At 39.5% G+C, this 143467-nt stretch overlaps 10 protein-coding genes, 2 long non-coding RNA genes and 2 pseudogenes across 18 annotated transcripts; 6 read left to right on the top strand and 8 right to left on the bottom strand.

The window, feature by feature from the left end:
• Window positions 1-4384: 4384 nt before the first annotated feature.
• LOC121800441 lies at window positions 4385-14045 on the top strand (annotated as a pseudogene).
• Window positions 14046-17322: 3277 nt separating this feature from the next.
• LOC121801404 lies at window positions 17323-19237 on the bottom strand. Its single transcript, XM_042200886.1, has 8 exons — window positions 19116-19237; window positions 18912-18977; window positions 18711-18808; window positions 18596-18633; window positions 18415-18502; window positions 18140-18346; window positions 17997-18062; window positions 17323-17669 (listed from the first exon to the last, which is right to left on the bottom strand). Exons 1-8 carry the CDS (start codon window positions 19159-19161, stop codon window positions 17475-17477), a joined length of 804 nt encoding a protein of 267 aa, XP_042056820.1. The 5' UTR covers window positions 19162-19237; the 3' UTR covers window positions 17323-17474.
• Window positions 19238-32226: 12989 nt separating this feature from the next.
• On the bottom strand, window positions 32227-34657 carry LOC121799691 (primary amine oxidase 1-like). 2 transcript variants are annotated; one of them, XM_042199139.1, is made up of 4 exons: window positions 33428-34657; window positions 33229-33342; window positions 32604-33148; window positions 32227-32523 (listed from the first exon to the last, which is right to left on the bottom strand). In XM_042199139.1, exons 1-4 carry the CDS (start codon window positions 34526-34528, stop codon window positions 32364-32366), a joined length of 1920 nt encoding a protein of 639 aa, XP_042055073.1. In that variant the 5' UTR covers window positions 34529-34657; the 3' UTR covers window positions 32227-32363. The 2 variants fall into 2 exon arrangements, with proteins under 2 accessions (XP_042055073.1, XP_042055074.1); XM_042199140.1 differs by having other exon boundaries at window positions 33235-33342.
• Window positions 34658-35992: 1335 nt separating this feature from the next.
• Window positions 35993-38448, bottom strand: LOC121798223 (primary amine oxidase-like). The gene is made up of 5 exons (XM_042197126.1): window positions 37647-38448; window positions 37185-37569; window positions 37008-37121; window positions 36378-36916; window positions 35993-36265 (listed from the first exon to the last, which is right to left on the bottom strand). Exons 1-5 carry the CDS (start codon window positions 38399-38401, stop codon window positions 36058-36060), a joined length of 2001 nt encoding a protein of 666 aa, XP_042053060.1. The 5' UTR covers window positions 38402-38448; the 3' UTR covers window positions 35993-36057.
• Window positions 38449-56955: 18507 nt separating this feature from the next.
• On the top strand, window positions 56956-57621 carry LOC121800388. Its single transcript, XR_006050491.1, has 2 exons — window positions 56956-57185; window positions 57268-57621. It is a non-coding gene; the product is annotated as an uncharacterized LOC121800388 (long non-coding RNA).
• Window positions 57622-59236: 1615 nt separating this feature from the next.
• On the bottom strand, window positions 59237-60117 carry LOC121800329. Its single transcript, XR_006050479.1, has 2 exons — window positions 59709-60117; window positions 59237-59626 (listed from the first exon to the last, which is right to left on the bottom strand). It is a non-coding gene; the product is annotated as an uncharacterized LOC121800329 (long non-coding RNA).
• A 30470-nt stretch (window positions 60118-90587) lies between these two features.
• On the top strand, window positions 90588-93745 carry LOC121799546 (probable serine/threonine-protein kinase WNK9). The gene is made up of 7 exons (XM_042198949.1): window positions 90588-91026; window positions 91113-91150; window positions 91254-91481; window positions 91564-91784; window positions 91861-92018; window positions 92092-92536; window positions 92616-93745. The coding sequence occupies exons 1-7, from the start codon at window positions 90952-90954 to the stop codon at window positions 93527-93529; spliced, it is 2079 nt and encodes a 692-aa protein (XP_042054883.1). The 5' UTR covers window positions 90588-90951; the 3' UTR covers window positions 93530-93745.
• A 5824-nt stretch (window positions 93746-99569) lies between these two features.
• Window positions 99570-107513, top strand: LOC121799545 (increased DNA methylation 1-like). The gene is made up of 8 exons (XM_042198948.1): window positions 99570-102120; window positions 102486-102588; window positions 102728-102810; window positions 104260-104495; window positions 105052-105138; window positions 105596-105695; window positions 105834-106020; window positions 106175-107513. The coding sequence occupies exons 1-8, from the start codon at window positions 100759-100761 to the stop codon at window positions 107122-107124; spliced, it is 3108 nt and encodes a 1035-aa protein (XP_042054882.1). The 5' UTR covers window positions 99570-100758; the 3' UTR covers window positions 107125-107513.
• Window positions 107514-107517: 4 nt separating this feature from the next.
• LOC121799547 (lactoylglutathione lyase) lies at window positions 107518-109023 on the bottom strand. 2 transcript variants are annotated; one of them, XM_042198951.1, is made up of 4 exons: window positions 108849-109023; window positions 108341-108553; window positions 107890-107965; window positions 107518-107725 (listed from the first exon to the last, which is right to left on the bottom strand). In XM_042198951.1, exons 1-4 carry the CDS (start codon window positions 108930-108932, stop codon window positions 107685-107687), a joined length of 414 nt encoding a protein of 137 aa, XP_042054885.1. In that variant the 5' UTR covers window positions 108933-109023; the 3' UTR covers window positions 107518-107684. The 2 variants fall into 2 exon arrangements, with proteins under 2 accessions (XP_042054885.1, XP_042054884.1); XM_042198950.1 differs by having other exon boundaries at window positions 108335-108553; window positions 108849-109018.
• Window positions 109024-111610: 2587 nt separating this feature from the next.
• On the bottom strand, window positions 111611-114198 carry LOC121799462. Of its 2 annotated transcripts, none has more exons than XR_006050318.1 (3): window positions 113588-114198; window positions 113186-113379; window positions 111611-112054 (listed from the first exon to the last, which is right to left on the bottom strand). XR_006050318.1 is itself a non-coding variant. In XM_042198842.1 (3 exons), the coding sequence occupies exons 1-3, from the start codon at window positions 113768-113770 to the stop codon at window positions 111761-111763; spliced, it is 627 nt and encodes a 208-aa protein (XP_042054776.1). In that variant the 5' UTR covers window positions 113771-114198; the 3' UTR covers window positions 111611-111760. The 2 variants fall into 2 exon arrangements, 1 of the variants encoding a protein (XP_042054776.1); XM_042198842.1 differs by having other exon boundaries at window positions 113186-113335.
• Window positions 114199-117158: 2960 nt separating this feature from the next.
• On the top strand, window positions 117159-118219 carry LOC121798266 (uncharacterized N-acetyltransferase p20-like). The gene is made up of 2 exons (XM_042197185.1): window positions 117159-117532; window positions 117596-118219. Exons 1-2 carry the CDS (start codon window positions 117459-117461, stop codon window positions 118062-118064), a joined length of 543 nt encoding a protein of 180 aa, XP_042053119.1. The 5' UTR covers window positions 117159-117458; the 3' UTR covers window positions 118065-118219.
• Window positions 118220-118361: 142 nt separating this feature from the next.
• Window positions 118362-124767, bottom strand: LOC121798267 (annotated as a pseudogene).
• Window positions 124768-126554: 1787 nt separating this feature from the next.
• LOC121800506 (non-specific lipid transfer protein GPI-anchored 20-like) lies at window positions 126555-127409 on the top strand. Its single transcript, XM_042200074.1, has 3 exons — window positions 126555-126818; window positions 126907-126993; window positions 127077-127409. Exons 1-3 carry the CDS (start codon window positions 126791-126793, stop codon window positions 127250-127252), a joined length of 291 nt encoding a protein of 96 aa, XP_042056008.1. The 5' UTR covers window positions 126555-126790; the 3' UTR covers window positions 127253-127409.
• A 431-nt stretch (window positions 127410-127840) lies between these two features.
• LOC121800505 (probable RNA helicase SDE3) lies at window positions 127841-132167 on the bottom strand. Of its 4 annotated transcripts, none has more exons than XM_042200071.1 (5): window positions 132119-132167; window positions 130708-131543; window positions 130441-130614; window positions 128606-130057; window positions 127841-128487 (listed from the first exon to the last, which is right to left on the bottom strand). In XM_042200071.1, the coding sequence occupies exons 2-5, from the start codon at window positions 131509-131511 to the stop codon at window positions 128164-128166; spliced, it is 2754 nt and encodes a 917-aa protein (XP_042056005.1). In that variant the 5' UTR covers window positions 131512-131543; window positions 132119-132167; the 3' UTR covers window positions 127841-128163. The 4 variants fall into 4 exon arrangements, with proteins under 4 accessions (XP_042056005.1, XP_042056006.1, XP_042056004.1 ...); XM_042200072.1 differs by lacking the exon at window positions 132119-132167 and adding an exon at window positions 131990-132090; XM_042200070.1 differs by lacking the exon at window positions 132119-132167 and adding an exon at window positions 131903-132079.
• Between the last annotated feature and the right edge of the window lie 11300 nt (window positions 132168-143467).

Genomic DNA, 143467 nt, shown 5'->3' with positions numbered 1-143467 from the left:
TGGAAACATACCTAGTCGAAACGAATCGGTGTTCTCAGTAGATGTTATCGGTGATAGCTATTCCCTCCGAAATTTGGTCGACAAAATCCCCAATCTTCAGACGCGGCGCTTGGAGGGAGCTTTCTAGGGTTTCGGTTGTGGAGAGAGTGGAAGGAGTTTCATGGGTTGGAAGAATAATGAATGAAGAAAGAAGAATAGTGGGATCGTTTCAAATCCCCCGAAAGTCGCTCATTCCAAAAATATGGCGGTTCATATGCGGCCAAAATGTCTAGATTACCCCTATAATGCATATACCATGCTTCTATAATGCAACACGGAAAAGGATTTGTAGAATCAATCTGATCCGTTGATACCTTAGATCTAACGTGAATTATTAAGAAGGAAAAAGGATGTAAGATAGGAAAAGGAGAATAAGGCCCCCTATATATATATATATATATATATATATATATATATATATATATATATATATATATAGGGGAGCGTTATTCTCCTTTTCACATCTTAGATCCTTTTTCCTTCTTAATATTACGCGTTAGATCTAAGGCATCAACGGATCAGATTGATTCTATAAAACTGGTTCCGTGTTGCATTATAGAAGGTGGTTGTATGCATTACAGGGTTATTATTGACATTTGACGGAAAAGTAACTGCCACATTTTGGTATTTGCGAATAATGCACCACATGGTCACGAGTAATGCATATAAATGACTATATAATGCACAATATGTGAACTGCAATGCATACGAATAAGATGTACCATGTTATGATGTTTGGACACACGTTTCTTGTTTCCCCTAAGGGTTTAATAAGCTTAGGGGATAGGGTATAGTACGTAGACACGTATGTAATCTTCACATGGTAACGAGTAATGGATATAATTGACTATATAATGCACAATTTGTGAACTGCAATGCATACGAACAAGATGTGATGTGTTATGATGTTTGGCACACGTTTCTTGTTTCCCCTAAGGGTTTAATAAGCTTAGGGGCTAGGGTATAGTACGTACGCATTAATAACAAATTATAAAACGATACGAATAATTCACCAAATTGTCACGAGTAATGGATGTTATTAACTATATAATGCACAATATGTGAACTGCAATGCATACGAATAAGATGTACCATGTTATGATGTTTGACACACGTTTCTTGTTTCCCTAAGGGTTTAATAAGCTTAGGGGCTAGGGTATAGTACGTAGACATTACTAACAAATTGTTGTTATTGGAATATACGTATGTGCATTATTTGGTTTAGGTAGTGCATTATGTAGCTGTTAATTGTCATTATCTCAGTATATTATGCATTATTAGAGGTATTGTGTATATGGGTTAATCAACGGATTGAAGATTACATACGTGCATTTAGTAATGTCTACGTACTATACCCTAGCCCCTAAGCTTATTAAACCCTTAGGGGAAACAAGAAGCGTGTGTCAAACATCATAACATGGTACATCTTATTCGTATGCATTGCAGTTCACATATTGTGCATTATATAGTTAATAACATCCATTACTCGTGACAATTTGGTGAATTATTCGTATCGTTTTATAATTTGTTATTAATGCGTACGTACTATACCCTAGCCCCTAAGCTTATTAAACCCTTAGGGGAAACAAGAAACGTGTGTCAAACATCATAACACAACACATCTTGTTTGTATGCATTGCAGTTCACAAATTGTGAATTATATAGTCAATTATATCCATTACTCGTTACCATGTGAAGATTACATATGTGTCTACGTACTATACCCTAACCCCTAAGCTTATTAAACCCTTAGGGGAAACAAGAAACGTGTGTCCAAACATCATAACATGGTACATCTTATTCGTATGCATTGCAGTTAACATATTGTGCATTATATAGTCAATTATATGCATTACTCGTGACCATGTGGTGCATTATTCGTAGCGGTTTCCAGCCATTATTAGATTACTATTGTACCCTCATAATGCACAAAATATGACAAATAATGCAACACGGGAATATTTACCCAATGTTGATCTTGACCGTTCATTTCTCTAATCTAATGGCTGATATTAAGAAGGAAAAAGGAGGAAATATAGGAAAAAGAAATGAATACATCCCTCAATATATATATATATATATATATATATATATATATATAGGGAGATGATCAAAATAAGTATGTGTTTAAATCCAGAAATGCAGACCAAATCTTGGCCCTAGGATTAGATGATCTAATGGTCAATAATTAACCAAAAACACGGAAGGTCATAATTAAACAATTTTAGGTCATATTATAATATTTGGGTTTAATGTCATGCTAAGATCGTTTTAGGTCATGCTTTGTTAGCATGACCTAAAAATTACCTAATTATGACCTAAAAGTGCCCTAATTATGATATTGTTCTGCGTTTCTGTATTTAAATCTAGTTTTGCATAGATCAAAACCTTATATATATATATATATATATATCGCACCACATTCTTAATACGACCAATTTCATGATTTTCATCCAAAGGTTTTATTTGACGGCTTCAAATTCTAAATGTCATATTACTTAATTCATTTTTGTCATCAAGTCATGGAATCTTTAAATTTAACAAGTATAGCGATTTAGGCTTTTAGCTCAATTAACAACTTAAATATTCGTATTAATTAAGCATTTAAAACTAGACTAAATTCTTTTTTTCCCTAAAAATATGTGTTTTTTATGATGTTTGTGTAGACTCTAGAATATTACACTTACTAGTTTCGGAACTTAAACAATAAATCGATCAATTTTTATAAAATAACATTGCCATTAAACTTCTACAGTGCTAAGGTTTCATTTGTGATATGAATTGCAATGAGTCAACCCAGATTTTGGCGAATATCGACAGTGAAAGGAAGTGCAGCGAAACCTCGAGGATTTTAACGTCCATTGCTCAATCTTTAAAATCCACTTGATCGGAAGTCGGAGGCGAACCTAGCACCTTAATTTTCTGATGTGATAATGTCGTTTCTCCTCAAACTTATAACACTATTAATTAAATACTTGAATGTTATTGAAAATTTCTGAACATTCAATGATGGCCTTTGAAACCCTTAGGTTTCACTATACTTCATCGTGAGCATTGACTGAAAACCCAATATTTGATCCAAACATACCGAAATTTAAAATTTCGTTTTGTTTTTTAGTTTTTTTTTTGTTTGGTTTGTTTTGGTTTGGTTTAAACTATTGGTATATTTTGGTTTTTATTCAGATTTTTAAAAACCAAAAAAAAAACTGAATTTCTTTGTAACATTATAGTAAGTATATTATGTCTTGAATCAAACTCTAATGTTTTGATTTATATTAATGAGTATAATATATTTAGATTTTATAATTTTTGGATAAGCTGTGCAATTTTGATTTTTTTTTTTGGATTTTTGGATATATTTATGCAAATTTCAGTTCAAATTTCGGTTCAGATCAGTTTTTATAGTTCAAATTTCAATTTTTCAGGTTCCGTTTTTCAAATGATTCTGTTTGGTTCGTTTTTTGGTTCGATTCGATTTGAACAAAAAAAAAAACCGAAAAAGGGAATACTCACCCCTATTTAGAACCCTAAATCATATGGTTTGGGACCAAAATTTAAAATACTTTTATGTTTAGGATTAAAAATGGTCCTTAGTCTAGACTTCGATTATATAATCAGATACTAATAGAGTAAAAATCATAGTTTAGTTACTAATTGAAGACTAATATGAATATATGATTATATAATTGAAGACTAATATATTGTTCAGTTACAATATGTTTCTAGACCAATATTGTTTAGTTACTAATATATTTTACATTTATGCATAAAATTAGATGACATGGAATAGATATCCATAACATACATGACGTAGCTAAGGTCTAAGAACATCGTTTAACATATTAAAACAAGGCATATAAATGTACAAAAAAAATTTCACCTAAAATGAAATAGTTGATATAACACATAAAAAACGTGTACGACGAGTAGTTTTGGATATTTTTGTTGATATTATGTAATAAGAACACGACTCTATGATCCATCCAAACAACTCACCATAGTCCATTCTATCAAATGGAGATCATCTCACTGTAACATATCTCCATATTTTTACAATTGAAGATACGAGAAAGCAAAAAAAATAAAGTTAAAGCAATAAAGAAAAAAGAAACTTGAAGAAGAGAGCAAGAACATGGCAAAAACTGATCAAGGAAAAGAAGACACTAAAAAAACCATATAGTAGAAAGCACGAGGAGAAAGGCGTGTAGAATAAAAAAAACATCATAAACACATAATTAACATTAATTACACACAGAATCTAGTGCATTTTTCTCCCCTTTTAATCCCCATAATCACCTACTCAAGCAAGGTATAATTTCTCCCCGTTTCTAAATTAGCACTTTTCCATCATCACTAACTACATATACACCCCTCCAAATCCATCCAATTCCACTATTCCCCCTTTCCTTCACAGACTCATTTTTGCAATGGTGTGTGCGTGTGATTATTCAGAGATGTGGGAGAATTTAGTGGGGTGTGTGTGCGGCAAGATTAAAGACGAGCCCAGTGCTAAGCAGCAGAAGAAGATTAAAGGCACTGTCGTTCTGAAGAAGAAGAAGAATGTGATGGATGTCACCGACATCCGCGCTTCCTTGGTGGACCGGATTCACGAGCTCATGGGCAAAGGCATTTCCCTCCAGCTTGTCAGCTCCCACTCTGCTGACCCTGGTTAGTCGTCTCGTGTTGTTACTCTCTGTAAATTAAGTGAAAATACAGAATTAATTGGAACTTTTTTTGTTTTGCTGAAGAAAATTTGCTGAAAGGGAAGATAGGAAAAGAGGTATATTTGGAGGGATGGGTGAGGTGTAGAATCGTAGAATTGTATAATTGTTTTCTATATTATTCTCAAGAGGATTGTACATCATATAGGCTAAGGACTAAAATTATACATGGTAAGATACTCTCAATCAAATCTCCCTAATTAACCGGCTAAATATCTCGTCTAATCTTTTCCTAAACTTATGCAATCTTCTTTATTTTGCAGGATATTCTGTGATCTCCAACACTCCCCCTCAAGTTATGTGGGGATTCCCAAAACATAACTTGCTCAATACTTCTTGGAAGCTCTTTGCAGATACGGCCTTGGTCAAGATGTCCGCTAGTTGATCTTCGGACTTTACATATGGAATTTCTACTATCTTCTCTTCAAGGTTCTCCTTTATGAAATGTCGATCAATCTCGACGTGTTTGGTTCTATCATGTTGCACTGGATTTTCTGAAATACTAATTGCTTCCTTATTGTCACAGAGTAACTTGCAAGTCTTTTGTGATTCGAGGTTCAGCTCCTTTATTACCCTCCTAAGCCAAAGGATTTCAGTGAGTCCACTTTTGATGCCTCGAAATTCGGCTTCTGCACTTGACAGAGCCACTACTTTCTGCTTCTTGCTCCTCCAAGTGACCAAATTGCCACCCACAAAGGTGAAGTATCCTTCTGTCGACCGCCTATCAACTGGGTTCCCTGCCCAGTCTGCATCAGTGTATCCATGAATGTCGAGATGTCCATTTTTTTGGAACAGTACTCCATGTCTGGCAGTTCCCTTCAGGCAGCGCACTACTCTAAGTGCTGCCACCCAATGTTCGTCCTGTGGGTTATGCATAAACTGACTAAGCACCCCAACTGCATATGCAATATCAGGCCGAGTGTGGGATAGGTAGATGAGTTTCCCTACTAGCCTTTGGTATCTCCCTCGATCAGTTGATGCTGCTCCTTTGATTATTTGAAGGCCATGATTCTGCACCATGGGAGTATCTGTTGGTTTGCACTCGAGCATCCCTATTTCCGTCAAAAGGTCGAGAACATACTTTCGTTGACTAATGAAGATTCCTTTTCCAGACCTGAGCACTTCGATCCCAAGAAAATATTTGAGATCTCTTAGATTCTTCATCTCAAACTCTGTAGCCAAATGCCCCTTAAGATCCTTTATTTCCTCTGCATCATCCCCTGTAATGATCATATCATCCACATAAATTATCAGGCAAGTGATCTTTTCTCCTCTCCGTTTGATGAAAATGGTGTGGTCCGAGTTACTCTGCCGATAGCCGTATCGTTTCATTACTTCCGTGAATCTCCCGAACCAAGCTCTCGGGGACTGCTTCAATCCATATAGAGTTTTCTTTAACTTGCACACCTTGCCTTGTTCAACATCCTCTGTGAAGCCCAGTGGCGCCTCCATATAGATAGGATCCTTCAATTCTCCATGAAGGAATGCGTTGGTGACGTCATACTGATGAAGTGGTCAGTCTTTGTTTGCTGCAACGGACAATAAAACTCTTATAGTGTTCATTTTTGCGACTGGGGAGAATATTTCTGAATAATCAACTCCTTGAGTCTGCGTATACCCCTTTGCCACTAATCGAGCCTTGTATCGCTCAATACTCCCATCTGGTCTCCGTTTGATTGTGAAGACCCATCTGCAGCCAACTGTATGTTTCCCATCGGGCAATGGGCTGATCTCCCAAGTGCCGTTTCGTTTCAGTGCTCTTATTTCGACGAGCATTGCCTCCCTCCAGTGCTTAATTTTGAAGGCTTCTTCAAAGGTTCTAGGAATCTCCACTTCACACAGTGCGGTATGAAATGCCCTTGCCATTTTGGATATGTTGGCTTCAGCAAAGTTAGCCACCGAGTATCTGCTTTTCCTCCCTATTCGTTCAGGGGAGTATCTTTTGGGCGGAATTCCTCTCGTACTCCGTGGAGGAAGCACATACTGCCCTGTATCATGATCAATAGTAGTATCTTCTTCATCTTCTTCTTCTTCTGTACCAAGTGAGTCAGGAATAATATCTGAACTTTCAGGATTCGGACTAGATATTACCTCGGATTCCGTTACGGTTGGATCAAAGGAACGCGGCGGAAGCGTTGTCGGGATCGTCTCTGCAGACGGGATCGGCTCATGACCAGTGCCAGGTTGCTCTGTTGGATCCGAATCAAAGTTACTTGGCATATACCACCGAAGGGGGTCACTTTCTTGGGTCTCCCCCTATCTCACACTCTTCCCCTGAGTCCCAAGGTAGGAGAAGAATTCGGTTCAAGAAAGTTGCAGTTCATGGTTGTAATAACCCATTTGGTCTTGGGGTCATAACATTTATTGCCCTTCTGGTTAATCCCATATCCCATAAAAATGCACTTAATTGCACACGGGGAGAATTTATTTCTTTCATGCTTTGGGACGTGTACATAAACAGAACAGCCAAAGGTTTTAGGTGGTAAGGATAAGGCTGAGGGAATTTTGGTTAAGGTGGAAAGGTGATCTAGAGGGGTTTTTCGGTTTAGTATTTTAGTAGGAAGTCGATTGAGAAGGTAAACTGAGGTGGCTACGGCTTCAGGCCAAAAAGATGAAGGTACTTTTGAGTCAAGTAGGAGGGCTCGGGTCATTTCGAGGATGATTCGATTCTTTCGTTCTACTACCCCATTTTGTTCTGGTGTGTGGGGAAAAGAAGTCTGGTGTAATAACCCATTTTCGCCAAAACTTTATGTCATGGAACTATTTAAAAATTCCCCCCCCCCCCCATTATCAGACCGTAGGATTTTGACAGACGTTTGAAATTGAGTTTGAACCATTTTATAAAACAGCACAAATTTGTCATATACTTCAGATTTATGTTTCATGAAATAAACAAATATCACAAAGTATTTAAAACCAAAACTAGTTCCTATAGGCGCTGGGCCCCACACATCAGAATGAATCAAGGAAAAAACAGTGTCAACACGAGGGTCATTTGGTTTAAAAGAGTTTCGGTGGCTCTTGGCCAAAACACAAGCTTCACAAGAGAAGTTCTTAGGAACAAAAAGTTTAGGAAATAAGGATTTTAAATAACCAGGAGAGGTATGGCCCATCCGACGGTGCCAGAGCCAAGTATCTTGATTAGTGGATCCATGAGCAAGCATCGCCGCACCATCTTGTCGAGCAATCTCATCCACAAAGTAGAGCCCACAACGCTCAGTGCCACGTCCAATAATCTTCCCCGTCCGGATATCCTGTAACATACAGAAGTTTGGGTGCTTCAGCAGAGTACAATTTAAATCTTTAGTCACATGACTGATTGACATTAACTTCTGAGACAATCTAGGAACATAGAGGCAATTGGGAATAGGAACATTAGGAAAAATTTCTATAGTTCCCGCCCCTTCAACCGGTGTTACCCCTCCATTTGCAGTTTTTATATGCGACTTAGGAGTCTTATGAATTTCCAAAAAATCATTTCTGTCGTATGACATAGTGTCGGTGGCCCCACAGTAAAAAATTCATCCCGTGTCATCAACAATATCACAATCTCGGGCCTCAAAAGCATACAATGAATTTTCTAAGGGTGCAAAGGAGTTTTTGCATATAATGGGGTCATTTTCGAAAATTCTCCTAGTCTGGGGGTTCTTCTTATGCATAGAGATAATCTGGGGTACAAATTTAAAATTTCCAACAGATTGGGGACTAATGAGTAAAGAGGCATTATTAGGGTTAGGGTTATTTCCCCCTAATCCGTTACCTACTTCGTCTGCGCCGCTTTACATTTTGAGAGAGGCGACCATCGCCTCAGCTGTTCTCCCTCCGCCGCCGTCGCCACGCCGGCTTCTGCCGGTCTGGAGGCCATTAATTTCAGGCTTCCGTTCCCGAAATTGCACCGCATCCCGGTTTCCTTCCACCCCTGTTCCAGATTGATTTCGTCCTCCATCCGTTCCGATCGCAACCTTCGCCTTCGTTGTCTTCTCCTCCTCCCACCAATCGGGATATCCGATTAATTGGAAACAAGTTTCTTTCGTGTGTTTGTGCATTCCACAGTGGGAGCACCAAAGCTTTGATTTATCCAATTTGGTATTTCCCCGGCGGTTAGCATTGGGGCGCGGCAGCGGTGGTTGGCTCCTGTGTTGAGGCTGCGACTGGCGGTATTCTCTGGCTCCAAAGCCGAACCTTACTCCCGATGATGAGTCGCTTCCAACGGCGGTGGTGGGTGATTCGGACGTCGGTGACATGATTTTCAATCGAGTTGCCTCCCGTTTTACCCATCCGTACGCCTCATCGACTGAGGGATATGGATCCTCTTTGAGGATTTCACGCCTGACCCAATCATACCTTTCGTTTAGTCCGGTGAAAATTTGAATAATCTCAGTTCTAATTTGATGCTCCGATACTGTGAAACTCCTTTATCACAGCAATCGACGGTCTTGTGTGGGCGCCGATCTATATCCGTCCATAATCCGTGGAGCTTACTCCAATAGGCCTCCAAACTTGTTTCCCCTTGAATGATTCTGCTTGCTTTCTCTCGCAGGTCGTAGATTAGATATGAATCTGCCGAACTAGCGAAGGTTACGGCAAGTGTATCCCATAGGGATTTCGCCGTCTGGTGATGTGCGAAATCGGCTATAATATGCGCCTCCATGTTGTCAATGATCCATGAGAAGACTATCAGGTCTATCTCCTCCCAATCAGTGTATCCATTCTCTCCCGGTCTTGGTGGAGTCGGGATTCCCATGATGTGGCGGTAGACTCCCCTGCCGCCTATGGACACTTTCATCAATCGTGCCCATAGTGAATAGTTTGAGCCATTCAGTTTGAAGGCTATGGTAACGCCCTTGCTCGATCTGATCTTTTCGGCAACAGGTTCTATTTCTGGTTTTTCGTCTGCCATTTTTCTGGCTGGGTTGTTCTTCTCGCCGTTTCTGTCGAGAGAGGTATATTTTGGGGCTATGATGATAGTTTTGTTAGCCTAACCTGCTCTGATACCATATAGAATCGTAGAATTGTATAATTGTTTTCTATATTATTCGCAAGAGGATTGTACATCATATAGGCTAAGGACTAAAACTATACATGGTAAGATACTCTCAATCAAATCTCCCTAATTAACCGGCTAAATATCTCGTCTAATCTCTTCCTAAACTTATGCAATCTTCTTTATTTTGCAGTATATTCTGTGATCTCCAACATGAGGAAGCTGACTTCTCTGAATGCAGAGGATGATGCGTTGTTTGATTTGAGCTTCGATTGGGGTGAATCTCTTGGCGTCCCTGGTGCTCTGATTGTGAGAAACCAACACCACAGTCAGGTATACTTGAAGACAGTGAGGTTGGAAGACGTACATGGCCACGGTCCTCTCCATTTCTTCTGCGAGTTTTGGGTTTATCCCGTGCATCACTATGCATATGATCGCATCTTCTTCACAAGCAAGGCATGTCTCTGTTTTTTCACTTTGCAATTTTGTTGGAAGACAAGAGAATGTTGTGTTATAACTATTGTAAATAATTAAACAGACGTACCTGCCAGCCGAGACGCTGGAGCCTCTGCTGTTTTATAGGCAGCAGGAGCTCGTGAGCCTCCGAGGGACGGGCTCCGGGATGCTTAAGGAGTGGGATAGAGTTTATGATTATGCATACTATAGTGACTTGGGTATGCCGGAAAAGGGCCACCAATATGCTCGTCCGGTGCTCGGGGGGCGGACTATCCCTACTCTCGTAGAGCAAGAACCGAACGTAAGCCTAACAAAAAGGGTAAGCATCCACATATTGATGTTAGCTAACTTCACCATTCAAATATTGATAACTAGTTTCTTGATTTTGAAATGCAGATCCCAATACTGAAAGTAGGCTGTTTCTACTGAGCTTGAACACATATGTCCCAAATGATGAGAGGTTCAACCAGGTCAAATTCTCTGATTTCATAGGCTATGCTCTTAAGTCTATAGGTTAGGTCATAGTGCCGGAGGTGAAAGCTTTGCTCGACAAGACTATCAATGAGTTCGACACGTTTGAAGACATTATTCGTCTCTATGAGGGCGGTGTCAAGCTGCCTGATTCCCACTATTCCCACTCGCTCAAGAAAATCAGGCAGTGTGTTCCGTGGGAGCTGGTCCGGGAACTCATCCGTTCTGAAGGGGAACACTTTCTTAAGTTCCCCGTGCCCGTTGTCATCAAAGGTAAGCCAAGCTTACTTCAGTTAGTATTGGAAATGTTTCGATTAGATTTTAAGTTTTTAACACAAGTGTTTGTATAGAATAGTAAAATATAGATATAAGCGGAAAAGTAAATAGACATAGTAGAGAAAGTAGTAGTGTATATGGTGTATTTTATTACTCAACACAGGCCACATATATATAGTACAAGAGGCTAAGCTAGGCTATGTCACATCACCACTATGTGACAGAATACTAATATTCTTAACACTCCCCCTCAAGCTGGAACATCTATATTGTCCAGCTTGGTACAAAGTTCTCAAAAATGTTTTTCCTCAAACATCGGCAGCAATAGTAGTAGCCGAAACTATAGGGCAATAGTAGTTGCAGCTGTTGCATAAGTAGAGTTGCAAGGCAGAGTAGTAGTAGCTACAGCAGAGTAGCAGCTATAGGGCAGTAGTAGCAGCTGCAGAGCAGTAGTAGCAATTGTAGCAGAGTAGCAGATGCATGGTAGTTAGTATCAGCTGTAGCAGAGTAGCAGCTGTATGACAGTTGTTGCAGCTGTGGCAGTTGTAGCAGATGCAGGGCAGTGACAGTTGTAGCAGAGTAGCAACCGCATAAGTAGTAGATGCAGGGTAGTAGTGACAGTTGTAGCAGAGTAGCAACTGTAGCAGGAGGACAACTGTAGATGAGTAGAATAATAACAGCACAAGAGCGCAGGTAGATAAAAAGCAAGCAAGAGCGCAGGCAGATAATAGCGCAGCGCAACGGAGCAGGAGTAGAAGTAGAACATCAGGAAAATAAGTAGCAGGCAAATAATAGCGCAAAGTGCAGCAACGTCAGAAACCCTAGTTTGGTAGTAGAACATAACACTCATAAAGTAGATCAGAGTAGAAATGGAAGAGCAGCGGCAGAAACCCTAATTTCTTTTTTTTTGGGGGAGGACCCTAATTTTTTTTAGAGACGGATTCGAATCCGCTCTGATACCATGTAGAACAGTAAAATATAGATATAAGCGGAATAGTAAATAGATATAGTAGAGAAAGTAGTAGTGTATATGGTGTATTTTATTACTCAACACAGGCCACATATATATAGTACAAGAGACTAAGCTAGGCTATGTCACATCACCGATATGGGACAGAATACTAATATTCTTAACAGTTTGCAGGGGACAAAACGGTATGGAGAACAGATGAAGAATTCGGAAGAGAAATGCTAGCAGGAGTGAACCCTGTTGTCATTCAACGTCTCCAGGTAATCGAAACGACTCCAACAAATCTACGTGGTTAGAAACATGATTTTGCCATTACGACGTCGCAGGAGTTTCCACCAAGAAGCAAACTAGACCTGGGACAATATGGCGATCAAGATAGCAGAATCACACGAGAGCACCTCCACACGAACATGAATGGCCTCACCGTCGATGAGGTCATATTCCTAACCCTCTTCACTTTTCCTCAATCCAGACATGAAATTGATTATAAAACATGCCTGATCAGGCCATAGAGAAAAACAAAATGTTCATATTGGATCATCACGATGCGCTGATGCCATACCTCAGAAGGATCAACACCACTACAACGAAAACTTATGCGACCCGAACAATCCTTCTCCTCCAAGGAGATGGCACTCTGAAACCACTGGCGATTGAACTAAGCTTTCCCCATGAAAATGGAGACGCCCTCGGTGCCATCAGTCAAGTGTTCACTCCTTGTGATCACGGAGTTGGGAACGCCATCTGGCAGCTCGCAAAAGCCTATGTTGCAGTTAGCGATTCAGGCTATCATCCACTAATTAGCCACTGGTACATACACATTGCGTACATACACAACTTTGATGCAACGATGATGGATGTATTTATATCTGTGTGCAGGCTGAACACTCACGCGGTGATTGAGCCATTTGTGATTGCAACCAACAGACAGCTGAGCACGCTCCACCCTATACACAAGCTTCTGAAGCCTCATTTCCGCGACACAATCCACATAAACGCCTTGGCTAGGCAGATCCTCATCAACGCAGGTGGAGTGCTTGAGATAACCGTCTTCCCAGCAAGATATGCCATGGAAATGTCTTCTTTCGTCTACAGAAACTGGAACTTCACCGAGCAAGCACTCCCCGTAGACCTCATCAAAAGGTTGGTTCATTACAAATTATTTGAAACCTACACTTGCTTAGTTTCTATTTAACATGGTATCTATGTATCTCATTCTTACTGCTGTAGAGGAGTGGCTGTTCCCGACGAAAGCCATCCCTACGGCCTCAAACTCCTAATCGAAGACTACCCTTTTGCTGTTGATGGCTTGGAAGTCTGGAACGCGATTGAAGCTTGGGTCACTGAGTACTGTCCATCTACTACCCTGCTACAGATGATGAGGTCCGAGGAGACACAGAGCTTCAATTATGGTGGAAGGAACTTCGTGAAGTGGGACACGGTGACTTAAAGGACAAGCCGTGGTTGCCTAAGATGGAGACAAGAGCTGAGCTGATCGAAGCATGCACAATTGTGATATGGGTGGCTTCAGCCCTCCACGCTGCTGTCAACTTCGGGCAGTATCCTTACGCGGGATACCTCCCAAACCGCCCCACAGTGAGCCGTTGATTCATGCCTAAACCAGATACAGATGAGTTTGCTGAGCTGGAGTCTAATCCAGACTTGGCATACCTGAAAACTATAACCAGCTGCAAACTCTGCTGGGGGTTTCTTTGATTGAAATATTGTCTAGGCACTCGAGAGATGAGATATATCTGGGACAGAGAGATAACCCCGAGTGGACTAACGACGAGCTAGCACTGGAAGCGTTCGATAGATTCAGGGCAGCGTTGGTTGAGATTGAGAAGAGAATAAGGGAGAGGAACGAGGATAAGACGTTGAAGAACCGTTATGGGCTTGTGGAGGTCCCCTACATGCTGTTATACCCCAACACCTCTGATTACAGTAGAGAGGGAGGCCTTACTGGAAAGGGAATTCCCAACAGCATCTCTATCTGAACTTGGTCATTTTCTGCATCCCTTATGTCTTTACACTAAAGCAGTAGCAATTCTTTTACATCTCAATTTGTTATTGTTTGTGATTACATGTGTTCTAGCTTTGTTTCACCACATTATAAATTACTACTATTCTTTTTGTCATTATATATGGTTTTTGTCAATGTTATGCTCTTTTCCTAGTTATCTAATTGGCTAAAGGAAAAATAAGTCGAACACAAAAAAAAGGAAAATATATCCGTAATAGTTAAAAGAGGCGTCGATGCAAATTGCAAACGGTGGAAACTTCTCCTCAGATTTTTGTATACAGATTTTCAAAAAATGTTGATTGAAGGGTAAGTTGGTTTAATACTGATAAAAAACTGATTAAAATATTATTAGTGGCATATGAGTGTACAAAGTGTTCTGAAATATAAAAGAATACTAAAATGAAAATAATTTCTATTTGTAAAGTACTGATGTAGATGTAGTAGTATTGTACTTATTAAATACGACTCGATGTTATTGAACATAATCTTTTTTGTTATAAAAGGTATTAATTAGTATATCTATTGTATTGCACTTCCGAAGACACCTTTTTGTGCTAATATGACCAATTATTAAATCCATCTTTTTGTGCTAGTATGACCATTTATTAAATCCATCATATGTGCATAACATTTTTGGTTGATTCTAATAATATATCGGTGTATGCGACTATGATTGTAAAGCTCTCGCAATATATGTTTTGAGATTATGAATTCGACTATTCATATCTATTGATCTGTCATCCACACAAAAATGATAAGTCAATGAAAGAAGCGTGACTACACATCTCAATTCCTAAGTAATATTATAAGCAATTTAGCTAGTTATCAAATTACACATATTCGACAGATTTTTACTAACTAGCAAATCTACATAATTTTAGACATTATTGAGCCTCGTGAATGTGCTACACTTTGCAATGGCCCTACGCTGTAAAGTATCAAATTGATTAAATACAACGCAATGTGGTTGTTTATGAATTATGCATAACCATTTAAATGAATTGAGGCTACAATGATTAATAATAAAAACAATTAAGTAAATTAATAATTGATTCTAGATCGTTCGTTTATCATTAATATCCCATCTTCAAGCATTCTTTAATGTTAGTAATAAAAAAAATTATGTAATGTTATTCACGCCAATCCAAAATAAAGTTTTTTATATTCTAATTAATAAATTCACAATGAAACCAAGTAAAAATTATGTAAAGAAATTATTGTTAAAATTATATAAAAGTCGCCCATAAAACTGTAGTTAATAATACCTGGATATAGCGCGAACTAAAAGTCAAGACATTTAATAACGTCAATTATTTGTGACCACGACTTATAACGAAAGCAAATATAAAATATAAAATGTGTATAGAATCGAATATTTTTGTAAGAGCATCCTCATCCGTGTACGGGTGTGGGCCCGGACCAATTTTTACTCCATGCTCTTAGGCAAGAGCACAACACCCACATACATGCTCTTCCTCAAGGACAAGCTCAAGGGTCCCACCATTCTATTATTCAATTTAAATAAAAACATTTCCACAGAATTAAAATGCATTAAAAATATCCGGAATACTATTACAAATTACAAAAAAATTAAAAATTACATAATTAAAATCCTAAAAATTAAAAAGTACATAATTAAAATCCTAAAAATTAAAAATTTTGAGGGAGAGAGGAAGATGTAGATAAGTTGTATGAAAAGATATGGATGAGAGATGAATGGAGATGATTTGATGTGAAAAATAGATGATAAATGTGTGTACTTATAGATGATTTTGGGAATAAAAAAATTAAAAAATTCCAGAAAACGGTAAAAAACCGCCATATTTTTGGGAATCTGAAAATATATTTTTTTAATTTTTGGTATTATTTTCGTTTTTAAAAAAAATGAATTTTCAAAGGAAATGTTGTTGGCCAATCGGAACGCGCCACGTCAGCCGCTCGCTGGCATGGATGTGCTCTATGCATCTAGCTGCGCCGCGCCAGCGGCAAGAGCGCAGCGGCGAGCAGACGGTGCCGCGCCGCTAGCACGGACAGACAGGTGTCCACTCACCGCTGCGGATGCTCTATATATATGACATGGGAGAAATCGATCGAGATGATATGATCAATGAGAGTATGAGACAATGACCCACGCACAAAGGTTTAATTAATCAATGATGAAGATAATACTCCAATTCCCAGCAAAGATAATAACACCAATAAGTTACGTCTAACACATATTATAATAATATAATTTATATTGATGTGATGACAATCATTAATATATTAGTATAACCTAAGCTTGCTTTCACATTATGATGCCATATTTGTTGTTGTGCCTATCTTTAGCAGGTCCCGTTCCACTACGACAAAAAAAAGGCCAGAGAAATTTTTAGTTAATTAAAGATATCACTTTGTGTTTCTAAATTTGTAACTCATGCTAAAAATGGTGTCTCAATTAAACTAAAGTGATTTAAATGAAAGGGTTATAAAAACCAAAAGGTAAAGATGTACTCTAGTGAACAATGATTTATGCATACCATTTTTTGCACACTAAATTTTATTTATTTTTCAAAAATTTCTGATGCAATTAATTTCGTCTCTAATTTTTGTATGCTTATAAAAATCTCCGAGACTTTAACTTTACTAACAACAGAAAAGAACTCATCACAATGATAATTTCAATTTCAATGCAATCATTTTACAAAGATTATTTGTTAGCCAAAATATGTATACTGCAACCTTTGACAAAAGATTCTCTAGCTCTATTTGGATTGTAAGCTTATAGTGACCAAATGATATTTTATAATTTTAGCTTTATCACAATGTCTAAAACAGATTTTTTGTGCATAGTATAAATATCATAGTAGTGTAAAAGCGAAATTATTAATAAAATAACTTTATTCTTATGTATCCAAATTTAACAAAATCTGACAAATACAAATAACTTTATTCTTGTATACTATACTACTATAGAGCATGTTTACGTTATATCCTAAAAAAATGAGTTCAGATTAGCTAGTGATATCCTAGTTAATAAGTGTCGTATACTCTTGGAGGTCTATACAATTACATATGTATTCATAATTTGCATTCTATCACCCTCCTTTAATTGTTAGTTTGTCCCCATCTGTAAATATATGTGAATCAATGTTGACACACACCGGTTGATTGAAAATAATGGATAAAACTTATAAACTGATAATTATAATGCATGGTGATTAATTACTACTCTACATGTTGTGATTTGTATTTATTTTTGTTTATAGAACTTCCATTTGTTATTGTAAACTTAAAATAAAAACACAATTGAGAAACCAAATTAAAATACAAGCACCAAGTGGCTCCACCTCCACGTATTACTCCATTAATGTTACATTCCAGAACCAAAATAAGAGGAAAGTTTGGCAGTAACAAAAGCATTATATTCAATTCGAAAAATATTAGTACTACAATTGAGACATAATTTACATTTTACATGCATTTACAAATTGTACATAGCAATTAGCAGTGGGACCGGGGCCATATACAATTAATAGGGGATGTACAAGTCCATCAAGCGGCAACCGTAGTGGCTGCATAGACTGAGTCCATATCATTTAGGGCGTGACTAATCCTCTTATTATCATCACCACTTCTTTCTCCTTCTCCTTCTCCTTCACCCACCCATATTTCTGGGATCCCTTGCACCATCTCCGTCACCGTTTCTATAGCGTAATCTGCTTCTTGGCTCTTTCTTGCTCTTCCAACCTTTTTTCACAAAATCAATTCTTTATCAATTAACCACGCAATATAATCGCAACTTGTTATAGCTTTAGTTCATTTGGACTTTTCGATAATAATTTGTTTAATTGTCCCATAATTGTACTACTTTTTCTCAAGTAATAATTACTTTTGTCTACATTTGTACCGGAAATTTGGTTGGAGAATGGTATTGAATACACGTGTCATTCGTGCTAAAAATTAATCGAGGGTGACACAATAAATAATGCCGTGACCACTCGTGGCATTAAATAAAACCAAAGCATCACAAAACAACGGTGCACCTCTCCGCACGAAAAAACTCCCTGAACTTACCAAAACCGTTCGGAGCCCAACAGCCTTCCCGGCGGCTATATTCTTCACATTGTCGTCCAAAAACAGCTGCAGTCAAGAAACAAAATCAAACCTCCAGAAATCAAGAGGAAAAACAAAATCAACCGCATAGACCGGCGTCGTACCGTGCGGCGGGGATCGACGTCCGCGGCGTCGACGCCGATCCTCATCGCTTCCATCGACGGCTTCAACACCACGGGATGTTCCATCGACGCTGGTCCCCACAGAGCAGGGTTCATCGTTTCGAAGCATATGATTTTCTCGAAGCAGTCGCTGATTCCGAGCCGATCCAGCGCTTTCATCGCGTGAATTCTATCCGAATTCGTGAAAATCTGCGATACGCTTTCGCCTCAGTAAAAATATATTTCAATTTTTAAATTATTTCGAGATTTTATCTTACGATTTTGCGCTGTTTGATCGATTGCAGAATGCTACGCAACTTAGCTTCCGGTTTGATCAAATCGTAGGGCAATCTTCCGTGCACGAAACTGTCATGACATGGCCAAATAAAGTTAAAATTAGAAAAATTGAAAAAAATTCACCCAAATTTAAATAAAGAAGAAACAGCTGATTTCTGTTACCTGTGATAATCATCTGGGTGAATGTCATACCCTAAATCCTGCCAAAAGAAACACAAATTTGAAAAATGAAGATAATTCGTAAAATATTAGGCATAATAATAAATAAAATAATTACCCGAAGGCCAGCTAAGGAGCTTCCGTAAGTTCTGAAGAGCTGTCTGTTCATATCCTGCGCTTCTGATTCAGAAATTCCGAATTTCTCACCAAGGAAATCTGCAATAAAATCAATCAAAATTCATTTTGTGTAAACTATTCCTTAATTATCAAGATGAATTGCATTTGTGTAAAAGTAAATGGTGATTGTATTGTAATCAACCTTCAACGTTTCGTTTAAGAGCTTTGCCAATTCCAGTCTTGGAAGAATACAAGGTATCATCCAAATCTGCTGATAAAAAATGAAAATAGAATTAAGAATCCGATGAATCCAATCTCACCATTTTTCATAAATTTAGAAGTGTATTTAATGATTTATCAATTGCCATGAATCAAAATTGGAGGGAGAGAGAGCTAAGTAATGTACCGAAAATGAGAGTCTGAAAAGGGGAAGGAATGACGCAAGAATCCATATTGGAAACGGAGAATAAAGGTTTAGGAGAAGGGATTTCGATGTCGAGTTTGGGGAGGAATGGGGCAGACGACTGTTGAGAAATGAAGGGAAGAAGCGTATATATAGGGAGAGGATGGATGAAGGATTAAAAGATGTAATGCGAGTTTGAATTGACATCTGAGTCAGCTGGGGCCCACACGTCCATCATCATCCAATAAAACATTCAGATATTTATAATAGTATTTGTTGAGATAACATTGGATTGTGACGCGTTTGTCAATAAAATTAAGTCGCACCGACCGTTCTCCATTTCTCCCTTCTTACTGTGTCTATGTGATGCAGTAAATATTACTCTCGTCTATGATTAATTGTATTGTATTATACTTTTTTCCATCCTTAGTCTACGATTAACACGGGTCATCATGTTAACTTACAAGGCTACCAAGCAATGGTTTAATGGGCTTCAACAGTGTTTAAACAAAGCCTAACAAGGCTACCAATCATACCCTAACTGTATTAACTTTTTATTTTTGTCTACTTAGTATCTCATATATTTTTTTATTATTTTTAATAACGAATTACATATTCCATTAACTTATTTTATTCATATTTTATTTTAATTTTTAATAATAATACTTACTTCGCAAAAAAATATACAATTTGGATTCGGGGTGAGTTTTAATACATAATTAGTATAATAAGAGCATCTCCAATAACACTGGACGTCAAATAGCCATCAAATAGCCTTCACACTGCCACATCATCAGCACTACAATTCTCCTGCCACATCAGCTTGCCACATCAACTGGACATCAAATAGCCCCCACATAGCCTTCACACTACCTATCCACATCACTAATAACAATTATATAATTTAATTTACACTCGTATCAACATACGGAATTTAATTTACGAGACAAATACGGAAAATTCGAATAATAATATTAAAATTTAAAAAGTACATTAATTTAAAAAAAAGGTACAATAATTAAACAAATTACATTTAAAAAATTACATAAATTTGCATAAAAACTAACGCCTTGCAATCCTCCGCGCCCACAACTCTTCAACTAAATCCTTTTGCAGTCGAATATGAGCCTCCGTCTGACGCATGTCGGCATGTGCTTGGAGGAGGGCTTCTTCATCGTGCGGTACCCCACCTCGTACGTTGGCGGTGGTGACGCCGTGGCTTGGACCTGCTTCATTATCGTCGGTGGCCCAATCAGTCAGTTGTACACCTTCATCTTCGACGATCATGTTGTGCATGATAATACAGGCGTACATTATATCAGCAATGCAGTCGACATGCCACAAACGCGTTGGTCCCTTAACTGCAGCCCATCGAGCTTGAAGCACACCAAATGCGCGCTCCACGTCCTTTCGCGCCGACTCCTGCCGCGTCGCAAAGTAGGCCTTCTTCGGATCTGATGCGCACGGGATCGTCTTCACAAAGACGGGCCACCTAGGGTATATCCCATCCGCCAAGTAATAGCCCATATCATGCTGGTTGCCGTTAGCGACAAAACTGATGGCCGGACCGACGCCCTGGCACTGCTCGTTGAAAAGGGGCGACGAGTTGAGGACGTTTAGGTCGTTGTTCGAACCGGCTATCCCAAAATACGCATGCCAAATCCACAACCGGTAATCAGCCACGGCCTCGAGGATCATCGTGGGATTTTTTCCCTTGTAGCCGGTCGTGTAAAACCCCTTCCAGGCAGCGGGACAGTTCTTCCATTCCCAATGCATACAATCTATGCTGCCTAGCATTCCCGGGAACCCGTGCTGATCCCCGTGCATCCGCAGCAGATTCCGGCAATCTTCGGGGGTAGGCTTTCGGAGATACTGATCACCGAATACTTCGATCACGCCCTGGCAGAAATACTTCATACATTCGATGGCAGTCGTCTCACCGATGTGGAGGTATTCGTCCCACATGTCTGCCGCGGTGCCGTAGGCCAACTGCCTGATTGCCGCAGTGCACTTTTGAATAGGGGTGTGGTCGGGTCTGCCAGCCGCATCGTGCCTGAAGCGGAAATACAGATATCGCTGCTCCAATGCGTTAACAATACGCATAAATAAGTCCCGCCTCATCCTAAAACGACGCCTGAAATGGTTGGCGTCAAAACGCGGCTCCTCTGCGAAGTAATCTGTGAACAGGCGCTGATGTGCAGCTTCATGATCACGATGCACCACTTGTCGACGTTGGACAACTGGTCGTGGGCGAGGTGCCGCCGGCTGCATATAACTCTGCATCCATCGATCAACCTCACGGCTCGTATAGGCATCTAGCTCTTCGTTCATCATACGCTCGTACTCATCCGCATCCCCACCACTACCACCGGCATTACTCATTTCTTAAATTGATTTTGAACAGAAAGTAAGGTAGAGAGAATACTCGTTAAAACAAGTGGTGCGAATGAAAATGAGATTCAACGCGCGTATATATAGTGTTTTCGAAAAAACAAAAAAAAAATATAAATCCGACGCCGGTTTGGCGCCGATCCGGGACGCACAATGGCGCCCGTGAGGATCGGCGTCGGAACCGGCGTCAGCGCGGGAATCGGCATGGCGACGCCGATTTTGACGCCGATTTCGCCCACGCCGGTTCCAATGGTTCGGCGTCAAACCGGCGTGGGCGAAAAATCGGCGTGGCGGTGGTGACGCCGGTTATTATGGATGCTCTAATGGATGGAGTATAAATATAGAATTCATATTTCACTATTTTTTTATAACTCACCTTTTTTTTAATATTTCTTAAAACTTATGTCAAATCAACTTAAAACGATTAATTATTGGCGGAGGGATGTTATAACGCGTATAACTTTTTTTCCTGTCTTTCTGACAAATTTATATAATTTGAGATTTAAAATATAGTTAAAAAAACAACAGGAATGTGGAAGGCACTAAATATCTGTGAAACTGGCTTAGATTTTATTTTTTTCTAGTTTTGGAAGGCACTTTCTAACACTAAATTGAATGGGTTGTCCGACTATAATAATTGAACGGAGTATTAGAATTGTTAATATGATTGTCTTTTAATTTATTACTCCATCCGTTCCATGTTACTCACACTTTTCATTTTAGGCTGTAAATATGAGATTGATTTTTTAGTGTAATTAAATTAGAATTTTAAGTGTAATGAGACATCACTTAATAAAGGAGCGTTTAACTTAATCTAACATATTAATTACATACATTAATTCTAACTTAAACTATAAACAGTATAAGTAGTTTGTGACGAGCCGAAAAGTAATAGTGAAAGTAACATGGGACGGAGGGAGTATTTATTTCGTCATCAATAATTATTTCATTTTATTTTTATTTATTTATTAATAAATATTATATTTATTATTTTTGATAATGAACCTCATATCTACTAATTTTATTTTCACTCACATTTTATTACAAAATTAATACTCATGTAAAGAAAGAACTCATTTTACACGATTTTTTCCATTTATTTTTCTATTATATTTTATAAAAACATATGCCAAATTAAAGCGGATCTTCTATTTATGAACTGAGGAAGTTATTATTCTGAATTTATGTTTTCAATTGGATAAGAACAAGTATATCTTAATTCTTAAGTTGTAGAAATTATAAAAGACCTTATCATATGTCACAAATCAAAAGTCGTCTTAATATAGATATAGAATAGAATATAGTATATATTATTTTTATTTATCTACGTTAATCATAAATAGTATTAAACGCTCTCCACCTAACATTTCCAAGCTTATAGTCATTTTATTATATGATTTATATATTGTTACAATATGCTTTCGAGTAACTGACAGTTTGACACACTGAATATATATGTCTTTCTCTGTCCAGACTTTGGTTAATTAATAGTAGTACTATTACATAAAATAACTTTTGTTCCACTTTCAGTTTGATTTGTTTTCACATTATTCATTTTTAAAAATAAAAACTTTTATCTATTACTCCATTATTATCTGTTATTTTAATCACTTTCCACTTAATATGTAACATAAATACCACATAAAATCTCGTACTTCTAAAAAATAAATAGTTTGCTTTAAAACAAAGAAAGTCTAGTGTCTTACTTTTTGTATTTACTGTGTTGCAATTCCTGAGAATTAAATTATATGACGTTGAACCTAACCAGTTGCATCAACTTCGACTTTTATCATCATCATTAAAATAAGATCACCCACAACCGTACTCTTGCCAGCGATCACGGTTATTGACCCTAGGGGTGGAAAATTATACCGAAATACCGTAATACCGGACTTACCGTACCGGAAAAATACCGAAAATATCGATTTTTCGGTATACCGCAGTTTCCGGTACGGTATGATACCGTACCGCAGTGTTTCGGTACGGTAACAGTATCAATTTTTCTATACCGCGGTATACCGAATCCACGGTATACCGGTATACCGAAACTTCGGTATATACCGAATCCACGGTGTACCGGTATACCGTGGTATACCGGTATACCGATAGATTATTATATATATATATATATATTAATATTAAATATGTTGTAATATATATATTACATTTATATATATATTATATTAAAAAAATTTAATACATCAATTAATACAATAAAATTAAACATTCAAATGATAATTTATTCAAACAAATTCAAAATTAACCTGAATTATTTTTTTATCAACTCGTCCTATTAAATATAATAAACACAATAGCACATAACACCGAAAGAAGATTGGAAATACGATATCAGGAATATGTTTCAATAGAGCACATTTGAAAGAATTTGTATTAACTCACACCATTTAGTAAATGATTCTTTGTGTAATGTCATATTCCAAATATACAAAGTAATTAAAAATTTTGTTTTATTCTTCGTCCCACTTCATAAAATGTCAATTAAAAATATGTGCAGCTGAAAATGAATCAAATCGTTTAATTAGTGTTTAATTCATTGTATGTTATCTTATTTTATATATTACTTAAATTGAAGGATGAATAAATAGGATACTGATCAGTCATTTTTAATTCTTAAAGAGAAATAAATGTCTAATTTAAATTACTAACTAGTGTCACGCCCGTGCGATGCACGAGTCATTTTAATTTCTTCATATTTATTTCATTTTGCGAAATAAAAGTTGTGAAATGATAAACAAAAGAATATTCAACATCCTCTTACTTTGGATTATACTTTTTCAATAACATTAACCCCACATAGACACAAGAGTGTGTTTAAATGCTACTTTTTCTTAAAAATGTCAATACGATCACATTAAAATTTCAACACATATTTGTGTTGACATTTTAATAAACTGTCTTGACATTTAAATATCAGACTTAAAATTAAAAAGCATTTTAAATCTGTGAAAATATGAATTAACCGTTGAGTTATAACTGTAGGAGCAAGTTTACGTTGCAATAATTTAATATTACACTGGTGAGACACTTTCTAGTCGAGATTCATTTCATTGCAATATAGCGACCCTATACACTAAAAACCCAAACCTTGAAACCTAAATCCTAAACCCTTAACTTTAAAATATACTCATCATAACCAACAAATGAGCCAAATTTTGATATATGTTGAATTTTAGTAATTTCACATTAAAAAAATATTATTTGCTAGTATTTTAAAAATTTATTCAAATCAAAGGAAGACCGTGCCTTGTTAATATTTTTGAGAATTTGTATGCATGTTTATAATGATAGATTGAAATTAAAGTCTAGGGGGAAAAATTGAATCTTTATTTCATTACACTTGTAAATCTATTTGGAGATTTTATTTATAAGACCAATTATTACTACTATTGGTCTAAATAGCCAAAAATAATCAATAAGTACCTTCATTTTATCATTAACCACGATTATGAGATAAAATTCTGAATATATGTAATCAAAATAATCCATAAATATATATTAAAAGATACTTAAAGATCAACATCATCGGCAACAACAAATATAATATGATACTTGATAACATGCTAACCAAAATATAAAATTGAATAGAGTGATGGACGAATTACCGATAGCAAAAAATAATGAACAATCGAGAAACCAATTAGTAAATGAACAAATCAAGAAACCAATTATTTTTCGGTATACTGTTACCGTTACCATACCGTTATTACGGTATACCGTACCGTGTTTCGGTATACCATTTTTTAACGGTATACCGAAACAAGGTACGGTATACCGTAATAACGGTATGGTAACGGTATCAAAAAATATCATACCGAATTTCCGGTATACCGGAATTTTGGTATACCGAAAATTAGGTACGGTATCGGTATTGAATTTTGTCATACCGTACTTTCCGGTACGGTATGCGGTATGGCACGGTCGGTACGGTATACCGTACCGACCCACCCCTAATTGGCTCGGCCCCACTTTTTCTGCCTCATCTTCGGCAAGAGCACAACACCCACAGCTGTGCTCTTCCACAAGGACGAACACAATTCAATTTAAAATTCAATTAAATAAAAACATTTCCATAATATTAAAATTCATTAAATAACCGAAATAATATTACAAATTACAAATAAAATAAAAAAGACATATTTAAAATCCTAAAAATTAAAAATTACATAATTAAAATCCTAAATATTAAAAATTACATAATTAAATTCGTAAAATTAAAAAAAACCACTACTCGTTGCCGAATTTTGCCCACATGTGTTTGATTAAGTCTTCTTGTAGCTCAATGTGGGTTCGGGTATCGCGCATTGTGTGCCTTGTTTCGAGCCTCTCCCCCACCGCGTATGCCGACCTCGGCGTGGGGGAGACCTCGCGGTTGAGCTTCCGGCTTCATCCTCGTTGTAGAAGCTAGCCGCTCTCGCTCCTTCGTCGGCTATAATCATGTTGTGTAAGATAATACACGTGTACATGATGTCGGTGATATTATTCACGTACCAGAGCCGAGCCGGGGCCTTTACAATGTTGAATCGGGCTTGAAGGACCCAAAAGCTCTTTTAACGTCTTTCCGCGCGGACTCTTGATGCTGCGCAAAAAGAACCCGTCTCGGGTCTTGCGGGTTGCTGAGCGTCTTCACGAAAGTCGACCACCTTGGGTAGATACCATCGGCGAGATAGTAACCCATGTGGTACGTATTTCCGTTAATGGTGAAGTTGATCACCGGTGCTACACCATTCATCACATCATTGAAGAGTGGTGAAGAATAGAGCATGTTCAAGTCGTTGTTGGATCCGGCAACGTCGAAATATGCATGCCAAATCCCTCAAGGATAAGTGTTGGGCCGCCGCCTTTGTGACCGCTTAAGTGTTGCCCCCTCCAAGCAGTCGGGCAATTCTTCCACCTCCAATGCATGCAGTCAATGCTGCCAAGCATTCCGGGAAAGCCATGGACTGATTCGTGAAGACGAAGCAACCATTGGCAATCATCGGTGGTGGGTACCCGAAGGAATTCATCACCGAAAGCTGTACGGACGCCCTCGCAAAACTTTTTTAGACAAAGGATTTCAGTGGACTCACCGACATGCAAATACTTGTCGAAGAGGTTGGCCGTTTGCCCAGTAGCGAATTGTCGGATGGCACACATGCACTTCTGCAATGGCGTGATACTTTGCCGGCCGGCTGCATCTTGACCTGTTTGGAAGAATTCAACACGTGCGGACAATGTGTTGACAATTCGCATAAACAAGCGCTTTGACATGCGAAAACGGCGTCTTAAGTAATCTGCCGGAAATCGCGGCTGGTCGGCAAAATAGTCGGCAACGAGCCTTTCGTGGGCTCCTCCCGGTCACGATGGATGTAGCGCCGAGTTGATCTAGTTCGTTGAGGAGGAGGAGCAGGGGTATTCACCGCGACATATGCTTCTAAGCGGCACGATGTTGTTCATGGTATTCTTGTTCTTCGCGCTCCGCTTCCGCCATAAGATGGGTGAAATCCATTTGAGGTTTTGAGTGAGAGATGAAGGTGAAGATAGGTTGTATGAAAATTATGGATGAGAGATGAATGAGAGATGATTTGATGTGATAAATGAATGATGAATGTGTGTATTTATAGATGATTTGGGGAAAAAAATAAAAAAAATACAAAAAAATGGGCAAAAAAACAGCCATATTTTTAGGATTTGGAAAATATTTTTTTTATCAGTTTTTATAATTAAATACCGATTTTTTTTTAAAAAAAATATAAATATTCAAAGGCAACGGCTATGCCGTTGCCCAATCGTAGCACGCCACGTCAGCTGCTCGCTGGCACGGACGTGCTTGATGAATCGAGCAGCGCCGTGCCAGCAGAGCGAGCGCAGCGGCGGACGACCTTCTCCGTGCCGCTGGCACCGATGGACGGACGCCGTCCGTCCACCGTTGCAGATGCTCTAACCTAATAACTAGCCGGTATATGTCATCTGTCACATATAACTCAAATTAAGATTAAAATTAGTAAACATAAAGGGATTGTAAAGAGAGCGATTAGATTAGAGCATCTCCAATGCCGGCGTCAAAATCGTGACGCCGGTTCTGACGCCGAACCATTGGAACCGGCGTCTGCGAAATCGGCGTCAAAATCGGCGTGGCCATGCCGATTCGCGTGATGATGCCGGTTCTGACGCCGATCCTCACGGCGCCATTGTGGGTCCCGGATCGGCGTCAAACCGGCGTCAGATTTTATTTTTTTATTTTTTTTTCTTTTGAAAACACTATATATACGCGCTTTGAACGTCATTTTCATTCGCACCACTTGTTTTAACGAGTACTCTCTCTCTACCTTACTTTTTGTACAAGATCAATTTAAGAAATGAGTAATGCTGGTGGTAGTGGTGGGGATGCGAATGAGTACGAGCGTATGATGAACGAAGAGCTAGATGCCTATAATGTACGCCTGTATTATCATGCACAACATGATTGTCGAAGATGAAGGTGTATAACTGACTGATTGGGCCAACGACGATAATGAGGCCGGTCCAAGCCACGGCGTCGCCACCGCCAACGTACGAGGTGGGGTACCTCACGATGAAGAAGCCCTCCTCCAAGCACATGCCGACATGCGTCAGACGGAGGCTCATATTCGACTCCAAAAGGATTTAGTTGAAGAGTTGTGGGCGCGGAGGATTGCAAGACGTTAGTTTTTATGTAAATTTATGTAATTTTTTTAAATGTATTTTTTTTAAATTATTGTACTTTTTGAAATTTTAATAGTATTATTCAATTTAAATGTATTTGTCTCGTAAATTAAATTCCGTATGTTGATACGAGTGTAAATTAAATTATATAATTGTTATTAGTGATGTGGATAGGTAGTGTGAAGGCTATGTGAGGGCTATTTGATGTCCAGTTGATGTGGCAAGCTGATGTGGCAGGAGAATTGTAGTGCTGATGATGTGGCAGTGTAAAGGCTATGTGAGGGCTATTTGACGTCCAGTCTTACTGGAGATGCTCTTAGTTATCTGTAACCAATTAATCAATTGAAGATGGAGTGTTGTGTAAGGCCGGATGGCGACTAATAAAAATGAAAACGTGTACAACAAAGTTCCTTTCTCTATTAAATTTTAAAAGGTTTGTTCACACCCCCAAAAATTAACAATATAAAAAGATAATCAAATGACGAAATTCTTTCGGCTCGTAAACTAATGAATTCCATGCCAATTTTTATGAGTTTTAGTTCGTAATTATCTTAGAATTATACACAAAAAACGAAATATTGATAAATGAAATAATCATATGAATACAAAAGGAATTAAGACATACAGAATATAGTTTGTGGGTGTTCGGTTGGCAAAATTAAATCTCATGATTAAATATGTATCATGTTAGGTTCATAAGATTGAACTAGGCATGCACAAACCGACCAGGCCCGGCGGTTAACCGGCGGTTCGGAACCGCCGGTTCATGAACCGGAACCGGGCCCGGAACCGGCGGGTTGAACCGGCAGAAGGGTCGCAGGGTCATAAGGGCCGGTTCAGGTTCGGCAATATCTTGAACCGTGAACCTGCGGTTCAAAACCGGCGGTTCGGCGGTTCGAACCGCCGGTTCAAAGGGTCGAACGGCATAGGGTTCGTAGGGGTTCGTAGGGGTTCAAAGTAGGGATTGGTATGAACCGGCGGTTCGCCGGTTTTGGGCGAAAACCGCCGGTTTTGGACGAAAACCGCCGGTTTGAACCGGCGGTTCCGACCGGTTTCCGCCGGTTCCGGAAGCTTTTCAGGCGTAGGGGCTAGGTGAGGTCAGAAACCGGCGGTTTGTGGAAAAACCGCCGGTTTTGTGGTTGAACCGCCGGTTCAAGCGGTAAACCGGCGGTTCGGCCGAAAATTTGAAAATTTGAAACTTTTGACAATTCTACTATAATTGTTGATTGTTAGACGAAACTCAACATTTAAAGTTGAATTGCTAAAGGTGTCCTTAATTTAGTTATGTAGAAAGATCTTCTTCGCCGGTTAAGAGTATATATATAATACACTTATACCTTTAAGAACTTCAATGTCATTTCTTGTCATTTGTAATTAGTTCTTCACTAGTAGTCTCATTTGTATTTAAATTTTGTTTAAGACTTCAAGACCGCCATATGTTTTCAATTTGTAATTGTTGTAACTTGTAACGTGTAATTTGTAAACATGCAATTTCAATAAAATTGCAACTTTAGCCGTATTTTTTTCAATTTTATTTACTCACATTGCATACAAAAACAAACTTGAAAAGTGTAATTTAATTTGATTAAAATTGAATAGTTGAAAAATGCAAAAAAAAAAAAAAAAAAAAAATCGTCGAACCGCCGCGTAACCCGCCGGTTTTTTGAACCGGAACCGGAACCGCCGGGAGCTAGGCGGGCCGGTTCAGGTTCGGCAATTTCTCGACCCTTGAACCGCCGGTTCGGGCCCGGAACCGGCGGTTTACGACCCTTGTGCATGCCTAGATTGAACCCTTCAACTTAATCCTAGATGGATAGTCTCATGATAATTAGTCATAGCCTCCCCCTCCAACTAAAATAATCCCACAACTTAATCCTAGATGGATAGTCTCATGATATTAGTCATGGCAACCGAACGCCACCTAAACAGATTAATCTGGGCAGATGGTAGCTCAATGGTTAAAACATTTTATGCAACCATTCAAGACTCCAAAGGTGGTGTTCGGTTGCCATGACTAATATCATGAGACTATCCATCTAGGATTAAGTTGAAATGTTCAATCTTATGAACCAAACATGATACATATTTAATCATGAGATTTAATCTTGCCAACCGAACACCCCCTTAGTTAAATGGTGTGAAAAATGTGTGATAGAACGTATTATTAATGATTTTGCTTTACTCTTGTGCACTTGTTTAATTCTTATATCAAAACTAGAAATTATGCATTTCTTTCATGTGATTTATGTTTATATTTAATCCAATCTTGGTAGTATATGGACACCTTCATTCTTTATCAACCTTCAATGATTGTATATTTATTTAACATTATTTTTGTGCATCATACCTTAAAACGCAACGCGTTAAGGTAGATAATTAATGTGAAGATCCCAAGCCATTGAATCGCAAAGCATCATCAACTCACTTTTTACCTCTTCTTTTAGTTTGAATTCGTTCCTAATATTGACGATTTAAATTGAAAAGGTTTCATGATGTAATACTTATTTTTGAAGTTAGTAATAGATAGTAAGTAGTATATTTTAGATAAATAGATATGATACCTTTGTAAGTTCTGATACAAATTATTAAAAAGTCTGGATCTTCTATTGCAACATTCAGCAACAATGTGTTATTGTGAAATTTCAGTCCACAAAAGTTGGCGATAATTTTGTTGGGATATCAATAATTTTGAGACAGTATCTCTATTTACTTGCCGAGCCATTGTTTAAAAGGCACGCTCTTTAATTCAAAATCATGATTCAATAGTCTTCCTTCGTGTACTTATGGAAGGAATTTTTCTGCAATTTATTTGTGACATTTTGCTTATGGATTTCATTTACAATCACACCCATCTTATTTATATCATACTTCGTCACCACGATAGATTTAGTATTTCTTATATTCATTAATTTTGTCATTTTCAGATTTTATCCATAATTTTAACCAAAAATATCAATAATATCGTACAAAAAGCTCAAATGCTCAACCTTTAGAGCACCCACTACGCTGCCCCCCCACCGTCCCTTAAACTATTATTTGAGGGCCCCATTGTACTTTATTCCTCCATCCCTTAACTAAGGGACGGAACCTGCAACGCTCCGTCCCTTAAATTACTATTCATTAAATTTCATTTTTTATTTTTTTTTCCAACCCAATTCAATTAAAACAAACACACTTTATTAAAATTAAAACAACATTAAAATTCAAAAAAATAGAAAATGGACATAATTAAAATCCTAAAAAAATAAAAATGACATAATTTAATTTTCTCCGCCAAAGTTTTCCCAAATGTGCTCAATTAGATCCTCTTGGAGTTGGGTCAGCGAATAAATTTTTTTTATTCGTGACGTAATTATTAAAATTCCCTCATCCGAATAAAATTTCCCTCAATTAGATCCGTAAATAAATCAAAAAAATAATAATAAAAAAAGAAAATAAAAATTAACGGTAACATTGCCGTTTGAAAAATAAAATTTTTTTTTATTAAAATTCGAATTAAAAAAAAAGCGAATTATTGCGTCATCCGTGACGACGCCCACTCGCGGGCCAGCGAGTGGGCGTCACGCATGCATCGGGGGCGCGACACGTCGCCCGGGCGTGTGTCGGGACGGCGCGTCCCTTGTCTCGCGGCTACGGGCTACGGGACGGGCTGGGGATGGGCTCGGTACGAGACGAACGTTGCAACACGTCCTGCGACGGAACCATCCCTCCGGGACGGAACGCGAGCCGCGCGCGGGACGCGTAGTGGATGCTCTTAGTGTAATTCAATAATTACATGCTCAAATGCTCATATTATTCGAGGAGAAATATTCGAAACATCTTATTTGTCTGGTCATAATATCAAGTTTGGATTCAGAATAACAAAATGCTAGTAGTAACGTTTTTATACGCAACATTTTTAACAAAATTTAAAAATTCCCAAAACTCATATTTCGATCTTGTCACGCTGAATGTTAACGTGGAGACGCAAATACTAAATGATATGAATTAGATTTATTGAATTATATGATGCCGAGTTTTGACGTAGATCAATTCAATAAGATTTAACATAAAAAAAATTATCACCACTTTCATCAATATACAAAACTCGTATTATACTAGTAAGTCTAGGACTGACTACGATGGTGATGACAATATCTCAAAATCAAAAGCTTGGAGTAAAAAGAAGATGAGAAAAAATTAAGATTGCAACAAGGGATTGGAATCGAAAAAATTGGCAGGTCTGAGCTCAAAATAATCATAGAGAGTAGGCATAACGGGAAAATCTTCTTGAATTGGTGTGTGATGAAATCCAAGTGTATACCACACCACCAAGTCTGTGTTCACAATTCCCAAATTCCTACACAATCCCAACAACAACATGTTAGTAACTATGTACAATAATCAATGTAGCTACAAATTTGAATTTTGTAAACTAACCTACGGCTCCAAACAGCCAAGCCATCATCTCCACGGCTCCTATCGGCATAGAACCCTCCGGCCCATCTCTCCGACCTGTTGTACCGAGTCACCCACACTTGATACTTTGTGTAAGCTGCCCTTCTCTGCGGGTAGTCATCATCAGCCAACAATGACACCGCCGCTTTTCCACTGATCAGCCTGTAGCTCACCTCGTTCCCGATCTTCGTCTTCATGTTCGGATTCGTGATGTAAATGTCCACCGCCTTCGATCCTACTTCAAACCTTCCCTTGCCTTCTCTTTTCACAGTCTCCTTAACTGCTGTCCAGTAGCTCTTCCTACGCGATCTCTCGCCTGCCTTTGTCCGCTTTCTTCGTAGCTCGGACTTAACTACTGAGTTAGCTTCACCATCAATGTCCATGTCTAGATAGTATGTTATGAAGTGATCATGGTAGTTTCCCACCAAGTTTTCTGCTACCAAGTTGCCATACATTATATCTCTCCTTATTTCTTCACTATTTCTGTATTTTGTAGCCTTCATTTCTAAGACTCCTGTTAAGCTTACCTGTCATGAGATGAGAGAAATGTATTCAAAAAAAAGATCTTCTAAGTTGAAACAAGAGTAGACATAACACGTATACTTACTCCTACTTTGATAGATCCACTTTTCTTGAACTCCCAATCAAGAATGTAGTCATAGTTTCCCACAGTTGCCACCATTCTAACAACCAGATTCACCTCAGCCTCTCCACTTGTGATCTACAATCATAACCAACTCAATTTAAAACAATTAAAACTGTTTTAATAAAACCATCAATACATAAATTAAGTTTCACATGTGTACCACTTTTCCAGGGACACCAACTTCTGTGTGCCTCCAAGCCACATTCCCAGTGTAGAGCTCGAAAATGCAGATGGCACGCGGCACCATCTGCGCGCTCCCATCTGTGCCTGCCATGTGTCCATCCAGGTACACAGCCCCGGCCGGGCAGTCCATGCCCGGGACAAGGCTACTAGCTGACCTACCAAACCCGAACTCCCCCACATCCATGAAGGTCCTGTCATACCATTCTTGGGTTGGATCCATATACGGGACAAACGTCTCTGACACGTGGCCCCTGTAAAGAACGCGCCTGCCAAACACACTAGCCGTTGATATGATGTGGCCCGCCCGTGCATTAAACGCCACGTGAAACTCCCAACTAGCCCACTTCACACTATTCCCTGTGATGGTTATCTTGTTGTTGTTCCCACTGCAAGAAACAGGGCTAGGCCTCTGCCTTTGAAAATCAGTGCCTTCAGCTTTAGGCAAAGGTTCTCTTGGTCTATCTGAATAGCTCAAAACTCTGTTTTCCTCAACATCTACTAGAAGACTTATGCCTTGAATTGGCCTAGCCCAAATATTTGATGTCCCATTTCTGTAAAAGCATGTGACCTTAACAACTCTTCTTTTTGCAGCCTCTCCAAACCAGCCTACTGTGAGGGGCAGGCATGACACCTCCGATAAGTCAAGCCCTCGTCTCAAGATCGAATTTTGAAACGAGGGATGCTTCAAAGATAGCCTGATAGCCTTGAAAAACTCTTCAAATGTGAATGGAGGGTAGCCATATCCTTTGTAGACTTGGTCGGAGACAATTGAGCCCGTGATCAAGTCTACGATAAGCTCATGTGTTTTGCCACCCACACGAACCACTGCCTTAGCTCTACGAGTGGGGAATGGTGCGTGGTGCCTGTTTGAAGACGACCATTTTAGGACATGATGCTTCTCTGGCTCATCCACATCAACATAGTGGAAGGTTATGTTAGGAGATGAGGAAGAATGGGATGTTTGGATGCTGAGCTGGACTGTGTGGATTTCTTGAGGAGTGAGAGGGTCTAAAGGGTGGCATAGAGATGATGATATGAAGAGAAAGAATGCAGAAACAAGTGAGAGAAGGAGTGTCATGGCATCAAGAAATGGATGTGAATTTGTTTGGTTCAAGATTCAATCACTGTTAACATTTATGGTTTTCAAGAATGGGGATATTGTATACATAATTTCTTTTTACTTCAGTGATTGATCCGAGATTTTAGCCTTGGCATTCCATGCTACTAGATGTCAGCTTTTCTTTGCTCCAAAGCAAAACATATCTGTAAAAATTAAATGAGGATTATCTAGTAAAGTTTGTGACTTGCTTTGAGGGCTAAGTTTACTTGATTTTCTGCTTTTCATTTGAGAAATTGAGAACTATTTGTTCATTACGTTTCATCTCTGGCTGCTGTAAACTTTTGAATAATCCCACCAGCCCCTTTTGATATAAACAATCAACTTTTAAATTTGAAAAGTAGCTACATATATAAAAGCAAGAATTTGGAATCTCATTTGATCCATCTCAAAAGTAGAGGCAAATTTGGACAAAGACACTACTGAACTGAGAAGTTTGAGCCAGCATGATTTTTTACTTCCATTTCTTGCTCCGTGTAGAGTGTGGGACATCCTAAAATGACAAATGAGGTCTATTTTTAAAGGACGAGGGAATATATAATTTTGCTAGCTTTAACTAAAACATTTGAAATTTGCTTATAATACCTTTGGAATAAATGACCAAACAAATCAAAATAATCATAAAAGAATTTCCTACTATATTACTTTAGAAATATAGATTGAAAGCAGGGATAGTATTTCGTCATAATATTCTTTTTCTCTCTTGCATTGCTATCTCATTTCGTGGAAACACGCGAACCTAAACAATTGCATCAACTACACCTTTATCATCATCATCAGCAACAACAAAACAAAACAACTAGCCGGTTATGTCATGTGTAACACATTACTCAAATTAAGACAAATTATTAAACATAAAGGGATTGTAAAGAAAAAGCGATTTGGATTAGTTAAATATCGTTACCAACTAATCAAGTGAAGATGGAGTTTTGTGTAAGGGATGGCGACAAATAAAAATGAAAACGTGTATAACTAAACAAAGTTCCTTTCACTATCAAATTTTGCAAGGTTTGTTCACACCTCCAAAAATTAATAAAATAAAAAGAGAATCAAATGACGAAACTCTTTAGTCTCATAAACTTAAGAATTCCATATATACAAATTTTTATGAGTTTTAGTTCGTAATTATCTTAGAATTGTGTCAAAAATATGTATACACAAAAAACGCAATATTGATAAATGAATTAATCATATGAAACAAAAGGAACTGAGACATAGAAATCAAGTCAACGTATTTATGATTCTGCTTTAATGTTGTGCACTTGTTTAATTCTTAATTATCTCCAAACTAGAAATTATCTATTTCTTTCATGTTGATATTTGTTTATATTTAATCCAACTTTGCTACCATATTGACCTCGACACCAAACCCTTTTGATATAATCCCACCAATCAACTTTTAAATTTGATAAGTAGCTACTTATATAAAAGCAAGAATTGATATCTCATTTGATCCATCTATAAAGTAGAGGCAAATTTGGATAAAGACACTACTGAACTGAGAAGTTTGAGTCAGCATGAATTTTCATTCCCATCTCTTGCTTGTAGAGCGTAGGATTGTGCTCGAAAAAGTTGGATGGCCGGAGCTCGAACGACTCAGTCAACGTTGGCATGATCGGAAAATCTTCCTGGCATGGCACGTGGTGGAAACCTAAAGTGTACCACAGCACAATGTCTTTGTTCTCAATTTCCCTATCTCTGCATTATATTATATGGCCAAATAAAAAGAGTGAAAATTATTAGAAGTCCTAAAAAATTTCATTTCAATTGATATTACATAGTATGATACTGATAAGTATAATATATGTACCTTTTGGTCCAAGTAGCCAAACTGTCATCTCCATGGCTTCGATCAGTGCACAACCCTCCAGCCCATTTCTCAGTCTTGTTGTAAGGTGTAACCCACACGTTATACTTAGTGAACGCTCCTCGGATTTGTGCATAGTCGTCGTCTGATAAAAGGGCTCCGGCTACTGATCCTGGTACCAGCTTGTAGCCCACATTGTTTCCTATCTTAGTCTTTTTGCTTGGGTTCACCACAGACACCATTGTTGCTCCTGAGCCAAGCCTGATTCTTGCATCAGATTCAGTTTTGGCTGCTTCACTCTCGGCCCTCCAGTAGCTCCTCCTCAGAGATACGTCTCTGCTCACGCGAGACGTCTTGAGGTCAGTCTTGATCAAGGAGTTTTCTTCGCCATCAACGTCGAGATCAAGATTGAAGATCAAGAAATGATCATGGTTCACCCCTATTGTGTTCTCTGCTAATATTGTCCCATATACTTCCTCATGCATCTGATCCTTGTGTGTGTAAACTGATCCCTTCACTTCAAGTAGGCCTGTCATCCCAACCTACTCCCACAAATGCAAATGCAAATGCAATCAAATCATCCATCTTGATACTCTATAATCAACAACATAAAGAGGCAAGAATGTTACTCACAGTGACTCTAATGATACCCGTTTGCTTGAACTCCCAATCCACAATGTAGTCATAGTTCCCGACAGCCGATACCATTCTAACAACGAGGCTGGACTCGGGCCTGACCTCCGTTATCTGCAAGCATGAAAGTCAATTGACAAGTCCAAAACATGAAGAGTGAGACGACAAATGACTTGCCGTTTTGCCAAGTATTCCAAACTCGGTGTGGCGCCACATGACATCTCCTGCGTGCTTCTCGAAAATGCAGAAGGCGTTAGAGGTTCGCGCAGGCATCCCATCTCCTGAGGTGAAGTAGGCATCGACGAACACCGCATTTTTGGGGCAGTCCTTCAAAGGCACAAGCGGCACAGCAGAGACTCCGAATCCAAGCTCACCCGAGTCAAAGAAAGTCCGGTAGTACCACTCCTCTGTCAAGTCCATGTATGGTATGAACAACTCAGACAAAAATCCCCTGTACATCACTATGCGCTGCTCATCCCTTTCACCATCGTAAATCGACGCCATTGATATCACCAGACCGGCTCTCATGTCGAACGACACATGCATCTCCCAACCTCCCCATCTACACCATTTCAACAATTATACAATGAATCAATAGATAGTAGTACTAATGCAAGAATGGTGAATCCAATTTTTTACCTCAAAACATGTCCATCGAAAGTGAAATGGCAAAGTGGTGCATCCTTATCTTCATCATCAGCATCAGATGGAGTGGAGCCTGTGTAGTCTGTCCCCTGAGCTTTAGGGACGGGAACCACAACGCGGTCACGAAAGCCAATGATCTCCATCCGATCGAGATCAACGGCCACGGTGATGCCCTCAACAGGCCTCATGTACATATTAACCGTCCCGTCCAAATAGTAACACATAACTCTCACCATTCTCCTACTCTTCTCCTCTCCAAACCAGCCCACACTAAAGCTCATGCACACCAATTCCTCCATCTTCAGCCCTCTCTTCTCAATCGAAGCGACAAAAGGCGGATACGACGTCGCGAGGCTGCTCGCAGCCACTTGCTCCTCTATATTCAATAGAGGGTAGCCGTTTCCTTGGTAGAGCCGGTCAGAAACCACCGAGCTCCGGGAAAGGTCAACGATGATTTCATGGGTGGCGCCGTGGATGCGAGCAAGGACTAACACGCGGCGGGGTGGGGCCGAGTGGGGGTTGGATATCCAGCGTAGGATGTGAGACTTGTTCGGCTCATCTAGGCCTACGTAGTGGAAGCTCACGTTGCCGTTGCAGTGGCTTTTCACGATGGATCCGACTTCACTTAGCTCCAACGGAGTTAGGGAGTTCAGAGGGTGATGGCTATCTTGGGATGAAAATGAAATGCCGATTTGGGATTGAAACAAGATGATGAAGAAGAAGATGACATATTTCAGTGATGGAACCATTTTTTTGGCTGTGTTTGAGGGTATGGAGGTCAGGTGATGATTTTCAAGTGGAGAATTTTATATTGTTGGAAATGGAAATATAGTATAGTTGGTGAAAAGAAAACGACCTTATTATTATTCTTTTAATATTTTGGGAAACATGTGATGCGCTGGTAAGGGAATATGGAGTACTATATTTATCATTATCAATTATCATTATCATTATATTTCATCATATGGGGTACATGATAAAACAAACTGATAAAGTGGTACGATAAAATTTCCATATTTTCATCTCTTTTTTTTCAATAAACTTATCATAAAAGAGAATAAACTAACCAATTGTAAATTGTAATCATACTTTAGATATCCAATAGATTTTGTTCAAAAAAAATATACACTAATTGTCGTAAAAATTGTAGTACAGTAAAATTTAGTCGAATTCTAAAAATATACACTAATTGTCGTAAAAAATATACACTAATTGTCTTGCTAATTTTAAAAATCAATTAAAAATTTATGAAAGTTGGATTTTTCTTAATTATCTTATAGTAATATATTATTCATATTTTCAAACAAAATGTCAGTTCTTATAAATAAATAATATTTTTTAACACATCAACGCTAACATTAACATAGTAATAATTGGCAACATTTTTATAAATAGACAAAATTTGTGTTTCTAACACTCATGCCCTATCTTGACATAATATAATTGATGAAATCAGGGTACATTTCGGTCCCTCGATGAATGATATGTGTTTCGAACCTAACAAGCTTGCTTATTAGAGCATCCACAGCGGTGAGCAGGACGTTGTCCGTCCATCCGTGCCAGCGGTACGGCACCGCTGTCCGCCGCTGTGCTCTTGCCACTGGCGCGGCGCTGCTCGATGCATCGAGCACGCCCGTGCCAGCGAGCAGCTGACGTGGTGCGTTCTGATTAGACAATGACATTTCCGTTGGAAATTCAAATTTTTTTTAAAAAAATCGAAAATAATACCAAAAATTAAAAAAAATATTTTTAGAAGCCCAAAAATCTGGCTGTTGTTTTACCGTTTTTCTGGATTTTATTTTTATTTTTATTATCCCCAAAATCATCTATAAATACACACATTCATCATCCATTTTTCACATCAAATCATCTCCCATTCATCTCTCATTCATATTTTTTCATACAACTTATATCTACATCTTCCTCTCTCACTCAAACCCTCAAATGGATTTCACCCATCTCATTGTGGAAGCGGAGCGCGAAGAACAAGAATACTATGAACAACATCGTGCTGCCTATGAAACCTATGTCGCAGCGAATACCCCCACCCCTCCTCCTCAACCAACTAGATCAACTCGCCGATACATCCATTGTGACCGGGAGGGAGCCAACGAAAGGTTCGTTGCCGACTATTTTTTCGACTAGCCGCGGTTTCCGGAAGATTACTTTCGGCGCCGTTTTCGCATGTCAAAACGCTTGTTTATGCGTATTGTCAACACATTGTCCGCCCGTGTTGAATACTTTCAAACAAGTACAGACGCAGCCGGTCGGCAAAGTCTCTCGGCGTTACAGAAGTGTACGTGTGTCATCCGACAACTTGCTACTGGGCTTGTTTATGTTGAATACTTTTAGGTTTAAAACGCTTGTATATTGTCAAAACGCTTGTTTATGTTGAAACGCTTGTTTAAAACGCTTTTAGGATTTTAATTATGTAATTTTTAATTATTTTATAATTTGTAATATTATTCCGGTTATTTTTAATGCATTTTAATATTGTGAAAATGTTTTTATTTAAATTGAATAATAGAATGGTGGGACCCTTGAGCTTGTCCTTGCTGAAGAGCACGGACGTGGGTGTTGTACTCTTGCCTAAGAGCAGGGAGTAAAAGTGGGTCCGGGCCCACATCCGTGCTCGTTGGCAAGAGCACGGATGTGGATGCTCTTAGCACCATTTTTTGGCTCTGGTTCAGGTTATGGAGGTCAGGTGATGATTTTTGAGTAGAGAATTTTATGTTGTTGGTTGTTCTAGCGGCAAAGAGCTTAGACATTATTGTATGAGGTGCCGAGTTCGAGCCCTCTTGACATCAGTTATAATTTCCTCATTTCTATAGTATAGGAGTTTATTTGTAATTTTCTCCTTTATATAGGAGTTAATTAAAAAAAAAGACTTTGCAAATAGAGACGACTATTTTTCTAAATATAGTATATAGTTGGTGAAAAAGAAAACCACCTTATTATTCTTCTGTTATTATTTATTGGGAAACAAAAAAGAAGACTTTGCAAATAGAGACGACTATTTTTCTAAATATAGTAGTATATAGTTGGTGAAAAAGAAAACCACTTATTTATTGGGAAACAAATGATTTGCCTGGTAAAGCGTCAAGCGTTATGTTGGAGTAGTATATTTATCATTTACTACTATCAGGACAACAATTCTTTAGAGCATCCCCATCCGTGCTCTTACCAACGAGTATGAATATGGGCTCGGATCCACTTTATTACTTTTTTACTCTCTGGTCTTAGCAAGAACATAACACCCACATCCGTGCTCTTCCGCAAGGACATGCTCAAGGGTCTCACCATTCTATTATTCAATTTAAATAAAAACGTTTCCACAATATTAAAATGCATTAAAATTATCCGGAATACTATTACAAATTAAAAGAAAATAAAAATTACATAATTAAAATCCTAAAAATTTAAAATTACATAATTAAAATCCTAAAAATTGAGATTGGGGGAGTTGTTTGGTATAGTGTCATTTTTTTGTGTTTGAAATGAGAGTATTTATAGATGAAAGTATGAATTTTTGGGTTAAAATAATAAAAAAATAAATTAAAAGTGGGAAAATATTTTTTTATTAAATTTGAATTTTTCAGATTTTTTTGATTTTTTTTTAAAAAAAGTAATAAAAAATGATAAACCAACGGGCTAATCAGAGCATGTCACGCCGCCGTCTCGTGCTCTTGCCGTTGGCACGGACATGCTCTATGTATAGAGCAGCGCCCTGCCGTCGGCAAGAGCACAGCGGCGGACAGGGTCTGTCCTTGCCGACGGCACGGACGCGTCCGTCGGTAAGGACACCGTTGTGGATGCTCTTAGTATAGAACTAGAGACTAAATATTGATCATTAGATTTAAATTTTAACAATTGTTTAGTATAGAACTATGGACTAAATATTGATCATTCGATTTAAATTTTAATGGTTGAGATTAAAGATACTACATCTTAATTCCTTCGTTCATCCAGTTCATTAAAGCATCCACAATGGTTTTAGGCTAGCCATAGGCCAGCCATAGGCTAGCCACAACTCCTCCTGCCACATCATCAGCACTAAAAACTCCTCCTGCCACATCATCAGGACAAGCAACTGGACAAGCAATAGGCTAGCCACAATAAACAAAATTATAAAAAACAAATAATTAACAATCACACAAAATACGGAATTAAATTTACGATACAGATACGGAAAAATTCAATAATAATAGTAAAATTTTTAAAAGTACATTAATTACAAAAAAATATAAATTAATATAAAAAAAATTACATTAATTTAAAAAAACCCCTCTTCCACACACGAGCCCCCGCCCCCGCCTCCGCCTCACTCCTCGTGGCCGTCGCCGTCGTCGCCGCCGTTGTCCCCGCTATCCGGGACCCCCACCTCTGCGGCATCTGAGCCCGCGTCTGAGCCCCCCAACTGTGCCGCGGCGGCATCCAAATCGACCCGCATACTCTCGAGCATTGAGTGAAGAAACCTCTTCTCCAAGGGGTCGGTTGTCGCCCTCCATTCAACTAAGATCTTGTGCATCTGAGCTCGCGTTTGTTGACGCGCGAAGAAGGCGAGCTCGGTTGGCGACGAGCCAACAGGGGGGATGCCGACTGGACCTCCTGGTACCCCCGGGCGACCCCCCTCGCTACCCGTTGCGCCCGCCTTTGCCCAACCGGGCGAGTGCGGCGAGTAAACGACGATGGAGGGGATGGGAACTCCTGAACATCCTCGGGGAGGTCGTGGGAACCGACGCTGCTGCCGCTGTAATCACCGGCATAGTTCAATCGCTGCTTCTTCGGCCAGCCAGCATCGACACCTGCCCGAAACTTCTCGGAGTCCATCAGGACCTCATAGCAGTTCCAGTAGGTGAACTCCTTATAAAGCCCGGGCACGGGAAAGTCTTTCTCCGCTATCCTCTTGCAGTCCTCGTCAGTTTGGCCACTGGTCTGCATGCGGAAGGAGTTGGTGTACAAGCCCGAAAATCGAGAGACCGCAGCCCTGATTCGGTCCTACCCCTTCCGGCACTCCTCCCCGCTGTGTGGCCTCCCCTCCGGGCAAAATGCCTTGTAGGCTGCTGATATTTTAGCCCACAAGTTGATGATCCTTTGATTGTTCGAATGAAGGGGATCATCGCAAACACTCACCCAAGCCTTGGACAGCGCGACGTTCTCCGCATCCGTCCACTTCCTCCGTGTCGGGCTGTCATCATCAGCCGTCTGCGACTACTCGCCGACCACCCTTTTGCCCTTCCCCTTGCCCTTCTTCTTCTTTGGTGCGCCCCGACCCCGCCCTACTCCCCCGTTTGAACAGGAGTGTCTGCATCCTCGAGATCTATTCTCAACTCCTCTAAGGAGAAAGTCTCACACCCAGTGAACTGCGTCTCCGATGGGGTCGATGTGTACGAAGAAGCAGTCAAAAAATCAAAACTGGGGCGATAGACATTGTCCCCCCCTCCCGGCGTCCCCTGCATCCCAAGCTGCATCCCCGGTTGCCACCCTGGCATCATCTGCATCCCAGCTGCCCACCCCGACATTATCTGCATCCCGGGTTGCATCCCCGATACCCCCTGCCCGCCCTGCATCCCCTGCCATCCCGGCATACTACCCTCGGCTGCCATCCCGGGCATCATCTGCTGCCAATGGTACATGTTGTAGTACCCGGCCATCGGACCACATCCACCTTCCACGGGTACCGTGGGAGTTTGAGACCCGCTCGTCACTTGAAACCCCTCGTTGTTGTTCTCTATTTTGCTTTATTGCTCTTGTACAGAAATTAAGTGAGAGAGAAAACTCGCTAAAACAAGCGGTGCGAATGAAAATGATGTGCAAATCGCGTATATATAGTGTTTCGAAAATTTTAAAAAAAAAGTGTTGGCCGATCGCTCGCCTACAATGGCGGCCAGCCGATCGGTGAGTGCATCGGCCAGCGCCCGAGAATCGGCGTCCGCTCGCCGATTTTTTTGCCGATTTGGCGCTAGCCGACTCCAATGGTTAGGCGAGCGAACCGGCTAGTGCTGGGAATCGGCTAGCCGGTCCGCTAGCCTCCATTGGAGATGCTCTTAATTATTTCATCCAAAAGGGGTAGAATAGTCATTTTTTAATCTAGTCAAAACGTGTAAATTGGCTTCTGTGTAAAACAAGGAATGAATTAGGGTCAAATTAATTTCACCGCTTCCGCTTCCACTTCCACTTTCACTTCCCAATCTCACTTTTCAACTCCCGACTTCTTCTCCCACACCGCGGCAACACGATTCCAATCGTCTTCTCCCACTCCGCGGCGGCGCGATTCTATTCGTTTTCTCCCACCGTGGACACAAGGCTGGCCAAACGTAATGGTATTTGTTGTGTTCTACAATTTTACCATTTGACAAAAACCCTACAAACTAATATCTTGAATTTTGGTTATAGATGAGCGGAATTTGCATTCCAGATCTGCATCTGGTGGTGGTGAGTTTAGTGCATATGTTAATTTAGTTGAGTTTCATATTTTTTAATTATCCTTCTTCCTCAAATTAGTTTAGTTCATATGTTAATTTAGTGTTTTTCATTCATTCATTCTGGAATTCTAGAATTTGTGAGATAAATAATTTTTTTTCATTCAACTTAGTGATGGTATTTATTGGATGAAGTTTGGACTGGCGTAACTGAACTTATAAAATTATAAGATGAAGTATTTTCAACATCAGCTGAAGTATTTTTTTCTGATTTATGTATGTTGTAACTGGATTTATTTGTGATGTATGTAACTGGATTTATGTGTGGTGTATGTGTGTGATATATGTAACTGGAATTATGAGATAAAGAAAGTTCATTCATTCTAATTATTGGTGATATTTATTGGATGAACTTTGGACAAATGCAACTGAAATTATAAAATTATAAGATGAAGTGTGTTGAACATCAGCAGAAGTAATTTTTTTTTTGATTTATATGTAAGAGCATTAGCAGTGGGGCGCCATAAGGGACGCCCTAAAGCCCGCCCTATGCACCTCCACATAGCATTTTATCCTCCTACCCTTCCACCTGCAGTGGGGCGCCCTAAAGGCCGCCCTATAGGTTTCACTATTGTTTTGTTAATTAATTTAAATGTTTTCAAATATGTCAATGCAAAATAATTAAAAAATACCACGATTAATTAAAAACGGCGAATCCTACATTGATTAAAAAAAAGTTTTAAACGAGTTAGAAATGAAAAAAAGTTGACTACTCTACAAAAGTCCCAACTTGGGGCGCAACTCATCGATCATCCCCTGGAGGTATTCGGCTTTGGCCGGATCCTGACATTGCATGAGGGCGTTGTGCGTGTCCAACAACGTCCTTCGGTTGGTGGCCCCTGCCAACTCCGCGTAGGCAAGTGCCGCCGGGGTCGGGGTGGGGATCGGCAATAGGGGGCGGCTGCGGCTTGCGAGGAGGATGTCGCATTCACCTTCCCCCTGTTCTTCGCAGCCTTGACGCCAATGGGACGTTGGGAAGACACCGGTGTGTCGGAACTCTCCTCCTCCCCGTACATCGTCCGATTGAGGTCCACCGGATATGCACCGCTTTTGTTGCTTGTGTAAGCACCGGCTTCGGTGGTCCTTGTCCTCTTTGGCGCAACCGATGGCAGAATCCCGCCCTGGAACTTCTGCTTGTCCTTCAAGAGCGCCCAGATGTTGAAATGCTTGAAGTCGCTGTACATTGACTGGAACGACAACAACGCTCTATCGCGCGCATCGCTTAAGCTCTCGCCGTTTCCCTGCTCCCTCGAGCACTTCTCGTACTCCGCCGAGAGCAGGTTGACTTGCTTCTTCACCTGATCCCAGTGCTTGCGGAGCTGCTCCCTATGGCGCTTGTAAGTGCTCAGCGGCATCCCCTCATTGTAGCGCTCGGCGATGCGCTCCTAGTACGCAACCTGCTTTTGGTTGTTCGCGAATATCGGGTCCTCCAAAATATCCACCCAACACCTCGCCAAGACGAGGGTTTCATCCGGTTAGTAGTTCGTCCTCCCGGGGGCGTACTCTTCATTCGTTTCTGGAGGTGGCACCTTGTACGCCCGGTGCTGGTTCCGCTTCTTTCTGGCCCAGGCGGCGGCGGCGGCGTGACGGGAAGGGGCGGCGGGGCGAGTTGGAGTCGGCTCCATATCAGACAGACCGAACGAATCCGTACTGAATTCGGGATCGTATTGCGTGTTGGAGTCGAACCACCGATATTCGTCAGGGTCTGTACCCGGCCAACGTGCACCACCCCCAAACATCGGGACTATTCGGACTTGGGTATTCACCGGAATCCATTTTATAGTGTAATTTACAAATGAAGGTGAGGTAGTAGGTATTTATATAAATAAATTTTTCGGAATTAAAAAATAAAAAAAAAACAAAAACGCGTTGCATCGTCCGCGTCGCGGATGATGACGCGGACGATGCCCTATCTTCCGCGTATCGTCCGCGGACGATCTATAGTGCGCGGACGATGCATCGGGCATCGTCCGCGCACCCACAGTGGGCGGACGATGGCGCGCCCGAGGCATCGGGCGGCCTTTCGTCCGCCCCATTGCAGATGCTCTAATGTATGTAAATGGATTTATATGTGGTGTATGTGTGTGATAGATAAACACTTCATAAACAGCTCAGGAAGCGTTCACATATAGTTAGTTTTGCTACTTTGTTCTGATGTGTTGTTCTGTTATAACATAATTATGTGTGTGGTGATGTAAGTGGATTTTTATAAGATGAAGAAATGTGATTGTATGATATGTAAATGATTTTGGGTAAATTGTTTATTGACCTCTTATTTTGATAATTTGATCTCTTCCATAGATTTGTTGTGTCCCATTACTTATTGATCTGAACACAAACAAAACAATGCTGGATTTTATTTTAGAAGCACATGGTAATCAATCCATTTTACGTGTATTGATTTATTATTTAAAGCATCAGCAGTGGTGCGGAATTCTCGGCGGAATTCCTAAAAACACCTCCTGCCACGTCATACGGACTTCCCACTGCACTGCCACGTAATAAGTACTTCCCACTGCACAGTGGCGGACATCCCCAAGGACTTCCGAAGGACTTCCCACAATTAAAAAACCACAAATTCACAAATTAAACAATTTTTGGAATTAAACAATTTACGGAATTAAAATTTCTACACAAATAGGGAAAAAAATTCCATTAAATAAAAAAAAAGAAAAGTACATTTCACCAAATTAAAAAAACATTTCAATAATTAAAAACTACATCAACGACGACCCCTCCACTGCCATACTTCTTCAATAATATCGTTTTGAAGTCGAACATGGGCTTGTATTTGGCGCATGTCGGCAAATGCACGAACTCGATCGACATCGTCATGGGGTATCCCCATGCGTACATTGCTAGTGGTCACGCCGTGGCTTCGACCAGCGGCACCAGCATCATCATTGGTCCAATCAGTCAGTGCTGGACCTTCATCTTCGACAATCATGTTGTGCATGATAATACATGCGTACATGATATCGGCGATGCTGTCAACATACCACAGCCGTGTTGGACCCTTCACTACCGCCCATCGAGCCTGGAGCACACCAAATTCCCGCTCCACATCTTTGCGCGCTGCCTCCTGGCGACCCACAAAATATATCTTCTTTTCATCTGCTGGGCATCAGATCGTCTTCACAAAGACGGGCCACATAGGGTATATCCCATCTGGCAAATAATAGCCCATATTGTGCTGGTTGCCGTTGGCAACGAAGTTGACGGCCGGACCAACGCCCATGCACTGCTCGTTGAAAAGGGGCGACGACTGGAGGACGTTGATGCCGTTGTTAGACCCGGCTACTCCATAATAGGCATTCCAAATCCACAGCCGGTAGTCAGCTACCGCTTCAAGGATCATCGTGGTATTCTTGGCCTTGAAACCAGTAGTGTACATCCCTTTCCGGGCAGCGGGGTAGTTCTTCCATTCCCAGTGCATACAATCTATGCTGCCTAACATCCCCGAAAACCCGTGCTGATTCCCGTGCATATCCAGCAGAGCCTGACAATCTTCAGGGGTAGGCCTCCGAAGATACCTATCCCCGAATATCTCCCTAACGCCCTGACAAAAATACTTCTGGCAATCGCGGGCAGTCGCCTCGCCGATGTGGAGGTACTCGTCAAACATGTCGGTCGCGCCTCCGTATGCCAGCTGTCTGATTGCGACAGTGCACTTCTGAATCGGCGTGTGGCCGAGTTTACCAGCCGCATCCTCCCACACCCTGAAATACCCGTATCGACGCTCCAAAGCGCCCACGATACGCAGGAAGAGCGGACGATGCATCCTAAACCGTCACCGGAACATGTTCTCCCCAAACCGTGGCTCCGATGCAAAGTAATCCTCATACAACCGAGCGTGGGTAGCGAGGTGGTCCCGGGGTATTATAGTTCGACGATGGATGGGTCGAGGTATCGCTGGAGCCAAGGCCGCTTGTTCCTCCCTCTCCGCTGATTCCCGCACACGTCCATGAATCAGACGCATCATGTGTTCATAATGCCACTACCACTACCACTACCACTACCACTACCAGCCATTCCGGATATATAAAAAAAATGTAGAGAGAGATACTCATTAATACACGTGGTGCGAATGAAATGAAGTTCAACGAGACGTGTTTATAGAAATTTTTAAAAAAACATTTAATGCAATAAATGGGAATTCCGCGGGGACGTCTGTGAGAGTCAACGCAATGGCGGACGTCCGCGCTGCGTAGCGATGGAATTTCGCGTAAACGCCGCGGAACTGCGGTGTCCTCGGCGGAATTCCGGATCCGTGCATACCATGCACAATGACGGACGTCCGCCGCGGAATTCCGGCACGCCGGTCGGAATTCCGCCAGGACAGACGCCATTGCTGATCCTCTTATGAAATTTGGTTACGAACTTGTTGTACGTAGAAGCACATGGTAATCAATCCATTCTACCTGATTCAGAATTATGGAGAATTTATCCTACAGTTTGATTCATTTGTAATTGATTTCTTGTTCGTTTTTATCTCAAATTCGGTCTCGACCAGTTGTTCATTTTTTTGGCAATTTTACTTCTCGAATAGTACTTCAATACTATTAATCTCTTGAATAGTTGTTCATATTTTGGGTATGAATACTTTTGCTAAACAAAGCTAGGGTTCAGAATGTTTGATGCAATTCATTGTTGTGGAATACAGTCAAATATGATTCAATTGTTGTCTACAATTTTTTTTACTATTTTGGTTTTGATTTTTGGGTTTCAAGAAAGTTAGTAGAGAGAAGAGTGATTATAGTATAAGATGAAGTTATTATATTAAAATATGAAGTTATTACATTATTAGATGAAGTGATTTCATTCAAATTTGGATTTTTTGGGAAGATTCAAATTAGAATATAAAGTTATTACATTATAAGATGATGCAATAAAAGTATAAGATGAATTTGTTACAATATAAGTTCCAATGCTTTCTTTCAAATTTGGTTAATCTTAACTGATGTGTTTCCAAGTTTGGTTGAAGTTATAACATTATAAGATGAAGTGGTTACAATATTAGATGAAGTTATATGTTTCATATTTGGTTCATTTCTTTGGATGAAGTTATAATATTATAAAATGAAGTTAATAGGTTATAATACGCATTGCCTTATTTCGAATTTGGATCATTTTAGGGCACCAATGAATGAGGGAACAAATGGTAATAATGTATTGGAATGAAGTAATAAACTTATTTGAAGTAATAAACTTATTTGAAGTAATAATGTATTTAAACGAAGTAATAATCTCAATAAGGACAATATATAAAAATAATGACTAATGCATTTGATATAAAGCAACCGAAAAAAGAGTTTTGGTTTTTATTTTTATAATAATAACTAAATATTGCATTATAATGTTAATATAAAGAAAAATAATAGTATAAGAAATGAAAAGAATCAAATAATTATTAATATTGAGCTAAATCGTGTATTTCAATAAAATATCAAAATTACTTCATCACTAATATCAATTTACTGTTAGAGTTTGTATACTAGAAATCACCTTTCGAGTGATTGAATACTGTAAAACCCTATACGTTATTTTCCAAAGAAATTAAACAAATTATTTTTTGTCATAATGTTGTTATGTTTTACATTTAATGGATGTTTATTGCATATTTATATGTATAAGCAACGTAACAAAGTCTAAGTCTTTGTTTTAGTAGACCGGTTGTGGGCGTCGTCCACTTTAAGGTAACACGGTCAGTTCTGAACAAAAAAAAAAGAATTTCACAACCTAGACAGGCCTAGACTACCTATCGTGAAAGGTTGCAATGTCAGTCCGCATATTTCTAAGCCTTACAGAAATAAGATGACATTGGTGTGGTATAGCACTAAATTGGATCTAACAGCAAGACGAGTCTTTATGCTATTTACTGAAAGACGAGGTCTTGATAATTAATTTCTTAATCAATGTACGCTAGCATTGAGCATACGGTATTGATTATGCACTACTTTGACTTACCAAGTGGTGCGGGTTTTTCGCAACCCAAGAATCCTGGTATATTGGGTAGTGGTGATTAACATCTAGAGGTGCTAGGATTGCTATTATATTGAATTGTGCGTGAGGTGAGTCTCGTTTGATAACGTCCACAAGAGGAGCTCGAAACAAGGTTTATTATTCGGAACCTAGCTATGGAGTTTGATTACTCTATGAATAATAAATAAGTGTTTCTTGCTAAGTCCACTCTTGGAGTTAATAATATGTTAATTAATTAAGTCCATAGCAGACATTAATTAATTAATGGACGTTTCTATTTTAAGTGCGGGAGATTAATGACAGACAAATGGAAACCCGGAATACTTATAATTTCGGATTTGGATGGGCAGTGCAATATTACTTCTGTAGTGGCTGCTCGTAATATTCCAATATAAGTTTATATTAAATTGTGGGTTCAATTTAATTAGTAAGAAACTAATTGGGGGAGGCAATATCCAAATTCTTCCATAGATCCATGACTGGGTCCAATATGTGACTTATTATAAATAGGAGAATAAAGGAGACAAAAAATACACATTATTTTCTCTAAGAATTTTCGCCCCCCTCTCCTTTAAGCAGAGAGACGATTTTAAGCTCCCTCCGTGAGCAGTTTCCGTCTTCTTTATTTGAGTCCTAGTATTCTGGTAAGATCAACCCACACTGATATCAGATTACAGTCCGGGAAACAGTCAGAAGATCCGTGGTTTAGTACTCAAGATCTTCACGTGGAGAAGGCGCGAGCTATCTTCGATTCTTCAGTGAATCAACGAGGTAAATTGGCTTACTTCGTAGCAAACATGTTTTAGGTGTTAATTGCGCTAAAGCATATTTAAATTCAAGTTATGAGCATGATACATGTGAGAATTACGCGAATAGAATTTGTCTAAATAATCTGCTAAATAGATCAGAATTATTATGAAATCCGTTAGAACACACGCTTCCGCTGCCTACCCCAACATTTACTTCATTATTTAGTAAATATAGTTCATTACTACCGTGTCGTCCTCGTCTTCGGCCGCGGCTTTAGAGGTCCACATGAAGGATATCTACATCCCGACGATGACCTTGAGCAGGTCCGATCTGATTGGCGATGACCTTGAGCAGGTCCGATCTGATTGGCGATGACCTTGAGCAGGTCCGCTCTGATACGATCAGCGATGACCTTGAATTCTCCATGGAACACGGAAGTGGTATATCAACTACGAATAATTCAACCAGATCGTTGTATATCACAACAAAATTCAATAGCAGATTTCTCAAGCTTGATTTCAGAGTTAAATTCGCATGATTTGATTAAGATACAGAAGAGGAAGATCATAGAAGCAGGGATTTTCCATTGATGTGGGAGGTGCTTGAATGCTCCATGGAATAACGTCGAAAATAGATTTCGGACGATAGTACAGAAGCAGATTTCATACAACGAAAAACTAAGACATAATTCTGATGACGAAAGCAAAATCAGATGGTGAAAAACAATAAAGGAATTCAGACGATGAAAGCAGAATTCATTAGAAGAAAACGCAAAATTAACCGTGAATTTCAAAACAAGATATTGAAGATTTTTTCCATATATGCATGACATGATTTAAGGAAACGCAATAACCATTATAATGTGAATTACTTAACAGCCCTTCAACTGATTTCTTTTAATAAAATAATAATATTTGGTTGATTTTAATATGATCGCTAAATTACAAAAATGGATGGATGAGATTTGGTCTCTAGTTCAGTCATTAAAATTAGCTCGACATCAGGGGCGGACGCAGAAATAAACATTAGTAAGGGCTATATTTTCAAAATATAGTTTGAAAATGTTTTTCTAGGTAATTTATGTGATTAATAAGGGCTTTAATATAAATATAGGTATAAAATAGGAATAAGGGCTTTAATTTAAGGGCTAAAGCCCCACCCTTTCTCTATGTTCTAGGTAATAAGGGCTTTAATTTAAGGGCTAAAGCCCCACCCTTTGTCTATGTGGGTCCGCCCATGCTCGACATTGAATACAATTCACTACTATCATTTATCATTTTTTAATATTTCATCATATGGAGTACATGATAAAAAAAATCTAACAAAGTACGTACGGTAATATTTTCATATCTCTCTTCTTTTAAATAAATTTATCACAAAAGATACCTCCTCCGTTTCCTAAATAAAAATTAATTTTTTTATGATCCGTGTCCTAAAACTAAAAATTTTCCATTTCAAAAAGATAGACCTCATAATACACTAATATTAATTCCACAACTTTGTATACTTCTATCTTACTTCATCCATTTTTTCTTATTTTCTCTGATACATTCCAATTTTATATTAAAACACGCGCCGTTTTCACAGTTTCTATTTTCAGGAAATGGAGGGAATAATAAAATAACCAATTGAAATTATACTGTAAATATCCAATCGATTTTGTTCAAAAAAAATATATGGTAATTTTCGTAAAAATTATACTCCATCTTGCAATTTTAAAAATTAGTTAGAAAATTATAAAATTTGGGTTTTTCTCAATTATCTTATGATAATACATTGTTCATGTTTTTCGAATAAAATATCAATTCTTATGAACATGCAATATTGTTTAACTCATCAACGCTAACATTAACATAGTAACCGGCAACATTTTTTTGAATAGACAAAATTTGTGTTTATGACGCCTACGCCCGATCCTGACATGATATAATTGATGAAATCAGGGCACACTTCGGTCCCTTGATGATTGATTCTCATGGTTTTTCTCACTTATGTAATTCATTATAGGTAAAACATATTTTAATATAAATTAATTAGGTTAATCTGGCTAATTAAATTCATAATTAAGTCATCAATTTAGTCTAAATACGTTTGCCTGTTTAATTTTAACTGAAATCTTAATTATGAAACAAAACATATTATTTGGAACCAAAAGGTAACACACTTAATTTATAGGATAAAAAAAATTAGATCAAATGTAAGTGACATGATGAGGTTTTGTGCCCTTTGCATAAATAAATAAATTATATAAAAGATATATTTGACTGATTATTGGATTAATTAATTAACATGTTCAACATATAATTACATGCTAAAACATAAATATTTTGCTTAAGTTACTGAATTTTACAATCCATCTCCGTACAAATATTTTGTTACTTGACAGGAGTAGGTTCTCATTTGGCTTCAGCTTGCACTAAATTTATAAATTTCTTACAGTATTTTCATGTAAAATTTGCGATAATTGCACTCGCTTTTCAGGTACCTAATTTTTTTAATGATATTATTTGCTTAAATTTAATTAACATAGTATAGTACTATAGGATTGACAAATAATCATAGTTTGAGATAAGTTTTAGTTGGCCTTTTACAATAAAAAAAATATTGGACCTTTAAAATAAAATACTACATTGGTATAAGAACCGATGAAGAAGATAGTACTCCTCCTGTCCTCCGTCCAACTTAAAATGACCACATAGCATGGAATTTTATAAGGAGTGGTTGAGTGAAATAAAATAGAAAGGAAATAAATAATTTAATATTTTAATGAAAAGCTCTCACAGAATAAGTTTATTCTAAAAGAGAAAATAACTATCTTAATTGAGATAAATATAAAAGAAAATGTGATCATCTTGAATAGGAGGAAAGGAGTAGTTAATTTTTTGGGTTTTGGGATTGAATATTAAAAAATCACCATTTTAAAGAATATTGGACCTTCCTAATAGTAATAGTTTTTCATTTATCAATTATTCATGTATTATGTGAGTTGAATCCCAAACCTATTTAGAGGGCTGATAATGAGATTGTGAGAGTAAGATACTAGTGTATATAAATTCGAGATGGACCGGGCTCGGCCAGAAGGCCCACAACCTTAAAACAGTCATTTTAGTGGGATCGATGATGGAGAGCATCCGCAACGCATCTCGTTGCTGTCTCTATCTCGTCTCGGAGAGATGAGACCTCATTGAGACAGCGTTGCAGGCTCCGTCTCGTCCCCAGCCCGTCCCCATCCCGTCCCGTGTCTCGTCGCAGAGAGGTAGTCCGCGAGCTGTCTCGCCACGCACGTTGGCCACGTGACGAGCTGTGGTTCGTCCGTGACGCCCACTCGCCGGCCCGTGAGTGAGCGTCGTTTATTTCAGTTGAAAATGTATTTTTTTTAAAAAAATTAAGAAAGAATTCGGAAAAAAAAAATCCCAAAATGATACTAGCCGTTTATAGCCGTTTTTTACAATTTTTGTATTTTTTTAAGCCCCCAATCACTTCTATAAATATCAAATCATTCCCACAAATTAATCCACACAAAAAAACTCTCTATTCTCACTCAAACACTCTCAAACACTCTACATTCTTCATCTCAAAACATTATTCTTCTCCCAAATTTAATCCATTCATGGATCCATTTGAGCAAATGCGTCGAATAATGGAAGAATCGCTAGAAGAAGATCGACGTAGGGAGGAGGAGGAAGCCGCGGCGCCTCAAAGGCGATCCCCGACTTACATCAATCGTAACCGGGAGGAAGCCGCCACAAGGTTGGTACGTGATTACTTTTGTGAGAACCCGGTATGGGGAGAGACCTACTTCCGTCGCCGTTTCCGCATGCGGAAATGACTATTTCTGCATATTGCAAATACATTGGCAGCCTGGGAAGAGTTCTTCCAACAAGGGTTCGACGCCGTTGGCCGTCCCAGTCACACGACGTTCCAGAAATGTACTGCAGCAATCAGTCAGCTTGCTACTGGACAAACGGCGGATTTGTTCGACGAATACCTGCATATTGGGGAAAGCACTGGGAGAATGTGTTTGATGAACTTCTGCAAAGGCGTCCGGGAAGCCTTCACCGACGAATTTCTCCGGAAGCCAAGCATCGCAGATTGTCAGTTTCTGCCCCGACTTCACGAACAAGTGCACGTATTCCCCAGGATGCTTGGCAGCGTAGATTGCATGCATTGGCAATGGAAGAATTGCCCTGTGGCGTGGAGGGGGTCATACACGAGGGGCCACAAAGGCACCCACCCCACCATTATACTCGAGGCCGTTGCCGACTACCGGCTATGGATTTGGCATGCGTATTTCGGGGTCCCCGGATCGAACAACGACGTCAACGTGCTCAACCAATCCGACCTCTTCACCGAAGTTTTGAATGGTAAAGCGCCGACCATCAACTTCATCGCTAACAACCGGCAGTATAAAATAGGGTACTATCTTGCCGACGACATCTATCCGAAGTGGCCAACCTTCGTGAAGACGTTCAATAGGCAGATGAACGAAAAACAGGCTCTTTTTGCGCATAAGCAAGAGGCTGCTCGCAAGGATGTGGAGAGGGCGTTCGGGGTTCTCCAAGCTCGCTTCAACATTATCAAAGCCTCGGCTCGTACGTGGTTTATGGAGAATATGGTCGACATCATGTATACGTGCATAATCTTGCACAACATGATTGTTGCTGACGAAGGACCTGAGGCGGGAAATTGGTTCGACCCTGAAACCCCAGGAAGCTCTACCGCAAGTAGTCCGCCTCGCAGTGGAGTGCATCCGTCTATACAAGATCGGTTGTCTGTTCAGGCAAGGACACGTGATTCTACCGCTCGCGCCCAACTCCAGGAGGATCTACTGGAGCACATTTGGGCAAAATTTGGCAACCAGTAGACGCACATGATCGCCATTAGACAACTCTTTCTTCTGCTTCTTTAAGTTTTGAGGTTTTGAATTTAGAGAGAGTGAGCGGAAGATTTTAAATTATGTAATTTTTAATTTTTTTAGGATTTTATTAATGTGGTTTTTTATCTTTTTAGAATTTTAAGTTGTAATTTTATTTTATTAATTGAATTTGTTGGAAATAAAAATAAAAAATTAAATTGAATAAATAGTTAAGGGATGAGATAGTTAAGAGATGGAGGGTTCCAGGTGCTATCTCTTAGTTAAGAGATAGGATGAAAAGTATAATGAGGCCCATGAACAGTGAAGAGGTGAGACAATTAGGAAATGGATAAGAGACAGCGTTGCGCGGATACTACTGCAAGAACTTATCTAGCGTTACGCGGATACTACTGCAAGAATGAAATGTGTGAGGCAGCGTTACGCGGATACTACTGCAAGAATGAAATGTGTGTCGATAACTCATATGGTATATATATGAGAAAAATAATCAAATCGATCTACCTTACTCATCTACAATGAAATTGTTAATCAATAAATATAGTAGTGGACCACAAGAATGGTGAGTGAGAATTGACAACACATATATATAGCATTACTTAATTAACAGGAATAGCCATGAAACTCTAATTAACAAAATTGACACGTATATTTTTTACTAGTAGCATAGGTGGACCAACATCATTTAAATACGTAAGAGATACTTCTACCACCTATCAGAAATGTTCCCTTAAAATACACGAAGAACATAGATATGACGTTACATTATGCTAAAAAAGTTAAGGAAATTAGTATTGTGTAGACAAATTATAAATGCCACATTATAAAATATAAATAAAAAAGAGTTGTGTCGGTACATGTAAATTGATAAAAACAGCTGCAAAGTACTAAAAGAAATCAAATGAGACTTGTCTATAAGAATTATAATATTACTTATTAGATATGATAAATTAAAATATAAGATCTGTGAAGTAGAATTATAGAATAAATATTGGACTGAGAAATTATAAATATATAAAATCAAATTAAGGTTGAGAAAGAAAGGCTCCTTATAGGTAAATAGGGCTCTTCTACTACAAGGGAAATATTATATTTGAAATAGACATTTTACCAAAGGAAATGTGGTTCGCATGATTGATTTGCAATTGCGAAGAATTATAGCAACGTTTGTAATAGAAAAAAGGGAAAATAGTAAAGAACCTAAACATGACTCCTGTCTAAGCAAAAACACACTTGAAGTTTATCTCACTAAACTTGGTAGTATTTCTCTCTCTAAACTTGGTAGTATTTCTCTCTCTAAACTTGGTAGTATTTCTCTCTACAAACTTGTGTAAATTGTTGAACATGTCTTGAGCCCTCACCCTCTCCTCCAAATGGGGTGGCTGCAATCCCTCCTCTCTCCCTTCAAGAAGCTGTGGATTCGTCTCAATTCCGCTAAGAAGAAGAGTAAGTAAAGTAGATGATCATCAATTCATCATGCACTTACATTTCTTAATTTCTATGTTTTTCATGTTCCGATTTTGGTTAGGTAGAGGGATGTACATTTTGTACGAGGATGTGAAATTGTGCCCTTACGAAGACGTCCATGTGCTTTGGTCCATATTGGTGGAGTCACATCGGCCACCGTTGCCACTGCCACTGCCTCCCAAATCATGACTTCTCCATTAGCAAGAAAAGCGTACGTACGACACGACGGGAAGAAACCAAAGAGACAGAAAAGTAACATACGTACATGTAAATACGATAGAAACTTTCTTTTACATTTCGCTTTTCAATTCTCCTTTTACGGATTTCAGGCTTATTCGAGGTAAAGTTAATACACAATGCTCATACATTATTTTAGTTCTTGGTAAATTAAAATGAGTTGTTGTTGCCACGTCAATTTCCGGCAGTTAATTTGGCAGTTATGATAGGTTCTTCACAACTTCCTAAGTTTAAAGGTTGACTAGTGAATTGATAGAACTAGTGACGAATCCAGGAATTTCGGTTTGAGGATTCGATAAATAATTATAACGATTTAAAGCTTCAAAATCCGATCCTTTTTCTTTGAAATGACTCTTATTATCAAAAAAAAGTTCTTATATTTGTATATTATAGATAAGTTTGTTTAGTTTTTATATAGTGTGTTATCTTCAAAAATATTTTTTTCATTTTTTTGTGTGTTATTTTATTAATAAATCATCCTTTGGCTTATTTGAGCAATGTTTCAATAAGTTTAAAAAATAAAAATAAAAAATAAAATAAAATAGAATAGAATAGAATAATTAAAACAAAAAGTTAAGACTAAAATTCATATAAAAATAATTAAAATGCATAATGCTTTATAAAATAAGGAATTGTTTTAAATATAAAATGTATAAGATGAATTTAAAATAAAAATATATGTACAAAATAAGAGGCATTAGAAGAGAAAAATGAAATCAACTAAACATAATTAAAATATTATACAAGAGAAGTAATTAATTTGAAATGAAATAAATGCATAAGAAGACTTCAAATCAAACTACCAAATAAAATAAAATGAACGATACCAAATAAAATAAAATGTGCGAGCAAGGCTTCTTTAGGGCTTCCCCATTTGTGAAGGAGAGAATCCACCACTGGACTAGGCAAGAGACTATGTCATTAACTAATTGTATAATGATAATATCATTTTTTCGGGGTACGGCTTGTTCCTTAATGGATATGCCGCTGGATAGAACTAAGTTTTTCGAGTAGTCATTATGATATTTAAATGTATGACAAATTTCGGATCGATGTTTGATAATGATGGCATAACCTATGATTTTGGTAACTAGTATTACAAAAAGTACATGTTATTTATATTTCTAAACGATACCAAATAAAATAAAATGTGCGAGCAAGGCTTCTTTAGGGCTTCCCCATTTGTGAAGGAGAGAATCCACCAGGCAAGAGACTATGTCATTAACTAATTGTATAATGATAATATCATTTTTTCGGGGTACGGCTTGTTCCTTAATGGATATGCCACTGGATAGAACTAAGTTTTTCGAGTAGTCATTATGATATTTAAATGTATGACAAATTTCGGATCGATGTTTGATAATGATGGCATAACCTATGATTTTGGTAACTAGTATTACAAAAAGTACATGTTATTTATATTTCTATTTTTCCATTATTTTGAAATATAACTCATGATTTTGTACTAATTTTTTTGTCATTTAACCATAAATAGAGTATCACCTTTAGTAAACATCCAGTGAATTGATTTAGCTTTTCGATGTTAAATTTTCTATCGCAAGCCAAAACCAATTTAAATTATTGATAAACTTTTAATTATTAATGCGTCCCATCTTAGTTAGTTTGTTAACACCAACGTTAAGAAAAATTGTATTGTATTTAATAGGTTAAAATAAAGATAAAATAAAATAAAAAAGATAATAAAGTAGAATAGATAAGAGAGAATAACATAAGAATAATGTGAGATAATCCAAAATAAAATATGACCTAACTAACTTTGGACGAATGGAGTATTATAATAATAGTGATATTCAGTATAGCTAAAGGTAATTACTAATATCGTATCAACAGAGACTGATAGTTAAAGTCTAAGTAATACAATGAAGTAGTATTTGCCAAACAAGACTATTAGTTAAAGTCTCAATGAAGTAGTATATGCCAAACAAGACTAATAGTTAATGTAATTACCAAAACAATACTTTCACAAGGAAAAGAAGAAGCTCAAACTTATTAGGAGGTTAAAAAAAAACTGAGTCACAGGTGACAATGGAGAAAGAGCAGAGCTTGTGTGTTTATGGAGTTGAAGATGCGACGAATTCAGCCACACGAGGGAGCCACTGTTCAAAGTAGACGTGGCTATCTGAGTCTGCTCGTGACAAAGCACCAAGAGGAGTGACACTTATCTGCAATAGAAGGCAAAAGTTAATCACTGAACTAGTTGATCAGATCTCTACACTCCGAAAATCATTCTGGACAAGGACATACATATCCATCTCGAAGTGCAAATAAGTCTAAGTCAGCGCCCCCGACTTCCCCGCGTGCTGATCCTTTTACCTGTTGGATAAAATTGGGAAAATTCTCGAGCCGTTTACAGGCAGTACTCTAACTATTACAACCGAAAAGCAATACAAATACAACTGAAACGGAAATTACAACGAAAATAGAAAATTACAGTACTAACTATAAGTCGAGTCGAGGAAAGCCCTCTTTCCGCAAGACAAATTACGCCTCGGCTAGTGCTCACGGATTGGCGTAGTGTCCCCAAAGATAAAACGACTTCGTCCTAGAGAGTAGAAGCACCTCAAACTCTCTAGGCACCGGCGAACTTTCGGAGTTTCGAGAATTGAGGAGACTATGCTCCTAAATGGCTAAATGAGAGAACTAGTTTAGAGAATTGTGATCTTGATCTTGTTATGATCCCTCCTTCAACCCCCACACATATATATAGGCTTAGGAAAGATAAGTGGTGATCATTTTTGATTTTACTACTTAAGAGATAGTTATCAAATTGATAACTAAGTTGGTTATCAAATTGACAACTAAGTACTTAAGAAGCTTCTAACTTAATCAACTTGATAACTAAGTAGTTATCAAATTGATAATTCCAACAATCCCCCACATTGGTTAGAGCTTCACAAGCTCAAACCAACATCTTAGTCACACCTCTATCGGAGGAATGAATATGAATGTATGCAGACGCTAGCCTCAATTCTCAAGAAATAATATTGCATTTGAAATGGTAGCTTGGGGCTTTGAACCTTCCATAGTCAATACGATCGGGCATACTGGCGGCCTGGTGGACGTGATGCCTTGAACCATTCCTCCTTGGTGTATACCGAGACAATAGTATTGACACAATATTGTTTACAAACTCGTCAGTTCTCACGTTTGTGTCCTTTTCTGGCCATGGAACACCACTTTGGATTCATAAGTGATTTTACACATTTTGAAGCGGCCCTCATTTCTCACTTACATAGGTGATTCTTTCTCGAGTATCCTGCTATACTCTACCTCCTAGAGGTTTCCAATAATCATTAAAAGTCAAAGACTTAACCTCTTACCACGTGCAGGTTACAACACTCAATGCTTTCTAAGGAATGGGCGAAGACTAAGTTCTTCTGAGTGTTACGACTAGATTCGTATAGCTTCGTTTTCCCATTGAACCAAGCCCATGGGATCTCCAATCGTATGGTTGGGTTACCACTATAATCATCTTTTAGATGTGGTTTTCAACTCCATTCCTTCTAGCAGCTTAAGCATTTGATCACGACATAACCCTTTGGTTAATGGATCCGCTAAGTTATCTTTTGACTTTACATAATCAACTGAGATAACACCACTCGTGATCAATTGCCTCACGGTATTGTGCCTTCGACGTATATGTCGAGACTTTCCGTTATACAAACTATTATGTGCTCTCCCTATAGCCGTTTTGCTATCACAGTGTATCACTACTGTGGGCACTGGCTTCTTCCAACATGGAATGCCTTCTAGGAAGTTTCTAAGCCACTCGGCTTCTTCCCCTGCTTTATCTAGAGCGATAAATTCAGATTCCATGGTGGATCGAGCTATACAGGTTTGTTTCGTTGACTTCCACGAAACAGCTCCACCCCCCACAGTGAACACATACCCACTTGTCGAAAATGAGTCTTTTGAATCAGAAATCCAATTTGCTTCACAGTACCCTTCAAGTACTTGGGGATATCTGGTGTAACGCAGCCCAAAGTTGAGAGTATACTTCAAGTATCTCAAAACTCTACGAAGAGCTTTCCAATGTTCGTTACTTGGATTGCTCGTAAATCGGCTCAACTTGTTCACTGGACATGCAAGATCAGGTCGGGTGCAGTTTGTGATAAACATCAAACTCCCTATGATCCTTGCATATTCTTCTTGAGCAATAGGCTCACCCGTGTGCACGCTCAAATGCACATTAGGGTCCAATGGAGTCTTAGCTGGCTCACAATCAAATGAGCGGAACTTCTTGAGCACTTTCTCAGCGTAGTGAGATTGTGTCAAAGTAATTGCCTCGTGATCTCTTACAATCTTGATTCCAAGAATCACATCAGCTAGACCCATATCTTTCATGTCGAAATTTCTTTTCAACATATTTTTCGTCTCGTTGATAATGCGATTATTACTGCCCATAATCAACTTATCGTCTACATAAAGACACACAATAATAAACCCATTATCTGTGTTTTTAATATAACACACTTATCACACTCATTGATAGTAAATCCATTTGACAACATCACTTTGTCAAACTTCAAGTGCCATTGCAATGGCGCTTGCTTTAATCCATATAGAGACCTCACTAGTTTGCATACCTTCCTTTCTTGGCCAGGTACAACAAACCCTTCAGGTTGCTCCATATATATCTCTTCTTCCAATTCACCGTTCAGAAATGCAGTTTTCACATCCATTTGATGAATCTCAAGATTGTGCAATGAAGCAATCGCAAGAAGCATCCGAATAGAAGTGATTCTCGTAACCGGTGAATAGGTATCAAAGAAGTCATATCCTTCTTTCTGCTTAAAGCCTTTCACGACTAAACGAGCTTTGTGCTTATCAATAGTACCATCAGCTTTATATTTCCTTCTCAGGATCCACTTGCACCCTAAAGGCTTACAACCTTCTGGCAAGTCCACTAACACCCATGTGTTATTTCTCATAATTGATTCAATTTCACTATTGATCGCTTCTAGCCAGAATGGTGCATCTGGGCCAGACAGAGCTTCTGCTAGTGACTTTGGCTCATCGTCCAACATAAAAGTAATAAAGTCGGGGCCAAAGGTCTTTGCAACTCTAGCTCTTTTGCTACGTCTTGGTTCTTCATTCTCAGTACTTGGATTCGTCCTTTCCAGAGAATGAGAACTAGTAGCTTCTTCCCCCATTCTTTCACTAAAACGGTCCTCTTGCTTCTTACAAGGATAAACATTCTCAAAGAATATAGCATTCCTTGATTCCATGGTCGTTCCTTCAGCTATGTCAGGCACAGCCGACTTATGGACCAAGAAACGATAGGCGTAGCTATTGAGTGCGTAACCAATAAAGATACAATCGACAGTTTTGGGGCCAATTGCAACTTGTTTTGGAAGAGGCACTTCAACCTTCGCTAAACATCCCCAGACTTTGAGGTATGAATACGATGGTTTCTTTCCTTTCCACAACTCATAAGGAGTCACATCTCTACCTTTAAGTGGAATTTTATTGAAGATATAATTTGCTGTTAACACAGCATCCCCCCACATGTTCTGGGGTAACCCTGAATTAATCAAGAGAGCATTCATCATCTCTTTCAATGTTCGATTTTTGCGTTCAGCAACGCCATTCGACTGGGGAGAATAAGGAGCCGTAGTTTGGTGAATTATACCACTCGCATGACATAATTCTGCAAACGGGGCTACATATTCGCCACCTCTATCACTTCGAACACACTTAATTTGACAACTAAGTTGATTTTCGGCTTCATTTTTGAAGTCTTTAAACGCTTCAATTGTCTTATCTTTACCTCTTAACAGATAAAGGTAACAATACCTTGTGCAATCATCAAAAAATGTGATAAAATATTTTTTACCACCTCTAGTTTGCACAACTTTCAAATCGCATACATTAGTATGGATCAACTCTAGAGGTTTCGTGCTCCGCTCTACCGAGTGAAACGGCAGCTTAGTCATTTTAGCTTCAACACACACCTCACATCTTTCAAGTGAGTTGAATTTGTTGACTTTTAGTAAATCGAGATTCACTAATCTTTTTATAGCATTTAAATTTACATGTCCCAATCTACAATGCCATAAATCGGAGCACTCAAGCAAGTAAGAAGATGCATCATTTTCATTACTTGATAATTTCGGAGTGCGGCGCACAACCGTTACATTTAGTTTGAACAAACCATTGGAAAGATAACCTTTTCCAAGGAAAGTACCAAACTTAGTCAATACAAACTTGTCAGACATAAAAACTAACTTGAAACCATGACTAACAAGTAGGCTACCCGAAACCAGGTTCTTCCGGATGTCTGGGACATGCAGCACATCCTTCAGTTTCAGCTCATGACCCGACGTCATCTTGAGCTTCACTTCTCCCAAGCCGATAGCTTCAGATGAGTTTTGGTTGCCCATGTGAAGCTTCTTCCCTTCGACTTGTTTGTATGTTGAAAACTGATTTCGATCTGAGCAGACATGTACAGTCGCTCCAGTGTCGATAAACCAAGACTTTGGGTTATCTACATGGTTCACTTCAGAGACCACGGCCGCCAAGTCATCCTCATCGAAGTTCTTCTCGACCAGGTTCAGATCTTTCTTGGCTTTCTTTTTCTTGGGTTTTCGGCAGTCCTTCGCCATATGACCCGATTTGTCACAGTTATAGCAGTTGCCTTCAAACTTTCGGGCAACTGCCTTCCCTTTCCCTTTATCTTTCTCATTCGGGCGGGGACGTTTTGAGGATCTTCCTCGCTCTATCAGATTTGCCTTTGAGTCTTCCGAGCTTCCCGGCTTCTGATGATAGCGTCTGTTGTCCTCTTCGACACGAAGACGAACAATCAGGTCTTCAGGCTTCATCTCCTTCCGTTTGTGCTTCAGATAATTTTTAAAATCTGTCTAGCACGGAGGAAGTTTCTCAATCATTGCCGCAACAATGAACTGATCTGGTAAGACCATTCCTTCAGCGTGGACATCATGGATTATGATTTGCAGCTCTTCGGCTTGCGCCACCACTGAACGAGAGTCCACCATCTTGTAGTCCAAAAACCGGAGTCCTCGACGCGGTACTTCTTGTCAAGAGCCTCCCACAATTCTTTTGAGGTCTTAGTCCCTGCGAAGATAGAATAAAGACTATCCTCTAAGCAGTTCAGGACGTAATTCTTGCACAAGAAATCGCCTTGATGCCAAGCATCATAGGCATTCCGGACATGGAAGTCCGTCTCTTCCTCAGATACGACTGGCGCATCTTCCGTGAGGAAGTTGGCAACACCTAACGTAGTTAGGTAGAACAACATCTTTTGTTGCCAACGTTTAAATTCAGAGCCCTTAAATTTCTCTGGCTTATCGGCCTGAGGCATCACCCTCGAGGTCGAAACAGGTGTCAACACCGATGTTTTGGCAGCAGAAAAAGTAGATCCATTTTGTTGGTGTTCGTTTCCTCCAGCTCCATGGTTTCCGTCCATCGTAACTTCGGCCGACATCACCTAGAGTACGACTAATTTGTCTTGCGACTGTTGGATAAAATTGGGAAAATTCCCGAGCCGTTTACAGGCAGTACTCTAACTATTACAACCGAAAAGCAATACAAATACAACTGAAACGGAAATTACAACGAAAATAGAAAATTACAGTACTAACTATAAGTCGAGTCGAGGAAAGCCCTCTTTCCGCAAGACAAATTACGCCTCGGCTAGTGCTCACGGATTGGCGTAGTGTCCCCAAAGATAAAACGACTTCGTCCTAGAGAGTAGAAGCACCTCAAACTCTCTAGGCACCGGCGAACTTTCGGAGTTTCGAGAATTGAGGAGACTATGCTCCTAAATGGCTAAATGAGAGAACTAGTTTAGAGAATTGTGATCTTGATCTTGTTATGATCTCTCCTTCAACCCCCACACATATATATAGGCTTAGGAAAGATAAGTGGTGATCATTTTTTATTTTACTACTTAAGAGATAGTTATCAAATTGATAACTAAGTTGGTTATCAAATTGACAACTAAGTACTTAAGAAGCTTCTAACTTAATCAACTTGATAACTAAGTAGTTATCAAATTGATAATTCCAACATTACCTAGTAATATAAAGCTCATGAACTTTTCTGTTGCTGCATCCACAGCGATGTCCTTGCCGACGGATGCGTCCGTGCTATCGGCAAGGACAGACCCTGTCCGCCGCTATGCTCTTGCCGACGGCAGGGCGCTGCTCTATGCATAGAGCATGTCCGTGCCAGCGGCAAGAGCACGAGACGCCGGCGTGGCATGCTCTGATTGACCCGTTGGTTTATCATTTTTTATTACTTTTTTAAAAAAATCTGAAAATTCAGATTTAATTAAAAAAATATTTTCCCACTTCCTAATAAAATATATCCATTTTTCCACACTTTTAATTTATTTTTCATTATTTTTACCCCAAAATTCATACTTTCATCTATAAATACTCTCATTTCAAACACAAAAAATGACACTATACCAAACAACTCTCTCAATCCCAATTTTTAGGATTTTAATTATGTAATTTTAAATTTTTAGGATTTTAATTGTGTAATTTTTAATTTTTAGGATTTTAATTATGTCATTTTTAATTTTTTTTATTTTGTAATAGTATTCCGGATAATTTTAATGCATTTTAATATTGTAGAAACGTTTTTATTTAAATTGAATAATAGAATGGTGGGACCCTTGACCATGTCCTTGCAGAAGAGCACGGATGTGGGTGTTGTGCTCTTGCCTAAGAGCAGATAGTAAAAAAAGTAATAAGAGTGGGCCCGGGCCCACATCCGTGCTCGTTGGCAAGAGCACGGATGGGGATGCTCTTAAGAGTTACTAGTAATTTATATATTTATACAGAGTGGTTATATTTTGTTTGTTTCTGTGCTTAATTGTTTTTTGTTATATATTGAATTTATATAGTATCATGTTTGTTATTATAATGAGTACGTAGTACGTGCCTCTTATGCAATATATTATTATCAAATTAATTGATATTTTGACTTCTATTGGTAAAATATGATATTAATAAGATACAATCACACAAGTAGTATATGCCAAAGGATACCATTCATTAGTACTCAAATTGAACATTTTGATGGTCGAATACTAATGAGCTTTGTCAATGGGATTTGAGTTTCGGTGACTATCAAACCGATACTAATTAACAATAGAGTGAATTAATTTAATAGTGCCTAATCTCGTAGAAAAATACATCAATGGTCCTTCAAAAATTTTTATAGATTTTTAGTACGATAAGATTAAAGTAATTGTAGGCATCAAAAATGTGAATTTTTAATATTTTGGGACATTTTAGACCTTAAATACTACCATATTGATTTTGTATTTTTAATTACTTAAATTAGTTTATTGTCGTTATGGGTTTATAAATAAATGAGTAAGGCCATCCACATCACTGTCTCAATATTGTCTCAATACCGTCTCATCCCTTAACTATTCATGAGCCCTACTACACTTTTTACCAAATCTCTTAACTTAGAGACGGCATCTGCAATCATCTGCAATCATCCATCTCTTAACCATCTCATTCTTTAACTATTCATTCAATTTCATTTTTTATTTTTTTTTCCAACAAATTCAATTAATATTTCATTGAAATATTAAAGTAATACTAATAATTCATAAAATCATTAAAAATTAAGAAAATTACAACATCCGAAAATACGAAAAATACATAATTGAAATCCTAATATTACAATTTATTGAAATCCACATAATCATGGAAAGTGATGCGGTGATCGTCTAACGGTTGCCAAATTTTGTCCAAATGTGCTCCATTAGATTCTCCTGGAGTTGGGCGTAGGTGATAGAATCACGTGTCCTTGCTCGACCATACATTCTCTCTTGCAAAGAAGGATGCACTTCACTACGAGGCGGACTACTTGTGGTAGAGCCTCCCGGGGTTTCAGGGTCGAACCAATTTCCCGCTTCAGGTCCTTCGTCGGCGACAATTATGTTGTGCAAGATTATGCACGTATACATGATATCGACGATATTCTCCATAAACCACGTACGATCCGTGGATTTGATAATGTGGAATCGAGCTTGTAGAACCCCGAACGTTCTCTCCACATCCTTGCGAGCAGCCTCTTGCTTCTGCGCAAAAAGAGCCTGTTTTTCATTTAGCGGCCTGTTGAACGTCTTCACGAAGGTTGGCCACTTCGGATAGATGTCGTCGGCAAGATAGTACCCCATTTTATACTGGCGGTTGTTAGCGGTGAAGTTGATGGCCGACGCTTTACCATTCAAAACTTCGCTGAAGAGGTCGGATTGGTTGATGGTCGGCGCTTTACCATTCAAAACTTCGCTTAAGAGGTCGGGGACCCCAAAATACGCATGTCAAATCCATAGCTGGTAGTCGGAAACGGCCTTGAGTATAACGGTGGGGGTGGGTGCCTTGGTGGCCGCTCGTGTATGATCCCCTCCATGTCACAGGGCAATTCTTCCATTGCCAATGCATGCAATCGACGCTGCCAAGCATTCCGGGGAATCTGTGCTTTGTTTCGTGAAGTTGGAGCAGAAACTGACAATATGCGGTGTTTGGCTTCCGAAGATATTCGTCGGTGAAGGCTGCCCGGACGCATTTGCAGAAGTTCAACAAACACATTCTCCTAGTGTTGTCCCCAATGTGCTGGTACTCGTCGAACAAATCCGCCGTTTGTCCAGTAGCAAGCTGACGGATTGTTGCAGTACATTTCTGGAGCGTCGTGAGACTGGGACGGCCAATAGCGTCGAACCCTTCTTGGAAGTACTCTTCTCGGGCTGCCAATGTATTTGCGATATGCAGAAATAGCTCCCGCCGCATGCGGAAACGGCGACGGAAGTAGGTATCTCCTCATATAGGGTTCTCACAAAAGTAATCTCGTACCAACCTTGCGGCGGCTTCCTCCCGGTCACGATGGATGTATTTCTGGGGTCGCTTTTGACGCGCCGCGACTTTCTCCTCCTCCCTACGTCAATCTGCTTCTTGCGATTCTTCCATCATTCGACGCATTTGCTCAAATGGATCCATGAATGGATTAAATTTGGGAGAAGAATAATGTTTTGAGATGAAGAATGTAGAGTGATTGAATAAGAATAGAGAGTTTTTTTATGGTGGATAATTTGTGGGAATGATTTGATAGTTATAGAAGTGATTGAGGGCTTAAAAAAATAAGAAAAAAATTAAAATATTGGAAAAATGGCTATAAACGGCTAGTATTTTTTGGGGGAAAAATTATTATTATTATTTTTTATTTTCGATTTTTTTCAGAATTTAAAAAAAATTAAAAAAAATATTTTTTCAGCGGATATAAACGACGCCCACTCGCTAGCCGCCGAGTGGGCATCACGGCCGCACGGGAGCTCGCCACGTGGCCAACGCGAGTGGCGAGCCAGCTCGCCACCCTCCGCTCGGCGGAGGGATACGGGACGAGACGGAGCATCCGCATCGCTGGCTCGATGTTGTCTCGTCTCGCCGAGATGAGACCGAGAGGCAGCATCGAGCCAGCGATGCGGATGCCCTAAAGGTAAAAAATGGTCCTAAACATATGACGATTTTATGATTTTGGTCCAAAACATTATCTTTTGAATTATTTCGTACCTCACAAATGAAAACGGATCGAATTTAGTCCTTTTTGGACTACGCCGTTAAAAATTAACGGTCAACTACAGTATGAATTATTTTGACTAAATTGCACACACGCAATGCATACACCGCACAGAACAAACATAATACACAAATTGTACACACACAATGACACAATACACACCAAAACATAACACACATTGCGCACACATACACAAACATAATATTGCACACATAACATATACATTTGCACAAACAAACTCAGAAATATTAAAAAATAATATAGTGATATACTGCATATAAATAAACAAAATATATAAAACATACTTCAAACTAAATATCAATTTTCTGTTGATTCTTTTGACATATCAAACTTGGAGTAAGAATAAAATTTTATTTCAATTATTTAATTTTTCCAAATAAAAGATTTGGAATTAAATTAAATACTTCTTCGTATACATTTCTATGAAATTTCAATTTCTAACCCAATTAAAATTACAATTTCATGGTACCAAATTCTTATATAGAATAAATATACAAGAAGAAGCTGAAATAGACACGAAAATTCGTCTCATTCACCTTCACCTAAAAGATAGGAATTTTAATTGATTTATTTGACTTGTTTTGACATGATGAAAATGAAGTACGGTTGAATATATGTTTATGCTGTATGGGGAATTAGTATTTCCTGAATCATATAGATGGGCCCTCAACTTTGAGTGTGTTGCTATTATTTGTTGGGCTTATAGTTTTTATTGGGCTTATATTGAAGCATATAGAACAATTAACGAAACTCTTGAAGCCCATTCACCTCCTCACACAAGACAAGAGTTTACAAAAATAGAACAACCCGTTGTTGCACGCCTCAATGTAGTATTTAAAAAAATTGATTCAATTCAAAGTGCTCCAAATCATATTTTTATTCAAATTTCTGATGGTGGTGTCACTTAAAATTTAAGACACTATATATACTACACCAAATACATAATTGAACCAAATATCTCTTGTTAAAGAGTGTCTCGTGATGTTTTATCGATTTAACTAGCCCTTATTGGATGGGGGGAATTAGTTAACATTTGGAGGTATCTTCAAAATCATGTGCTATTAAATAAAAAATAAGATGGAGTATTTATATATTGATGAATGTCTATTTTGCCGTCGTGTGTGAGGCAGACATGTCAGCATGTGCATATTCTATTTGTGTGTGTCATGGCTACTCTCACGCACACACATGTCGCTCGTTGAAGGGCCACCTCTTTCTAAATTAATTTTTTTTTACCTGGGATTGTGTTTAATTACTACGCCATACATATTTTAAATTTCTAGATTTAATGATTGTGTTTCATGTTAATTATGGAGCCTAAAATATCTCCTACCATGTTTAGGATTTGTTTCCTTAAAGTATATTTCCTTGTGATAGATTTATTCCTTAAAAGATATTTCCTTATGGAATATGTTTCCTAGTTTGACTAGAATTAGGGCTCTCTAGTTACTTATAAATAGAGGTGCTCCCTCATTGTTCAATCATCCTGAAATTATATAGTGAAATCTCTGGCTTGGCATCGCCCCCAGACGCAGATACACATTGTATCGAACTGGGTAAACAACTTCTTGTGTTCATTCTCTTTCATATTCGTGATTGTCTGTGTTTATTTCCCAACAACTGGTATCAGAGCCTAGGGTTTAAGAGGCAGAAATCACGATGGGGATCGACGAGAAAATTGTTGTAGAGAAGTTCGTTGGATCTGATTTCGGATTTTGGAAGATGCAGATTGAGGATTACCTGTACGGTAAAGATCTCTGGAAGCCTTTAAAAACCAAACCCGAAAAGATGGAACATGAGGAGTGGGAGCTGCTGGACAGAAAAGCGATGAGCGCGATTAGGCTATCGTTGTCCAAGGATGTGGCTTATCACACGACTGCAGCAAAGTCGACAAAGGAGATGATAAAGATCTTGGAGGACATGTATCGGAAACCATCAACGGCAAACAAGGTACATCTGATTAGACGATTGTTTAATTTATAAATGCAAGAGGGAAAGCTGGTGCAACAACATCTCAACGAGTTCAACATGATTACTTCGCAACTGAACTCGGTTAATATAAAATTCGATGATGAAATTCGTGCCCTGATTTTGCTATCGTCTCTGCCTGAGAGTTGGGCTGGCACAGTGACAGCAGTTACTGCTGCATAGACAAAACTAACAATTGACAGAGTAAGAGATCTGATGATTGGTGAGGAAGTTCGCCGGAGAGAATCAGGATCTTCTACTTCGGGATCAGCACTGAATACAGAACAGAGAGGCAGATCGAAGGGAAAGCAAAATCGTGGAAGATCAAATTCCAGAGGAAGGAGTCAATCCAAGAAGGATTTGGATAAAGTTAAATGCTGGAATTGTGATGAGTTTGGCCATTTTAGAAATCAATGTGAGGCACCGAAGAAGTATAAGAATAAGGATCAGAAGGACAAGAAGACAGCAAACGCTACCATGTCTGATGACGATGGCGAGGCGTTGGTCTTGAGCGTCAGTAGTCCGATGGAATCGTGGGTATTGGATTCTGGGGCGTCGTTTCACTCCTGCAGCAATGTGGAGATAATGGAAGACTACGTTTCTGGCGATTTTGGGAAGGTACATCTGGCTGATGACGAGCCCTTAGATATCGTGGGAAAGGGAAACGTGAAGGTAGTGACGTCCAATGGATCCGTAATAAAACTGAATGGAGTCAGACACATTCCTAGATTGCAGAGAAGTTTGATTTCGATTGGGCAGCTTGATGCAGAAGGGTACACCATGACGTTTGGCTGCAACAATTGGAAGATTACCAAGGGAGCTATGATAGTAGCTCGAGGTAAGAAGGAGGGTACGTTGTATACCACCACTAACTCCAAAGATTGCATTGATATTGCAAGTGAGGCAAATAATGCAGATTTGTGGCACTGTCGTCTTGGCCACATGAGCGAGAAAGGGATGAAGATAATGTGCTCAAGAGGTTTACTGCCTGGCTTGAAAACTGTTGAAGTTGGCCTGTGCGAGGATTGTGTGTTTGGGAAACAGAAAAGTGTGAGTTTCTCAAGAGGAGGCAGAAAATTGAAGACACAGAAGTTGGAGATGACCCACACTGATCTATGGGGACCAGCACCTGTGAAGTCCCTAGGAGGCTCTGAATATTATATGACTTTCATCGACGACTCTACTCGAAAGCTATGGGTTTATTTTCTGAAGAGTAAATCCGATGCGTTTGACGCTTTCAGGAAATGGAAAGCCCTTGTTGAAACTGAAACCGGGATGAAGGTGAAGTGTCTAAGATCCGATAATGGAGGAGAATATGAACTTGCAAAGTTCAAGGAATTATGCGCCGAGAATGGAATCCGCATGGAGAAAGCTGTGAAAGGAACTCCACAGCATAATGGAATCGCAGAGCGCATGAACAGAACGTTGAATGAGCGAGCAAGATGCATGAGGTTGAAAAGTGGATTGCCAAAGAGTTTTTGGGCAGATGCAGTCAACACAGCTGCATTCCTAATTAATAGAGGTCCATCAGTTCTCTTGGAGTTTCGGATACCCGAGGAGGTTTGGACAGGAAAAGAGGTAAATCTATCTTTCCTACGCATCTTTGGTTGTGTTGCTTATGCTCATGTTAGTTCCGTTGAGAGAAGTAAGTTGGATGCTAAATCTATTAAGTGTACGTTCATTGGTTATGGAGGCGATGAGTTCGGTTATAGACTCTGGGATGAGCAGAACCGTAAGGTTATTCGCAGTAGAGATGTCATCTTCAATGAACAGGTATTGTACAAGGATAGATTGGAGGCGTCATGTCCCAGCAGTTCTGAGCCACAAGTGGTCGAGCTAGACATCTCAAACTCGAGTGGGAGCAAGGAGAGTCAGAATGCTGAAGAGGTGCTTGAAGAAGAACCAAGCACTCCACCACCGAGTATTCCGCTGCCTAAATCGACTAGAGAGCGACGTGCACCTGATAGGTACTCGCCCTCTAAATTCTATTTGTTACTTACTGATGGTGGTGAGCCCGAGTGTTATGCAGAGGCAGGAGAAGGCCCTGATAAACGAAGGTGGAAAATTGCCATGGATGACGAGTTTGCCTCTCTTCTCCTAAATGGCACATGGGAGCTTGTGGAACTTCCTAAAGGGAAAAAGGCATTGCATTGCAAGTGGGTCTATTGAATCAAAGGTGAAGCTGATGGTAGCAAGCGCTACAAGGCTAGGCTGGTTGTCAAGGGATTTGAGCAACGATACGGTATTGATTATACAGATGTGTTCACTCCTGTTGTGAAACTAACTACTATTCGTTTAGTGTTGAGTATGGTAGTTGCAGAAAATCTATTGTTACATCAGATGGATGTAAAGACGGCATTCCTTCATGGTGATTTGGAGGATGAGTTGTACATGACACAGCCTGAAGGATTCATAGTAAAAGGAATGGAAAGCCTTGTATGCAAGTTGAAGAAGAGCTTGTATGGTTTAAAGCAAGCTCCAAAGCAGTGGTACAAGAAGTTTGATGGATTCATGATGGAGATTGGCTATAAAAGATGCTACGCTGACCATTGTTGTTACTACAAGAGGTTTGACAAGAGCTATCTTATTCTGTTATTATATGTTGATGATATGTTGATCGCAGGAGGTGATCAAAAGGAGATGGATAAGTTGAAAAGGCAATTGTCTGAACGATTCTCCATGAAAGATCTTGGAGAGGCTAATCAAATTTTGGGCATGAGAATCGAGCGTGACAAGGCGGCAGGAAAATTGTATCTTTCGCAAGCTGCTTACATTGGTAAGGTTTTAGAAAGATTCAACATGGATAATTCGAAGCCAGTAAGTGTGCCTTTGGGCAGTCACTTTAAGCTGTCGAAGAAGGAGTCGCCGAGTACAAAAGAAGAACGTGCTGAAATGAAGAAAATTCCTTATGCTTCAGCAATTGGCAGTATTATGTATGCAATGGTGTGTACGAGGCCTGATATTGCACAAGCAGTGGGAGTAGTGAGCCGGTTCATGGGTGATCCGGGCAAGCAACATTGGGAAGCAGTTAAATGGATCCTTCGATACTTGAGAGGTACTACAGAAAGCGTCTTATGTTTCAATGGCAAGAATGTCGAGCTGGCAGGTTATGTGGATGCAGACTTGGCGTCCAATGATCTTGATGGGAGAAGAAGCACAACCGGGTATGTATTTACTTATGGTGGTATTGCTATTTCATGGACTTCTAAGTTGCAGAAGACTGTTGCTTTGTCTACTACGGAGGCTGAATATGTAGCTGCGACAGAGGCAAGCAAGGAGATGGTGTGGTTGCAGAGTTTCTTAGATGAACTTGGGAAGGAGAACAAGAGTAGCATACTCTACAGTGATAGTCAGAGTGCTATTTTCTTGGCGAAGAATCCAGCGTTTCATTCTAGGACAAAGCATGTGGAGTTGAAATATCATTACATTCGACACCTAGTGGAGATGAAAATCCTGCAACTTGTGAAGATACTTGGAAGTGAGAATCCTACAGACATGTTTACTAAGGTGGTGACCTTAGAGAAATTGAAGCTATGTATAGCTTCAATTGGCCTTGGAACTTGAAGAGAAGGTTAGGCGATGCTAAGCGGATGAAGGGATGAGATCACGAGAAAATGGTTGTTTAGGAGTTGTTAGTCTCCAAGTGGGAGATTGTTAATTATGGAGCCTAAAATATCTCCTACCATGTTTAGGATTTGTTTCCTTGAAGTATATTTCCTTGTTATAGATTTATTCCTTAAAAGATATTTCCTTATGGAATATGTTTCCTAGTTTGACTAGAATTAGGGCTCTCTAGTTACTTATAAATAGAGGTGCTCCCTCATTGTTAAATCATCCTGAAATTATATAGTGAAATCCCTGGCTTGGCATCGCCCCCAGACGTAGATACACATTGTATCGAACTGGGTAAACAACTTCTTGTGTTCATTCTCTTTCATATTCGTGATTGCCTGTGTTTATTTCCCAACATTTCAATCGATTTTGCAGGCTATAAGTTTTTGCCTTTAATTCCATTATTTTTATTTTATTTCACAAATTTAATATTCCATCTCATTCGAAATGATCACTTTAATACAATAAATTTTAAACCTATAGTTTATTTCTCATTACTTCTTCCATCTCATTTGAAATAATCACTTACTTGAATTACACAATATTTTAGAGTATAGCAAAATCATAATTATGACATAATAATGTGACAAGGACCAAGGAGGAAGACATTAATGTCTTGCACCATCCCAACCACAGTACAATAACATGTGAGTGTTGGGAATAAGTCATGTCTTTAGCAATATATTTGTGGCTATAGATTAATGCTAACTAACCATTTGCACATATTCTAAAACAAAAAATGAATTGTTGCATTTTGACTTGCGTTTTCATTTGAATTTAGAGCACATATCAATAGAAGCATCATTCTTTGAATGAGTCCACTTGCTATATTTGAGCAAGTTGATTGTGTTATGTGGTTCTCAAAACTTCTTTTCATTTTTATTGCATTAAATATCCCTCCAACCCCTTCATTTTTTTATTTCCTTCTAAAAACCTTTCCCCTCTCCCAGTCCCGCCAAACCTATGTGAATTATCATTTTTTATATATATGTATCTTTAAGATGTTATATCACTCTGTCTTACGTCATTTTTCAAGGAAAAAAAATGAAAATTATATGGGTAGTTAAGTGACCCGTAACCATTATTTTTTTATGCATGTTTACCATTTTTAATTTTTTTTTCTTTCAAATATCTGGATGCTAATTGATTAAGCATGTTAGAAACATAGTACTACTCCCTCCATCCCGCTTTAGCAGACTCAGTCACTTTTGAACACTCGTTTTGTAAAAATGATAATAAATAGTTAAAGTGGAGAAATGGTAATGTACGAGAGAAAATAACGTAGATAAGACACTTCTCTACATTAATCTCTCTCTTACTTTATCATTTCTCCACTTTAACTATTTATTATCATTTTTACAAAATGAGTGCTTAAAAGTTACTAAAACTGCTAAAGCGGGACGGAGGGAGTACTTGAGAACGTAAAAAAAGTAAGAAGAATGCAACATGAGAGCAATTTTTATTCATTTAAATTAAAAATGAAAAAAATTAAGAGCATTTTTTGTTAACTTAAATTAAAATTAATTAGTATATTTTATTTTTTTGTTGTAGTAGTATTATCCTATTTGTGCAGTTAGTATCCTCCATAGCGACGCACAATAAAAAAAATACGCTATGTAAGGACTACTCTTCCCACCATTAATTAAAATAGATAAATTTATCTTTTCAGAATAAATGTTAAATAATTAGTTGTAAAAGATGATGATGATGATGATGTATTGTACGTAAAAGTACAATGCTTTCATCATTTTCATCCCACACAAATAGATTTTTTATATAATTAGTGGTTTGAATTGCAAACCCCACAAAAATTATTATACACTATAGTATTTGAAAGAATTTCTTGTAGGGTAGTTGAACCCATAATTAATTAACCACAATTCCTGACCTGGACCAAATTCATATTGCTAAAAAATCAGCATTCAAAATATTTTTTTAACTGATTATCTCCTATGAGACTAATTGATCAAACTTCAAAGTATCACTTTCATAAATAATTTGACTAGATTAATTTATAATGGAAGTATACTTTTACTAATTAGTTGATCACCTAAGTTTTATTTAGGCAAAATAATAATTACTACAATACACCATGTTTTCTACTTCGATTCTATATCTTTGACTTTGATCATTGAATACTCGAATCACAAAATATTATGTAGACGGCAGACTTATCATTGAACGATTTGATACTAAAAGTTAGAGATTAATTTCTCTTAAGTGTACGCATATCATACTCAAATTCGAGTTAATTTTTTAAAAATATGATCCGAACTTGGGTCTCCGATCAATTTCAAAAACTTTAAATTCAGACTTATTCTTTGTAATACTTCCTCACATGGGTTTTGGACATTAAATCGAACTGGCTTCACCGTCGATCCGATGTAAATCGGGTGTACCTTACTTTGGAATAATAAGTCCATGATCAAAGAAAAAAAACACTATTTAGGATAGATTTAAATATTTGGCTTATGCTCAATGAAAATGAGCTAACGTTGAACTACGCTTATTTGTAATAAGCTTATAACTACTTATGACATTATTTATTTTATAGTAGTAATATTAAACACATGACAAAACGATTTTTGTAAGCATTAATTACTTGAGTGAACTTTTAATGTAGTCTTGCATTTGACACCTTCTAAGTTTACAAGTTGAAAAATTCGTATAGTGGTAGAATTATACATTATTTTATCTAAATTTTGACATAAAGAATGAGAGGCCGTGTTTAGGGATGTCAATCGGGCCAACCGGTTCGGGTTGTCGGGCTATTCGGGTTATGATTTTTTTTTCGGGTTACAAAAGTTCAACCCTAACCCTAACCCTTCGGGTTATTTGGGCCAATGCTTATTTTTAGTTTTTTTACTATTTTCAAAAAAATAATAGTATGTATTTTTTATTTTTTTAATTATATACATATTTTTAATTAGTCATGCAACAATGAAATACATATTTTTAATTTTCTTTAATATTTTTGAAAAATGATTAAGTTTTTCAAATTAAAATAACTTATTCATTATATATTTACGTAATTATTTGTAAAATATCTATCAATAGTATGTTTATGTTTATGTATTTAAAATATAAATCAACACTTCGTTTCAAAATTTAATTTATTTCAGCTGTAGATAAGTCAAATACTGATTTATCTTTGTTTTAACAATCATCAAAGTACGCATAATTCAATGACGAAGTGGCGCCAAAACACTTTGCACTATTATATTGGAAATATACTAAAAGAAAGTTTTTATATATTAGTATTTATGAATCCATAAACTACATAATGAATTTTTTCGTGATCTTATATAGTTGGTTGACGTATTTGGATTTTGCATGGTTTTAGAGAATTGTCTTGGATGATTTTGATTATGTTTCTATATTTTGGTATTATTAAATGTTTGTTGAGAATAGATAGAAAATGGATTAGAAAAATATACACAAAATATGTGGATGTGCATCAGCCTTGTTCGAGTCATTGGTTCAAGTGATTTTGAAGTCCGATAAGCCTCTAATGCATACCATTCTCTTCGTCTTTGAAAGAGCTTAGCGTCAGTATCTTGCACGCCTCAATCGGAGCTTTGTAGAGAAAGTTATGCCCGTTACAAAGACTGCGCCATGTCCAGAAACCTCTAACCCGACGGGCCGACCCGTAACCCGACCGGGTCAGCCCGCCTAACCCGGAGACCCGACCGGGTCAACCCGAATAGCCCGATTTCAAATCCGGGCTACGAAATTGGTTTGGTATCACAACTTTATTACTCCTTCAATCTCATTCAATATATCCACATTCTTGAGTGGTACAAAATTTTAGAAGAAGTTGTTAGGTGGAATAAGTAAAAAAAAGTACTTTAGTTGAATATTTTAATAAGGAGAGGGGAAAAAGATTTATTTCCAAATCTAGAAAGTGGGCATCTTGAGTGGGACGGGTGAGTACTCTCTTTGTTTCATGTTAATTGAGTCATTTTTTTATTTTGGAAAGTTCCAAGTTAATTGAGTTATTTCTATTTTTGGCAAAAAATAACCCTCCATCCTACCTTATTCTTTCTTAATTTCTCTTACTCTATTCTCTCTTATGTTATTCACCGTCCACTTAACACACTATTCTTATCTCCGTGACGAGAAGAAGTGCATATATTCTCATCTCCGTGAGGAAGTATAATATCAAATGTGACCCTCATTCTTTATAAATTTTCTTGCATGTCCGTGAATTTTGATGTAATATCGCTGGAAAGACGTTTGCAATTTTGATCAACAAAATGTTCAAAAAATGCAAAAGTATGATAATGAAGCGAATTCTCTTATTTCCCTAATAAAGGATGTTGTATTAGAATTGTCTTGTGTAAGTAAAAAATGAAAAAAGAAAGAAAGAAATAGTATACTCCAATACCTTTCTTTATATTTCCATACAATTAGTAGCAGTGTAGCTGACGAAGAAGCCAGAACCAGATCCCCATTTATGCGATCCAACAAAGAAATCTAATTCCTAAAATTGACTCGAATAAGCATCGTAATCTTTTTATTGCCAAATCCACTTTCTATTAAATTCTTCTGCAGTACCAGAAATTTGTCTATTAATTATACACACTTGTGCCCAGTGGTGGATCCAGGATCCGGAAATGGAGGGGGCAGAATATATAGTATTAACTTGGTTTAGTGCGGACATGGCTATTTTTTTTGTTATTCGGGGTGACGCCGGAGGCAAACGGAGGGGGCGACCGCCCCCTCCTGCCCCCTAGATCCGCCACTGCTTGTGCCCCTGACAATTGATACCACATAAATAGCAGTTGTAATATAAATACTCTCTCTATCGTTTAAAAATAAAAACTTTTAATATGAGTCTAAATACAATATTGATAAATTTTTAATATGGGTTTAAATATAAAATTGATAAAATAAAAAATAGAGAGAAAAAATGTGTTAGCGAAAAATGAATCTCATCTTATTAAATAGAAAAAAATTTACTTAAATTAGAAAATTTCTTGTACAGTGCTTTATTTTTTTTAAGGAGATGGATAAAAACGAAAAAAAAATTCTATTTATATGAGATTGAGTGAGTATAAAAATAAAAAAAACATTAACACTATTATCAGCTTGCCCCTTTCTTCCCATTCTTCCATCTAGCTGTTCCAACTGATGGATCCGCGAATTTCTGACGTTAGTAAATGCTGGTAGAGAATGAAGATTATGACACAAAGAAATTACGTGGTTCGATTTACTGAGGTAAATCTACGTCCACGGGAAGAAAAGGGGGGAGAGTTGTATTGCTTGATCTGCTTTCTACAGCTTACAAATACAAACTTGCTATTTGCTATATGGTCTTTTATCTCTAGAGAGCTTTCCCTTCTTCTATCTGATCTAAGTTCTATTTATATCTTGAACTAAGATCGTGGCTTGCATCACCACCCTAAGTCGTGGATGTCGTGTAGGTTATGGCCTAAGATCGTGGATGTAGCGTAGGTCATGGCCTACGATCGTGGCCTGAGTTGACACCACGTGGTAGTGGGTGTGTTGGACATCCTGTATGGGTCCACTAACTCCTTGTTCGGTCGAATACTGAGACCGAACTGCTTTGGTTGCCGATCTGAGGGTAGAGCTTGATGCCGACCTGAGAGCAGAGCTTGATTGGATGGCTTTTACCGAGCTGTAGGCTGAGGCCGAACTCTTTGGTAATGCCGAACTCATACTCCTGCTTTGGTTGCCGATCTGAGAGCAGAGCTTGATAGGTTGGCTTTTACCGAGCTGTAGGCTGAGGCCGAACTCTTTGGTAAGGCCGAACTCATACTCCTGCTTTGGTTGCCGATCTGAGAGCAGAGCTTGATAGGTTGGCTTTTACCGAGCTGTAGGCTGAGGCCGAACTCTTTGGTAATGCCGAACTCATACTCTTCCTTGGGCTTTTGCTGTTGGGCTTGTTTAGTACGCACCCCATCACTACCCCCCCCGAAAAGCGAAGTGAATCACTTCGGCGAAGCGAGTCACTTCGGCATTCTGAAAAAGGGGACGGGGGAGGCTGAAGTCAGGGGACGTGCCCTGCGCGTGACTGCATTAAATGCGGCATTAAATGCGACAGTAAAATCCGGCCGTCGAATCCTGAAAAGGTGGGATATGAAACGGTGCGATGATTTGAAATCTTTTCCAAATCTGATAAATACCGCCTTTCTTCATCATTTGAACACCTTTGCTATTGGCTTCTTCTGCACTCTCTATCTTTTGCGTGAAAAATTTCCTTCCGCTTTCAAAAATTTCCTCAGGATTTCTTCAAACTTTCAAAGAGTAAGAACCATGTCTGCTTCTTCTTCGTCTGAGTCTGGTAGCGGTAGAAAAGGGGGTAAGGGGTCTTCTAGCCGGAAAGAATCCGGGGAGAAGACCGTAGAGTATTTTCACAGTATCTTGAGTAAGGATACTGTGATATCCCTTTACGAAAAATACTCTTTTCCTGGGGGGAAGGCGGTGGTTCCCGACGATGATCATAGGGCTAACGACCCGCCGGAGGGTTATGCCACCGTTTACGAAGCCTGCTTAGAATGCGGGCTTCGTTTCCCTCTTCCCCCACCTTTTGTAGAGCTTCTTGATTTTTTTCAACTCCCTTTAGGTCAGGTGACTCCGAACTCTTGGAGGCACTTGTCGGCTTTTGCTGCCGAACTCCGTAGGTTAGATAAGGATCTGTCTCTGCGGGCAATCCTTAATTTTTTCCAATTTAAAAGGAAGGGATCTTGGTTTTACTTGATCCCCTTACAGCCTTTTAGGGCATTCTGCAAAACCAAGTGGCCGAAATGGCAAAACCGCTTCTTTTTTTATAATAGGACAGCGGCTCCGGGCTTCCCCTGGAGAGGGCCGAAGTCCGTGATTCCTCATCCTCGGTTAGAACCATTGGCCGAGCTCGATGGCGAGCTCAACAAGATTCCCGTAGTTAGGAAACAATACACGGAGTCTGAGCTCGTCAAGGGCGACGTCGTGTTCGACATCTCGTCTTCGGACGAAGAGGCCGAGGGTGAGGATTTTTCTTTACCTTTATGTTGTACTGCTTTAACGAAGAAAACTAACCTTGCTTTCTTGCTTTTTGGCAGTGTACATGCTGAACAAGGCTACCCGAAAATCTTCGGAGTCCAAGGAGCCGGAGAGGCCGAAAACCACCAGCTCGGCGTCTGATGCCGAGAGGACTCCGAAAAGGCAAAAAACCTCTTCGGATCCGAAGAAGCCGGAGTCAACTTCGGCAAAGGGGAGGGGGAAGGCCCAGAAGCCCCCGAGAGCGCCAGAGAAAGACGTGGTCTTGGCGCCTCCTTCGGAACATATCTGTGAGCCGTTTTTATGGCCCACGGACTTCGCCGAGGTGAATTCTCTTCTTGATTGTCTGGCCTTGCTTTTTTCCTGTATTTTTTGTGGTCCCTTTGTTGACTTTTTTCTTTATTCATTTTCAGAGGAACGATATGCTCTCCAAGCTCGTCGCCGTCGAACTCTCCAAAGCGTCCAATGACTATGCTGAGATGCAGAGGAAGTTGGCGGCTGCTTGTCATCGGGCCGAACAGGCTGAGGCTAACTTTGAGAAGGCCAGAGCTGCTAGGATTTCGGCCCAGGATGAAGCTCAGTTTGCCAAAAACCAGCTCGTCATCCAGCGGGAGCAGACGAAACGTCTGGATGCTGCTGCCGTGGTTGCCCAAGGGGAGGCTCTCCGTGTTTACACGGAGAAACTCTTTTTGAGCAGCCAGTTCTCGGCCTTTGTCGGTAGTCTGGTAAGGCTAATTGCCGATAAGGGCGAGCAGGGGGCCGACGTCGTGCTGCCTCTGTACAGCCGAGAGATAGCGGCTCGGCTTCAGAATCTGCCGCTCCTTGAGGAGCTCGCTTCATCTTCGGTCCTGCTTTCTGCAGACCGAGTCCGGAGTTGTCGAGCTGATCGGGACGAGAACCTGGAGGCTATCTTTGCCTCCGTGGGACCCGTTTCACCCGCTTCGACTTACAACGGAGAGGGTGAGGCCGAGCCGCTGGAGCGGGAGGCCGAAGTCGATCAGGCCGGGCATCCGGAGAAGGAAGCCGATCAGGAGGCGGAGGCGAGGCCGGCAGGAGGCGAGGCTGAGGCTGAGGTAGCCCAGGAGAAAGAAGCTGTACCAGACCGAGGAGCCGGAGACGAAGCTGGCGGAGTATGATTTCGTCTCCCTTCTCTTAGTCTAGTTTCTTCCTTGTAAAATGGCCTTGAAGCCCTAGTGTAAAAAATTTTCCTTGTGAATGAAAAATTCTCTACACCTGTCTTCGTATAGCTTTTCGTACTCGCCTTTATTCCTGTTGTATTTTACTATCTGCTCGGTACAGCTGCCGAACTAATATAGCTGCTTTGTACCCAAGGAGATGGAGATACTTCACTGGAAACGGCTGTACTCTTCGGCTTTGGACGAAGCTGAGAGAAGAGCTATAGCCGATCAGACGAAGAATGACGAGCTTCTGGCTCGTTTAGTGAAGCTAGAGGCCGATATCAAGGACTTAGAGTCCGATAAGAAAGATCTGGAGGCCGAGCTGAATACGGCCATTGCTGAGAGAACTGCGTATGAGGATTACATCCGTGTGCGCGGGGGAATGACCATATCAGATGTTCAGAGTCGAGTTGACGAACTGTGGGAGGAATATCATGTACTCCGTATGAACAATGTGCTGGAGAGCCCGGCTTGCCAACAAGTTGTGACATCACTGCGGCGTTGGGCTTCTCGGTACAACATTGTTCTTTCATCGTACTTGTCCTCGGTCTTATGAAGTAAACTTCTTTGACCGGACTTGGTCCTTGGTCTTATGAAGTAAACATCTTTGACCGGACTCGTCTTTGGTCTGATGAAATAAACATCTTTGACCGGACTCGTCTTTGGTCTGATGAAATAAACATCTTTGACCGGACTCGTCTTTGGTCTAATGAAATAAACATCTTTGACCGGACTCGTCTTTGGTCTGATGAAATAAACATCTTTGACCCGACTTGGTTTGTGTTCTAATTTGGCGATTTTTGTCGCCGGGATCGAACTTTCCCTTGTCCTAATTCGGCGAGTTTTATCGCGTGGATCGGACTTTCCCAGTTAACCGAAGTGGTCTTATGCAGTAAACCTCTTTGACCAGACATGGTCGTCCCCGGTCTTATGAGGTAAACTTCTTTGACCGAACTTGGTCGTCCTAATTCGGCGAGGTTTATCGCGTGGATCGGACTTTCCCTTATTGCAGTTCGTTTCAGACGAAGTGCTTGTTAAGCTGAATTGCGGTCTTGTATCCTCCTTGGAAGCTTGGACTCACAATCGTTGGCTTATTGCAGTTCGTTTCAGACGGACTGCTTGTTAAGCTGACTTGTGGTCTTATATCCTCCTTAGAAGCTTGGACTCACAATAGTCTTTAATAATCGATCTAAAAAGGGGATCAGTCTTTAAAGAACGATATACCTTGGTACCATTTGTAAGAGACGACAAGCACATAGAGACAAAACACATAGGGAAAAAATGAAAAAGACGAAAGAAAAAGACTTTAAACCTTTTAAAAAACGACAAGTAAAAGGTACAAGTAAAAAACAAACAAATAAAAACACATACCCCTATGACCGAACTAGACACGAGACGGACTGACCGGACTGTCTCTTACAAGTGGAACTTCTTGAGGTTGGAGATGTGCCATGTTCGGGGTACTTGTTCTCCTGACATGTGAGTCAATTTATAAGACCCTTTGCCGAGGACTTCTGACACCCGATATGGACCCTCCCATGTGGGTTCGAGTTTGCCCAGCTTTTCTGCTCGGCTTACTTCGTTGTTTCTCAAGACGAGATCTCCCACTTGAAATTGAAGCTTTTTCACCCTTTGGTTATAATACCGGGCTACTTGCTCCTTATACTTGGCTGCTTTTATGCACGCCAATTCTCTTCTTTCTTCGGCGAGATCTAGTTCTGCTCTCAGTCCGTCGTCATTCATTTCTGAGGAGAAATTTAGAGTTCGGGGACTGGGTACGCCGATCTCCACTGGAATTACGGCTTCAGTGCCGTACACCAGACTATACGGAGTTTCACCGTTGGAGGTTTTGGGTGTAGTTCGGTAGGACCATAGGACTTGAGGGAGATTTTCTACCCATTGTCCTTTGGCTTGTTCTAACCGAGCTTTTAACCCTTTCACCAGAATCCGGTTCGTTACTTCCGTTTGTCCGTTTGCTTGGGGATGGGAGACCGAAGTGAACCGCTGTTGAATGTTCAGCTCTTGGCACCAATTCTTGAACGTCTTGTCGGTGAACTGAGTCCCATTATCCGAGATGAGGATGTGGGGTATGCCAAATCGGCACACTATGTTCTTCCAGACGAAGTCCAACGCCTTTGAGCTCGTTATCGTAGCTAATGGTTCAGCCTCCACCCACTTCGTGAAGTAGTCCACGGCAACGATAAGGAATTTCATTTGCCGAGGAGCTTGAGGAAGTGGTCCCACTATGTCTATGCCCCATTGCATGAAAGGCCAAGGGCTTTGCATAGTGTATAGATCGGTCTGCGGCATCCTTGGGACATTTGCATGAATTTGGCACTTCGTACACTTCTTGACGAGCTGCACTGCGTCTTGTACCATGGTTGGCCAATAATATCCCCATCTCAGAACTTTTTTAGCTAAAGCTCTGGCTCCGATGTGGCTACCGCACGATCCTTCATGAACTTCTCTGAGGATGTAGTCCGTCTCTTCTGGTCCTACGCACCGCAATAACGGCTGGAGGTAAGACTTTCTAAAGAGGACTCCTTCATGAAGTTCGTACCGAAGTGCTCGGCACGTGATCTTCCGAGCTTCTCTCTTATCCTCGGGCAATTGTCCTTGATCCAGATACTGCAAGATCGGCGTCATCCAGTTCGGCGAGCTGGATACTGAATGTACCTCGGCTTCATCAATGCTTCGATGCATTAATTCTTCCGCCTTTGAGCGCGGATCTGAGGCCAATTTACTTAAGGCATCTGCTCGGCTATTTTCCGCTCTGGGAATGCGGATTATCCGAAAATAGGAGAAACTTCGGCTGATGCTTTGCGCTTTGTCCAAATACTTCTTCATTCTCTCGTCACGAGCTTCACTTGTACCCAACATGTGATTTACTATGACTTGTGAATCACAATGGACTTTGAGAGATTTGACGAGCAGACTTTGCGCTAACTGGAGTCCGGCCAGGAGGGCTTCGTACTCGGCTTCATTATTAGTAGTGGGGAATAGGAAACGAAGTGAGTAGGTTACCTCGTGTCCGTCGGGAGCGACAAGTAAAATACCAGCTCCACTTCCCATCTTGTTTGAAGCTCCATCTACGAATCCGCTCCAGCAGTCCGGCGGCTCTACTTCGGATTCCAAGGGCTGTGCTAGTTCGGCATTGGCAGAATTCTTCTGTTCGGCAATAACGGGAATTGCTTGATCGAACTTCGCTTCTGCAAGAAAATCCGCCAAGGCTTGTCCCTTGATGGCTTTCCGAGGTAGATATTCAATTGTGTGCTCTCCCAACTCTATAGCCCACTTGGCGATTCTGCCTGATGCTTCTGGTTTGGTCAACACTTGCCGAAGTGGCAGATCAGTTAAGACGCATACCTTGTGAGCATAGAAGTATGGCCGCAGTCTCCTTGCTGCATTTACTAATGCTAGAGCAATCTTTTCCAGAGGTTGATACCTGGTTTCTGGACCTCTTAATGCTCGGCTTGTAAAATAGATGGGAAGCTGCTTTAGGCCTTCTTCTCGTACAAGCACCGCGCTGATGGTTTGATCCGATGCCGCTAAGTATAAGAATAGTACTTCGGCTTCGGTTGGAGCAGAGAGAATAGGAAGCTCGGCTAGATAACTTTTGAGCTCGTCAAAGGCCTTTTTCTGCTCGGCTCCCCACTCGAACTTTGGTGCCTTTTTCAACACCTTGAAGAACGGCAGTTGCTTTTCGGCTGCTTGGGAAAGGAATCGATTCAGTGCGGCTAGACATCCGGTTAGCCTTTGCACGTCATGTATGGACTTCGGCATTGCCATGTTCTGAACGACTTGAACTTTTGAGGGGTTTGCCTTGAGTCCGTCCTTTGAAACCCAACAACCCAGAAACTTTCCCGAATCTACCAAAAAGGTACACTTTTGGGGATTAAGTTTGAGGTTGGCTTTCTTGAGCACGTTGAGAGTGGACTTGAGGTTGTGCTCGTACTCCGAGGTGCTTTTGCTCTTGACGACTATATCGTCAACATACACTTCGACCTCCTTTCCAATCAGGTGCCGAAAAAGCTTGTCTACCATCCTTTGATAAGTGGCTCCGGCATTCTTTAAACCGAATGGCATCTTTTTATAAGCGAAAATGCCGAAATCAGTAATGAAGGCCGTTTTTGAAGCGTCAATCTCATCCATTAAAACCTGATGGTATCCATTGTATAGATCAAGAAAACAAAAAATTTCAAAGCCTATCAGAGCTTCTACTTTTTTATCTATGTTCGGAAGGGGATAGCAATCTTTGGGACAGTGCTTATTTAGATCGGTGAAATCTATGCACATCCGCCATCCTCCTTCCTTTTTCTTGATCATGACAGGATTGGCCACCCACGAAGGATACTTCACTTCGAATAACACATCCGCCTTCAATAATTGACGGACTTCGTCATGGATGACTTGACTTCGTTCTGCCGCAAAGAGTCTTTGCTTCTGTTTTATCGGCCGGACCGAAGGATCAATATTTAAACGATGAGAGATTACCTCGGGGGGCACTCCGGTCATGTCCAACGGAGACCATGCAAAGACGTCTTTGTACTCCTTGAGGAGCTGGATGGTTTTTTTCCCGAAGTAGAGGCGTTCCCGCGAAGCCGATCTTAACCGTTCTGGATGGATCGTCTTCGTACAGCTGAACTGTCATCGAATTCGGCTCCGGTATGACTTCGGTCATTGCCTCTGACTCCGGCTGCTGTGATTGCTATGCTTGGTGGTGCCGATCTGACTGCTCGGCACTTCTAAGCGCAATTTGCAGACATTCCTTTGCTCTCTTTTGGTCACCTCGGATGACCGCTATCCCTCCTTTAGTAGGGATCTTGATGGTGAGGTGATAAGTGGAGCAAATGGCCCGAACTGTGTTGAGCCAGTCTCTTCCCAGGATGACGTTGTACGGGGACCGAGCTTTCACCACGAAAAACTCAATCATCGTACTGGAGCTAGTAGGCGCTTTCCCCACCGTGATCGGAAGGCTGATAATACCTTCAGGGCGGGTGTCCTCCTGGGCGAAGCTCTTCAGGGGAAGCGGAGCCGGGCTGAGCCGAGCTGGGTCCACTTCTAGTTTGTCGAAGCACTCTTTAAAAAGAATGCTGACTGACGCTCCTGTATCCACAAACACCCTGTGGATCAGTTTGTTTGCCACTCCGGCTTGGATGACAATGGCGTCTTGGTGAGGAGAGATGGCCGGGACGGGATCAGCATCCGAGAACGTAATCACTTCGTCCTGCTTCAGCCTTTTATGCGTTGGCTCTTCTCGATTGGAGCCTCTGCGCTCTGACTTCAGGGACGACTTGGTCTTCCCGGCAGGGAGAGCGTCAATAGTCAGGATTACTCCATCATATTGCGGCTCGTCATCGTCTTCGGGATCCGGCTGCCTTTTCGGATCCTGAGGAGCGCAGTTCGCACCTCTCTGCTTCTTATTCTTCTTTGACTGCTTGTTTTGGTATTTTTTCAATGTCCCTGCCCTCACAAGAACATCGATACCTGCAGCCAAGTTTCTGCACTCCTCGGTATCGTGACCGTGGTCTTGATGGTAGGAGCAGTAGTTATCCTGGGGTCGGCGCGCGGCAGATTTCGTCATCCGCTTTGGCTTTTCGAACAGGTCAGAGTGTAGTTCGAAAATTTCCGCTCTCGGCTTGTTCAGCGGTACGAACTGAGCGGGCGGCTTCTCGGGATTGAGACGGGGTCCCAATCTGTCTTGCACCGGAGTCCTTTGAATCCTTTCAAAAGGAGTTCGGCGAGGATGTCCCTGATCGCCAAAAGGAGTTCGGCGAGGATGTCCCTGATCGCTATGATCGGGCTTCCTCCTGTCTCCTCGGGACGATGAGCTGTCTAACGACCGTTTGCGACGGTCTGCCTCATCGGCCCGGGAGTACTGGTCCGCAATGTCCCACATTTCCTGAGCTGTCTGCGGACCGCACTCAACGAGCTTCCTGTAGAGAGCTCCGGGCAGGATTCCATTTTGGAATGCCGAGATGACAAGCAGATCGTTGAGATCGTCTACTTGCAGGCATTCCTTGTGGAATCTTGTCATAAAGTCGCTGATTTTTTCGTCGCGACCTTGACGAATGGAAAGCAGCTGAGCCGAAGTGATTCGGGCTTCCGCTTTCTGAAAGAACCTCCTGTGGAAGGCATCCATTAGATCTCGGTAAGATCTGATGCTGCCCTGGGGGAGGCTATCGAACCACCTTCTCGCGTTCCCGATGAGCAGCTCGGGAAACAGCTTGCACATGTGGACCTCGTTGAGACCCTGGTTCGCCATGTTATACTGATAGCGCCCCAAGAAATCGTGAGGGTCCACGAGCCCGTCGTAAGTCATCGACGGAGTTCGGTAGTTCTGTGGTAGGGGAGTTCGGGTGATGTCGTCCGAGAACGGAGTCTTCAGTGCTCCGTACACGGCGAATCCGATATCTCGTCGGTATGGAGGAGATTGAGTTCTCCTGTGATTCCGGTACCGAGGAAGAACAGGAATATGTCGGGGTTGAGGATTCTTCTTCCTGGAAGACACGGCACTACTGCGGTAGTGACTTTCATGTCTGGATGAGGAAGGAGAATCCTCCGTTTTCGTCTTCGGCTCTTGGCTCTTTTGCAGGAAGGCTAAGAACTCATCCTGCTTCTCAGCCAAGAACAGCTTGACAGCCTCATTCAAATCAGGCTGCTGGGAAGACTCAGTGGGACGATTTTTGGAGCGGCCTGTTCCTTCGCCATGAGAACTGGTGGTGGATTTATCCCTAGGCTGTTTTCCAGACCTATGGGATGGATTGGCTTCCTCCTGGTTCCCACGGGCAGGAATACGGGTACTCTGCGATCTGGTATGCATTTTTTGGGTGGAAAAAAATGGATCAAAAATTCGCTTTATCACAAATTTTGTTCTCTGTTTCCCACAGACGGCGCCAGTGATGGATCCGCGAATTTCTGACGTTAGTAAATGCTGGTAGAGAATGAAGATTATGACACAAAGAAATTACGTGGTTCGATTTACTGAGGTAAATCTACGTCCACGGGAAGAAAAGGGGGGAGAGTTGTATTGCTTGATCTGCTTTCTACAGCTTACAAATACAAACTTGCTATTTGCTATATGGTCTTTTATCTCTAGAGAGCTTTCCCTTCTTCTATCTGATCTAAGTTCTATTTATATCTTGAACTAAGATCGTGGCTTGCATCACCACCCTAAGTCGTGGATGTCGTGTAGGTTATGGCCTAAGATCGTGGATGTAGCGTAGGTCATGGCCTACGATCGTGGCCTGAGTTGACACCACGTGGTAGTGGGTGTGTTGGACATCCTGTATGGGTCCACTAACTCCTTGTTCGGTCGAATACTGAGACCGAACTGCTTTGGTTGCCGATCTGAGGGTAGAGCTTGATGCCGACCTGAGAGCAGAGCTTGATTGGATGGCTTTTACCGAGCTGTAGGCTGAGGCCGAACTCTTTGGTAATGCCGAACTCATACTCCTGCTTTGGTTGCCGATCTGAGAGCAGAGCTTGATAGGTTGGCTTTTACCGAGCTGTAGGCTGAGGCCGAACTCTTTGGTAAGGCCGAACTCATACTCCTGCTTTGGTTGCCGATCTGAGAGCAGAGCTTGATAGGTTGGCTTTTACCGAGCTGTAGGCTGAGGCCGAACTCTTTGGTAATGCCGAACTCATACTCTTCCTTGGGCTTTTGCTGTTGGGCTTGTTTAGTACGCACCCCATCACCAACCCTGTCTTGAACAATTTTATTTACTTGCATCCAAAAGTGGGTTAAACTTAGAGTCAGTCACTGTGTGCTGTGCGTGTTTTCCTTTGTACTTTTATAGCTCGTGATGAGATAGAAAGTCGATGCATTTTAAAGAGAAGGAAAGCTAGAAAATGGAGAGGCGTTTTGTCTGGATTTGGGATTTGTGGAGTATGAGTTGTTGTGGAATTAATAAACTACTCTTTTTCCCCCTTTTTTTTAATAATGGTATTTGATGGGTTCTCCTAGGCCTCCTCTTCCACATAAATCATGCTTATAGTATTTATTCCCTTTTTTTCTTGAAAGTTTCGATTTTTCCCTTCAGTTGAATTTATTGATTTTAGGTATTAATTTTTGAAATTAGTAGTAGTACCTTATTCATTTCTTTCTCTCTCCCTTAGAAAGGAAAATCAGATTGTAGGTGCAGGAAATGAATGGTGTTGTTGGACTTGATGCAGAGGATTCTGAATTTGTGGAAATTGATCCAACTGGAAGATATGGGAGGGTATGCTATGGCTTTCCTTCTCATTCAGTCTTTCTATCTTCTTACTTGATATCATTTTTATTTTGTTTCTTGTTTTCTGATTGCAGTATAATGAGATTCTTGGAAAAGGGTCTTCTAAGACAGTGTATGTATATTTTATCCTGAGAATTTCATCTTAATCATTACAATATGCCCTAATTTCATTTTTGATATGTTTTTCTTTCCCCAATTTTAATGTATCCTGGCAGTTACAGAGCTTTTGATGAGTATGAAGGGATTGAAGTAGCCTGGAATCAGGTGAAACTTTATGACTTTCTGCAAAGTCCAGAAGATCTTGAGAGATTGTATTGTGAAATTCATCTTCTCAAAACTCTAAAACACACCAATATTATGAAATTCTACACCTCTTGGGTGGATACTACAAATAGGAACATCAATTTTGTGACAGAAATGTTCACTTCTGGCACCCTCAGACAGTAAGTCTGTTTGTTTGTTTTACAAATAATTGTAGTATTAGTTTCTTCAACTCTTATGGAGCTTTATTGAAATTTGGAATAGGTATAGGCTGAAACACAAGAGGACAAATATTAGAGCAATCAAATACTGGTGTAGGCAGATTTTGCAAGGGCTTCTCTATCTCCACAGCCATGATCCTCCGGTTATTCACAGAGACCTCAAGTGTGACAACATTTTCATCAATGGGAATCAAGGCGAGGTCAAGATTGGTGATCTTGGCCTCGCTGCGATCCTCAGGAAATCCCATGCTGCGCGTTGTGTTGGTGAGTTCCAGTTGATTGAAAATCTCGTCCTTGCTTTGGATTTTGTTTGATGGCGACTTCACTTGATTTTTGTCAGGAACTCCCGAGTTCATGGCTCCGGAGGTGTATGAAGAGGAATACAATGAATTAGTCGATATTTATTCATTTGGAATGTGCATTTTAGAAATGGTGACATTTGAATATCCTTATAGTGAGTGCACTCATCCTGCTCAAATTTATAAGAAAGTGATCTCGGTGAGGATTAGCTATAATTTTATTGTTGCGAACTTGATATGTATGTTGTTTTAACATAGCTGTTTCTTTACAGGGAAAGAAACCGGATTCCCTGTACAAAGTTCAGGATCCTGAGGTTCGTAGGTTTGTTGAGAAGTGCTTAGCAACAGTATCTGATAGGCTGTCTGCTTGGGATCTTCTCAACGATCCGTTCCTTCAAATTGATGATTGTGGTTACGATTTGAGGGCATTCCAGTATCGACGAGACTATGATGAACTAGGCCCTCTTTTAAGACAGCCTCTCTTGATCAGTGCTCATCATAGCACAACGAGTTCTTTAGTCAATGGCTACTCTAATTATATCTGTTACGATCAAGAGCATGACTTGGATTCTAACTCGGTTGACTACGAAGCAACTGAGATCAACTTATTCACAGGTCAAGACGATGATCATTTGGAAAATCTTGACATTACCATCAATGGGAGAAAGAGTGAGGATGATGACATATTTCTTCGACTCAGAATTGCTGATAAAGAAGGTTGGTTTAGTTTCAAAACACTCGAATTTGATTCCACTATTGATGCTGAGAATGGTTCTGGATTGGTTGTTTGTTTCAGGTCGAGTGCGAAACATTTACTTCCCTTTTGACATTGAAACCGACACAGCACTGAGCGTTGCGACCGAAATGGTTGCTGAGTTAGACATAACGGACCAAGATGTGACTAAGATAGCGGAAATGATCGATGGTGAGATTGCTTCCTTGGTTCCTGAATGGAAACCAGGATTTGGCACAGATGAGAGCCCTATCAAGAGTGGTAGTGTCTGCCAAAACTGTGCTTTGGGTGATGCAGACTACATGGGCAAGACTGTGCACGGATGTGGATCAATCCATGGCCGCTTTGAAGAGATCACGTACCAAGTTGAAGGGTCGGAGCAACGTGTGACTGATGGTGCTCCCGTGGGGTCAAGCCAGTACGATGGTGCTCAACACACAAACATATGGTCGCAGCAAGAGAACCACGAAGTGACTTCTCCATCATCTAATGACAATCAATTTGATCACTCCTCCAATGAGAAGGAGACTGTCACAAGAAGTGTCGATGAAAATGCCTCCAACGAGCAAGCATCACCTACAACGAGCAATTCACCTCTACACGACAACTATGAGAATGAGATGAGGCAGGAGCTGAGATGGTTCAAGGCCAGGTACAAAAAGCAGCTGAGGGAGCTCAGTCATAAACAGCTGGGGGTTGTGAGAGATAGATCACGATCATTCTCAAGCATTGCAAACGGAGAAACGGGTGAATTTAATATCGATTGTTCATTATCCAACGGGAAGCAGTTCACTCTATTTCCTCTCACAGATTCTGATAGAAGCACTAGTGATCCAAAGGTCTACAGCTACGAGTCCGCGTATAATTCTTGTAGTCCCGTGCATTTGGTCACAGCCAAGAGCTTCTACGCCAATGGTTTGCTCCCGCATTCACTCCACAGGGCTACCTCTCTGCCAGTCGATGCCACCGAGCTCTAGAACTCGTGGCTGTTTCGACAAGGCTCTTGAGAGGTACACATAGTCAGCTTGAGGTGAAAGCCAGTTGGAATTGAATTCAGTGAGTGGATGTACATTACTAACTGATTCATATAGCAGATATAGCAAAAATTGGTCCTCACATTGTAATTTCTCCAATCCCATGCAAAGTGGGTCTCTTTTTGAAACTTTTTTACTTTAAATAAGTTTTTCATACTATATCTCAATTCTCAACTTCACATCGCCTTTTTCTTTCATTAACAGTATAAAATTCCACTTTCAATGATCCCCAGCCTAGGTTTCTCTCTATGAGATTACTCCTTAAAAGGAGAAAACAACAAGGTAAGAAAAAGAGCTGAAGATGATAAAGACTCATCCATGCTCCCATTAATAATGTGATGGGAGTTCAACTTTTGTTTTCCACAACTAACATTTTTATGTTTGCAAGCTCATTATTATTATGTGACTCATCAATCACTTTCATGTTCAAAAAGAAACACTAGCCATATAATCATAACGCCTAAAGAGCAGATTCCTTTGCATACTTTCTCACATCAACCTTCCCATGTTGAACTCCACACCAAATAAAACCCAAGTACAACAAATAAAACCTGTCACACTATGCTAGACTTGCAATTGCAATGGTATATTGTTTGAAATTTTGATTTGGACTGTAACTGCAAATTATTTTATCCACAAGCAATATTAGACAGCTTGATACTATGCATTATGACTAATATTTCTGCTGTTATATTTTGTTCTTGGTGTTGGTATTACTTGTAGTTATTAGTTCTAAACATAAAACAGAAAAATGTCATCAACAGTTGGATGCTTCATACATTCAATTATTTGTGGTGTAATTATAGAGGAGATCATGGATTGTGAGTATGATCGAATTTTATGCCAGCTCTAAATATAAGTTGTGATCGGGGGAGCCAAGTGGCCACTTTTTCTCAATAATTACCTGATATTATTTTAGACAGCTTTGTAAAAGGTTAATTATTCAATAAATAAGATACTACTGAGCATTTGCTTATAGATAATGCAATAAACTAATTGTAAAATAAATCCTCTAAGGCCCATTATAGATTAAACTTCACCTACCCAGAAGTCTAGCCCAACTATGAAAAACATAAATAACTACTAACTATTATGCCATATACATGGATTAATTGAATAAATGATTACCGATATTTTTATCGGTTACTAAACTTTAATATTGATTTAAAATAAATTATTAAAATTATAGTACATTATATATCACTTGATAATTTAATTTAATTTTCTTAATTATTTTATTCTAAATAAAATTTTAATGTCGCTTAACCAATTTTTATTTAAGTGAATCTTATGAAATTATTTGCCATGTCACATTGTAAATCACTACATTCAACTTGGGTATTTCTTACCCTAGTTGACGACGTCTATCGGATCTATCCTTCTGTATCGTGAGGTGTGGAGCGATGGTTACATTACAGATATGGCAAAAATCATTCGTGTGTATAAAAACAAGTGATCATCAACAACTGATCAAATAGAGAAGGCTATAAACTCCAATATTGTACCAAAGCAACACCCGAAGTTTTTCGCAAGCACAATTTCGTAATAGCATAGCCAAGATGAACCACCCCAGAAGCCGGAAAGAGTTCTCACTCGTCTCAGCCACACATCCCCCATGTTCGACACCACTATTGCCCCTGAATCTATCAGCTCAAGTTAAGAATTCATGTCTTCATCTAATGATACACAATAAAAAAATTATGAGTATGAAACAAATTTTGATTCATAATCAATATTGCACTTTGAACATTTAAACATAACAGTTAGAGAAATTACTGCTTGTTGCGTAATTTTATTTTTCACGATTAATCAAATCATGCACTTGAATAATTTACAAATGTTATAGTTTGTTGACCATTTATAAAATTTATCTCATATACTTAAAAAGTAAATTAAATAAAAAAATATTGAATATCAATTATTTATAACTTAAAGGTCACTATGATATTATAAATTGAATAACGTTAAGAACGAGAATCTAAATTATGAAATCGCTAGAATGTAATTAACGTGAGAATGTAAGATACCATTTTCATAATCAGACAAGTTTTATCTTCTTTCATAGAAGTATATATTTTTTATACAATCCCATGATTCTTTTCGACTTTAAAAAAAATATTAGGTCAACTTCTTCCGAATTACTACTACCTAAATTATATATAAAAAATAGAAAATTGAGATCTTAAAGAGCCATGTATAGATCTCATCACATTGAATAAAGGTTACATCCGAAATAAAATAACTTTAACATTTACTCTCTGATTTCAAAAGGTTATTTTGAATCTATCAGAAAATACCATAGATTTAATAGTAGTACATAAGTAACAACATAGTATCATACTACAAAACACAATCTAGCTACTTATAGGAATAATTGAGTAAATTTAAAAGATAAAATAGTTAAATAAATTCAAAATTAATCAATTAATTAATTCATCAAAATAAACAATAAATATATTTAGATCAAGTTTATCAATTCACTATATGGGGTCTATATCACTTACACTCTCCTCCTCGAAATCCATTTTCAATATTTGCATGTTTATCTCTTTATTAATCATTGTTATTGAACTATTTTCATTAACTGCTCCACCTCTCCATCATTAATGTATGTTATCTTCACAAACCTTCAAACTTAAAGAAAAAATGTTTGGTCCATTACAGAAACCATCAAATTTTTTGACGCTTAAAGAAAATAGAATGAACTACCTCAAAAAGTTCATAACTTTTCGATTTGTGACATTGCAGGTCCCTAATATAAAAAATATCGTCAGATGACCCTAACGTTAAACATGATCACGAATCATATTTTTTTAACCACTTTTCGGACAAAAATGCCCAAATAGCTTGAAGGGCATTTTTGGCAATCCCTAAATTCGCTGACATATGAATTCTGTCACACTTGTTATGTGATATCTTAATAAGTTCCGATACTTAATACGTGATTAAAGTTTTGTCAATATTTGTACACAAAAAAAATTATTATACTCCTCTATTTCTAGTTAGTGGTAACAATATACTAGTTATATCATATAGGAAATTCATTGAGAAACAATAAAAATATGGAAAAGTAAAGTTATTTATGAAATAAAATCTGAATCAATAATACACTGAATAAAAAATACTATTTCATATTTAATGAAATGATACAATATTATTTTCTTGAAATACTGGCATTTAAAATATTTTTTCATTATATATCATCGAACTAATTTGTTAATGTAAGCCTAACTTTAAGACGATTTTATATTTATTAATATTTTATTAAGAATTTTAATGCAACTCAAACTGAAATTTTTAACTGATGGGGTTTGGAGCCCCTTGCACAGCGGAAGACTTGTACAAAACAAATAAATCAGACGTATGATCTATTTGACAGATTATGGGATTAATCTATTCACATGTTAACGCAGAATTACATGCTAGAACGCAAATAATTCATGCTTAAAGAATATAAATCCTAAAACATGAATTCTATGGTTTAGAATTACCGATTTGATTCTCCAAAGAATCGTCGATTGCTCGCGTCTTCTCCACGATAATCTTCAATACTAGACCACGGGTCTTCTGACTGGTTCCCAAACTGTATCTCGATATCAGGGTGGACTGATCTTATCAAAATACTAGGACTCGAATAAAAAGACAGAAATTCCTCATGGAGGAGAGCTGAGAAATTTTCGTCCTCTACTCTGTATAGGAGTGGACGAAATTTTCCACTTCATTAATTGTATTTTCTGTCTTTTATTCTCATATTTATATTAAGTTCATATTGGGCTCAGTCAGAGATCTATGGAAGGTTTTGGATATGGGCTCACCCCACTTAGCTTTTTACTAATTAAATTGAACCCTCAATTTAATACAAGCTTATATTGGAATATTACGAGTAGCCACTACATAAGTAATATTGACATTCCCATCCAAATATGAAATTACAAGTAATCCGGGTTTCTGTTTTATTTATTATTTATTTCCCGCGCTTAAGATATAAATGTCTATTAATTAATTAAGTCTGCTATGGACTTAATTAATTAACATCTTATTAATTCCAAGACTGAACTTAGCAAAAAACACTTATTTATTATCCATGGAATAATTAAATTTCAACTGGTCAGTTTCCGAATAATAAAAACCTTGTTCAAGCTCCTCTTGAGGACATTATCAAACGAGACTCACCTCGCGCACGATTCAACATAATAGCAATCCTAGCGCCGCTAGATATTAATCACCACTACCCAATATATCAGGATTATTAGGTTGCGAAAGACCCGCACCTTTTGATAAGTCAAAGTAGTGCATAATCAATACCGTATGCTCAATGCTAACATATGTAGATTAAGAAATAGTATTTTATCAAGACCTAGTCTTTCAGTAGATAGCATAAAGACACGTCTTGCTGTTAGATCCATTCAGTGTTATACCACACCAACGTCATCTTATTTCAGAAAGGCTTAGAAATAATCGGACTGACATTGCAACCTATCACGATAGGTAGTCTAAGCCTATCTGGGTTGTGAAATTCTTCTTTTTCTTTTGCAAAGCATTGCATAGAACCGACTATGTTACCTTAAAGTGGACGACGCCCACAACCAGTCTACTAAGCAAAAGACTTAGACTTTGTTTGCTTCTTATACATTTAAATGTTTATAAAACATCTTATAAATGCACAAGCAAACACAATGTAATAATATACTGATCCTATTCGTGCGATACTGCTCGAATAATACTGAATCGGGTTAAAAGTGGATTGTAGAGTTTTCCGTATACAAGCAAGATTATATTCGCGCGAACTTGCTCGAAACATGCTTTTTAGTATACCAAACCTAACATTAACATCATATGAATATTCAATCTTTATATATAAATTTGCATAGTTTATTGTCATTCATGATAAAATTGAAACATGAGTAATACATTAAAAATATTCAAGCATGTGACATTAGCTTTAATCCTTGTAGATTTTTTTGTTAATAATAGTATCTGAAATTAAGACAATGTATATTTATAAATTAATACAGCAAAATTGTGATACTATCATAATAAATAAAATCGATCGATAAATCAAGGTAAAAAATAAATAAAAATTAGTGGAAATAGAAAACATCGAAAAATACCTGAAAATGAGTTTTATAAGGAAGAAAGGGTCTCATTTTATTATTTTCATATTAAATAAAGCAGATAATGATAAATATGTATATTATAAAAAAATTAGAAAGTGTAAATAATGACAAGATTTTAATCACGTATGAAGTACTAGAATTTATTAGAAAATTACATAAGAAGTTGCTGACAAAAATGTAGCAGAAATCACATGTCAACAATATAATGGAGTGACAAAAATGCCCTTTTAGGGCCTGAGGGTATTTTGGTCCGAAAAAATATAATTCGTGATTATATTTAACGTTAGGGTCCTCTGGTGCTTTTTTTTGTTAGGAACCAACAATGTCACAAACTGAAAAGTTATGGACTTTTTGACGTAGTTCACTCAAGAAAATAAAATTCAAACATTCCAACCATCAAACTTTTCACAGTTAAGTTTAAAGATCAATTTAATTGTGAAAATCATATGTAGTATGCCAAAATCATTTAAACCAAGTGAATTTAATTGACATGGCATTGGTGTCAAAAATAAAAAGAGATTTAAATTTTAGGTCTAAATATAAAATTCAATTCCCTTCCACAAACACATCAACATTCACCCAATTTTCAAAATCTAAGACATTATAAATATAGAAAAAAAGAATAAAAAACTTCTGTACAAATCTGACTCCATTCAATCAAGCTCTGCAACTGCAGCAACAATCCACAAATCTGTACTCGTCGGATTCCAATTTCGCCCATAATTTTGTTTTTCCACCAATAATAATTACTGTATAATTATATTTTTAAGCACATTGAATCATGAACCTAAAAAAGAAATGTAATGTAAATAGATTCTATAAATAAAAAGAGATTAATTATTTTGGAGTTAGTAAAATGTCAAAAATGGAATATCATTAACAAACTGATGAAGTACTGTATGTTTTATCGTAAAAACATTTCTACTCGTTGGGTTTCGGTTGCTTTGCCAGAAAATCACGCCACAAGATTGGAATTTGATCCCAGGCGTATCCACGCGGCTTCCTGCCGAGGTTGAGAGATTCAATTTTTTAATTGAAATGTAATCTGGTGCCCCAAATTTATGCGAGCGTTTGGTTTTGATTCAGATCTGCAAATGCTAGACTGCAGAATTGACAATCCATGTCGAAAACATTGTTTCTCGGGTGAGTTCGTGTTCAATTGCGTGTGGATTTGAAGGATTTTTTTTTCTTCTTATGCATGAACATGGAAGACAGTATGAGATCAGGGGGTGGTGTGTTGAAGAAGAAGAGTTCGTCAGGGTGTTTGATAATTAGGAAAAAGGTAGAAAATAGGAATTCTGGAGGGCGGTGGGAGGGTTTGAGTTGTCATAGTAATGAGAGAAAGAGGCAGAGGTTCGGTGCAGGCGGCTTTGGCGCCAGTGATGAGGATGAGTCATTGGGGTTTATGAGAAAAGTGAATCGTAAGAGCTTGCACAATGGCTCCATGGGTTACAGGAGGGGTGAGTTTGAGAACAGGGAGTGTGAGAAGAGGAATGTGGGGATTGATCTTGGTCGTGAGAGGAGAAGTGAGTTAGGTTCAAACGAGTTTGATGAAGACCGTGAATTTGATGAGAGAAGGATGAGGGATGCGTATTTGGAGGATAGATATAAGATGGTTGGGTGTAGAGGTGGTGAGAATTCGAAGGATTTTTTCATTGGATCATCACGTGGGAATCTGGTGGCGGATAGACGGCATAGTTTTCTTTTTGATGGATCTAGTAGTGGGAGGAGCAAGGAGGGTGAATATGCTGGTTGGAGGAATAAGGGATTTGATTTGGAGGAGGCTGAGGAAGAAATGCCGGGTTCGTTGTCAAGGTTGAAGTACCCAGAGGGGGCTGATGAGCCAATCAGGCTGCAGGGAAAGAATGGGGTGTTGAAGGTGATGGTGAATAAGAAGAAGAAGAAAATGGAGTTACATTCTGGTCATCGTAAGTATGATTCAAGGGCAGTTGAACAAAGAATACGCTCTAGATCAGAAGATGTACCCAGGAATGACCAATTGTTTAGAATCCCCACTTATCCAGTTTCAAAGCCACCAGAAAACCAAGGTTTGTGATGGAGAAGGAGAAAATGAATATTAAGTTGGAAAAAGTAAAACCAAAACCAAGTAAGGGGATCAAGATTAAAGAGTCAGAAATCATTGGCACAAGTAAAGGTACTACGGTCAGAGAGATCGAAACTGATGTTGCTGATACCACACTTAACCTGGCACCACCAGGTCTTCAAGTTTCTAGCTCGAAGAAAGCGGTGAAAAAGGAAGAGGAAAGAGCAGTCATAGATAATTTCACCCCTATTAAAGGGAAAGAAGGGAAAATGAAGCGTGGTGGATGTACTGAAAAACAACTTTTGCGGGAGAAGATAAGGGAAATGCTAATTGATGCCGGGTGGACTATTGATTATAGACCTAGGCGGAACAGAGATTACTTAGATGCTGTGTACATTAATCCTAGTGGAACAGCCTACTGGTCAATTATTAAGGCTTATGATGCACTTAAGAAACAGCTGGAAGAAGATAAATCAAAAAGTCAATTGGTCATTGATTCTCCTTCGTTTGCTCCTCTGTCTGAAGATCTGATAAATAAACTGACTAGGCAGACAAAAATGAAGGTTGAGGAAGCAATGAAAAGGAATAGGAAAGAAGATGGTCTGTCTAAGAGTGCCAAGAGATCTCCTGGTAGGGATGATGGAGAGAGCTCAGACAGTGATCAGAATGAGGAAACACTCAGTTCCTGTAGAAAACATAATCAGAAGTTGCAGAGACGTACATTTCCTGATACGGATCAAGCGAGTGATGGTGAATTAATGCTCGCTTGTGAATTAAGTAATGATTCCCTGAAAAGTAAATCCAGGAAAATAAAAGTTGACATAAATACTTCTGCTTCCAATTGTAATGTCTTACAGGGAAGAACAAGTAAAGTGATTGGAAGATGCACCCTCCTGGTTCGTCACTCTGTTAAGGGGGAGAACTCGGAGTTTGATGGATATGTTCCATATAGTGGAAAAAGAACTATACTGGCCTGGCTGATTGATTCAGGGACAGCACAGTTGAGTGAAAAGGTGCAGTATATGAACCGCAAAAGGAATCGGGCGATGCTAGAAGGCTGGGTTACGAGAGATGGCATCCACTGTGGTTGCTGCAGTAAAATCCTCACAGTTTCAAAATTTGAGCTGCATGCTGGCAGCAAGTTGCGCCAGCCTTTCCAAAACATATTTTTGGAGTCTGGACCCTCCCTGTTACAATGCCAAGTAGATGCCTGGAATAAGCAGGGGGGTTCTGTGTGTCGAGATTTCCATACTGTTGCCATTGATGGGGACAATCCAGATGATGATGCCTGTGGCATTTGTGGTGATGGAGGTGCTTTGATCTGTTGCGATAGCTGTCAATCAACTTTCCATCAGACCTGTTTAGATATACAGGTACTTATCAGATAGTCTCAAGCATGATTTGTATTTGTCTCTGCATTGCATCATTCACAGGACAGTGATTGTTTCCCCATTTGCATTTTGGATATGATTTTGTTTACTTTATTGTTCTGGCTTTTATAATCAATATTTAATAGAGTAGGATGTATATATCATTTGAGCAAATTTTATTCCAGTTTAAGTGTTTTGTGGATGGAAAAAAGATCAATTCTGAGAAATAGCACCTTGTAGTCAATGTTCACATGTACTGGCACAAGACATAATCGTGTTTATCATATTCAAAACTTCTTAATAAATGGCACTGGATTATATTTCTTGGTAGTTGAGCACCTTTGTTTTCTAATTTCTATTCAATCCAGATGCTTCCTTCAGGTGATTGGCACTGTCCAAATTGTATATGCAAGTTTTGTGGGGAAGTCGATGCAGATGAACTTACCAGATGCAGCTTCTGTGTGGACAAATGTAATTGTTTTACTTGAAATTTCTGCATAGCTCTTTCCTCTCCCCTTCTGATCTCCCTGACAAAAACAATGCACATTTCCATTTGTATTCAAAGTAATTTTATGATAAAAAAAATCTCTCTTTTGTATTGTTTTCACAGATCACAAATCATGTAGTAAAGGAGTGCTTGCTTCGTCTATGAGTTTGAATGGTGCATCATTTTGTGGGCTGCAGTGTCAAGAGGTTAGCTTTGGTACCATTATAGCTAGCTGTGGCAATACATTGTGAATTGTGATGTTCTTTTTAATCACCACGACGGCCTGAGGGTTAAGTGAAAAATTAAAAGCTATTCAGTATATGTGGAAATTTCTATATAATGAATTTCATTGAGCAAAAATGTTGCATTTCATTTGTGATGACAAATGAGTTTTCAGCAGTCTATCATGCTCTCTTCATGACACAAGTCCAACAAAGAATATAATATGCATTCAAAAGTAAGGCTTGGTTTGTTTTAAATTTTTGTTTATCCCATCTTCAAGATATATGGATAATAATTAAGGACATTTATGCTCACTAGAAGTAGCAAAATCATCGGTTCCGCTCTCTGTCCAAAAGTAGTTATATGGAGTGCCTAGTGATATTTGACTAGGAGAATATATGGTGGGTGTAATAACTTTCTGATGCTGTAAACACACTGCAATAATGTGCTCAGTATCAGGCCATGTTTGTATTTTCTTGAGGATATCCCCAATTTCAGTTTATTATTTATAGTATAGATGCATAGGTATGACTGTTATATTACTATACTTGGGAGTTTTAAAGCCAATTGTCAGGGCTAGTGGGAGTGTAATATCTCAAAGTGGTGGTTTGAAGATTATATATTGGATAGTTGATGGAGGTAGTTTATGTTCTGATCTTCTGTGGAGTCGGGTTACTGCTAAGTGATATCTGTTTCAATTATGTGTTTGTTAAAGAAACTCCCTCTGTCACAAGCTTACACTGTATTCCACTTTGGGGCCGTCCCAAGCTACTTGCACCATTTCCTTTTCGGGCAAAAACTTTATTTTCTCTCCTACTTCACTCTCTCCTTTTCTCTCCTACCTTTTCTTTTTTATACTACTTTATTCTCTCTCCATTTAACCTTTAAACTTCAATTTCTTAAATCTCGCACCCAAAAGAAATGCCTCAAGTATCTTGGGATGGAGGACGTATTATTTATAAGTGAAGTACTACTCCCTAACTGATTTTAGTGTATTAACTAAATTCAGTACAATCAAAACCTCATCAATATTGGTTCAACTACATAGAGAGGCAAGGAGTACTTTTGTACATAAAAGCATAGTGGCACCTCTCCCTTTATAATTTACTTCAGTCAATGATTCTTCATTAGTGCAGTCTCTGTTCATTAGCTTGATGCGGTGATATTTGTGCAATTTGCAGTTTTATCTATCTTACATGAATTAGTATAGCTTGCAGTCTCCCTAGGGAACTTAGTGGTAACATGCTTAATGGAATCCAAAACTTTCTTCATTTGATATCACTCAATTACATTGAAGTTACACCTGAAGTCCAAAGATTCTCTACTTTTATTTTTTAATTCCACTAGAGGATTTTGACTTCTGATTGCTATTAACTCACACTCAGATTCTGACTCGTATTGATAATATTGACATTCTTTTCTCTGTTCTTCAGTTTTATGATCATTTACAGAAAATTCTTGGAGTCAAACATGAACTGGAAGGTGGATTTTCTTGGTCCCTAATTCAGAGAACAGATGTGTCTGATACCTCACACCGAGGGTTTCCTCAAAGGGTTGAATCAAACTCCAAGATAGCTGTTGCGTTATCTGTTATGAATGAGTGTTTTTTGCCCATTATTGACCGCAGAAGTGGAATTAATATGATGTGCAATGTTGTCTATAACATCGGGTGAGCTGTTATTTGCCTGCTGCTAAAGCCTTCAGTGCACACACTCATACATCACAAACTCTACTAAATGATCATGCTGGGAAATGGTGATAAGGTTTTTCATATCAGATTATAGATATAGGGGTGCTTGAGGGGGGAATATAGAGCTACATGTATGGCAAATGTGAATATGTAGACTGTAGTTATCTTCAACATTGCTTTTTAGCTCTTGTGGAATTAGATCCTAGATACTATGCCTATTTTTTAACATAGTAAGCTGTAAGCATGTGAATATGTGTGTGCGTGGTGGGAGGTGATAAAATGAGGGAAGGAATGAGCAGAAAGTCTGATGCAGGATTTGGTCAAAGGGCGGTACTTGTTTCTTAAGTTACTAGTGATTACAAAAATTTGCTATCGCTAACATGTCTTGAATAGGAGACAAATCAAAAAGTGAAGCATTCGCCAAGCCTGAAACTCTGATTGTATAGAATGCATTTATATGAAATTATGCATACATGTAGACATTATTCTAGTATTAGTTATTCTTCAGTATATATTACAGATGATTGTCTTGTAGATCAAACTTCAACCGTCTGAACTTCTGTGGATTCTATACCATAATTTTGGAGAGGGGTGATGAAATAGTTTCTGCAGCATCTTTAAGGTAATAGAACAATCTGATCTTGATACTATCTGTGTCTGTGGTGTCAACAGCCAAAACGCATTCCAGGATCTAAAATAATTCAAAATTGCTCGTAAGTCATAACTCTAGCTTGATTCCCGATGGTAATAAATATTACACATTTACACCTAACCAGATTCTTATCATGACTGTCCTAGTCCTACATGTATTTGTTTGTGTGTATTTTTCCTATCGGGAAGGGGGTTGGGCCTCTTCTATTCGGTTTCAAGTTTCCTGATTTACAAGACAAAGTTGAAGAAAGATAAAAACAAAAACTAAAATATCAGCATATGTAAAATTGCAAACTGATTTATTTACGAAGGAATTATTAAATTTTGATCATTAGCATTAGCCCTCTGAGGTTTGTTTGTCATTTGTCACTTGTTTTCTTTCCCTCCCTAAACCAATCTGATAATTGGACTTTTAATCTCTTCATTAGGATCCACGGGACCCGTCTGGCTGAGATGCCATTTATTGGGTCGCGTGAAATCTATAGGCGACAAGGAATGTGCAGGCGTCTTCTATCAGCAATTGAAACAGTAATGACTTGCTCTGGATTACTGCTGTGCTGATGCATTTGTTCAGTGTTAAATTAAGTGACAAAAAATTACTGGGAATTTAAATTCCCCCCTGCCCCCTTCATGTGCTGGAATGGTGATTAATTTTTGTGATTCCAGGAACTTCGTTATCTCAAAGTCAAGCAATTGGTCATTCCTGCCATATCAGAGCATACGAACACGTGGACTTCGGTTTTTGGTTTTCATCAACTTGAGGATGGGCTCAAGAAAGAAATAAAGTCCATGACCATGTTGGTGTTTCCTGGGACTGACATGTTGCACAAACCATTGGCTAAGCATTCCGATGGTATTAAATTTCTATTCCATCTGATATTGCTCAAACTATTTCAAAATTTTGTTCTTGAATGAAATCTAAACTAGTATGGTGGCCTCAGAATTTATGATATTTCGATATGTTTTGTAGTAGCTTCCATCTCAATTCATCCCTATTTCAACTATAGGTATGAAGGTATCCGAATCAATCAAGAACCAGTCCCAGATGCCTGTTATGGTTGAAAAATCGGATATTGATTCGCCCATGGAGTATGAGAAGCAGACGAGTAATGATTCTGGAGTGGGCCATGGCACCAAGACAAACGACCAATTTAGTGACCTGGACTCTGGCTATCCAGCTCCAGCTGATCATACTAGTACTCCAGATTCTATTTACGAACCTCTTACCTGCAACGGAGCTATTGTGATCAAGTCTGAGGTGGAAGACAACCAAAAAGAACTCTCTGCTAGCTCTACTGCCTGTGAATGCGAAAACATTGAACTGCAAAATGGGTTGCAAGGTCCTCCTCAGGAAGACAACTCTCCTTTGGAGGCCATTCTATGCAAAACTGAAGCTCCTTGTCTCAAGTCTATTTGTGACTCTGCGACTGAAACTGATCTAGTTGAAACTGTGACCAGTAGAAAAGATACTGCTGAATCCACAAGTGTGAATATAGGTTCCTCAGTGAAGGTTTCTGAAGAAACTGACGCCGAAGCACTTGTAAATCATGTTTCTGTTCTTGAAGCATCTTCACCAAGTGCTACAAATGGAGATATGGAAGTTTTCACTAACAGTGCTGCCACATCTGATTTTAAAATTGACAAGGATGAATGTGATGGCGAGGCCTCTTGCATCAACAGAAGTCCTCAAGTCTCTGCAAAGGATGTTTCTGAGGAAGTGGACTTAAATCACAACCCCACCCCTATGTCAACTTTGCTGGATTCTGGAAGAAACGCGTGCAAGGCCGACATCCAGGTGCAAAACGACCTTGTAGTCTCTTGTCCAGCTCCTGAGACGGCTCTTGTGGTTGATGGAGAAGCTGCATCTTTGTCGTCTTCTGGATCTTTGGTCGAGGCCACAGCACCCACTGAGAGCAAGGAAGAATCTAATGCTGCTGATGGTGAAAACAACAGGTAAATTTCCTGTTAAATGTGGCTAGTCTGGGTTTTGTAGCTTTAAGATGCTGTGGATGAGCAGATAGAAGAACAGTATTAGGTTTGCAGTTCTTTGAGGGCATTACTGAAGGCTGCTCCCTCTTATTCGAAGTTCGAATCCTCCTAACAACGCCTTATGTTATGATTTCCTATCCCGCATTGTTTGTATGCTGTGAAAATATCATCAGATTCTACAAGCATGCCTTGTGACTCAGGCATCATTCTTTATTTTAGATGTGGCCATGTATGTAGCTATCAATCTGATAATTTGTATATAGATTTTTATGTTGGCAGACCTCTCAAATATTCATTTATTGGAACGAGAGTCTGATTCTAAGTTATTGCTTAAGAAAATGTGGATTTGAGTCCTAATCCATTCTCTAAAAATAGAAATTTTGATTATGTCGTGAGTTTTAATGCAAAACTAGTTGACCACCCGGGCGATCCACACACATATATATTACACATATTATGTCTGCGAACTCATCTCCTCACTTTTTATGTAGCGTTTACTAAGCCAATTAGTAAAGTTGGATCCAATGACTATAGTACCGGGCACTGGCTTGAGACCTCCAAACCATTCCCTGCATATTAGAACAAAGATTCGGTCACACAAGGGAAGATAGGACTCAAAATGTTGAGTTTGCTTCAAGAATGCGTGTGCGTTGCAAAACATAAAGTTAACTGAAATGGCAACACAAATCCTTCAATTTCAGATAAGAGTTGTATTGCATGAGCAATGACTCACCATCTGGATCGAAGAAGAATACTTGCTTCGTCTTCCCATCCGGTTGACTCTGCTCATGTACTGGAATCCCTTTATCCTGCTCAAACAAAACAGCCAAATCTTCAACAAAATAATAAGGAAACTGAATGTAATAGGATGCTGATGCTCATCATACTGACCGATGAACACATCTAGAACTAGATTTTATATACGATTAGACAGTAAAGCAGCTTGTTGCAATCCATCTATTGTAATACAGTGAAGCAAAAACTTGTAAAATAACATTGATTCAGCCAATAAGGTCCTAGAAAAAAGAAAGCATCTCTACACTAAATAAATATTCCCAATGATAAATCGATATGCAGCATCTAGGCTCATTAAAAACCAGAGTCACACCACAACAAACACAAAGAACGAGCTAATCAACAAATTGCAGGAAACAGAGAAGAGAGACTAGAGTGTGGACCTTAACTCTCTGTACAAAGGAGTCGAATTCGGGTACATAGAAACAGACATGGTGTCCTCTTGGAAGGTTCTTCGGGTCTGCCACGGAACTCCATGGACCTTCAGGAAGCATGACAGTGGGGTCCCTCTCTATGAGGTGCAACAACATAGATGATCCAAGCTTCAACCATATCACCTCAAAATCGAACTTTGGAGACTCTATTTGCTCAAACCCAAAAACCTTCATCACCAAAGTACAAAACAAAAACAAACAAAGTTCCACTAATCAACATCAAATTTAAGTCTGGAGATCCCAAAACCCTTCATTACCCGAAAGCAGATAAAAGAATCAAGATTACTTTTTTCTTTCTAATTACACGATTCAATTGCTTTAATTCTGCATTCAACAAATATGAAACGAAACAAACTTTGAATTTGATTACTACTACTTACTGAATTTATGATTTATCAGAAACCCTAACAAGATGTCAACAATTTCTACTAAAATGAGGTATGAGATTTAGGAAAAGATGGACCTCTATGTAGAAAGTGGCGAGGCGTTTGATGTCAGACGTTTCTCTAGAAATGTGATTGAGGCAAGGTCCTGGAGCTGCTGCCATTATCACTTGGAATTTTAGTTTCTAGGCTTCCCCACCATTCTTGCGTTTTTTATACAACCAGTACTTGCACTTTAGAGTTGAGACACCTACACCGTTCACGTGTCCACGCACACACACTCGTGGGATTACAACTACACTTTCAAATATGTCATGGTGACGGCGCCCTAAAGTCCGCCCTATAGGGCGCGCCGCTCTATGCTCCGCTACATCATCATTCTATCCTACTACCCTTCCACCTGTAGTGGGACGCCTTATAGCCCTATAGGGCGCTGTATGCCCCGCTATAGTTTTCATTACCGTTTTGTTGATTAATTTTTTGTTTTCAAATATGTCATGCCAAAAAAAAGCACCACAATTTAAAAGCAAATCTTACATTACTTAATTAAAAAAATAGTTACAAGAGTTAGAAATAAAAAAACAAGTTCATTACAGATAAAAATGGCATACTCTACATCATTTCCAACTTGCGGCGCAGATCATTGATCATCCACCTGAGGTATTCGGCTTCGCCCGTGTCCTCGCACTGCCTGAGGGCGTGGTGCGTGTCCAACAACGTCCTCCGGTTGGGGGCCACCACCAACTCTGCGTATGCATGTCCCGCAGCCAAAGTCGGGATCGAGGTCGGGGGCCGGGGCCTGTGAGGATGTCACCTTCGCCTTGCCCTTGTTCTTGGCAGCCTTGCTGCCAATGAGACGCCGGGAGGACATCGGTGTGCCGTAACTCTCATCCTCGTACATCGGCTGGTTGAGGTCCATCGGAGGTGCGCCGCTGTCGCTGCTCGTATAATCACCGGCGGCGGTGTTCTTCGTCCTCTTCGCCACTACCGATAGGGGCAGAATCCCTCCTTAGAACTTCTGCTTGTCCTTCAAGAGGAGCCATGAGTTGTAATGCTTGAAATCGCCGTACAATGAAATGTACGACGCAAGCGCTCTATCGCGCACATCAGTCAAACTCTCGCCGCTGCCCTGCTCCCTCAAGCACTTCTCGTACTCCGACGAGAACAAATTGACTTGCTTCTTCACTTGATCCCAGTGCTTGCGGAGCTGCTCCCTATGGCGCTTGTAGACAGCCGCCGGCTTGGCCTCGTTGTAGCGATCAACGATGCGCTCTCAATACGCGATTTGCTTTTGGTTGTTGGCAAACACCGGGTCCTCCGAAATATCAATCCAACACTACATCAAGACAATGGTTTCATCCGGGTTGTAGTTCGTCTTCCCTGGGGCGAAATCTTCATTCTTCTCCGGAAGCGGTAACTTCTGGGCTCTTTGCCTGTTCCGCTTCTTCTTGGTGGCGGAGCCCGAGGCGGCGGCGGCCGCGGGGTGGGGTGGGGGCGCAGGTGGGAGACGGCTCCATGTCTGATCGCCCATACGAATCCGTGCTGAAATCGGGATCGTACTGAGTGTTGGAGTCGAATGGCCGGTATTCATCAGGGTCTGTACCCCGCCACCGTGCACCACCACCGAACATCGGACTATTCGGACTTGGGAAATCATCGGGATTCATTTTATAATAAGTGAAATAGAGAGAATGAGAAGAAAGAGTGAATGTAAGAGTGAATGGAAGAGTGTATATATATAAATTTTGAAGAATTAAAAAAAATGTAAAACGCGTTGCATCGTCCGCGGTATCATTCGCGTCGCCCGCAGTGGGGAGGACGATATGGTGGGCATCGCCTGCATGGCTACAGTGGCGGACGATGCATGCTCCAACACCTATCGTCCGCGGACGAAGCATAGGGCGCGGACGATGCATCGGGTATCGTCCGCATGGCTACAGTGGCGGACGATAGTCTGCCCGATGCGGGCGGACTATCGTCCGCCCCACTGTGGATGCTCTAATATATTGAACAACATCGGGCGGACTATCGTCCGTCCCACTGTGAATGCTCTAATATATTGAACAAAGAATTTGTGTTTCATCGGGCGGACATCAGGCGGACTATCGTCCGCCCCACTGTGGATGCTCTAATATATTGAACAATATCGGGCGGACTATCGTCCGTCCCATTGTGAATGCTCTAATATATTGAACAAAGAATTTGTGTTTATTTTTCAACTTGTGGTATCTGTATAAAACACTTTTGAAGTACACTATATATCTATTGTGGAAGAAATCCAATTAATGAGGAGTACTTTGCATATTGTGATAGTTTCTTCAACGTTATGAACTAAATGATTTAAGATTTATGATACTTTGCATAAAGTACTATTTGTATTTTGTAATATCACAAAGCCCGAATCCTTAATAATTTGGGTATATATATTTCTGTTCACGATCATGATTTTGAGTATGTAATGAATGAATTTTAAAATACTTCTACCGTGCAATTATGAAGGCTAACTGAGATTTTTACAATGATTAAGAAAAACATTTGTAAACAATAAACTTCTAGCATGTCCTTATTTATTTTGATGATCAACTAATTCAAAAGGATTGAATCAGATAATTAAATAGGAGTACTGAGTACATTAGTAAATAAGAAAAACATTATATTTTTTTTATAGAAATAAGCCTATATTTGGCTCCGGCAATGACTGGATATTTTCAAATTGGTTAATCACCATATGGAATTTATTAATATCGTACTCGAACTGTAATTTTATATAGTCATTTTGTACTATGTTTCAACATTTATTTTATTTTGTGCAAAAATTCCCGTAGCCATTGAACAAAATTGCTTGAGAAGAATAAACCTCTACATCATTGTTGTTAACCACCATATATGGACAAGACCAGAATCCTATTTCTTCTACAACGAAGAAATTGCTACATCTCCAATGATACAAAGCTTCTCATCAGTAATGAGTATTGTTTAAGACATTCTACACTTAAGTAGGTACCAGGGTGGTTCGTCTGGGCCGCCTTCTAAACTCCCAACGACCACCAAAACTAGCATATCGTAGCCAGAATACTTGGTACATCTTTCCAAAATCTCTTGTCAGCCTCAACTTCAAGAACTTAAGAGTAGCAGAAACCGGCCTTGCGTTTTGCAGGAGAAAGCTCTGTCTGTACTCCAGAAGCCACGTGTTAGGATCAAACTGTACGACAGAGGAACTCCATTTTTCTTGCACCCACGAACTATTTTCTCTCCGTTCAAAATAACTGGCTTTGCCATCAGACCACTGTAAACAAAGGTTTCATAATCAATGATGACTCTTGAAAATATGTCAGCAGAAACTGATCTTCTGTTAGTTTTTTAAAAATCTAAAAGATGTAACAATTTTTATAAGATTTAAGGGAGGTATAGAGTTTTCTAAGATAACAACTGTCGAATTCTTTAGGACTAATCACTTGTTACAAATTTCTATTCAGACAAAATATTTTCTACAATGAACTACTATTTGGATTTTGGAAACTCTATGTGGACTGAGAATCAATGATAGTGCAAGAAAACAAACTAAGATTTTGATTCTGATTTCACACTTCCAAGACAGACCACTGATAGGTTGAAAGAAAGCAATAAACGTCCTTAAAAATGAGTACCAGTCACCAGTCACTTGCAAGGAATATGATGAAACTCTTGGAAATTTTCATTTAAAATGACAAGCTCGTCTACAAATTTGCAGTTTTCTCTGAGTATTACTATATGTTACTCCATATTTTAAATCTAGATACAAGTGAACAGTCATTTGTGATTTCCATATAAACACACTGGAACCTAAATTTGACGCAGTTTACCAAAAGAAATGCTTCAGAAAGTCTAAAGCAGATGATTGGTTTAAGAAGGCTAGTCCCAAGTACAGAGACCACGCGAACTCATTACACTCTATAGTTGATCTATTTCAACAACTCTATACCACAGACAATTAAGTCCATTTTTAAGATACCGGTTAAGTTATTCTATGCTTAGCAGTTAGTTAGCACACTTGGTGAAAGCTACTGTATATGGAAGATGTACAGAAAACTTGGGATTTATTTGTATGTCGAAGACCTTATGCACATATATACATTACTCAAATTAAATTATTAGTAGATCTTTTCCTAAGAAATTAAAAACAAATTTAAGACCATGTTACATTCAAAGCATAAGATCCTAGGGAAATTTATGTCATGGGAAAATTAAGATCAATACATATGATTATATATACCACTCAAGATATATCCATTCAAAATGAACTTTAAGTCAACTCACAATATAATTTCAATAAATCAACCATAACTCTAAACAGAACCAAGCACAAAGACAGTCAATCAAGAAGAGTACATTAAAAATGCGTAGGTAGCATAATATACTTCATTTTGTAACTGCTTACCTCAGTAACTCTTCCGTTTATAATGCTGAATGATCTTGAATAATATTCTGCAGTAAGCAATCCAGCAGTCTGCAATGGCCATCCCCAAATGCTTACCTCTTCTGCCATTGATTTATACAACACGCACCGCGAATTCAGCAACAAATCATCCTAAGATCCATGTCGCCATACAACTAAGAATCTCAGAACTTCATCTAATAATATTCAAAATCATTCAAATTAGACAAGAGAATAAATGGACACCATAAATAAAATTTCAGCTAAAATCATACTCAAATAAGATCAATATTTAGGGATCTCACCAATTTTGCTCATAAATCACAAAAAATTGACAAAACACTGTAAGCAAAAGGAGCTAATAAAGGATAGTATTTAATTAATTATTCAATTTCCGTAACTGACCTGACTGATTTTCCACACAGAATTAGCAGAATTGCAGGTTGAAACCCTAATTCCCACAAACCCTTCCAGTTCATTCTTAAAGAACATAAATTTCCCATTCAGATCCTCGTGAACCCATGAATTTCTAGCCATATTATCCACCAATTCCGGCGATAATTGACTTTTTAAACCCCCTGAAATCATCCATGAAAATCCGAACTCCAAGCCGAAAACAACAATCAAGCCAAAAAGTAACCGCACAAGGAAACCCTCGCACTTGAATTCCCCTTTTCTCTTTTGCTGAGAATTCGTAGGGCTCCTCGAGAGGGACAGGGCTTCTCCGAATTTTGGGCCTTGAAACGGAGAGGTTTGTGAGCGAACTCCTCTGAGCAGTCTGCGGCATCAAATCAAGAGTGGCGTTGAAGCTTGCAATACACATTTCGCAGTTGCAATTGGCGTCTTTTTTGCATCCCGGATAATAAGAATTATCTCTGCTGCCTACTCCGACTGTTGTGGTGCTGGATTTTACCGAGGAGTTTGGAGTAAGAATCACTGTTTTCATGGTTTCTTTGAGTTCGAGCTGTGAGGATTTTGAATTGGGTCTTCAATAATATTTGTCGTATGGAAATCTAACAGTGGATCGTATTTTTTGAATTTGAACACAACGGTCGAGTTCGATTGGCATTCAATTCTCGAGAATTTGGGGAAATAATGTTTTTCCTTGTCTTAGAGCATCCACAATAGCGCCCGTCCCGGCGGACATCCGGCCAGCGTGTCAGAGTTCCGCACGAGACGTCTGCCATTGCGCAGCGGTGACGCGGATACGGGCGTCCACTGCGAACACCGGAGTTCCGCAGCATTTCCGGGACGTCCCTGCGGACGTCCGCCATTGAGTTGACCCACGGACGTCCGCGCGGACGTCCCGATTATTTTATATTTTTTTTCAAAAATTCTATAAATACGGCTCGTTGAACTTCATTTCATTCGCACCACTTGTATTAACGAGTATCTCTCTCTACGTTTCTTTTATATATTCAGAATGACTGGTAGTAGTAGTGGCTTTGGTGCGGGTGGTAGTGGTGGGGGTATGATGACATAATGAGGCGAATTCATGCACGTGTGCGGGAGGCAGCGAAGAGGGAGATACAGGCGGCCTTGACGCCGGTGGTACCTCGACCCATCCATCGTCAATCTATAGTACCCCGAGACCACCTCGCTGCACAACGTCGGTTGTACGAGGATTACTTCGCTCCGGAGCCACGATTTGGGGAGAACATGTTCCGGCGACGTTTTAGGATGCATCGTCCGCTCTTTCTGCGTATCGTGGGCGCTTTAGAGCGTCGATACGGGTATTTCAGGGTGCGGGAGGATGCGGCTGGTAAACCGGCCACACTCCGATTCAGAAGTGCACTGCCTCCATCAGGCAGCTGGAATACGGAGGCGCGGCTGACATGTTCGATGAGTACATCCACATCGGCGAGACGACTGCTCGCGATTGCCTAAAGTATTTTTGTCAAGGCGTTAGGGAGATATTCGGAGATAGGTATCTTCGGAAGCCTACCCTCGAAGATTGTTAGGTTCTGCTGGATATGCACGGGACTCAACACGAGTTTCCGGGGATGCTAGGCAGCATAGATTGTATGCATTGGAAGTGGAAGAACTGCCCCGCTGCCTGGAAATGGGTGTACACTACGGGTTTCAAGGGCAAGAATCTCATGATGATTCTTGAAGCGGTAGCTGACTACCGGTTGTGGATTTGGCATGCCTATTTTGGAATAGCCGGGTCAAACAACGACATCAACGTCCTCCAGTCGTCGCCCATTTTCAACGACCAGTGCATGGGCGTCGGTCCGACAGTCAATTTCGTCGCCAACGGCAACCAGCACAACATGAGCTATTATTTGGTTGATGGGATATACCTTATGTGGCCCGTCTTTGTGAAGACGATCAGATGCCCAACAGAAGAAAAGAAGGTATATTTTGCGGGTCGTCAGAATGCAGCGGGCATGGATGTGGAGTGGCCATTTGGTGTGCTCTAGGCTCGATGGGCGGCAATGAAGGGTCCATCACGGCTGTGGTATGCTGACAGCATCGCCGATATGATGTACGCATGTATTATCATGCATAACATGATTGTCGAAGATGAAGGTCCAGCACTGACGGATTGGACCAATGATGATGCTGATGTTGGGGGTCCAAGCCACGGCGTGGCCACCGGCAATGTACGTATGGGGATACCCCATGACGAGGTCAAGCGAGTCCGTGCATTTGCCGACATGCGTAAAAAATAAGCTCATATTCAACTCCAGGACGATATAATTGAAGAAGTATTGCAGCGGAGGGGTCGTCGTTGATGGAATTTGTATTTATTGAAGTGTACTTTTTTTGTTTTTTTGTTGAAATGTACCTTTCTTTTTTTTATTTAATGAAATTTTTATTCCGTAATCGTGGTGAAATTTTAATTCCGTAAATTGTTTAATTTGATGAATTTGTGAATTTTTATTATTGTGGAAAGTCCGTCGGGATGTCCGCCACTGTGCAGTGAGAAGTCCTTATGACGTGACAGGAGGTGTTTTTGGGATGTCCGTCGGGACATCCGCACCACTATTGGATGCTCTTTGTACATTTGTGTACCCAATTTGCATCTGTGCCAAATTAACAGAGCTTCTACAGTAGTGTAGTTGTTTAATGTGTCAAGTTTCAACAAGATACAGTGATGTGCAATAATTAAACAGCACATTTCCTTGTAAGAAATAAATGCACATTTAAAGCTTGAGACTGTGAACGGCATCAATTATGCGGGCAAAAATGACAAAATTGCTCCTGAGAAGCAAACGAGCGGCTGCCAAACTACAACTAACAAACACAAAAAGCAAGTGGTCCAAAACTTTAAGGAAAAAAAAGGAGAAATTATATGGTAAAAGTTATTCCTATTGAGCTGTATATTTGTTGTTGTATGCGTCAAATGTAAAGGAATCTCTTGAATCCCCATCGTTTATATCTTATTCTTATTTGAATTCTTAATCCCATTAAAGTCTTAATTCTCGAAGAGTGTTGTTATGAGGGACAAAACGTGTGTTTTAAGAATAAAGTGGTATTCCTTTTGAGTGGAAAAAAATCACATTATATGTGAATGAATATGCGTTAAATTGAACAAATTAATCCTACTCTTTGTTAGTGTATAGTATAATAAATGTAACGCTAGAACAAATGAAACTAGTTGAGTTGAGATGGAGTAAGGTAAGATTTGTGGTGTGCATGAGAAATGAATGCATAATTCATGTTTAAAGTTGTCACATGGTATATTCAAGTGTGAGTGGATTGGGACCTTTCATAAAAGCAAAAGCATGGTAAATGCATGTGGGCAATATAATAGTATGTCAGATTTCTGATCTGAGAAGCCGCAGAGCGTCACGCTGTGGATAATGTGTGCCTCCAAAAGCCCAAACATATGTAGTGAAAATTAAAATATTTATCTTTGTTGTAAAACCATGACTGTAATTATAAGCTATCGTTTGATTGTTATATCTCTATTATATAATTATTCATCTAACATTAAGTAGTTGTAAGAATATTTTAATTGGAGTGGAGTGACTATGTATATAATTAGTATTTATTTGATAGTAAGAAATACTATTTTTTTAGCAAAGTACAATATCTCATTTCCTGACTAGTGCCTAGTGTTGCTGACTCCTTCGGCAATAACAAAGTCTTCTTTGGTGTCTGCTCCGTGAAACAAAGTACAATATATCTCATTTCCTGGTCTTTTCTTAATCACAACTACTTTCATTCCCTCGGTGACCAAGTAAAATTGAACTTCCCACTATCTTCATATTATAAAAAAAAACCCAATTATTTTAGCAAAGCAATTCACAATTCCAAATCCAATCCCATGGCAAAATACTCCGATTCAGACATCACTCTCCGGCCACTAGAAATCTCCGACGCCGACGCAGCCGTACAATGGTACGTAATTATTGACATTTGTAGAAATTAAGTATAATTAATTAAATCGAGTAATCGATACAGGTACATGGACGAAAAAGTGAGCAAATTCTGCACGTGGGAGGCGTTCCCGTCGCGAGAAACAGCGGTGGATTACTTCGTGGAGCAGGATCTGCCGCACCCGTGGAACCGGGCCATATGCGCGGCAGGGCGGGTGGTGGGGTCCATAGCCGTGAGGCTCTTCGGGGGTTGCGACCGGTGCCGGGGGGAGCTGGGGTACGCGTTGGCCTCCGAGTACTGGGGGAGGGGGATCGCCACGAGGGCGGTGACCCTCGCCGCGAACCACGCCTTCCTCGAGATGCCCCACCTGGAGCGGCTCGAGGCCGTGGTAGACGTGGACAACCCGGCCTCGCAGCGAGTGGTGGAGAAGGCCGGGTTTGTGAGGGAGGGGCTTTTGAGGAAGTATTACTTGCTCAAGGGGAAACCCAGAGACGCCGTCATTTTTAGCCTCTTGTCAACCGATCCTCAAGTTAATTATTTCGTCGATGATTGACCATCAATCTTCTTTCATCCTATGTATCGTATGTTTGGTAGGATAGATGACATTTTTTATTCATAGAATTTCATCTCTAGACGAGTTATCTATCCCTACTAAACATGCTTATTGACTAGTTATATGCACAATATCATTTATATATGTTTTAATTAGATGCTATGTTAAACAAGGATTTATTTTATATTTTTATGTGGGATCTTGGGCTCAAGTCATGCTTTTGAATAAGCTATAGTTTTTATTCGTAGAAGAAACTGGCAAAATAGTGTCTTCAACCATGGTGAGTAGTGCAAAATAAGATGAGGCACCAATAAACATGTCGTATAAAAATCGAATAAATGGCATACAGTAATACTAATAAATATAAATCAATAATAAAGAAATATAAGTAGATGATGAAATCAAGCCATGGAGGCTATGAAGAAAAGGCAAAACAGCAGTGTAGCACCCAACTTATTTGAAGTTGCAGCTGAGAAAGCATCACCACCACCATTTGGTGTCAAAAAGAAGAGAAGACGGCTAGTACCAAGTACCCATAACTTGGTAATTGTTATTACAATAAATGAGTGAACTTTCCTAGATACTTTTAATTAGTGGTAGTCTCTAGAGTGATGGAGGTATTTCCTAGAGTTGTAATTCCCCTATAAAAGGGAGCATGAGTAACCTATTCAAATACAACAGAAAAATACAATCTAAGCTATTCTTCTACCTTTGCCACCATGTTCTACCTTCAATACAATGCCTCTCTCGATTACCATCTTTAAGATGGTATCAGAGCAGGTTGCAACACGGTGGGACTCAGAAAATTCTCATCACCGTCCCGGATATACCTTTCCCGGCCCTTTTCTTTTAAACCTGCAAAATCAGAGAAATAGCCATGTCAGAATCTGACTCAGAAGCTACAAACACCAACCAACCACTGATGAATTTCTCAGGGGAGTTCGCTGCCCAATTGGCCGAATTCCTTAGGCAAATCAATATACCACCAAAAGCTCAAGAACAGCCCCTTCCACCCTCAAATCAACCAGAATCATTGGGGGAGATACATCTTCAAACCAAATTGAATGGCGACAATTATTCCCTCTGGACGACCCTGATGGAACACGCAATCGGAGGGAAGGGTCTGTCGTCTCACATCGATGGAGTTACAGATCCTCCTCCAACTAGTGATCCCGGTTATCCGAAATGGAAGCAGAGAGATCATTGCTGCTTCAACTGGATTATAAACAACATCGAAGCCAATCTTGTCAATGAAGTATCACAATACGCAACGGCCCGAGACCTATGGGAGGGTCTGGCCATTACATACGGAAGTGGAACTGATCCGTTCCAAGTTTCGGATCTGCACAGGCAAGCATACAACATGAAGCATGGGAATATGAGCCTTGAAAATTTATGGAATAAATTCCAGAAGCTCTGGATTTCCATCGACGAAATGGATCCAAATCCGATGGATACTCCATCAACTATTCAGAAATACAACAGCAACACTCAGAGGCATAGATTATATCAGTTTCTATGGGCTTAGGATGAAAGATACGATACATTAAAGAGAGAAATCTTAAACAAAGATCCACTTCCCACTGTACAAAGTGCTTACGGATTGGTGAGACGCGAATCGGCTAATGAGCGGGTCTACAAACCCTCTGGAGATTCACAGGGAGCCGGAATAGGTGCCGGATTAGCAGCAATCAACCGCAGCCGACCACCACCGCCACCCAAATTCTCTGCAACTCCGACCGACAAGAGCAAAATGACGTGCAACCACTGTGGTGGGAAGAAGCACACGGTGGATACATGCTTCCACCTCCACGGATTTCCCGATTGGTGGGAAGACATGAAGAAAAACAGACAGAACCGGAATCGGAGCGGAGGAGGCAGAGCAACGGCGGCAGTGACCGTTGGGGACCGAGCTACCAACACCGAGAACTCGGCAGGCAACGTCGGTCAGACCAGCACGGCGGGGAACGGCGGCGGGCAGCTCCCCGGTCCCAGTCGCCATGGTTTTGTCGCGACGGGGAACGGCGGCGAGGAGAAGAAAGCCGTCGCATCGGTCTCGGTCGCCAGGGTCTGGTCGGAAGGTAACCCGGCGTCGACGATCACCGGCACCGACGGAACGTCGGCAGAGAGGGAGGCAGAATTGAGAGTTGGAGAGGAGAAAGGGGTGGAGGCGCCGAGTAGAATTAGGGTTGACGGGGGTTCTCATATCCCCAAATTCAAAATTCCTAAATTTAAAATTCCCCCCCAGTTTTTTCCTAAATTCAAAATCCCCCACCATAACTCTCCCAAATCCCTCCCCAGGCCCCACGTTTTTCACCCTACCCGAAATCACCCCAATTCCACCACAATATCCAAAATTCACCCCAACTCTTCCAAAAATCCTAAAATGCCCCAAAATATTCCAAAAATTTCCCCGACAAATCAGACGGTCTGTCCTTTCAACCTAATATCCCGTGTCACAACTCCTTTAAAGCCTTAGCATTTACCTCATCCACCATAGTCGAACAAAAGGAGAACAAATGGATTTTTGACTGTGGGGCTACTGACACGATCTCCTTCGATCCAAATGACTTCTCCACAATATCTAAACCGACTAAAACCTATGTCCAAACTGCTGGGGGGGATTTAGCTCGAGTCGAGGGGGCAGGCGTTATCAATATTTCTCTAACTCTCCGCCTCTCTAACTGCCTCTTTGTCCCAACTTTCTCACACAAATTATTATCCGTCAGTCATGTGACAAAGGAGTTAAACTGTAAATTACTAATGCAACCTCGTTTTTGCGTGTTACAGGATATCAAGACGGGGACGATAGTTGGGCGTGGCACTGAACGAAGCGACTGTACTATGTGGATGAGATAGCCCAACAAAGTGCGGCGTTACTAACCCGTGAAGCAACTACAACAAAGACTTGGCTTTTACATCGTCGGTTAGGGCACCCTTTTATAGGATATCTGAAATTAATGTTCCCTACGATGCTTTCTAGTGTGCACTCTCTTGATTGCGAAACTTGTCATTTGGCCAAAAGCCATCGTCATTCTTTTAAACTAAATAATACTCGAGTGTCTACCCCGTTTTCTCTGATTCACTCTGACGTTTGGGGTCCTGCCCCAATCAATGGGGGTCAGGGTCTCCGTTATTTTCTCCTATTTATCGATGACTTTTCTCGTATGACTTGGGTCTACTTCTTAAAAAATAAGACTGAGGTTTTTGAAAAATTCACCCAATTCTACAGCATGGTCCAAACCCAGTATAAACAAAATATCCAAGTCTTACGGTCCGACAATGGGGGGGAATATATAAATGCCAACATGAAAACCTTCTTTCTTGACAAAGGGCTTATCCACCAAACTTCTTGTGCATACACACCTGAACAGAATGGGGTAGCAGAACGGAAAAATAGGTATATCCTAGAGATCACCAGGGCTCTCCTCATCGAGTTAAAAATCCCCACATCTTTTTGGCCAGAAGCTATAGCCACCTCTGTGTACCTTATGAACCGTCTTCCAACAGGTATCCTCAACTTCAAAACTCCCATCGATACATTTATCAACCATGAAGTCATACAGAAACCAACCTATCTCACCCTGGATCCGAAAGTCTTTGGTTGTACAGTCTTTGTCCACATCCCAAAACATGACCGTACCAAATTTTCTCCTTGTGCCGTTAAATGTGTTTTTCTCGGGTATGGGGTCAATCAGAAAGGTTACCGGTGCTATGATCCTATAAATAAACACATGTATACTACCATGAACTGTGATTTTGTTGAGGGTGAGTACTACTACAGCCAATCTAGCGGTCAGGGGGAGAGTCAACCACATAGGCCAATTAGCGACCCACTAAATTGGCTATACATCCCAAAGGACACAATCCATCAGCCGGAACCTATACCAGGGGAAACCGAGCAAGGGGGAGATGAGTCAAGGGAAAATGGACCCATCCTTGGCACAGAAATTGATCCAGTCGAGGAAACAAGCCATGCCAACGAGCTATCAAAATCCACTAGTCAGGCCGCAGAGTTTGGAGACATCACCCAACCATCAACTCCGTCTTCGAATCCTGAGGTAAACGATTTTGCTGAACTCAACACAGTTCCTTTAGAAATCACTAACACTGACAGTGGAGGCCAAGAAGGGGACAATGAGAAGCGGTATGAACTACCACAAAGAAGTACAAGGGGAATCCCTCCCAAAAGATACTCTCCAGATTAGAAAGGAAGGAAAACAAAATATTCAATAGCAAACATTGCTCGAAGACACCTCACAGAGATGGCCCGAGCATTTGAGGTTGCCCTGTATGAAGAAGAAGAAATTCCTCAATCTTTCCAAGAAGCCGTTAAGCACAAACATTGGAGAGAAGCCATGAAGAAGGAAATTGATGCCCTGATCAAAAATGGAACGTGGGAAAAATGTAATCTACCAGAAGGGAAGAAACCAGTCGGATGTAGGTGGGTGTTCACCATCAAAAGGCGTGCAGATGGATCAATCGAGAGATATAAGGCGCGATTGGTGGCCAAAGGATATACTCAAGTGTATGGAATTGATTACGACGAAACTTTCTCCCCAGTTGCTAAACTTGACACGATCCGGGCATTATTGTCAGTTGCAGCATGTAAGGATTGGTCGCTACATCAATTTGATGTGACTAATGCATTCCTCCATGGAAAATTAGGTGAAGACAAGGAGGTCTATATGGCAGTTCCACCTGGATTTGAGGCTGAATTTGGTTACGGGCAAGTGTGCAGATTGAAGAAAACTCTATATGGCTTGAAGCAGTCCCCAAGAATCTGGTTTGGAAGATTTTGCCAAGCAATGGTCAAGCATGGGTTCAAACAGAGTCTTTCTGATCATACACTTTTCACAAAAATGAGAGGAGATAAGATAACTTGTCTTATCATATATGTCGATGATATGATCATCACAGGGGATGACACAGAAGAAATCAACAACCTCAAGACCAATCTGTTTAAAGAATTTGACATGAAAGATCTCGGCCCCCTAAAATACTTCTTAGGAATAGAAGTGCTCAGATCGAATCATGGAATATTCTTAAGACAGAGAAAATATGTCCTCGACCTGTTGGCAGAAACTGGCCTCTTAGTCTGCAAGCCTGCTGACACACCAATGATACCGAATCATGGGCTAAAAATTGTTGAGGGAGCTGAACCTGCAGATCGAGAGAAATATCAAAGGCTAGTTGGGAAATTACTCTATCTGTCACACACCAGGCCAGATATTGCATATGCAGTAGGAATTGTCAGTCAGTTCATGCACCAACCGCAAGAAGAACACATGAACGCGGCCTTACGAATAGTAAGGTACCTCAAAGGCACAACAAATTATGGGGTGTTCTTAAGAAAAGGAAAGGACCTTGAAGTATATGGCTATACAGATGCTGATTGGGCGAGTAATCCAGTCGATAGAAAGTCAACCGGTGGATACTTTACCTTCATAGGAGGCAACCTAGTTACTTGGAGAAGTAAGAAGCAAAAGGTTGTAGCCTTATCAAGTGCTGAAGCAGAGTTCCGAGGTATCAAGAGTGGACTCATGGAGATCATATGGCTAAGGAGATTACTTACTGAGATCGGTTTTCCCCCAAATCGAAAGAGTAAGTTATTCTGCGACAATAAAGCAGCAATCAGCATATCAGAAAACCCAGTACAACATGACAGAACCAAACACGTTGAAGTCGATCGCCACTTCATCAAAGAAAAATTGGAAGGTGGAGTCATAGAATTCCCGTTTGTTCGATCCGAGGAACAATTGGCTGATATCTTAACCAAAGCAGTGAATCCCAGAATTTTTAGAGAAGTTTTGGCCAAGTTGAACATCGGAGATACCATTGCTCAACTTGAGGGGGAGTGTCAAAAAGAAGAGAAGACGGCTAGTACCAAGTACCCATAACTTGGTAATTGTTATTACAATAAATGAGTGAACTTTCCTAGATACTTTTAATTAGTGGTAGTTTCTAGAGTGATGGAGGTATTTCCTAGAGTTGTAATTCCCCTATAAAAGGGAGCATGAGTAACCTATTCAAATACAACAGAAAAATACAATCTAAGCTATTCTTCTACCTTTGCCACCATGTTCTACCTTCAATACAATGCCTCTCTCGATTACCATCTTTAAGATTTGGCACTGCCTTAGATCCATCCCCTGCCATCAACATTTTAAAAATGAGATGAAATTGAAGTTTTCTTATTTTCAACAGTTAAAGATCAATGCGGGACCCACCTGAGCCGGTATTGGGAGACTCCGGTGCTGAGCCAGGAGACCCGGCCGGAGAAGCAGCTGCAAAATTGCAAGAAAAAACAATAAGCGCACGCGCAAATCGCTCCAAAAAATGTTAAAGACTAGGATGAAAATCCTTAATTACCATTGCATTGGGTGAGAGGGGGAGTTTGGACATTGCATGCGCCGGGCAAGGCCAGGGCTTGGGTTTGGTTGATGTTGAGGCCGAGGTTGGAGCCGCCGCCGTTGAGAACCTCGCACAAACACTGTGGCTGGGATCCCACCACCGTGCGCAGCTGCTAGCAGCAGCTAGAGGAGGGGGAGGAGGAGAAGGAGTTTCCGGAGATGTGGTTGAGGCACGGGGACATGCTGATGAGGACGTTTGTGCAGTCACTGGATTGGGCCGTCCCCAAGCCGACTAAAAGGGTGGTGGCGAGAATCACGGCTAGCCCCATTGAGATGTTTTGGTGTGCCATTTTTGGATGATTTCTTTGGTTATGGACTTATGGGGTTTATATAGGGAGGATGGAGTGGTTTTCCAACTTTCTCCTACAGCGGGAATAGTTGACATTTTTGGAGATAATTCAAATGATTTTGTGGGGAGACTAAGAATTGTATTAGTATTAGGACAGATGGGAAGGGTTGGTTGGTTATGTGGGTGAGCAACCATGTGTGATCACTTTGAATTTGTGTTGCATCATAGAATTACTTTTCAAGTAATGATGCAATGGTAAAATATGGAAGTATAGATACTAGAAGCTAGAATACCCATCCCAGTGACTCAATGTCATTATATGCTTTAAAGTTTAATGTTTACCAATTCATTATTAATCAAAGTGTATCCTCATCTTTACTTTGCCAATTTATTCTTGAACCTATTAGTGGCATGATGCTTATGCTTAGTTACAGAATTAATTTACTTATGTTTATTCTTGAACCTATTCAAAGAGTTTGGATTTGTTTATCAACAATTTTCTTGGTTTAATTATAAATCATAATATTAGCGAAGTGCATGATTGATGATTTTCTATGTGCAATTTTATTTTCGAATTGCAGATTTTAAATTGATCAAATATTATGCAAAGATATGATGGGATTAATAACAAGGGCTTAAGAGCAACTCCAAGGGAAGAGGGTAAATAAAAAGGGTATATCATGTTTATACCTTCTCAAAAAGTGTAATATACATTTTTAAAATAACCAATGCCAAAGAGAAAAGGTATATTGAAAAGGTAAATGATTATTTCCTTAAATATATTAACCAATAATCTAAACATAAAATATAAAATATTAAATAATACATTTATCAAATAATATAAAGTATTAAAAAATACTTAAAATATAAATCAGCCCTAAACTAATCAAATATAAAGGCAGACGCCTTCTCTACATGAACCCAATAATATATTTAACAAATAATATAAAGTAACTAATAATTTAAAGTGTTAAAAAAATATTAAAAACATAAATCAACCCTAAATTAATTTTGCCTTAGACGTTTTGTTGCCTTCTCTATATCCAGTCAAGATTAAAAAACTGATTTTTATCTTTTACCTTCTCTTGAATGGAGAGGTAAATAAATATTCTCAAAATGAGAAAAAAAGTATAATACCTTCACCTATATCTCTCCCCTTAAAGAATGTTTTTCCTTAAAAAAAAAATTAAACTTGGTAGTTATCATACTTTACCTTCCTATTTACCTCTCCCCTTGGAGATGCTCTTACCGGGGTCAAAGAATTTATGTAAACATTATATCTTACCTTAAGGGGAGATGCTCTTACCGGGGTCAAAGAATTTATGTAAACATTAATATTTAATAGATCAACCTGTATTTCCTTCTTTTTATGTTTGAATAAACTGCTCATCCAATCATTCATCATATCAAGATGAAAACATTGGAGTTGTTGTTTAAGAAAAGTAGAAGGGAAGTGGCAAACATGGCTCAACACATAACAAACTCAATTTAATTTGATAAGCATCTTAATCATATCCAAAATAATTAGTTATAAGTAGTTGATCCACAAATCCCAGTGTAGGTAAGATCCTTCCCTCCATTAATTGCTTTCTTCCATCTATAAAGTCACTCATCTCAATCTCTCACTCCAGCATCCTAAAACATCCAACCAATCTTCACTACCATTTCCCACACATTAATAATCTCCTTCACTTTCAAAACTCAACAACATCAACAACAACAACAACAACCAGAAAACATCATCTCCCGTCTCCCGATCTTAGGCCTAGCACTCCTTGCAACCGCATTCATGTTCCCCGCCTCGGCCCAGATCACCACTCCGCGGCGTTCACACCGTGCATGAACTTTGCGACTAACAGCAGCCTCAGTGGGACTAGCCCTCCTCCAGAGTGCTGCAACTCACTCAAGTCCCTCATGAGCAGAGCAGTGGCAAGGACTGCCTCTGCCTAATTGTCACTGGCAGCGTCCCCTTCAACATCCCCCTCAACCGAACCCTTGCCATTTCCCTGCCACGCGCCTGCAACATGCCCGGTGTCCCCCTCCACTGCAAAGGTTAGACCACCACCATCATACAAGTCCAACAACTCCTACTTTTTTTTCGTTTCTTTTGCTGATATAATCCCGGCTCGACTCTTTTCAGCTGATGGTGCTCCGGTTCCAGCTCCAGCACCCTCAGCCATCGCCCCGTCTCTGTCACCTAATGCAGCCCCTTCTCCCAGTGTTTCAGGTTTGTTCCATTACTCCAAATTTTGATACAAAAAATTCAAGAAAATTGGATTTTTGATGTTATGTATATGTATATTTGTGCAGGGCTAGCTCCACCGGAGCCACTGTCTCCACGAGGCGAGGAGACTCCAGCTCCGGGCGCTGCAGGTGAACCGCCATCGGGCACCACGGGTAGCAGGGCTGGGGTGACACCTTCTGCAGCTTACCGGATTTCGCCTTTGCATTTGGCTGTTTTTGCAGATGTGGCTTTGAAGTACTAATGAAATGAGCTCTGCAAGATACTGCATCTGATATTCGTGTTAGACAAATACTCTTTTACATACTTGTGATTGGATTTCTGATATTTATTTGTTTTTCTTGTTTGGCCACTTTGTAATATTATTTGATTGTAATAAGATTATCGTTTGTTTATTGATATGTGATGGTCAAACTCTTCATACTATAATTGATCTCAAGCATGATTCATTAAGTTGGCTCAGTATTGATGAAAATAGCATTACTCTGAATCTCCTTTTTAAGTTTCTAACATCTGCTATCAGCTGCCAAAAGCCCTGCTCCTCAGGACTCAAGCGATTGTCCTTCGACTGCACAACTTGCGGATGGATCGCCTTATCAAGCAACCAATCGTCGGCTATACACAACATCTGCTGGATGCGCTGAGTTGTGCTAAGTTCCTTATTTTGCATGTTCATCTCTCAACCATCCAGAAATAGCTGAGGTGCTTTGATTTGTATAGAGGATATGAATTGACATCTTTTCCTGTCCTTAACATGAATGATACATCTGATTAATGGCAAGAATTGTGACAATGCGTGAAATGTACATCTGATTAACAGGAGGAAATGTCAGAATGCATCAATGATATGGTTAATAGCAAAAATTGTGATAATGCATTGTGCATCATTGAAGTCTAATCCATAGGACTAAACAGAAAGATTTTTATGTTGAGACCCACAAAAAATAGTGGTTCTTTGGTTTTTCTAGTTAGATGACCGTTGATCTTGTTCATTAGCGAACTTTACTCCCTTGGCACATCGGTTCTGTGAAATCTTTGTTGCCCCAAGAAGAAACATTGGAAGACTGGATATTGGTTTCGTTAACCCGAGGAACATCAGATGGCTAGACGTTGTTGTTTTCTAAGGAACATCTGATGGCTAGACGTTGTTGTTTTCTAAGGAACATCTGATGGCTGGATATTGTTATTTTCTTCTTCGCCCCAAGGAACATCTGATGGCTGGATATTGTTATTTTCTTCTTCGCCCAAAGGAATATCCGATGGTGTCCAACCAACATCCTCGCCCCATTGACCTTGAGAATGCTGCCATCCTCCTCCTTGATCATCCCAATTTGACCCAGATGGCTGATTATTTCCACCGTAAAAACTCTGGTACTCTCCCTCGGCCAGTTCGGACTCTTCCTCTTGTTTAGGAAGGAAGCAACCCTTGTACGAGTTATTTTCCACACAGTACCACAAGAGCTTGTTCCAGTTTGGATCCTAGCATAATTATACAACTAAACTTTAATAGCATATGCAACATTATCAGACTAGATACAATTAGGAATACTAATACCAACTTAAAATTTAGTCAGGCATGTAAGAAGTTCTATCATACCTTGCAAATTATGTGAGGATTCCCAATAATTATGATCAAAGATTTGGCTCGGGTAACAGCAACATTAAACCTCCTTGGGTTGCTCAGAAATCCCAAATAATGAACCTTGTCAAACTCGTTGTGTCTAACAGTCGAACGGACAGTAGATATTATAATGACTTCCCTCTCTTGTCCCTGGAACTGTTCGACACTTCCAACTTTAACATTCGGATTGCCAAGACATTCAAGAGCTTCTCTTATTTTGCTTACCTGCTTCCGGTAAGGTGCAATAACCCCAATCTCTTCCTCTTTGAGCCCTTTTTCTTCTATCAAAACTTTAATCATCTCAACAGTCTTGCTTGCTTCAATCCTGTTAAACCAAGATGGATTACTTCCTTCTCTTTCATCACAGCCTCGAATGCCTATAAAAAGCAAAGGGAACTCCTTATCTGGAATCATGCCTTCCCAGGAAGTTGGGGAATTTTTATCTTTACATGGGATCAGTTCCCCAGCATAAAACATTTCTGAGGGCAGTTTCAGTATTGCCTCGTGTGTCCGATAATTTCTCACCAACTTTGTCATAAAATTAGTATCTCCTCCACGATAGAGGTCACACACAAAAAGTCTCTCCAGATATGAAGTGCCAAGTCCATGTACTTCAGCTTCTGTAGAGAAAACTACAGGTCCCAGCTGCATAGGGTCTCCCGCAAGAACCAAGACGGTATTTCTTGAGTAGAGATGTGATATAGGAACCATAGCTTCTGGCTCAGAAGCTTGGCCAGCCTCGTCTAAGAAAATGTAGGAAAATTGACCTCTCTGAATGCCTGATGAATATAGAATTGAGGCACTTGCATACGTACATATGATGATCCTGTACTGCTCAAGGAGTTCGCACGGAGGACACATAAAGATTGATTCCTCGTGACTGCAAAAACTGATGTGATTGGGGTTGACATCCTCAAAAGGACGTGTGTATGCATTAAGCCGAAAGATTTCATGCTCCCGGATCTGAATTCGTTCCTCATTGATCAGCCTGTCTAATATATGGTCAGCTGCACTATTTGAAGGTGCACAGGCCAGAATCCGGGCATGTCTATCTTCACGGTAAATTTGAAAGATAGCTTCAATAAGAGTCTTTGTTTTACCCGTACCAGGGGGGCCGTGGATGACATAAGGAGGGCCCCCTCTACGGACAAGGATCGTGTTAACAGCCAAAGTTTGCTCCTCATTCAGGTCGGAACATATAGGAGTGAGTGCTTTGTATTGCCTCAGTGTCACTCTGGACATTGCAGATGGGAACAGAAAGTTCCTTTCTAAAGATTGAGCAGCTTCAACAGCTTGATACAACCGCCGCATATTTGTCCGGTTATAGTTGAACTCTACATTGTAGAGGTTACCATCTCTGTGACTACGGTAAAATTGTTGATCAAATTTCAACAGTATATTTTCAGCTTCCACTCGATAAATGTAGCCCTGCATAGTAGCAACCACATATTCAGCTTTTAAAGAATATTGTCTACCAACTGAAAGATATAGATAGACAACAAAACTCTCTTTTCATTGAAAAACAAAAAGGAAATATTGACAATACAATAGCAAAAGAAACCTCAGAACAGTTCTTGGAACTCTCATTCCCCAAGGCTGAATTTTATTAGATCTCTACTTCCTCTTCTAAATAGATGAATCCTAAATCTAGGGTTTATGGAATTAGAGTCCAATCCTTTATTCTTGATAAGTATGAGAAAACAGAAGTAAATATATATCTAAGAGCATTGTTATCCCAGCCCCTAATGACCACACTGCTCGGATAAAGATATTCATAAAGTAGGATAGGAATGTTCATTTTAGACGCGTGCCTGATATCGAGTGCTTGAAGTTTCATCATCGAAAGCAAGCTTGGCAAAGATGTAGTCGCCAGTAACAAGTGAAGGCCTTTTCTCAGCCAATCCCGGGACCTCAAGTGACAACATCTGCCCCCCTCTCTTACTCTTCATGGTGACACCCTCCATGTAATACGACTGCATATCTTCCTAAACCAAAACGAAATAATGTTATGCTAACGACATAACTCCATATAGATGTAAGTTTGAAAAGAATCGGACGTTTAATGAATTGTCTCAGACCTCCAACTTTATCTCCTCCATAGCTAATAGATTCTTGAAGAATGCACCATAGTTCTCTACTGTTAGCCCCTCATTGACTGGGTCGGGAATCTCACCCCTGCTTAACATGGTGCGGATTTCTTCTGGAATAGAATACTTGGGCAGTTGAAATTTGAACTGGCGACCTCGACCCTGAGAAGGGCGTCGTGCTGCAACATATGCGGCATCAGGTGCATGGGGATTGAAAATATCATGTTTCTTTCTCCAAGGCCTTTGGTATGGTCTTGAAGAAGACAGAGACTTGGAGATCTTATCTTCTGCTAGCAGGAAAAGGAGACGTTCGATCACCTCATCGCCAACGCTGAAGTGTATAGCTGCTGAGTGCACGCCTATTTCCTTTGGTTTGCAGGATAACCAAATAGTCAGAGCCTGATTTGGTCTGAGCACTCTCTCATCTAACGAATCTAATTCCACATAATCTTGGATGTATTCCATATCAGAATCAGATGTGGGAGGTTTCATTAATGAAATCTTAAACGAATCCTCAGGTTTGGAGTCAAAAATCTTCACAGACCAGAGATCTAAGGACTCATTGGTGGTGTTTCTTATAGTAACCGAATCAGACATTGTTTCTCCAACAATTCCTGATTGAGGTTTTCTTCCTTCAATTAGATGAAACGGGACAGAAATGTTGAATATATCACTCTCCTCAGCAGGGTTATAGCTACAAACAGATTGACAATTATCAAAGTCTATAAATCCAATATCCCCTTTATCTCCAACATATGAGTATTCATCATCTGATTTGTCATTAATTGTGCCCATCACCAACTGCAGAGAGAAACCTTGCGAAGGATCTGCAGAGTTGAGGTAAGCCATGTTAAGCCACCTATTGTTCTATACACAAGATGTGTGCTATAAACTAAGTATTTGGTGAGATAAATTTACAGAAGAAACACAAAATGTCCATTTAAGAAACACTGAGCAAACCTGGTGTAAAATTAAGTAAATAGCAAGTTCGAATTAGTGAATGAGAAAAACCTACACCTCAGATTCATAAAAAAAAAAAGATCCACGTGCAGAACACAGTATGAATTCCGACTTGAAATAGAAGGGAAAAGCAACCGAATCCACATTTAAGAATACATCACAGTTGCCTAATGTTATACTCCTATATTTTCTGGCAAAATGTAGCTAAGAAGATGCTCATGCTTACCTGTCAACCAAGAAGAACCAAAACTTTATGAACGAAATAATTCAAGGAAACTAAGAAAATCAGAGAAATTAATCAAGAGAAACTAACAAGGACACTGAGTGATCGCCGATTCACCACAAATAAAGGCAAACGGTGACACGAAGAAGAAGCCAGTGTTGGTAGGAATGATATAAGAAATCAAATGCAGAAATGCATTTAGTGAAAGAGTATACAAACCGAAGAGAGTAATTGTACAGGTGCGGAAGGTATGGGTTTGCCGAATGGAAAATTGATTGCCTACGTTTACGTGAAGCAGAGCAGAGTGTGCAATCAAGCTTAGAGCATCCACTACGCGTCCTGCGACCGTCCCGCGTTTCGTTCCGGAGGGACGGAACCGCCGCGGGACGCGTTGCAGCGAGGCGTTCCGTCCCCAGCCCGTCTCCATGCCGTCCCGTAGCCCGCAACCACGCGACGCGGGACGCGACGTCTCGCCACGCGCCGAGGCGACGTGGCGAGCTCCCAGGGCATGCGTGACGCCCACTCGTCGACCCGCGAGTGGGCGTCGTCACGCTGATGAATACAATAAATTCGTATTAGCCCATATATATTTGATGGGCTTGCGAATTTATGAAACTCATTCTTGGCTGTCTCTCTTTTATAAAGACATCCTTAAATGTTTTATGTTCCACTTTCGATGTGGGACAAACTCATTCTTGGTTGTCTCTCTTTTATAGAGACATCCTTGAATATTTTATGTTCCACTTTCGATGTGGGACAAACTCATTCTTGGTTGTCTCTGTTTTATAGAGACATCCTTGAATGTTTTATTTTCCACTTTCGATGTGGGACATACTCATTCTTGGTTGACTCTATTTTATAGAGACATCCTTGAATGTTTTATGTTTCACTCTCGATGTGAGACAAACTCATTCTTGATTGTCTCTATAAAATTGTATTTTAAATTATGTCATTTTTATTTTTTTAGGATTTTAATTATGTCTTTTTCTATTTTTTTGAATTTTAAGTTGTAATGTTATTTTATTTTTAATGAAGTGTGGTTTTTATTAATTAAATTTGTTGGAGAAAAAAATAAAAAATGAAACTGAATGAATAGTAATTTAAGGGACGGAGCGATGCAGGTTCCGTCCCTTAGTTAAGGGATGGAGTAAAAAAGTACAGTGGGGCCCTCAAATAGTAGTTTAAGGGACGATATAGAGAAAGCGTAGTGGATGGCTTTATGGAGTATGTGCTATTTTGGCATGTATACTGTGTTTTTCATCTTGTACACATGCCATTTACGTGTGCGAGTGAGATATTAGTACCACTTTTTGGTATCACCCACTCTTTTTTAACTTATTTTAGTGCTAGCGGGGCGGATCTCCTACTCCACAATACAATAAAATAAAATAAAATAAAATAATACTTATTAAAATTGGTTATGATTATAATATTATTTTATTTTATTACGAGTAGGTGGAGTAGGAAGAGTGAAGTAGGAGATCCTCTCCTAGTTCTCCTTTAATTGAAACTATTTGATTCCAAGAATTTTAAAAAATATAATAAAAAGTGAATTGAAAATATTAGTGGATATCAATCATACTTTTGTACTCCATATTAACCGTGAATTCGAATGAATTAGTGGAATGTAGATACAAAACGTTGATAAGAGTGAGAAAAAAAAATCTAATAGTAATAAATAATGACGGAAAAGAGATTACTATTAGTAGGTAATGAAGTTTAATAAACAAATCTTTTTTTCAACTTATTCCAATATTATCAGTGCGTATTTAGTAGAGAAGATATATTAATAAAAAACATGATAAAAATATTCCTTTTTTGAATTAGGAGTAAGTATTTATAAATATAAATCCAGGATTTGTTATAATAAGTTGCTAATAAGTTACTCATCAACGTAGTATATTAAAAATGTCAACATAATATATTAAAATATCAACTTAAGTTTATGTTGACATATCATTATCATCATGTTGACATTTTTAATACACAACGTTGATTAGTTAACAAGTTAGCAATTGATCATACCCATATAAACCCATTAGTTATATATGATTATTCCGCAATTGAGTAGCTATGAGTAATTTTTTTAAACTTCAAATCTTAGTAATATTTTTTTCTGCGACGAATATAGATATTTTTAGGTTATTCATTCACATTAGATATACAATAATACAATTATCCAACTTACCATCCATTTTTTAGCGTTTATAATTTATGTAATTTTGTGCTCTTTGTTTAGGGCTTCTCGACAGCGCTGCTATATTAGTACGATTACCTGACAAGTATATAGTAATACGAAAACACTATAACCTTCTACATCCACAATTATACATTACATTTTTCAATTTTTTATTTCTCTAATTCCTTTTTATTTCATTTTATTTGACAACTATACTCCCTTTGTCCCACGTTACTTGATGCGTTTCTTTTCGGCACGAGATTTAAGAAAGTTGTGTTTAGTGAGTTAATTAAAGTAGATGAGAGATAAAGTAAAAGAAAGAAAAGAGATTAAAGTAAAAGAAAGAATAAAACATGTGAGATTAAATGTTTTGTTTTTAGTAAAAAAACTTGAGACGGAGGGAGTATATTGTAATAAAATAAAACACATTTTTAATTAAACAGAAAACTATATAATCAAAAGTCTAAAATTATTCAATTAGTAAAAAATACTACACAGTTTCAATTATAGAATTAATAATGAAAATTGCACAATTTGGATCATAGAATCGACTAAGGGTTTGGATTCCCCGTGGAGAGAAGCACAGCAGGGATGTTGTTTTTCATATTTAATTATTTTAATCATAAAATATAATAATAAAATATGTAAAAAATTAAAATAATAGGATGCGAGAGGCAGCATCCCTGGCTGTGCTTTTGTCCACGGCAGGGGATCCAAACCCATTGACTAGACTCTCTTCCCTCACGCCCACCACACACGTCAGTGCACATTGAGCGTGGGGTGGCGCACACAGTGTTGATGGCCTTAAAAACTAATGAATCACAAATCATATGAACTAGACTCTCAATCGCCTAAAGTTTATCATCTGTGCAAGCCGGATCAAATTTCGAGCATAAAATCAGTTTTTCGATTTGGCATAAAACTATAGTAACAGAAATAAGGGAGAACACTTAAATTTCCTTAACAAATAAATGTCTTAAACAAGAGGATATCTCACCCACGCAGTTCATACTAGGTTCACCTAAATTTCCTCAAGCTGCAATAATTGATGCAAAATCCAGCAACAAGAATTAAAGTCTGGTGATAAATAAGTGAGAGCCGAGTCACTGTATCTGCAGCAACGGGTGGTGTATCCTTCGCGCCATGCACATGTCCTTGCCCCGTCTTTGTCCACTATTTTGATTAAAAAGTTCGGTGCGGCTACAACCAGCCTACTACGGATTTCCGTTATGCACTTATCAACCAACGCGATGGCCTCTTCAACAGTCATGTCCCATCGGTAGAATCTATCCATCATGGAGAGTGCAAAGTAATGCTGCTTTGTCAACCTTGTGAAGTGAGGCAATGTAATCGATGAAGTATAGAGAAGGGCCTACGTCCTCGTCAGGATGATATTCACCATGTATGGATTCTGAAACCATATCACTATTAGAGGTTGGTTAGAATGTTTGACAGAATATCGTAGTTTAAATCTTGATCCCTCTATATCTGACCTCTAGTTTGTACAAACGGAACAAAATTGGAAATATACACCCCTCACTGAATGCTTCATATTCAAAATAAAGACACTTTGTTCAAGAGGGAAATTAACATAAGTCGTATTGTAACATAATGCAACTCTTACTTAACAAGAGCAAAAAACAAACAAACAGAACTAGGATGAAAATAAACTACAATTCAATACAAAGACACAGACAAGTATTCTCTCTCTGACTCTCTCTCTCTCTCTCTCTCATGTATGATTTATGCATACCATGCATAAGTTATACACACACACAGACACTGCACGTAGGGTTTGAAGAGCAAAGCTAGAGAGGCTTTACACATGCTATGGTCAAGATTAAATGTCACTAAACAATTGGAAAAACAGGTTTCAGAAACATATGTTTCGTATAACCAAAGTAAGAGGAAAGAAAAATATCCACAAAGAATTCTTAAATATATACAGAAAAGTCCAGCTAAATCAGTAAGAATATAAAACTATCTGGACTCTGGAACAAGAGCTAAAAACAATCTTCACACATACAAACATCTATTCTTTCAACGTACGAAAGGGTTTTCTATCACAAATTCACAATTACTGTAACTCAGATGATCAAGAACCGCAGCTCAAAGGATTGTTTAAACGAAGACCCAAAAATGAGAAAGAAGAGATAGATTTCTTTTGTGGAGAATTTTCGAATGCAAACTTTATTCAACTATGTGTAATTTTTCACACACTACTTCTCACACTCTACAAGTATTTATACTAGCAAGAACTACCCAAAGAAGAAACAAGAATTCCTTCTTGGATCGGTTACACACCGCTGCTCATCTCCAACGGCTAGTAGCCGTTAGTCTTTAACTAACTTTCAAATACTTCTTGATCTTGTATTGCTTGCTCCACTTGATCCTACCATGCACTCTCATTGCTTTGAAAAGCCTCATTTCCAACAATCTCCACCTAGGCTTCAAAACAATGATCAAGACTTCATCGGACACAAACCGAATAACTTGCAACAATACTCAAACTTGTCTCGGTTCAAGTATTTGGTAAGCATGTCTGCCGGATTATCTGCTGTACCAATCTTAAGGACTCTCACCCTTCCACTCTCCACCTCATCTCTTATAAAATGTAGTCTCACATCAATGTGTTTACTACGTTCATGAAACTGGGGGTGTTTTGCTAAGCATATAGCTCCATTGTTGTCACAATACACTGAGACTCTTTCTTGCTTTATGCCGAACTCTGATATAAGTCCCAACAACCACTTACTCTCCTTCACTGCAGATATAAGTGACATATACTCTGCCTCCGTGGTGCTCAAAGCCACCACACTTTGTAAGCTAGACTTCCAACAAATAGCAGGCCCAAATAAAGTGAACACATACCCGGTTTGTGACTTTTTTGTATCCACATTCGCCGCATAATCAGAGTCACAATACCCAATCAATGGTTCTTCGTTGGGCTCATTCTCTCCAGAAAACAACAAAGCCAACTTATCTGCTCCACCAAGATATCTGAGTGACCATTTCAAAGCAGTCCAATGTTGTCTGCCAAAATTTTGCATGTATCTGCTTGTCATGCTTATAGCATGAGCTATATCTGGTCTGGTGCAGATCATGAGATACATCAAGCTCCCAACAATACTGGAATAAGGAATCACTTCCATTTCCTTCCTTTCTTCCCCAATGCTTGCTTTCTGATCTGTACTCAGTTTAATATTGACAGGCATAGGTGTTGCTGTGCTTTTCATGTTTTCTAGCCTGAATTTATTCAAAGCCCTATGGATATAATTAGTCTGAAACAGCCAAAGCCTTTTATTGGCCCTATCTCTGACAATATCCATCCCCAAGATCCTTCTTGCATTGCCAAGATCCTTCATTTCAAAATGCACACTGAGCTGGTCTTTGATCTTTCTGACCTCATTCATGTTTTCTCCAGCCAACAGCATATCATCCACGTACAATAGTAGATAGATAGGACTCTTGGTTCCTTGCTTCTTCACAAATACACAACTATCATATAGGGATCTTGAGAAACCAAGCTTAGATAAACTTTCTCCAAACTTCAAATACCATTGTCTACTTGACTGTTTGAGCCCATAAATGCTCCTCTTAAGCATACACAGCTTATGCTCTGCTCCAGGAACTTCAAAACCTTGTGGTTGGGGCATGTATATGGTTTCCTCAAGCTCTCCATTCAAGAAAGCTGTCTTGACAGCCATCTGCTCTAATTCCCATCCTTTGGCAGCAGCCACTGCCAATAACACTCTTATAGAATTGTGCTTGACAACTGGGGAATATATCTCATTGAAATCAACCCCCTCAACTTGATTGAAGCCCTTTGCAACTAGCTTTGCCTTAAATCTGACCTTGGAGTGATCTGCAGACTCCAACTTCTTCTTGAAAACCCACTTACAACCAATCACTTTTCTGAATTCTGCTCTCTCCACCAAGATCCAAGTTTTGTTGCTCATCAAAGATCTAATTTCCTCCTTCATGGCCCGGATCCACTGATCTTTCTCAGGCCCATTTATGGCCTCTGTATAAGAACTAGGCTCTGAAGCTTCCAATTCCTCAGCAATGTGTAAAGCATAGTATAACATCTCATAATCACTGAATTTGGCAGGTGGTTTTACTGACCTCCTTGGCCTATCTCTAGCCAACTGGTAGTCTTGTGTGATATCTTGCTGAGATCCTCCATTACTAAGATCATCTTCATGGCTATCCTGAGACCCTCCACCTACTCCATCAACTCCAACAACTCCAATGCTGGTATCTTGAGTCAAAATACTTTCTTACTGTGTCACAGAAGGCTCCAAACTACTAGAGCTTCCTTTCTGTGTATCATCAATGGCTTTGGTGAGATAAGGCATGTTATTTTCCAAGAATTTGACATCACGGCTAATCATAATTCTCTGCTTCCCTGCCTCAGTACACCATAACCTGTACCCCTTTACACCTTTCTCATAACCAAGCATTATACACTGCAAAGCTCTTGCTTCCAGTTTCCCTTGCTTAATATGTGCAAAAGCCTTACAGCCAAAAGGCTTCAAAATTGAGTAGTTAGGTGTAGAACCATACCATTTCTCATCAGGAATGGACCCTCCTATAGCAGACGATGGGCATTTGTTGATTAAAGAGGCTGCAGTGGTGACAGCTTCTGCCCAGAATCTCTTATGAACTCCGGATGAAGATAAAAGACATCTCACCCTCTCAAGCAATGTGCGGTTCATCCTCTCTGCAACCCCATTTTGTTGAGGGTTTGCAGGGACAGTTTTGTGTCTTCTAACTCCATTCTCAGCACAGAAAGAATCAAACTCTTTGGACAGGTATTCCAGTCCATTATCAGTCTTGAGCACTTTAGGCAAAATCCCTTTTTCATTCTCCATGAGCTTGCACCAATTCTTGAATGTAATGATGGCTTGAGATTTCTCCTTCAATATGAATACCCAAACCTTCCTTGAGAAATCATCTATGATGGACATGTAATACTTTCCTCCTCCAAGACTTGCAACTGGTGAAGGTTCCCAAAGATCAGAGTGAATGTAGTCAAGAGGAGCTGTAGAGAATGATTACCTGCTGGAAATGACATTTTCTTGGCCTTTCCTAGTATGCAATCTTGACATTGGTCAGGTTTCTCCAGGCCAGTGACACTTATAAACATCCTCTGGATCAGGGCTTTCAATGTCCTTCAGCTGGATGGCCTAGCTTGAGATGCCAAGATCTGAAATCTGATCCTGTAACCATATGTCTCACCAACTATGACACTTGCTTGCAAATAGTACAAGCTGCCACCCCTTTGAGCCATCATTTTAATATATTGACCCTTGCATACCCTCATTACTCCTTTCTCTGAGATAAAAGAATATCCTTTCCTTTCAAGTGTCCCCAAAGAAATGAGATTTCTCTTCACTTCTGGAATATATCTGACCTCTGATAAGATCCTGACTGATCCATCATCTAATTTGAGTTTGATGGTTCCAACTCCCTTAATTGTGCAGGCTCTGTCATTACCTAATAGAACTGATCCAGTGGCTGACTCCAAGTTGGAACCAATCTTTGTGTGGACATATGTGAAAAGAACACCCGGAGTCCATAATCCAAGAATCCCTCTCAATCTTGTCCACAACATTCATTACCTCAGCAACATTTTCTGCATCATCACTGATTTGATTTGAGTGAGCTTTTCTTTCTTCAGCCTACTTCTTCTTCCATATGAAGCAGTCCTTTTTCAGGTGACCAGGCTTCTTACACCAGAAACATGATCGTACCTCTTTGATTCCAGAGTTCTGTCCTTTATTCTCCTCACCCTTCTGTTTCTTGAACTTGTTCTTGGTGAACTTTCTGATGTTGAGGGACTTTGCAGCAATCTGAGAGGGTTTATGGTTTCCTTTCTGCAACTCCTTTGCCATTAGTGCTGCATGAACTTCACTATATGTGATCACCTTGTCTCTTCCATATATGATGGCATTCCTCAATTGGTCATATGAATCAGGGATGGCATTCAAGATCAAGATTGCTTTATCCTCATCAGCAATCTTCACATCCACAGCTTCAACGTCATCAACCGACTTCGCAAAATCTTCAAGCTGCTCCACAATAGATTTATCATCTGTAAAACTGTACGAATACAATCTCCTTTTCATGTATAGCCTATTAGCCAAGGATTTGGCTAAATAGACTTCATCCAACCGCTTCAAGATGCCTACAGCTGTCTTCTCACCTTGCACCTCACGCAATACCTTGTCACCAAGACATAGAATAATGGCGCTATGCGCCTTCAGCTGCATCTCCTCGAGCTTGGCCTGAGCTTTATCATCTAGCGCAGCTGCTTTCCCCTTTCCATCCAACTCATCCGAAGCCAGAACCGAGGACAAGCTCTGTTGCACTAAAACGGCCCTCATTTTCATCTTCCACAAGCCGTAGTTGTTCCTCCCCGTGAACTTCTCGACTTCAAGTCTAGCTGCCATTATCACAACACCTGATCGATCTTAGAGCCTTCCCACAGACGGCGCCAATTGTAACTCAGATGATCAAGAACCGCAGCTCAAAGGCTTGTTTAAACGAAGACCCAAAAATGAGAAAGAAGAGATAGATTTCTTTTGTGGAGAATTTTCGAATGCAAACTTTATTCAACTATGAGTAATTTTTCACACACTACTTCTCACACTCTACAAGTATTTATACTAGCAAGAACTACCCAAAGAAGAAACAAGAATTCCTTCTTGAATCGGTTACACACCGCTGCTCATCTCCAACGGCTAGTAGCCGTTAGTCTTTAACTAACTTTCAAATACTTCTTGATCTTGTATTGCTTGCTCCACTGGATCCTACCATGCACTCTCATTGCTTTGAAAAGCCTCATATTTCCAACAATTACAAGAGCAAGGTTCAATGATGAAGGAAACAAAACATTTAAATAAATAACTCCAGTGCAAAAAAGCTCATCTCCACAATATACCAAAATACGATATACATGATAGTTCGTTTGCATGTCCTTGGATCAAAAATAAATTCTCTTAGTGAAATTTTTTTAGAGAAAGCTGCATGACCTTATAGCTATAATCCAACATTTCTGCTGTCTACAACGTAAAAAAATCAAAGTACCAATTCAAAAGGACCTAAAAATACCAAAATTGACATTTACTCTTCAAATTATTTATGAATCATTGTTTGGAATGATATACTAAGTTTGCAGTTCATGAATCCATAGTTGAGCCGATCCAGTTCATGAATCCATAGTTTAGCTGGGCTTATGACTTATGAGCTGTGAATTAAAATTTATTTTTTATAGGAAGCAATTCTCATGAACATATATAATTTTCAAAATAGTTGAATTATAGTAATATACAAATGTACATACGTAAAAAATATTTAATCCTCTAAAACTATATAGATGCATATTAATTTAGAATTCGATTAAAAATCAAAACTATATACACATAATTAATTTTACTATAGACGCAGTGAAGTTTTACATAGTAATTAATATTTTCACATTCTCACAAACATATAGTATAATTTTCAAAATAGCTAAATTCTAGTCCACGATTAATTGATACCAAATTCTTTTTCCGTCCGTCAACAATTAATTGACACCCTTGTTTTTACTACTTTTAGTAATACACACAGCACATTCTACTAATTCATCGTACTCATATTTTAAGACTAAAAATAAATGGACGCCTTTCAACGAAAGTTGTGACATCCCATGATGCACAATTAATAAGCACTGAAAATAACGGTAAATATATATATATATATATATATAGAGGTGTGATCAAATACAAACTCTCATTTATCATGCAAACTACAAACTCTAATCACACACCATCATTGTAACTAATCTACTGCTGTTAGGAGGTTACAAATTCGATGTCACCGGGCAGTACAATTTATGTCAGCGGGGGGTGTATATGGAAATATTTTTTGCCGGCAGTTACATACATCCTCATTTCACTCCAATTCTGCTTTGATTTTGTTGTTGATCCTCATGTTATTTTTGTTGTTGACATTGCTGAAGGTGTGTTGCTGACATTATTAATTTGATGTTGACATTTGGTGTTAACATTATTGGAAATGTACAGTTTTAGAGTTGGTGTTGTCATTGTTGCTAAACGAATGATTTTAGAATTGTTGTTTACATTGTTGTTGACATCGTTGATGGTGTGTTGATCACATTCTGCTTTGATTTTGTTGTTGCTCCTCCTGTTATTTTTGTTGTTGACATTGCTGAAAGTGTGTTGCTGACATTATTAGTTTGCTGTTGACATTTGGTGTTAACATTATTGGAAATGTATGATTTTCCATTGTTGTTGACATTGTTGACATTGTTGATGAAAATTGGGGTTTTCAACGAAAACCTCACCTCCGGCTGACGCTCCAGCCGCTTGACCCGCTCGCCTCGCAGAACTCATGTCAACGCGATCCTTGAAGAACGGCGATTGCGTGGAGTACAGATTCGAAACGGTGGAATGGAGGAAATTGGAGAGGTGAGACGTGTTTAATGGGTGGAGCATTGAACATGCTTAATTGATGGAATGGAAGAGAAAAGGGAAGACGTGATAAATGAGAGGTGCGATGAATAGCCGATATTATTGGGATTCCTTAATCTAAACGGATTTTGTTATTTTAGCTTATAATTTTTGTCCCAAAAATAACCCTTGGTGACATCTTTTATAAGCTATGTTGACATGTTGAGAGCCCATAAATTAGAACCGTCGATTAAATATACTTAATGGATGAGATTATAGTTTGCATAGTTTGTATCTTAGGGAGTTTGTATATTATCACGACCCTATATATATATATATATAGGGTAGTGATCTATGGCAAACACCCCTTAACCAAATAACTAGAGAACAAATCACAGCCACAAGATCAAGAAAATCAAGGGCTAGTATTAATACATGTAATTTTCTAATTTAAAGAGGAATTAGTTCCCTCAATCACAAATTTACTCCACAATAACAAGGCAGGGGTATAATGGTCATTGCATAGCCAAAATTAGGTTACGTCATTGCAAACTGTAGTTTCTCCACCGAAGGAAGCTCACCAGCTTCCCGATTGATGGATTTTGCTCCGTGCAATCGCAATAATGCATCGCCTTCCCAAAATCTTCGCCGAACATCGCAAAAGTGACTCTGAATCCGTCACCGGCGGCAGCTCCAGCTCGAGCCACCGTGCCGCCAGCTCGAAGCCGAGGCTCGAGCGCCGCAATGCGAGGAAGAATATCGACTATGATTACTCGCCGTCCTCCGCCTCGGCTCCTTCTTCCTCCTCCTCGTCGTCGTACTATACCGCGTCGGAGGAGTCTTTGATTTGTCTTTGAGGCTTTGATGAGTTTTGCTATCTTTTAATTATCTTTAATTTCTGGGATTTGGAAGACTTCTTCATCTTTAATT

This window comes from Salvia splendens, chromosome 4 (assembly GCF_004379255.2).
Source record: "Salvia splendens isolate huo1 chromosome 4, SspV2, whole genome shotgun sequence".
Taxonomy (NCBI): domain Eukaryota; kingdom Viridiplantae; phylum Streptophyta; class Magnoliopsida; order Lamiales; family Lamiaceae; genus Salvia; species Salvia splendens.
This window is presented reverse-complemented; position numbering and strand designations above follow the sequence as displayed.

Bases quoted from the DNA above. Each gene is read 5' to 3' on its own strand.
- LOC121801404 (XM_042200886.1), bottom strand. From the start codon at position 19,161: ATGGATTCTTGCGTCATTCCTTCCCCTTTTCAGACTCTCATTTTCG. The intron at 18,347-18,414 runs GTAAGATAAAAT...AGCGTATCGCAG, and splicing joins CGATCAAACAGCGCAAAATC to ATTTTCACGAATTCGGATAG. The intron at 18,063-18,139 runs GTACGACGCCGG...TCTTGACTGCAG, and splicing joins ACGTCGATCCCCGCCGCACG to CTGTTTTTGGACGACAATGT.
- LOC121799691 (XM_042199139.1), bottom strand. From the start codon at position 34,528: ATGACACTCCTTCTCTCACTTGTTTCTGCATTCTTTCTCTTCATATCA. The intron at 33,343-33,427 runs GTACACATGTGA...TTATGATTGTAG, and splicing joins TTGGTGTCCCTGGAAAAGTG to ATCACAAGTGGAGAGGCTGA. The intron at 32,524-32,603 runs GTTAGTTTACAA...GGGATTGTGTAG, and splicing joins TTGGCTGTTTGGAGCCGTAG to GAATTTGGGAATTGTGAACA.
- LOC121798223 (XM_042197126.1), bottom strand. From the start codon at position 38,401: ATGGTTCCATCACTGAAATATGTCATCTTCTTCTTCATCATCTTGTTT. The intron at 37,122-37,184 runs GCAAGTCATTTG...TCATGCTTGCAG, and splicing joins TTGGAATACTTGGCAAAACG to ATAACGGAGGTCAGGCCCGA. The intron at 36,917-37,007 runs GTGAGTAACATT...TTGTGGGAGTAG, and splicing joins CGGGTATCATTAGAGTCACT to GTTGGGATGACAGGCCTACT.
- LOC121799546 (XM_042198949.1), top strand. From the start codon at position 90,952: ATGAATGGTGTTGTTGGACTTGATGCAGAGGATTCTGAATTTGTGGAA. The intron at 91,027-91,112 runs GTATGCTATGGC...TTCTGATTGCAG, and splicing joins CAACTGGAAGATATGGGAGG to TATAATGAGATTCTTGGAAA. The intron at 91,785-91,860 runs GTGAGTTCCAGT...GATTTTTGTCAG, and splicing joins CCATGCTGCGCGTTGTGTTG to GAACTCCCGAGTTCATGGCT.
- LOC121799545 (XM_042198948.1), top strand. From the start codon at position 100,759: ATGGAGAAGGAGAAAATGAATATTAAGTTGGAAAAAGTAAAACCAAAA. The intron at 102,589-102,727 runs GTAATTGTTTTA...TTGTTTTCACAG, and splicing joins CAGCTTCTGTGTGGACAAAT to ATCACAAATCATGTAGTAAA. The intron at 106,021-106,174 runs GTATTAAATTTC...TTTCAACTATAG, and splicing joins ATTGGCTAAGCATTCCGATG to GTATGAAGGTATCCGAATCA.
- LOC121799547 (XM_042198950.1), bottom strand. From the start codon at position 108,932: ATGGCAGCAGCTCCAGGACCTTGCCTCAATCACATTTCTAGAGAAACG. The intron at 108,554-108,848 runs GTCCATCTTTTC...TTGGTGATGAAG, and splicing joins TCGCCACTTTCTACATAGAG to GTTTTTGGGTTTGAGCAAAT. The intron at 107,726-107,889 runs GTGAGTCATTGC...TCTAATATGCAG, and splicing joins ATTCTTCTTCGATCCAGATG to GGAATGGTTTGGAGGTCTCA.
- LOC121799462 (XM_042198842.1), bottom strand. From the start codon at position 113,770: ATGATTTCAGGGGGTTTAAAAAGTCAATTATCGCCGGAATTGGTGGAT. The intron at 113,336-113,587 runs GTCAGTTACGGA...CATGGATCTTAG, and splicing joins CTGTGTGGAAAATCAGTCAG to GATGATTTGTTGCTGAATTC. The intron at 112,055-113,185 runs GTAAGCAGTTAC...CTTTGTTTACAG, and splicing joins TAAACGGAAGAGTTACTGAG to TGGTCTGATGGCAAAGCCAG.
- LOC121798266 (XM_042197185.1), top strand. From the start codon at position 117,459: ATGGCAAAATACTCCGATTCAGACATCACTCTCCGGCCACTAGAAATC. The intron at 117,533-117,595 runs GTACGTAATTAT...TAATCGATACAG, and splicing joins GCCGACGCAGCCGTACAATG to GTACATGGACGAAAAAGTGA.
- LOC121800506 (XM_042200074.1), top strand. From the start codon at position 126,791: ATGCCCGGTGTCCCCCTCCACTGCAAAG. The intron at 126,819-126,906 runs GTTAGACCACCA...GACTCTTTTCAG, and splicing joins TGTCCCCCTCCACTGCAAAG to CTGATGGTGCTCCGGTTCCA. The intron at 126,994-127,076 runs GTTTGTTCCATT...ATATTTGTGCAG, and splicing joins CCCTTCTCCCAGTGTTTCAG to GGCTAGCTCCACCGGAGCCA.
- LOC121800505 (XM_042200071.1), bottom strand. From the start codon at position 131,511: ATGGGCACAATTAATGACAAATCAGATGATGAATACTCATATGTTGGA. The intron at 130,058-130,440 runs GCACGCGTCTAA...GCTACTATGCAG, and splicing joins CTTCAAGCACTCGATATCAG to GGCTACATTTATCGAGTGGA. The intron at 128,488-128,605 runs GTATGATAGAAC...TAATTATGCTAG, and splicing joins ATCCTCACATAATTTGCAAG to GATCCAAACTGGAACAAGCT.